Genomic DNA, 140597 nt, shown 5'->3' with positions numbered 1-140597 from the left:
GTCCAGTGCTGCCTCTTCCCCCTGAGCTCCACCCAGCCACCAACCGGGGGTGATGGGACTGGGAACAAGGGCTCTCTCTGTCTCTCAGTCACACAGATGCTAAAGACCATTCCACAGACCACTGCGAAGACTCCCCTATGGGGAGGTTACCTCTGCCTTCAAGTCTATTCAGACTGTTAGAATACTGGACCAGACCGTTAGCCAGAGGCGCGCCAGCGCTGGTCCAACACACAAGGAGGAATGTTTATGTTTGGTTTTCTTTCGCCGTGAGGTCTGGTCAGGGGTAATGACACACACCACCCAAAGACACACGCAGTGTTGAAGACCCTGATGACCAAAATGGCGGCAGGGATTTCAAATTAGAGTTGAGCCGATCCCAGACCTGGGTGTTTTGCTTCAGAGTCTCTGACCACCACTTATGCCTGTCTACTCATCCATAGACTTTGTCGTCCATTTTGGAAAAGTTTGACACCATTTTGTTTTCTTTCGGGTCTCATCCCAGTGAAGCTCTGTGTTGGAGGTTTGAATCCTAAATGTTGTTCTAGGGTACCTAGACTGTTCTAGAATCACCTGTCTCAAAGGGAGGGGGAATAAAGGGGGTAGTCTAGGTTTAGGAACCTGCTCCAGCCCAGCAGATGGCTGGTGGTTCAAGCACGCATCATGATCCCCCCAACCCACACATAACACTAAGAGGAGAGGCCAACAGTGCTGAACAAACTGACCAAATCCCCCTCAAAGACATTCAAAGTGAACACTTGATAGCAATTCTGGATCAGAGGGCTATTTGATACCACTGCCATGGGAGGGAGTAAGAAGCAGAACTGAACAGAGTTCTTGCTCTGCCTTGATTGACCACTAGGGTGCCCCTCAGCCAGCCTGCCTTTACTCATCCTTACCACAGGGGGCAGCACTGCTCAGGGTACCATCTTCAACCGTCACCCGGAGCAAACAGGAGTTTTCTCCCCTACCTGTTTATATCCTTGATTCCAGTAGCTTTTGACTTTTTTCTTTTATTCCAGTTGTATTTGAAAGGCAACTTTAGCTGTTTGTCCTCACATAGTGTTGAAAGGTATTATACCAAAAATGAAGCTGTGACATGTTCTCTCCCTCCAGTCTTCTCTCCTCCTCCGTAACATGGAAAATATGGGAGGAAAGGAAAAAGGGATTAGAAAAGGAGGAATAATCTTTTGATCCCTGTCTGTGTGTCTTTAAAGCTGTAGTGTCAGGTAAAACCCAAGTGTCACTGCAGCACATTGTCTTTCACACCTCTAGCTGGAATTGAAAACGGTGCTCAATATGTCTACTAAAAGACACTATGACACACTTACACACACACACACACTTACATACACACACATACACTTAAGCATACACACACTTAAACATACATGCACACCTTGATCCTTTTCTGTCCACTAAATTTGAAATGTCCTTCATCAGTGTTAATATGCAGGAACCTGATCTACAAAGATAATGTTACATTCACATCTGATGCACAAGTGTCCTATGAACGGTTTAGGATCTCTTGGAAAAGCTTGAGGGGTTTTGGGTTATTTTTCCTTATCCAAAGGTTATGTGGCAGTCTAATAGGCGTTGTGTTAGTGAATATATTCAGAGTATTATTCATTTCAATGATGGTCGTTTCAGTATGAGTAGAGTTGAATCTTAACATTAAGTTAAATACATCATTTGCAATACAGTATTAGACCAAATATTGGACTTGCTTTTAGTTTCAGAGTGCAGTTTTATTTATTTGCGAGGGAGTGTGATGTTTCAATCAGTTGTTAACAAAGAGGATGCAGTTCCAGCTTTTAGTTGAATGCTATTGGAGTTGGATGTTGAACTGCTGAGGAACTCTTCATAACCCACTGCACCTTTAAGATCTCCATGAATCCACCACAGTGTATCAGAACAGGCGTGTTGAAAGAAGAAGTTAACTAGTAAAGCGTTGTTCCTGTGTTTTATTTTCTTCTCTTTAAGAGTGAAAAACAAGACTTTTTGACAAGTTCTTTATTAAGCACTGTTGTTCTATTTGTGGCTTTGAGATTTCCAGTAACATTTCTGTCATATAATAGGGGCTCTTATCCAGAGCGAATAGGGTTCAATTCTTTGCTCAAGGGCACATAGGCAAATTTGTCACCTCTGGGATTAGAACCAACAATCTTTCGGTTACTGGTCCAACGCTCTTACCCGCTAGGCTACTTGCCAACGGTGACCAACAGCGGGAGTTGGATAGATGGTGTGAAACATGGCTCCTTTTGCTTTTCTCCACAGAAGACATGTTTTGAGTCTTCAACGGCTACTGAAATAGCTGTACGGTAGGATCTCACGGGACCCAAGTGAGAATTGGGCAGACCTTACCAACAAAATGTAGAAGGGAAAGTAACCCAGGCTGACCTTACCAACAAAATGTAGAAGGGAAAGTAACCCAGGCTGACCTTACCAACAAAATGTAGAAGGGAAAGTAACCCAGGCTGACCTTACCAACAAAATGTAGAAGGGAAAGTAACCCAGGCTGACCTTACCAACAAAATGTAGAAGGGAAAGTAACCCAGGCTGACCTTACCAACAAAATGTAGAAGGGAAAATAACCCAGGCATCTTAAAAATAGTCCTAGTGCCCCTATTTAGGGCTGGGATATTAGAACATTCATCTGGGGTTGACGTGGGGACATACAGATGTTTTCACTTCATGACCCCTTGCTATGCCCCAAGGAGGAGTTATTTGAGTCCTACTAATGTTAGACATGCCCTACAAAGCCTTCCCTCATGGTTTGTGCCTTAAAAATGTACATCCACTATTAGGAACAGAGTACACTCTTTAAGTGTACAGTGTAGTGTAGTTTTAAGGTAGTTGTATACAGTTACAGACAGGTTCTGCAAAGGATAATAGCTGAACTGATTGATTTAGTGTCTGGTTATGCTAACACACCTAGTCTCACCCCCCACCCAGGCCAGAGAGGCAGGTCTCTCCCTGGTCTGTCTCCTACAACTGAGCCTCCCTCTGGGGCAAAAGACCCCAGCCCTCCTGGAGAGACACTGGGTCTGCTGGTGGTCAGTCAACGACAGTCCTTAAATTAGTAGATGAAGGGGATTTCATATATTGTATGGTCTGTTTCTGGTTGGCAAACTGATTGAGTCAGTCCTAAACCAGCAGAGGAGCCACTGTAAACCCCTAGAGACCCAGGGTTCGACACCTCTGACCTCGCGGATACCAAAGCTTACTATGAGGATACTGGTTTCCTTGTGTGGATGATGGTCAATACTTGTGGGATGTGGTTATTAGTATTTTTGCATGGTGGCCTAATGTTGGCATTGTAATGACACTTTTCTCTTGACTTTTAATATTGGATTGCACTTTTCTTATTTTCTGTCGTTTTACCTCTGCCTTTTTGTGCTTGGCATGGACTACTTCTTTCAAAAGTTTATACAAAAAACAATGATATTTTGTAGCATGGGGTCTCCTTTTGTTTTTTAACGGTCCATGTGGTGTACTTGGTGAGTGGGTGTCTCATGCTCACGGACAAAGACAAAATGGACTCAGTGGTATTATTCATAGCATTAGTGGCTGACATTGAAGCCTGTGTCTATATTGTGGGAAGCCTCTTTAGTCATAATATTCAAATTTTATATAATATTATTCTCAGAATAACATTGACGGTACACAGGAATTTTACAGAGATGTCTTGCTTCTTGTACACTGTTATAGCATTATCTTAGCACTGTTCTGTGGTGTATTGGAAGCAGCAGGTTAGATATGAGACATGGTATTCTTGGGTTGCCAGCTGTTGGGCATGTGTTTGCCCCAGGAATTGACAGTGCTAGTACAGTACATAGTTGTAGTTTGCCACTCCAGTTCTAACACTATATGAATCCATACACCTTGAGAATGTCCCATTTATACAACGGGCTGCCTTGGGAGCTAAATGGACTGTTTTGATTGGACTTGTAAAACGATTCCTTGGCTTTGACCAGCCACCGACAGTTGAGCCACATTTACCCCTAGTAGCTCATTTCTGTAACTTTGCATTTAGTGTGAGATGATGGACTATCATTTGAACTGCGGTTACTGCACTACTGTCATTTAGTCCAGACTCTTGTATGATGTCACTTTAACATCACCCTAGTTCAGATTAGCTATAGAGTGTAGGAGTATAAACTCAAGAAAACATGAGTGTTCCTATGAGAATTTGCTGTAGCATTGATTAAGCTAATATTTTCTAACATGACATTTATTCATGGAAAGCAACCATTGTTGTTTGCCCCTGGCCTGGCGTCTCCTGTGCCTTTTGAGATATTCTCACGCTGTTGCCTGTTTCCCCGAGCCCTCCTATAGGCTTGCCATATGCATGAGGGGGCCTCCACTGCCTTCTGGGTTCAGGTTGGCACCCAAGCTGAAAACACGCGTGCACACATTGAACCAGGCAGCTTTCCTTCTTGTCTCTTCGTGCCTGTGGATCAACCCATCTTTCGTAAATCCTATGCTGTGTACCAGAGAGGCTCTGTTACTGAGGCCTACGGTAGTCTACAGTAGTAAGGCACCCGACTTGGGAGCTTACAAATATGTCACCCAAACCTTGTTACATCATCCAAACAAGCTAAGCTATAGATAATAAACTGTGGAAAAGACATTGAGATCCAACAGATTTCAGATTTCGTAACAAACTGATCTTTTGCACTCGGCAGTCTGTCAAGGCCTGCACTTTCCGTCTATTATGTAGCCTTTAAACCACGTGTGTACTAATAAATTATTAAACCAAGATTTACCAGCTTGCCTGAGCAGTCAGAAACAACTTCAATCCAAATCTGGCTCCTGCTCTCTCTCTTTCTCTCTCTCTCTCTCTCTCTCTCTCTCTCTCTCTCTCTCTCTCTCTCTCTCTCTCTCTCTCTCTCTCTCTCCTTGGTAAAGGCTCTTTAGACAGAGACTGCGGTCGTTTAGAACTGGGCTCTTGATTTGAAATGTAGGGCGAGAGTCCCATCTGTAAAGACTGAGACACTTCCACAGCAGTACTGTGTCTACCATTTTGACTCAAAGGCAAAACTGCTCCTTTGCTGTAATGGTATTCCACAGTTAACTTTGTAAACCCAACCTCCACTTGTTTGACCCAAAGCTAGCTGTTAGCCTAGAGAATCCTGTCTCTAAAGTGGCCCAGGACATAGAGCTGGGAGGGGGAGAGACGGGGGCTGTAGTAGGGTGAAGATGAATCTCTGCTCTGTGACCTTTCAGTGTGATTTATGCATATTATTATTATTATTATTATGCACTTTTGTTTCCCCCTTCTAATTTCATTTTCCAGTTCAAAGTGATATTAACTGCTTGTGTTAATACATTTATGAAACACAACACACCACATACACAATACTAAGGGCTTTTAAAAAAAGACAACAATCAGAATGTTTTGCTGCTTTTGAAAAATAAAAAAATAATTATTTAATATTTTTGAACCACTGTGATTTGTAAAAAAAATAATAATAATAATGAAACATGTTGTTTTGCTGTTTAAGTATTTTTATATTTGACCTCAGGTTTTGTTAAAAATGTCTGCATATCTGTAAGGTTCCTACACAATGAGTGCTGGGAGCCAACCTGTGGACCTATTGGAAGGATCCCTGCCTTGGCCTATACAGAGGAAAGCATGAAGATGTGAAGCTGCCGCATGTACGCACCCACACACACACACACACACTGGCTCTTTGTCTCTGTTTCTACAGAGGCACATCTCTGGTGTCAGCTAAGCAACACACACACACACACACCCAGCAAGTCACCTCAAGGTTTGTTATTAATACTGCTGTTATAGTGACCAGTCTCCTGTGCTGCTGATGCGAGAAATTAACAAGAAACTGAAGATTTCATACAACGCTGTACTACTCCCTTCACAGAACAGTGCAAACTGGCCCTAACCAGAATAGAAAGAGGAGTGGGAGGCCCCAGTGCACAACTGAGCAAGAGGAAATTAGTGTCAAGTTTGTGAAACAAACGCCTCACAAGTCCTCAACTGGCAGCTTCATTAAATAGTACCTGCAAAACACCAGTCTCAGCATCAACAGTGAAGAGGCAACTCCAGGATGATGGCCTTCTAGGCAGAGTTCCTCTGTCCAGTGTCTGTTATTTTGTCCATCTTAGTATTTTCTTTTTATTGGCCAGTCTGAGATATGTCTTTTTCTTTGCAACGAATGCCAGCATCCCAGAGTCGCCTCTTCACTGTTGATATCAATTTTATGTTATTTTAATGGACAAAAAAATGTGCTTTTCTTTCAAAAACAAGGGTATTTCTAAGTGACCCCAACATTTTGAATGGTAGTGTATATCCCAACAGTGAGTGTGCACTGTAATCTCAATGCACACACAAACTGAGCCGTTGTCCCATTTTGAACCGTCGTTCCCCAGCTTGCTCCGCTTGTACCCACCAACACACAATGGCTTTCTGACAAGACATCTAGCAGTCTGCCTGTATCCATGACAATATTCTACTTTCCATGGTTTCCTGGAAGGTTCTGGAAGTCAGACAGACTGAATACTGAGTCAGCACAAACCCATGCCATTTGGCTCACTGCTCTACTCATAGGACACATTAATCATTAATATATTTTACTTTCAGCTTTCAGAGTTTTTTGTTTTATTAGAGAAAGTCTGGTAAGGGTTTAGTGAACAGCACTTGAACTGGGCTGGGGATCGCTGGGTTGCCATGGTGACTTGTAGTGATATGGCTGATGGGTCACATCAGAAATGCAGTGGGGGGTTAAGGGTCATGGAGTTCTTGTACCCAGCAATCTCAACCGGCGTGCTTGTGTGCATCTGCTTGTGTGCCTTGTGTTAATTGGTTGATGGCAATAACAACCCTCCCATGTGCCCCAATGTTGACAACACCCATTCATCACCAGTAACACAAGTCCAGCTGCCACCCAGAGTCCTTAACTCACCAAATATCTCCTCATATTGCAGTAAATGTGAGCATTTCCAGATGTGTGGTGGTTACTGCTGGTTTATTGTGTCATCTGTCCACTGGCATTGGTGAAGCCCTGATTACAGGCCTGAACGCTGTGTCCTGTGATGTGTACCTAGTTCCCACTGAGCACCAACGCCAGGCCCCCACCGCCTCGCTTAACGCAGTCTGTGATACAGAGTGACATCATCATCCCCACATGAGCCTGTCGTTTCAGTTTTCTCCAGGGAGAAGAGAAGAAATGTGAAGAACGGAGGGAGAATATTGCCTTCCAGCTGACTATAATATATCTGAGATGAAAGTATAGATAATAGACTCGAAGTACCTGGGGGTCGGGGTTCTTTACAACAGAGGTTTCTGAGGCTAGTGAGCGTAAACTGTAATGCACTATTCTGTAGCGGACATGAGTCGGCCATGGTCACGTGACGATGTAGCTCCGCCTACAAATTTCAAAACCAGTTACTGCCCTCAGCCCAAGGAATTTCCTCTTGGTCTAACAGTCTAATGTTGGTTGCTCCTGTGGGAGATCTGGGTTTATACCCGTGTGTAACACGCTCTTGGATGGAAAAGCAGTAAAAAGCTGTTTGTTGTTGACATGCATTGCACGCACGCCCACACACACAGCCTGGGCATTCCTGACAGGAGTGACATACCAAAAAGCCCAAGGAGTTGAGTAGTGACAGCACATTCTTCCTCTCTTTCTATCACTCCTCCAGGGCATACTGTTGATCTACGTCTTCACTGTCCTCTCCACCCACACACACCTCTCAACCAGACCAAGTTTACACAATGTCCATCATGACATTGTGGGCTACATTTTCCATCAGCATGATGACATTTCTGGGCTAATTTAACGACCTGTTTCTGTAGGGGAAAACATAACTGTTTTCTAACTAAGATGTTGGACAATAAACTGATCTTTCCCCTGTTTATGTTTTGCCATATCTCTCAGAGGCATGGCAACCTTGTGATGAAAAAGAGAGAGGAGACAGGAAGAGAGGGGGAGAGATGAAGAGAGAGAGGGGACAGGAAGAGAGAGGGGAGGAGAGTGAGAGGGAGAAGAGAGAAAGAGAGGTGGCAGGGAGAGAGAGAGAGAGAGAGAGAGAGAGAGAGAGGGGAGAAGAGAAGTGATACAATGTGTTCATAAACTAGGTATTTTGTCAGTGCATATCTCTGTGTGCATGTGAATTGTGTGTATAAAGTGTGTGCATGTGAATTGTGTATAAAGTGTGTGTGTGTTAGACACATTTGGGCTCCAAGTGAAGATAAGTTAACCAGAGTTAGCTGAGAGGTGACCTCAGCTGAGAAACCAGGGAGCTTCAACGCTGTCAAAGAGCAGATACACACTCAACATATACTACTACATGCCTGCATTCTCTCTCTCAATTAAAATCAATTTCAATTCAATTTAAGGGCTTTAATTGGCATGGGAAACATATTTTTTGCATTGCCAAATCAAGTGAAATAGATCAAAAACTAAAGTGAAAATAACAATAAAAAATTAACAGTTAAGGTACATCACACATAAAACAAAATATAAAAACAGTACATTTACATTTACATTTAAGTCATTTAGCAGACGCTCTTATCCAGAGCGACTTACAAATTACAGTACATCATATAACATTATTACACCTCTACATATCTACAATACAAAATGTATAATACCACCATACAACAATATTACAATGTGTGTGTGTGTGTGCTAGTGTGTGTGTGCGTATGCGTGTCTGTTCCTGTGTGTGTGTGCATGTGTGTGCGTGTGCGTATCTGTCTCTTCACAGTCGCCGCCTTTCCAAAAGGCGTATTTTATCTGTTTTTTTAAATCTGATTCTACTGCTTGCAATCAGTTACATGACGTGGAATAGAGTTTCACTGTGAAGAGACCTCTGGTAGCATGTCTTGTGGGGTATGAATGGGTGTCCGAGCTGTGTGCTAGTAGTTTAAACAGATAGCTCAGTGCATTCAGCTTGTCAACACCTCTTACATAAACAAGTAGTTATGAAGTCAATCTCTCCTCCAAATTAAGCCATGAGAGATTTACATGCATATTATTAATGTTAGCTTTCTGTGTACATTTAAGGGCCAATCGTGCTTCCCTATTCTGAGCCAGTTGCAATTTTCAGAGGTCTGTCTTTCTGGCACCTGACCACACAACTGAACAGAAGTCCAGGTGCGACAAAACTAGGGCCTGTTGGACCTGTCTTGTTGATAGTGTTGTTAAAAAGGCAGAGCAGCGCTTTATTATAGACAAACTTCTCCCAATCTTAGCTACTGTTGTATCAACATGTTTTGACCATGACAGTTGAAAATCCAAGGATTTCTCCAAGCAGTTTAGTCACATTAATTTTCACATTATTTATTACAAGATTTAGTTGAGGTTTAGGGTTCAGTGATTGATTTGTCCCAAATTAAATATTTAAGACTAACTTATTCATTGCCACCCGTTCTGAAACTAACTGCAGCTCTTGCAGTGATTTCATTCACTGTAGTAGCTGACTTGTATAGTGTTGAGTCATCCGCAAATATAGACACACTGGCTTTACTCAAAGGCAGTGGCATGTCATTTGTAAAGATTGAAAAAAGTAAGGGGCCTAGACAGCTGCCCAGGGGAATTCCCGATTCTGTTGGACAGGAAACTATTTATCCACAATATAGCAGGGTAAAGCCATAACACATATGTTTTTCCAGAGGTGTCTACCTTGATAATGTCAAAAACCGCACTGAAGTCTAACAAAACACCTCCCACAATCTTTTTATCAATTTCTCTCAGTCAACCATCAGTCATTTGTGCAAGTGCCGTGCTTGTTGATTGTCCTTCCCTATAAGAGTGCTGAAAGTCTATTGTCAATTTGTTTACAGTAAAATAGCATAGTCAAACACCATTTTTTCCAAAAGTTTACAAACGGTTGGTAACAGGCTGATTGGTTGGCTATTTGAGCCGGTAAAAGGGGGTTTCCTCCAGGCCTGAGGGCACACACTGTAGATGTCCTGGAAGGCAGACAGTGTGCCCCCGGTGATGCGTTGGGATGACTGCAGCACCCTCTGAAGAGCCCTGCGGTTGCGGACGGTTCACTTACCGTACCAGGCAGTGATACAGCCCGACAAGATGCTCTCAATGGCGGTGTTGTCACTGTCTCAACAGGGTCTGCTGGTGGTGGTGGTAGTCTGGTTCCCTTCCTGCCTCACATGGTGTCACTGTCTCAACATGGCCTGGTGCTTGTTATGGTCTGGGTCCCTTCCTGCCTCGTAAACCTATTGCATGGCTTATCATGACTGAGGGAGTGCTCCACTATGGCCAAACAGCAGTCCAGCTCTCCCACGACTAACTCAATACTACCCAGACAGACAATAACACACAACCTTACAGGCTCAGTTCTGAAAGGTTATGAGGGAAACAGAAACAGGCAGGAAGGGAGACTTATCAGGCTGCGTTTGCTCAGTGCTAGTCCATAGTGTCATACAGGGCCACATTCTGACTTCAGATATGAACACGTAGATCGGAATTTCACTCAAATCGCACATTGATTTCTTTGAGAGTTATGCGTTAAGGGAGATATGTTTGAGATAAACCTACACTTAGAAAAAAAGGGCTCCAAAAGGGTTTAGGCTTTCCCCATAGGATAATCATTTTTGGTTCCAGGTGAAAACCCTTTTTGGTTCCAGGTAGAACCATTTCGGGTTTCATGTAGAATCCTCCGTGGAAAGGGTTCTACATGGAACACAAAATGGTTATAATAGGAACCAAAATGGTTCTACCTGGAACCAAAAATGTTCTTCAAAGGGTTCTCCTATGTAGACAGCCAAAGAACCCTTTCAGGTACTAGAAAGCACCTTTAAAAAAAATATATATATATATATACAGTGCCTTGCGAAAGTATTCGGCCCCCTTGAACTTTGCGACCTTTTGCCACATTTCAGGCTTCAAACATAAAGATATAAAACTGTAAATATCCAATAAATGTCGTTCCACTTCATGATTGTGTCCCACTTGTTGTTGATTCTTCACAAAAAAATACAGTTTTATATCTTTATGTTTGAAGCCTGAAATGTGGCAAAAGGTCGCAAAGTTCAAGGGGGCCGAATACTTTCGCAAGGCACTGTATATATATTTTTTTATAAACATATCTCCACGTAGTTATAAGGGTAGCCCTTTGCTGCAGTCAAATGACCCAGTAGCCTCATCCGTGGAATGTCATAATTCCATAATTAATCAGCGTTATTTTATTAATAAACATTCCTTTTTTTAAATGCAGGACATCCTGTGTTTTTATGTCAAATGTTTTTTGTTCTATTTCAGTCTTCTGTTATGTATATAAAGTATAATATTGGGATGCAAACTCAAAATGTAATACATTGTACAGGTGTCTTTTTGTTTTAAGCCCATAACCATGTGTGAGGTGAATACCTGTGTTTCAAAGTAGATTTGTTTAAGACTACGCTGATTTAGCCCACTGCAGTAAAAGGTTAATGGACTTGAATAGATAGAGTAAGCCTACAATTAAAAGGGCCAGTTTGGGTGCAATCAATTAGCTTAATTTCTCAGAGATAAAATCATAAAATTATATTTCAAATCAAATCAAATCTAATGTTATTTGTCACATACACATGGTTAGCAGATGTTAATGTGAGTGTAGCGAAATGCTTGTGCTTCTAGTTACGACAATGCAGTAATAACCAATGAGTAGTCAAACCTAACAATTCCACAACTACTACCTTATACACACACAAGTGTAAAGGGATAAAAAATATATACATAAAGATACATGAATGAGTGATGGTACAGAACAGCATAGGCAAGATGCAGTAGATGGTATTGAGTACAGTATATACATATGAGATGAGTAATGTAGGGTATGTAAACAAAGTGGCATAGTTTAAAGTGGGTAGTGATACATGTATTACATAAAGATGCAGTAGATGATATAGAGTACAGTATATACATACACATATGAGATGAGTAATGTAGGGTATGTAAACATTATATTAAGTAGCATTGTTTAAAGTGGCTAGTGATATATTTTACATCAATTTCTATTAATTCCCATTATTAAAGTGGCTGGAGTTGAGTCAGTGTGTTGGCAGCAGCCACTCAATGTTAGTGGTGGCTGTTTAACAGTCTGATGGCCTTGAGATAGAAGCAGTTCCAATCTCTCGGTCCCTGCTTTGATGCACCTGTACTGACCTCGCCTTCTGGATGATATTTTATATTTTATATATAATGTCATCTGAAAATGACATGCACGCATGCACACGCACACGAGTCACTTTAAATAATGCCACTTTAATAATGTTAACATATCTTACATTAGTCATATCATATGTGTATACTGTGTCTTATACCATCTACTGCATCTTGCCTATGCCGCTCACCCATCGCCCATCCATATATTTATATATACATATTCTCATTCACCACTTTAGATTTGTGTTTTTTAGGTAGTGTTGGGTAATTGTTAGATATTACTTGTTAGATATTGCTGCACTGTCGGAACTAGAAGCACAAGCATTTTGCTACACTCGCATTAACATCTGCTAACCATGTGTATGTGACCAATAAAATTTGATTTGATTTGACAGTCCTGTAAGCCCTCATTTGCGTGTGTGTGTTTGCGTGGGGTGTGTGTTTGTGTGGGGTGTGTGTATGTGTTTGTGGGTGTGGGTGTGGGTGTGTGTTCAGTGTGAGCTATGTCTGGAATGCTTAATGGTCTGCTTATGGAACAGCCTTTCCCAGGACATTATCATGTTGAACTGTCTTGTAAAGGTACTACTCACCGGAATGTGCCTACCTTTGAACGTTGCAGGGTTAGCCGCATTATCTGTCCTCCAAGGTAAATATTGCTATAGGCAAATCAGATTAATGAATCATTCTCAGGCATTCAACACCTGCGATGATGATGAGTACTATATTGAAATTGCCGATGATGAAAACATGGACTCAAGTTACCCATCAAGATAATTTTTGGGGCCAAACAGAGAGGACACATGCTCTGTACCAAAAACAAGCATAATCTGCCCCATTAAGGCACCAATCACTGCAACTGGTCGCCAACATCATTTGGGATGTAGAGACGTCACTGCAATAGAAGGTGCACTGACGAAAGAAAAACAAGTGAAAGAATGAAATATGGAATGAGTAGTCCTGAATGCTGTTTTTGTTTTTCATATAATTTTTCGTTGAGATGTATTTGGGCCAATACATTGTTCTAACATTCAACTCTTCACTCTACATTTATAAATCATTATTATTTTAAGGTTGAGTCTTGAATTAACCTTGAGAGAGGGGGGGGGGTATTTTAGGGGTCAGTACCTGGTAATATCAGGTTGTATGACGGTACATAAACCTAACAACTTCAATAAATAACCATCACCAAATTCACTGAGAATACATGACATAGCATGAAGAAACAATACTCCTACTCACAGCTTTATTCTACAGTATTCTAACTGATACTGTAGACTGGCTGTTGAGGTGGACTTGGTGTTGGGTTTGAGGGTCCATTTGTTTCAATTCCTTACATCTTAATCAATGTTAAGAAGAGGTTTGGTACAAATCGGATGTCGGGGACTATATTTATTTAATATTATATGAATCCTATGAATTTAAATGGAAAATTTGGGTGGAATCGATTAGCTTAATTTTAAATGGACTTTAAACAAAATAATGTTTAATGAATAATTATCTTATCTGTGTCTAACTACATAAACGGTTTCAGAACAATCTGAGATGGTGCATGTCGAAGTCCTCTTTCTGGTGCTTTTTGAGGTGGAACGGCCAAAATGCATGCTGTCTAAAAGCACGGAAATGAGAGTAATGAAAAACAAACTATCGTAACGAGTAACAATCACAGAAGGGCATGAGTCAAACTGTAACCTCTAAACCCAAACACATCTCTGCTGCCCATTGCCATCTAATCCCACACATTAGGTCCGAACACATACACCTGGCTGTCACACAAGCCTGCATCTGACCCAGACACCAAAAACTCTACATTAAACTACATTAAAAATCATTATTATAAAATATTATTTTGAGGAAGATAGAAATAAAATGTCTCCCTCTAGAATCACCTAGCCAAGTGAAGTATGGCAGCTGGGCACATTAGACTTCACTCATAATATACAATATATTCATTATACAACGTCTTTGTATAGCTGAAGATACATAATGGCGCAGGAGGAGATGGCTGGCGCGGGAGGAGACGGACTCCTAACCAATTGTGGTATTGTGTGTGTTTTTTTGCGAGGGGTGGGTGGACAGCTGGGGAACTGTCAAGGAGGTGGACAGCTGGGGAACTGTCAAGGAGGTGGACAGCTGGGGAACTGTCAAGGAGGTGGACAGCTGGGGAACTGTCAAGGAGGTGGACAGCTGGGGAATTGTCAAGGAGGTGGACAGCTGGGGAACTGTCAAGGAGGTGGACAGCTGGGGAACTGTCAAGGAGGTGGACAGCTGGGGAACTGTCAAGGATGTGGACAGCTAGGGAACTGTCAAGGAGGTGGACAGCTGGGGAACTGTCAAGGAGGTGGACAGCTGGGGAACTGTCAAGGAGGTGGACAGCTGGGGAACTGTCAAGGAGGTGGACAGCTGGGGAACTGTCAAGGAGGTGGACAGCTGGGGAACTGTCAAGGATGTGGACAGCTAGGGAACTGTCAAGGAGGTGGACAGCTGGGGAACTGTCAAGGAGGTGGACAGCTGCGGAACTGTCAAGGAGGTGGACAGCTGGGGAACTGTCAAGGAGGTGGACAGCTGGGGAACTGTCAAGGATGTGGACAGCTGGGGAACTGTCAAGGAGGTGGACAGCTGGGCAAGTGAAATAACCTTCCTTTTGTTTATCAATCACATTCTATTATATCTGAAATTATTATGACTTCAATGAATGTCATATCAGAGAGCACACAATGTTTCAATTTGTCACTTTGTGCTAAAGGTAGGTACCCTGTCTAGCCTGGCAGAGGTTTGAGAGGGCGAAGACTGTAGCGACGGAGTTGAAGCCCATCAAAGTTGTTACACCGCGGCACATGATCAGTCAGTGTCCCAATTCAAATCACCTCCTCTATATTCCACACACCAGAATTCAGTCTTTTAATCTATGATTGCCATGTGAGTGCGCAAAACAATCTTTATGTATTTCTGTATTCAAATCTTAAATATTGGCAGATTAGTTTTCACAGCTGTTTTACAAGGTGTTCATTATTGTAAGGTTTCCTTTGATGGTATTTATTTGTTCCACATTATTCATTGTTGTATCCTAGGACCTACAATAGATACATGTGAGCTATGTGAGATAGAGCAGAATCATAGTAGAGGACTAGTGAAATGATATTATTTCAGTGTAGACAAGGGAAGGGCAGGTTACAATATAAGCATGACAGCCAGACAAGCCAGTGTATGAATCAAACGGATTTGCATATGAATGGACTGGAAATTAGCTGACTTCCTGGTCTGTAAGAAAAGTAACTCTAATATGTCCAGAAGATTACACGTTTTCTTAGCCATTTCCGAAACTTAGTAATGTTTAAGAGATGGATTTCATGTTGTAATGTTAACAAGGTACCCAAAAGTAGTTTGAATTAATGTTTTCATTTTATTAGCTAAACTAAACTTGTTTAAACAGCGAAATTGTCACGAAAACCAGCCTCGTTTGCATAGCGATGATGAAAATAACGTCATTTAGGATGTAATGATCTCCAAAATTCTAGTCATTAGGCAATCACACCGTTGATATGGCAACGGACACTAATAGTTTATCTAATCCCATTGTGACGTAGAGAGGGACACTATTTGGCTGGGGGACATTATTTGGCAGGACAGTCCCCTCAGGGGTGCGTACTCAGTCCCCTCCTTGCACTCCATGTTCATCCATGACTGCACGGCCAAGCACGACTCCAACACCATCATTAAGTTCGCCGACGACACAACAGTGGTAGTAGGCCTGATCACCGACAACGATGAGGCAGCCTATAGGGAGGTCAGAGACACTGCCAGGACAACAACCTCTCCCTCAATGTGAGTAAGACAAAGCAGATGATCGTGGACTACAGGAAAAGGAGGGACGAGCATGCCCCCATTCTCATCAACAGGGCTGCAGTGGAGCAGGTTGAGAGCTTCAAGTTCCTTGGTGTCCACATCCCCAATGACATCATGGTCCAAACACACCAAGACAGTCGTGAAGAGGGCACGACAAAGCCTATTCCCCCTCAGGAGTGAAAAGATTTGGCATGGGTCCTCAGATCCTCAAAAAGTTCTACAGCTGCACCAATCCTGACCGGTTGCATCACCACCTGGTATGGCAACTGCTTGGCCTCTGGCCGCAAGGCACTTGAGGGGGTAGTGCGTACGGCCCAGTACATCACTGGGGCCAAGCTTCCTGCCATCCAGGACTAGGCATTGTCAGAGGAAGGCCCTAAAAATTGCCAAAGACTCCAGCCATCCTAGTCATAGACTGTTCTCTCTGCTAGCCTCCACATTGACTCTGTACCGGTACCCCTGTATATAGCCTCCACATTGACTCTGTACCGGTACCCCTGTATATAGCCTCCACATTAACTCGGTACCGGTACCCCCTGTATTTAGCCTCCACATTGACTCTGTACCGGTACCCCCCTGTATATAGCCTCCACATTAACTCTGTACCGGTACCCCTGTATATAGCCTCCACATTAACTCTGTACCGGTACCCCTGTATATAGCCTCCACATTGACTCTGTACCGGTACCCCTGTATATAGCCTCCACATTGACTCTGTACCGGTACCCCTGTATATAGCCTCCACATTGACTCTGTACCGGTACCCCTGTATATAGCCTCTACATTGACTCTGTACCGGTACCCCTGTATATAGCCTCCACATTAACTCTGTACCGGTACCCCCTGTATATAGCCTCCACATTGACTCAGTACCGGTACCCCCTGTATATAGCCTCCACATTGACTCAGTACCGGTACCCCCTGTATATCGCCTCATCATGTGTTATTTTTCTATTTTCTTATTTTTTTCATTGTTTACTTCAGTTTATTTAGTAAATACCTTCTTAACATTTTTTTTTCTTAAAACTGCATTGTTGGTTCAGGGCTTGTAAGTAAGCATTGATATTTATTTATTTTAATTTGACCTTTATTTAACTAGGAAAGTCAGTTAAGAACAAATTCTTATTTACAATGACGGTCTAGGAACAGTGGTTTAACTGCCTTGTTCAGGGACGACAGATTTTTACCTTGTCAGCTCAGGGAATTGATCTAGCAACCTTCCGGTTACTGGCCCAACGCTTTAACCACTAGGCTACCTGCCGCCCCACATTTCACTGTAACGTCCACACCTGCTGTATTTGGCGCATATGATAAATACAATTTGATTTGATTTGATTTTGGTTTGAAGACCTTTTTGCTTATGTACTGCGAGGAAACATCACCATGCACCAATGTACTGTGCAATCAACCATGCTTATAACCATGCTTGTAATCCTGATAGAGGCCTACTATGTCTAGCAATAGCTATACATAGTGACCAATAATAACCATTTAGACACACAATCAAGAGATCTGTGAGAGGATGTTGCCTTTCGGATACTCACCTCAACATTGTCACCCACACTGAGTTTGTCCAGGCTATTTCAGGCCAAACAACCAACAGTCAACAGCAACTCCTACTGAGAACATTTAGAGAGAGAAAGAGTTTCAGTAAGATGAATGCCCTCCCCCAACCAGCCCCCCTCTATATCTCACCTCCCCCTTTGCCCACTAAAAGCCCCATCCAACAGCAGCTGCCTGCCACTGCACCCGAACGGAGGAAGTGCCGGAGTCCTCTGAAATGAAGCATAACAGCACAACAAATCATGTCCGGCCAGGAACCCCGGCCAGGGCAGAGAGAAGCCCCTAATGACAGGAAGTTGTACGAATAATAGAGGCTTGGGGATATGGGGATGTGGGGGAAGTAGCACTACATGCAGTTCAGTGGAGGCTGATCGGAGGAGCTGTAGGAGTACAGGTTCATTGTAATGGCTGGAATGGAATAAATAGAGCAGTATCAAACATAACAAACATTTAGAAACCACATTTGACTCTGTTCCATTCATTCCATTCCAGCCATTACAATGAGCCCATCCTGTTATAGCTCCTCCCACCAGCCTCCACTGGTGCAGTAAGAGAGTTGTGCCAGATTAAGGCAATTGGACTTAAACGAGGAAGCTGGAGAAAGCATAGTTCCTCCTTATTATTTTTAAGGTAGTGGTTATGGTTATGATTTCATATGCCAGACAGACACGGAGTCTTTGTGAGTCTGATGAGCAGATATTAAATGGGGCTTTGGTCTCTGTCCGAATCTCTGAAGACTTAAGGGGAAACTCTGTACTGACACACCAGAAACAAAGATTCTATCAAATGATACATCTGGACTGAACGATAACAGAATGACCATCCCACAAAATGCTGAGAAACCTACATAAGCGTTATGCATATACCCCCCTACCCTGATCAGCACTCAAATACCAGAGAACTGCATTGTTTAAACATGCAGGCTACCTCTGACGCAGTTCCCATGAAATTGGTCCCTCTGATTCTTCAAGAGTCTCGATGGAGATGGCCCTCACTGTACATTGATTCTCTGGGAGCTGCCAAGGGCTGCTAGGGGCCAATTCAAAGGGCTGGTGGGACAAAGCGAGAGTGACAGTTCTATAGCTGCCCCCCCCCCCCTATTTGCCCCCTCTAAACCGCCCCTCCCTTCCAGTGCCAATATAAAGTGTTTTGTTTTCCTGTGGCTTTTCTTGAACCTGACGCAGACCAGCCAGATACACCCTCAGCTGTGTTGTGTCGTTGTTGTTTCTGGATGATATTAGCTTATTGTTAGTGAGAGATGTTGATGTACACAAATGGCTCTCAAAATAACTATTTGGTTATATGCACATCAAGCTAGTTAATGGTGAAAATATATCATTTCCACCTTATTATTAAAGTGTGGAATGAAGGAGAAAATAATGTTGTGAGGACCAGGACAGCTAGAATGTAACTGAGATTTCCCCCCATTCATCTGGTGGGGCTTTTGGTGAACACGTATTTACATCTCACTGAAGAACGTCTGTAACAGCCCCAACTAGGCAGTCTGTATGTGTGTGTGTGTGTATATATGTGTGTGTGTGTGTGTGTGTGTGTCACAGGAGGCTGCTGATGGGAGAACAGCTGATAATAATGGCCGGAATGGTGCAGATGGAATGGCATCAAACACCTGGAAACCATGTATTTGATTGATACCATTTCATTTACTCCAGTCATTACAACGAGCCTGTCCTCCCTAATTAGGGTTCCACCAACCTCCTGTGGTGTGTGTGTGTTTCCCCAAAAGTTTTTGTACGTTCTTGAAGAGACTTTGAGGTACAGTTTGCTCCGTTTTGTGGGTGTGCCAGGGTGTGGCTTGAAGGCTGACTTATTTAAAAGCTAGAGGTGCATTTTGAAGCCACAACCCCATTTTTCATCTGGTCGTTCACCAGGCTACAGCACCGTTTCCGTTCAATTGAACGTTCTATTACGTTTTTTATGTACTGAACGCTGCCCTACATAGCCTGCTGGCGGACCTTCACCTTCTCCACTTGGTACTTCCACTATTTTGCATGAGATAAGCCTACAGATCGTCCTCCTGGCCGTGAATGCGCGTCAGTGTTTCAGTGTGACCGTTTATGCGGATAAGTTTCTAGTGCAATTGGCTAAGTGAAGAAATCTTCGGGGCTGGATTGTGAAAAAGTTCTGCATCACTATGCGAGCGATTAACCTCGATACCTACAGCCTGTCACTGCTTACGGCCAAAGAGGACATTTTCAACCCCCGCTCATCAACCAACTGGTAAAGCTCTTTATTTCCTGCCAAGTGCCTGAATGTCTTTGCATGTTCTATTTAGTGAGCATTGCTCTTTTCAGAATTTCATGTCACTTTTAACTGTCATAAGAACGTTTCTAAATAATATTTGGATGGTTTAAAAATAGCCTACTCCTTCATTCTGCCCTGCGTGTTTTCGCGTTTAAAAGAAGAGGGTGTTGTGTAATTCAAGTTTGATTTCATTTTGGTTCCAGCACTGCAAAGGTTATGGAGGTGGTCAAAGGACAATATAAAACGGTGCTGTAGGTGTGTCTATAGGCTATGTATAGTGGCAGACCGACAGTTATAATCAGGGCGATTCAGATGGCTCAGTTAGTGTAGGTAGCCTACCTCACGACCAACACAGGAGAACAGGCAGGTGTGTGGGGCATTAGTTCCTGTGCCAAACGGTTCAGAAGTGTGTGATTGCGGCCTGCAATACAAGGCGTTCCTGCATGTGGGCATTCCTGCATTTGCAGGAACGCCCACCCTTTGAGCGTCCCATTGGTTCCTGCATGAACGCGCCCCCCCTCCCCACCGGCATGCCATCTTCATGCCTGCGTGACAGATTTCTCCTGATTGTTGATGCCATTAAAATGTGGGCCAAAAGGGAAATAAACTATTATCTGAGTTTTATGGGGGTGAAGTACACTGTCTACCTGTGTTCCAGCTAGCTATCCACCGCCTGCTGTCTACCAGTGTCCCAGGTAGAACACAGTGCCCTTCACTCCCGCCTGTGGAATTGTGGGCCATAATTACACCTTTCTCACACTGTTGGCTATCTACCTGTGTGGCACATGGTTGGACTCAAACACCTGTCTTGCGCTCTGCTGCTGGCCTGGTGTGCAGTGTCTCGGCTTTTCTCCAGGGCTCTTTGACTTTATGCTTTGTGCTCAGCTCAGGTTTCTGCCTATAGTGATATTTGTGTAATTTACCACTATGTAGAGGTTATCAAAGTTGGACAAAGTAATGGAAACCCTTCAGTAAATGAGGGATACAACGTATATTGAAAGCAGGTGCTGCAATACACGTGTGGTTCCTGAGTTAATTCAGCAATTAACATGCCATCATGCTTAGGGTCATGTATACAAATGCTCAGTTGCACATTAGTTTGTCTACCATGGCTAGAAGAAGATATCTCGGTGTCTTTGAAAGAGGTCTCAAAAGGGTATAGGGAGTTTAAAGTGTGTGTGTGTGTGTGTCTCTCCCCAGATCTCAATCCAATTGAGCACTTATGGGAGATTCTGGAGAGGTGCCTGAGACAGTGTTTTCCACCACCATCCACATAACATCAAATTATCTTCTCTGCCGAACTTCTTAAATGTGTGTGTTCTCTCGGTTCTGTTGACGTGATCCCACACAATTAGAGATCATAAAGATATGTCGCCATGGTGATGTCATGACTTGTGTGGTCCGCTTTGTGGTTAACCACCCATCTATCAAACATCCAAGGTTATGTAACCTAGTTGCTGTACATTCCAACAAACTGTTATAGGTCCTATGTAGTAAAAGTGTCATATGAAGATGTTGATAATCAATGAATGCATAATAGCTGCTCTATTGATTAAGAAACCTCTTAAAACTAACTCAAATGTTATCCATATTACTCTCTGGACAGTCTCAGCTGACATAAGAGTGGTTTCTCAGATATTTTTATTAAAAAGTATCCCTCCAACAAAGAGTAGCCAGACAGAGAAACGTGCAGGATCATGGAAGTGAACCTGACACTCAGCTTGGTGCTTTCCCCTCTCATCGTGTCATGACTTGGCAGCTCCGTCGTCATGGTGACTTATCCATCCTGCATAAACATTGTTTTCTCTCTCTCTTTCTTTCTCTCTTTCTTTCTCTGTTTCTCTGTTTCTCTTTCTTTCTCTCTCTCTCACACATACATACATACATACATACATACATACATACATACACACAGAGAGGAAACCCACTCTAAAAGGCTGAATAACACTCTCTGCAAACTGTCTGGCTGGACTGAATTGTGAAGTGGGTGTTGCAATGACATCAAAGTTCCTGTGTGAGAGAGAGACATAGTAGGGGGTAGACTAGAGGGCTGTTCTATAGCCTATCCTCCCACACTTACACCATGTTGGTCGTGAGATCCCACTGTGTTATCTAATGTCCTTGTGAATGGGAAACAGCCCCTGTGAGGTAAGGCCTCTAGGAATAGGGAGGCTGACTATACAACAACACCGCTCCAGAGGTCTCTCCTAGTTCCCTTTAATTTTAGACTTTAGACTGTTTCACACACAGCCTCCAATCTGCAGTGTGTGTGTGTGGAGCAGTAGTCTGAATTACATCAACATACGTCCTACTGCATTCAGTTTTCAAACCAGATATTTACTGTATGTCCAAAGACACACATGGTGATGTACAAGGTTGCTTATGGAAATTGTTGAAGTAAGCTGTCAAACGTACACTGTTATCTCATACACTGTGTTCTGTTTTGTAACCTTACAGGTAACTTTCATAAAAGTACAGCTACGGATTATTTTAGCTACAGTAGACGGAGGGCTGAAAAATCTCACTTTTCATGACTCCAGAAAATACCCTCAGTCAGTAGCCGTGCTCCTAATGGTGGTCAAAGGCAGACACACTGTCATTTACTGTCCATCAAACAGGACTGGGGACTGGGCACTGGGGACTGGGCACTGGGCACTGGGGACCTGAGGAACATTTCAAGATTGGAATGTCATTTCTCTGCCGTAGTTTAACAGTTTATTTTTTGTGTGTGTGCACTTTGTCAGGCAGGCAACATGCATGGGCAGAAGTGTTTAAGGTCTGCCACATAGACTGAGTATTGTACCAATCCAGTAAACCATATGAAAACAGAGAGGAATATAAGCAGTGAGGCTCTACAAATGTTTTATCAGACTGAAAGTTTACAGCTCTTGCTCTGCACATTAGCTCATATGATTCATATTGAGCTCAATAGGAGTGTGACTCCTATTCATCATCAGTGTTGGGTGTGGGCTGTATCTCACCATCTCTGGGCCCTGGTGACTTGGAACACTGTCAGACACACCTTGTTCTCCCCACTGCTCTTGGCAGACTGTGTGTTGACTGTGGGTGGGGGAGCATTTTTACAATTAGTTCTGACTCATTGCAAAGATTTGACCACAGCTGATTTGGATGGTGATAAGGTACACATTCGATTCCTTTCCAAACGTTCCAAAATAACCTTGTTGATTTTTTTTTTTTTTTTTTTTTTTGTGATAGTGTTTTCAAAAAAATAAGTGAGATGTTCCCTTCCAAAGTAAAGATGAGATGTTTGTGAGAAGTTGCAGTGATTTGGTGTAATTTTTATTATATTGTGTTAAAAAGATCACAGCCAGTCCAAGGAAGATTGTGCAATCTGTGAGCTGTGGTGTAGCCTATCATTTGTTGTGTTTGGTGTTCTCACACACACACTTTGGTCTGAGTCCAGCGTGACACACTCACTCACACACTCCCTGTTCCAAGGGAGATGTTGTTGAAAGGACGTCTTGTTAGCAACAGGCAAGGACAACTCCTTGCTGATCTGTCAAAGTTTTCATTTCACACACTTTGACTCTCACAATTGAAGAACAAGAAATGCCACTGACCTTTGTCACCAAAAGTCTAGGTAGTAGGGAGAGAACTCATAATTCAGTTGTTGGCTATATAGGAGTATTATTAAGGACCTAATAGTGTTATTAAATGCTTGAATGAACAAGCCCTGTACCTCTGGGAACCCTCCAGTTCTCTCTCGTCTTCCACTCTTCTTTTAGCATATTATTTCCCTATGATGTTGTTTAACCTGTTTGAATGAATACTGTATTAAACTGTGTATCCCCATCCGGTGGATTAGAGGGTATGGGAAAATTTATTATGCTACAATGCAGCTGTTCTAAGCCATTAAACAATCCACTGAGTCACCCCCCCCCCCCTTTCCTGTCCTTACTGTCTGTCACAGTAAGGTCTTTGATGTTGTGTGAGAGGACTCAAATCTGTATTGGAGGCCTGCTATTGGTTCCACAGGCTCAGCTCCTTAAGGGTGCCAGTGTTTAAGGTTACCTGGTAGAGAACTCAAACCTGTGTGTGTGTATGTGTGTGTGTGGCCAACCAAGGTGTGTGCCAACCAAGGTGTGTTGGCCAACCAAGGTGTGTGCACTTTTCAGTCAGACATGAGTGAATCTAAACGACCGCTAACTATCTGGCTGCTATTTCCAGTTGGGCATTTCCATGGTAACGGAATTACGCTTAGACTCAGTTTTTTTAAATTTTCACTTTAAAATGTATGCCAAACAAAAACAATTGATTTCAAAGTTTAATAAACAACCAGGACTACTTTGAACAATTTCCACAAACATTTACAAAAACTAATTTAGTGGAAGACCTGTGCAGATGCCAACTTTGATGGAATTAGAGTAAAATCTCCCTCAGGGTTTTTATGCGACCACGTTTTCCAAAAACTCTAAAATATCAGCTCTGAATTAAGTTTCAGAGATGAATGCAGAAGGAAATGATTGTCAGCTATGACATGACACATTGAGTTTGGTTATTAAACTACAGTAAGTTAAGTAGATTTCCACCCAGTAACGGAATGACATCATGGGTCCCTGATCTGTACTACACAGAAATACATAATATAAATGTTTTTCTTTGACATCACAGAGCAGCAGAGTACAGTATATTCCAGTATAATAATGCACAGAACATTACAACAGAGGACAATATACTGTACTAAACTCTTTACTTTACTGTATTGTAGTGTACTATACTATGTTGTATTGAACAATACTGTGCTCTACTCACTGTACAGTACTGTACTCAGTACTTTACTATATTGTACTGTGCTCTGCTCACTGTACTGTACTCAGTACTTTACTATATTGTACTGTACTCTACTGTGCTACGTTCTCTACTGTGCTATCCAAACTTGTGAAACATATGTCTATGATAGGTTCAGATTTGTTCCAGTCAGTCTGTGGAAGTTAACATCAAGGCCAGGGTGGCCTGACCAAATTTCAACTACTTTTCAACGTTCGTAGACGTTCGGTGTCGATCAGTGGGTGAGGATGCTGGTTACAGAAATGGAAAGAGCGGGGGCTCATGGGTAGGTGTCGGAGAGAGCTGGGAGAGAGTGAGGGGTTGTTCAGCCTGTGTTAACACTCATGGTTTGACCACCAGATGAAAGGAGATATAAAACAGTTATGAGCTGAACATAACAGTATGCTGGTGGAAGGAAGGAACAGCGGGTGACCCAACTGTGGTTCATGACTATTATGATTTCCCATTGAAGCCAATTCAGTTGCAGTAATTCCGTTAATGATTTTTGTTGGTAATTCCGTTACCAATTTGGTAACAGAATTACGAGTTTGAATCACCTAATTCATAAACAAAGTTGATATGAGTAAAATCACTAACTAATATGATAGGTCTACCATTACTTGTTAATTCTGTGAACTTTCATTATCCTTCCTCCTCAGTGGGGAGAGAAATTAGAAAATATCTTCAACATATGAGTTTTTGGTATTAGAAATACAAGGCAGTGTTTACAGAAGGTAAACAATTTCTCAAACTAAATGGAAGTGTTTATTTGTTGTCATGGGTCTTTACCTCACATTATTGTGTTTTCATGTATTTCTTGATTAAAAAAAAAAAATTTAATCCAGAAATCAGACTTTACTTATGCCAACTATTTAAGATGAAAAATGTTTGGGAAATGTATCTGACTTCATTTCCCAAAAATATAGGCACTTAGCTTTCATTTGAGATATTTGATTATATTTCATTTGACATATTTGATATACTCTTATGAACTTTGCATGTTGGTGCTCATGGGTTCTTTTACACGGAAATGCTCAGTTATCCCAATGTCTGAGTCACTGAGAGCTTAAAGTGTCATTGCTACTTATCACACACACACACACACACACACACACACACACACACGTATCCAGGGAGTCTCTAGCTGTGCTTACTCACGGTTACACACCAGATTCCCACGGTGGGATGTATCCTGGAGATAAGATTGAACCCATCTATAAATGAAGCTAACACTCGAAGGCCAGTCCTCATTGCTTGTTTAGTTAGTTCATCCCCCACTCCTGATGAGCGGAATAGTATGTCTTTCTTCACTGTACTGAATGTGTATATGGATGGGTGTAGGGTGGAAGAGAGGCTAGAGAGAATGGAGGCTTGCTCAATAGACATTCAGAAAGAGATGGGGATGTCATACAGACATATGCATGAGTTGCTCTGCCCCCTACTTTCCCGGGGGATGCCCTAGCTCACTGGCATCCAGATATGTGGGTGGCAGGTTGATGAGGGTGCTGTTTAAAATCAGCTTTGAAACTGAAGAGATGTTCGTCTTTAAACAACTGCCTACTGCTCTCAAACACGGTCTATGTGTGTCGGGTAATTTCAGGTCTGGCACGATGAGACATGACTCTTATACAACCAGTGTGTGTGTGTGTGTGTGTGTGTGTGTGTGTGTGTGTGTGTGACTCATGCGAACATATTTATCCTTCAAACCAATTGTCCGTAATCCAGATTTCCTCTAGAAAGTGTTTCCAATGAAACTACAATCCCTTTGTAACCCAGTGATGTTGAGCACAACAAAACATTGTTTTCTAGTGATCCTAGATAAAGCGATTTGGACTCTCAAATGGAAACGTAGCCTCTTGTCTTTGTTGCGCGACACAATAGTACTATACAAATACAATGCAAATAGAACTGAATGGAAATGAGTTGAATTTCCCCGATCCTACCTACTGTCCCGCAGTGCAATGTGTTATACAGTACAAGGGGTGTTTCAGGCAGCTGTTGAAAGCAGCTGTGTGTCTCGCTAAACATTTGCTGATCTAGAGTCAGTGCGAGACGTGTGTCAGGGCTCGGCCCTCCTGTCTAAGCTAGACAGAGCATGACATCACAATCCATATGATTTAGTCAACACGTACAGTGCCTTCAGAAAGTAATCATACCCATTGACTTATTTCACATTTTGTTGTGTTCATCTGAATGCAAAATAGGTGAAATTGGGGTGGGGGGGTCAATACTTTGTAGAAGCACCTTTAGCAGTGATTAGTCTTTTGGGGTAAGCCTCTAAGAGCTTTCCACACTTGGATTGTTGAACATTGCCCATTATTCTTTTTAATATTCTTCAAGCTCTGTCAAATTGGCTGTTGATCATTGCTAGACAACCACTTTCAGGCCTTGCCATAGATTTTCAAGTAGAACACTTTTAACTCTAAACTCAACTACTCAGGAACATTCACTGTCTTCTTGGTAGGCAACTCGAGTGTAGATTTGGTCTTGTGTTTTAGGTTATTGTCTTGCTGAAAGGTGAATTCATCTTCCAGTGTTTGTTGGAAAGCTGACTGAACCAGATTTTCCTCCTAGGATTTTGCCTGTGCTTAGCTCCATTCAGTTTATTTTTTTTAGTCCTAAAAAAACTCTCCAGTCCTTTACAAGTACAAGAATACCCATAACATGATGTAGCTACCACTATGATGTAGCTACCACTATGCTACCAACATGATGTAGTTCCTACTATGCCACTATGGAAATATGGAGAGTGGTACTCAGTAATGGATTTGCCCCAAACATAACACTTCTTATTTAGGACAGAAAATTAATTGCTTTGCCACATTTTTTTGCATTATTACTTTAGTGCCTTGTTGCTAACATAATGCATGTTTTGGAATATTTGTATTCTGTACAGGCTTCCTTTTCACTCTTTCAATTAAGTTAATATTGTGGAGTAACTAAAATTTTGTTGATCCATCCGCAGTTTTCTCCTATCACAGCCATTAAACTCTGTAACTGTTTTAGTCACCGTTGGCCTCCTGGTGAAATCACTGAGCGGTTTCTTTCCTCTCTGCATCCTGAGTTGGGAAGGACGCCTGTATCTTTGTAGTGACTGGGTGTATTGATGCACCATCCAAAGTGTAATTAATAACTTCACCATCCTCAAAGGGATATTCAATGTCAGATATTTTTCTAACCCATCTACCAATAGGTGCCCTTCGTGAGGCATTGGAAAACCTCCCTGGTCTTTGTGGTTGAATGTATGTTTGAAATTCACTGCTCAACGGAGGGATCTTACAATTATCTGTATGTTTGGGGTACAGAGATGAGGTAGTCATTCAAAAATCATGTTAAACACTATTATTGCACACAGTGACTTGTTAAGCACATATTGACTCCTTATTAAGGCTTTCCATAACCATAACAAAGGGGTTGAAAACTTATTGACTCAAGTCATTTCAGCTTTTAATTTTTATGAATTTGTAAAACTATCGAAAAACACAATTCCACGTTGACATTATGCGGTATTATGTGTAAGCCAGTTACAAAAAAAAATAAAATCTCATTTGTATTCATTTTATATTTAGGCTGTAACACAATGCAAAATGTGGAAAAAGTCAAGGGCTCTGAATACTTTCTGAAGGCCCAGTACACACACACACACACACACACACACACACACACACACGACCTCCATCCATTTCTCTTTGTGGGAATGGAAACACTGTATAATGCCATAAAGCAGACTGTGCATTTCCACTGTGCTGCTGGGCAATACCACGGTAACAGAATTACGCTTAGACTCACATGTTTCACTTTAAAATGTTTGCCAAACAAAAGCCATTGATTTCAAAGTTGAAAAACCATACAACTCTTTACACAATGACTACTTTTAACAATTTACACAAACCCATTTAGTGGAAGAATTATGCAGATGCCTAGTTGGTTACAGAATTCTTGTAAAATCAGGGTTTTATGCGACCATGTTTTCCCAAAACTCTGTTAACTCTCTGCTCTTATCTAAGATTGAAAGATGTCTGCAGAAAAAATGGGGTGTCAGCTATGACATGACACCTTGAGTTGGAAGAAATGTCTTGGTTATTGGACTACAGTAGGTGAAGTGGATTTACATCCAGTAACAAAATTGTGGTAGCAGGTCCCTGATCTGTACTATACAGGAATGCATAATTATGAATAACATTATTTTCATGGTGAGATATTCTGAATACTGGAGGTACACAAAGGTAGAAATATGCAATATCCTTCTTTTGCATATTTGGGTATTATTCTACACTCTGGCTATTATTCTAATGAACTGCGCCCCAAACAAGACCACATCTGAACCAATCAAAGACATCTATGTTTCACAAGTTTGGACATTACTCTACTGTTCTCGTACTGTAAAGTAGATCTGTTCAGTAAAGTACAGGGCTCCTGAGTGGCGCAGCGGTCTAAGGCACTGAATCTCAGTACTAGAGGTGTCACTACAGACCCTGGTTCAATTCTAGGCTGTATCACAACCAGCCGTGATTGGGGGTCCCATAGGGCGGCACACAATTGCCCAGCGTCATCCGGGTTAGGATTTGGCCAGGGGTAGGCCGCCATTGTAAATAATAATTTGTTCTTAACCGACTTGCCGAGTTTAAATAAAGGTCAAATTAAAATAAATTCCATGGTGTCTGCAGGTTTTTGTTTTTTCCTTTCAATTAGGACCTAGACAACTAGGTGGGGGGAGTTCCTTACTAATTAGTGACGTTAATTCATCAACCAAGTACAAGGGAGGAGCGAAAACCCGCAGACACTCAGCCCTCCCTTGAATGAGTTTGACACATGGGTTGGAACAACAGGGAAGCAGTATTTCTGACTCAAGTTTTAGTGAAGCTCCACTATCACATGCATTCAACACCACTGAGTCTGACAAGAATTGTCTGATAATGATTGTAGTTCCGAAAAGAACATAAATAAACTTAGGCTGTAGTACTGACATGCAAGTACAAACTGTTTACTTGACTGTAGAATAAGGCCTGTAGCATAACATGGACTAAACGGGTTCAATACGCTAGGGGACTTGTACATAAGCAATGTAGAAATGTCTACAGACGATAACCAGCATAGCATGAACGATTATACACAGATGACAGAAAATAGCTTAGCACCATGAAAGAGAAATGCTAACAAATGGCTACTGCTAATAAGCATGCTAAATACCAATGCATTCTGAATGACAGACGCTAATGATAGCGGGAGCATGAGCTAGCTAACAAGCTCAACATACAGTGCCTTGCGAAAGTATTCGGCCCCCTTGAACTTTGCGACCTTTTGCCACATTTAAGGCTTCAAACATAAAGATATAAAACTGTATTTTTTTGTGAATAATCAACAACAAGTGGGACACAATCATGAAGTGGAACGACATTTATTGGATATTTCAAACTTTTTTAACAAATCAAAAACTGAAAAATTGGGCGTGCAAAATTATTCAGCCCCTTTACTTTCAGTGCAGCAAACTCTCTCCAGAAGTTCAGTGAGGATCTCTGAATGATGCAATGTTGACCTAAATGACTAATGATGATAAATACAATCCACCTGTGTGTAATCAAGTCTCCGTATAAATGCACCTGCACTGTGATAGTCTCAGAGGTCCGTTAAAAGCGCAGAGAGCATCATGAAGAACAAGGAACACACCAGGCAGGTCCGAGATACTATTGTGAAGAAGTTTAAAGCCGGATTTGGATACAAAAAGATTTCCCAAGATTTAAACATCCCAAGGAGCACTGTGCAAGCGATAATATTGAAATGGAAGGAGTATCAGACCACTGCAAATCTACCAAGACCTGGCCATCCCTCTAAACTTTCAGCTCATACAAGGAGAAGACTGATCAGAGATGCAGCCAAGAGTCCCATGATCACTCTGGATGAACTGCAGAGATCTACAGCTGAGGTGGGAGACTCTGTCCATAGGACAACAATCAGTCGTATATTGCACAAATCTTGCCTTTATGGAAGAGTGGCAAGAAGAAAGCCATTTCTTAAAGATATCCATAAAAAGTGTCGTTTAAAGTTTGCCACAAGCCACCTGGGAGACACACCAAACATGTGGAAGAAGGTGCTCTGGTCAGATGAAACCAAAATTTAACTTTTTGGCAACAATGCAAAACGTTATGTTTGGCGTAAAAGCAACACAGCCCATCACCCTGAACACACCATCCCCACTGTCAAACATGGTTGTGGCAACATCATGGTTTGGGCCTGCTTTTCTTCAGCAGGGACAGGGAAAATGGTTAAAATTGATGGGAAGATGGATGGAGCCAAATACAGGACCATTCTGGAAGAACCTGATGGAGTCTGCAAAAGACCTGAGACTGGGACGGAGATTTGTCTTCCAACAAGACAATGATCCAAAACATAAAGCAAAATCTACAATGGAATGGTTCAAAAATAAACATATCCAGGTGTTAGAATGGCCAAGTCAAAGTCCAGACCTGAATCCAATCGAGAATCTGTGGAAAGAATTGAAAACTGCTGTTCACAAATGCTCTCCATCCAACCTCACTGAGCACGAGCTGTTTTGCAAGGAGGAATGGGAAAAAATGTTAGGCTCTCAATGTGCAAAACTGATAGACATACCCCAAGCGACTTACAGCTGTAATCGCAGCAAAAGGTGGCGCTACAAAGTATTAACTTAAGGGGGCTGAATAATTTTGCACGCCCAATTTTTCAGTTTTTGAATTGTTAAAAAAGTTTGAAATATCCAATAAATGTCGTTCCACTTCATGATTGTGTCCCACTTGTTGATTATTCACAAAAAAATACAGTTATATCTTTATGTTTGAAGCCTTAAATGTGGCAAAAGGTCGCAAAGTTCAAGGGGGCCGAATACTTTCGCAAGGCACTGTAAATGGTAATTACAAACAACAATGGGGCTCCGAAAACAACAAGACATCTTATGGAACTTACTTTTAGACTTACTATAAAACATCAGAACAGCGAATGTATTGGGACCACAGGAGCAAAAGTGTTTATTAGGAGGGAAAACATGAAATGCTGTCAGGATGGTGAAAGCACGTTTTCTGACTGAAAGTATCTTTCTGACATCTGCCCTGCTCGTGCTGGGGTCCTACACTGAACTTCCCAGGAATACCGATTGCTGATAGGCTAAACATAATACTGACTGGCATGACCTTGACCAATAAGAACTAAAGGAAAGTTGGGGTCTTATAAATAGGAGGCTGAGGTGAAGTCTATAGTCTTCTATTGGCTTTCATTTGACACCCAATTTGCTCCTATGAACTTTGCATATTGGTACTCTTGGCTCCTTTTAAATGGAGATGCCCTGCTGCTGCATGGGCTGAGGCTCAGTGTGGAAATGATGCTCGTACAGTCAAACCTCTGGAAAAGGATTTTCTGCTGCTCTGACTCAAAGCAACAGGATTCCAGTCCAGATATGACCTGAAAAGTTGATCACTGCTGCTGACTCAAATCCTTCTTTTTGTTAGCCAGTTGCTGTATGAGGCAGCATACACCTCCCTTTAGTGTTTTGTGTCAGTGAGCTAGCCCACATTGGCTCATCATGTGTCAAACAATGTTATGCAGAGTGAAGACTTTGACAGGAGTGATGTGAGGGGTTCTAGCTGAGACGAGGTGTGCTGAAACCTGGAAGGTCTCCTCCTCGTATTCCGGAGTGTTTACTTGACTGGAGTGTTCTTTGTGCTTGTGCCAAACCAGAGCTCGGCACATTTGACAGCATTTAATCTCTCCACAATGTTTGATGGATAATACCTATGATGCTCAATAATTATAGTGTTATGAAATCATCAGGCACACCCCTCTACTTCAACCTCTCCCTCCCTCTCTATCTCCCTCTTCGCTTTTTTCAGCTCAGAGCAGTCTGACAGTGTTTAGTAGCGTCAGAGCTGAGTATGATAACGTGCTAAGTGATTTAGCACTGTAGTGGTAACAAAACAGACAGTGATACCATAACAAATTGAGGGCTGGCTAGCTAGCTAGCTGTGTGTTTCTGTGGGAGCCTTGGCTTTACACTTTTCTGTCTTATTTGTTCTTAGGGGGGCTTGAGCGCCATTGTCATGGCAGCCCTACTGGAAGGGCCAAAGTTTGTTTATTTGAGTGACTGAGTAGAAGGGAATAGATGAGAGAGTGAGTGATTTAAAATGAAAGGAGGCCTGTGTGAGTGTGTGCGTGCAGGACATCCTGGACAAAATGTCAGAGCGGTCCCAGAGAAGTGCTACTTTAGAGGGGCCTGTCTCGCCATCAGTCACTCCCCTGCCCCCCTACGCTGTCCCATCATCAGCTGTTGAGAGGGTGACCAGTACCCCCCCTCTGAACACACCGTACCCTCTCCCTGCAACCCACATAGGGAAGAGGCTATCTGTAAACAGCAGCATGCAACCCCTGTATGCACTTTGACCCCTCTCAACCTATGTCTGTAGTGCTTGTTTGAATTCCCAGAGCTCCTTAGCAGTAAGCATCCCCCAGAGTGTCTAGCCCCCCACCCTCCCCTGAACACACACATATGCCCCAAATAGTACACTCCTATCATCATCAGCGCCTGGAGTATAGAGCTGTTCCTCTGAGAAGTTTGGCTGCAGTGCTGTACAAACAGGCAACGTGCTCTATTGATGTACATTGTGAACAAAACTCAACAATCTTACTCTAGGCCCAGTCTGGGCTGTAGACTGTCAATTCACAATGTCAATAGGCTTTTCACTCAAGTTTTGGGTTGATCTGTGATTAGTGTTCCTGTAGTGTTGATTCCATATAAACATGGCAGCATCCCAAATGGTACCCTGTAGTGCACTACTTTACACACTAATCCTATGGGCCCTGGTCAAAGGTAGTGCACTACATAGGAAATAGGATGTAATTTGGGATGCTACCCATGCCATGTGGGAGCTGGTCTGGTCCTCCTGTCATCACCTCCTGTTAACTGATACATACACCAGGGGAGGTGTAGACTGCTTCCCCTTAACATGGACAACCCTGGATGGTGGCTAGGAAACACATGTCTATTGGTCTGCATTTTTCTCTTCCCATGCAGACTGGAATATTATTCTGCTGCATGCCCTCAAAATAATGATTTCTTAATAATATTATACACACACACACACACTGTATGCGTGGCCGTTAGGATTAGACTACAGCAGCGTGAGGACTGTGGTAACCAAGTAATGAGTGCTCAGTGCGATTAGAAGAGAAAGTTATTTTGGGATTAGTAACCACTACCTGTAGCAGGAGATTTACACTCCATTCAGAGCACCCAGTCCATGACACTACAATGTTTAATGAGAGCTCAACTCTTCCTGATAGTCTTGGTTTCAATTGAGATTAGAGATTCTATTTTGTGCCAGGTTTAGATAACCTGACAGGTAAAGAAAACAGGGTGTTTTTGATGAGGGACCCCTCTCCTTCTCTCCTCTCCTTCTCTCCTCTCCTTCTCTCCTCTCCTTCTCTCCACTCCTTCTCTCCTTTCCTCCTTTTCTCCTTTCCCCACCTTTCCTCCTTTCCTCTCCTTTCTCCTTTCCTCTCCTTTCCTCTCCTTCTCTCCTTTCCTCTCCTTCTCTTCTCCTCTCCTCCTCTCCTCTCCTCCTTTCCTCTCCTCTCCTCCTCTCCTCTCCTCCTTTCCTCCTCTCCTCTTCTCTTCTCTCCTCCTCTTCTCTCCTCCTCTTCTCTCCTCTTCTCTTTCTTCTCCTCTCCTTTCCTCCTTCTTCTCTTCTCTTCTCTCCTTTCCTCCTTCTCTTCTCTCCTTTCCTCCTTCTCTTCTCTCCTTTCCTCCTTCTCTTCTCTCCTTTCCTCCTTCTCTTCTCTCCTTTCCTCCTTCTCTTCTCTCCTTTCCTCCTTCTCTTCTCCTCTCCTTTCCTCCTTCTCTTCTCCTCTCCTTTCCTCCTTCTCTTCTCCTCTCCTTTCCTCCTTCTCTCCTCCTCTCCTCTCCTCCTCTCCTTCTCTTCTCTCCTTTCCTCTCCCTCCTCTCCTCTCCTCCTCTTCTTTCCGTCCTCTCCTCTCCTCCTCTTCTTTCCGTCCTCTCCTCTCCTCCTCTTCTCTCCTTTCCTTCCGCTTCTCTCTTTTCCTCCCTTCCTTTCCTTCTGTTTTCCTCCTTTCCCTTTCTTCCTTTCCACTCCTCTTCTCCTTTCCTCCTTCTCTCATTTCCTCCTCTCCTTCCTCCTAAATTGTCCTTCTTCTCCTTTCCTCCTCTCCTTCTCCTTTCCTTCTCTTCTCTCATTTCCTCCTCTCCTTCCTCCTCTATTTTCTTCCTCCTCTCCTTTCATCCTCATTTTCTCCTTTCCTCCCTCTCCTCTCCCTCTCTTCTCTCCTTTCCTCTCCTCTCCTTTCCTTTCCTTCTCTCTCCTTTCCTCTCCTCTCTTCTCTCCTCTCCTCTCCTCTCCTTCTCTTCTCTCCTTTCCTCCCTCTCTTTTCCTCCCTTTCCTTTCCCTTCCCTTTCCTTTCCTCCTTCTCTCCTTTCCCTCTCCTGTCCCTTCTCTCCTTTCCTCCTTCTCTCCTTTCCCTCGCCCTTCTTCCTTTCCACTCCTCTCCTTCCTCCTCTTTTTCTCCTCTCCTTTCATCCTCATTTTCTCCTCTCCTTTCCTCCTATCCTCTCATTTCATCCTTCTCCTCTCCTTTCCTCCTTGGCAGAGATATATGTTTATTTGGATCATCATGTTTTCAGGCTCTCTGGCTCTAGGTTCTGCTGAGAGCAGACATTTCCATTCCTCCCTCGACATTCCATCTGCTCTCCCTAAGCCATCCTTTCTTTGAAACTTTTCTCTATCCCTTCCCGTATCTCTTTCTTCTTGGCCATGGGCATTTTCATCAAAAAGAACCAATGAGCACCAACATGTGAAGTTCGTAAGAGCATATCAAATGAAAGCTAAGAGTATACATTTATTTATTTATTTCATATATATATATATCACACACACTGCATTATCAAAAGTATGCGGACACCTGCTGGTCAAGTATCTCATTCTAAAATCATGGGCATTAATGTGGAGTTGGTCCCCCTTTGCTGCTATAACAGCCTCCACTCTTCTGGGAAGGCTTTCCACTTGATGTTGGAACATTGCTGCAGGGACGTTTTTGAGAGCGAGTAAGCCCTCTCGCTTCGCCTCTTCCGCTCTGCTAAAACATGTCACCAGAGAAAGCATCCTAGCGAGCGAAACAGTGCCCCACTATATGTAGCCCATGTATCTGATGCTGTCTGGCTAGACATGGTATGACATGCCATACAGCATCAGATACATGGTCTTCACATAGTGAGACAGAGGGACGCTGTTTGGCTCTGGGCGTCTCAGTCAAATAAATGATCAATATTTCAATATTTTATTTGGACAGGCAAGGAGGTACGGTAGGGCGGGCCAGGCCCACGATAGGTCCTCCATTAACGCCGGACCTGAGTCCTTGTGCATAGTTGTATCGTTTATTTAAACTTTGAAATCATTGGGTTTTGTTTGAAATACATTTGAAAGTGAGAACTGAGTCAAAGCTTGTCACGTTACCGTGGAATTGCCCGCTTGTCTTTTTGAAGCACTCTGCCTCTTGCCCTTTTTGTCTGTTGATTGTCTTTTCTCCTCCATTGCCTCTCTGTCCTGCTTCTCCATCCCCTTTTTACAATTCATTTCCCTTCTCCACAAATACTGTAGCTCTGTTGGCCTGTGATGGCTACTCGGGGGAGTCCTCCCTGAGGGGGAGAGCACAGGCTCACCCCTCTTCTTTCTGTATGAACTCACAACCAGTGGGAAAGATGCAGGAAATGCTCCATTTCAACTTTAGAGGAGGTCTATTTCCATACAAAGTCAAATGGGAACTTGTCTTGTCACATTATCCCACTAATACCAGTGATTAAATACGACACTAGGTATTCCGCAGAGTGGACACAGGCTTCAAAGTGTGTGTTGAGTGGATGTGGCTTGTGTGCAGTAGTCTCGTCTGTCTCCCAGAGTGTTTGGCCATAAACTGTGATGATTAAGACTTGGCACAGTGTTGTTACAGGGTCAAGGGTACTGTGCCAGCCAGTAACATGTCTACAGGGCAGGTCTGTGCCAGGCAGTAACATGTCTACAGTGCAGGGCAGCTCTGTGCCAGGCAGTAACATGTCTACAGTGCAGGGCAGGTCTGTGCCAGGCAGTAACATGTCTACAGTGCAGGGCAGGTCTGTGCCAGGCAGTAACATGTCTGCAGGGCAGGTCTGTGCCAGGCAGGGCAGGGCAGGTCTGTGCCAGGCAGTAACATGTCTACAGTGCAGGGCAGGTCTGTGCCAGGCAGTAACATGTCTACAGGGCAGGGCAGGTCTGTGCCAGGCAGTAACATGTCTACAGGGCAGGGCAGGTCTGTGCCAGGCAGTAACATGTCTACAGGGCAGGGCAGGTCTGTGCCAGGCAGTAACATGTCTACAGTGCAGGGCAGGTCTGTGCCAGGCAGTAACATGTCTACAGTGCAGGGCAGGTCTGTGCCAGGCAGTAACATGTCTACAGTGCAGGGCAGGTCTGTGCCAGGCAGTAACATGTCCACAGGGCAGGTCTGTGCCAGGCAGTAACATGTCTACAGGGCAGGGCAGGTCTGTGCCAGGCAGTAACATGTCTACAGGGCAGGGCAGGTCTGTGCCAGGCAGTAACATGTCTACAGGGCAGGGCAGGTCTGTGCCAGGCAGTAACATGTCTACAGGGCAGGGCAGGTCTGTGCCAGGCAGTAACATGTCTACAGTGCAGGGCAGGTCTGTGCCAACTGTCTGAGTGGCTCCATAGTGAAACCTATATGACCAAGCAGCACAATATCCCCCAGGACAAGGGAAGCACAAGAAAAATAAAACACTATTCAATGCATATTATACACACAGGTTGGGTGAACTTAGGTCTGGTGAATCAACATTCCTCTGTTTGGATTCACGCAGTCAATTAAAACACAGTAAATTATTGTATGAAGCAATGTACAGGTAAGTGCCAAAATAAAGGAAACACTTCAGTAAACGAAGGATACAAAGTATACTGAAAGCAGGTGCTTCCACACAGGTGGGGTTGATTAATTAATTAACATCATGCTTAGAGTCATGTATAAAAATGATTTTGTCTTCCATGGCTAGAAGAGAGAGGTCTCAAAGGGGCATAGGGAGTGTAAAGTGTCTGTGTTTCTCAGCCACCAGATCTCAACACAATTGAACACTTATGGGAGATTCTGGAGAGGTGCCTGTGATAGCATTTTCAACCTCCATCAACAAAACACCAAATTATGGAATTTCTCGTGGAAGAATGGTGTCTCATCCCTCCAATAGAGTTCTAGACACTTGTAGAATATATGCCAGGCTAACCATGTGTATGTGACAAATAAAAGTGTATTTGATTGAAGCTGTTCCGGCTCGTGGTGGCCCAACGCCCTATTAAGACACTTTCTGTTGGTGTTTCCTTTATTCCGCCAGTTACATTACTAACAGGGAGATATTCTCAGACATCACTGGACATGGCACATCACCTGCCTTTTGATTAATTATGTTCCCAATAACTACAGTGACCTCCCTGGTCTTCCATCTCCACTCTGTAGTGGTTAGATTACTGTCCTCTCAGCTACTGTTTAGCATGTAAAGGGGATATTGCATTGTGTTGGCCTGAGGCAGTTTGGCTTGCTCCGCTCCTGATTACATTGTATGAGCTCCTCTAGCCCCTGTCCGTCCCTGTGTCTGTCCCCCTGTATGTACCTCTTCATTCATCTCCCCCACTGACTATCTGTCATTATGTAGACGGCTGCTGGCTCTGTGAGGGGATGTCTGACTGTCTGTAGTGTACCTGACTAACTGTACTCACTATGGGCTCTCTACCTCTTCCATCTGTCTCTCTAAAATCAGGTCAAGTCCCCCATTGGGTTTTAAATGAGCGCAGAGAGCTTTTCATATGAACACCAGTCTAAATTCCCTGTCCTGACGTTCACCTATCAGCGCTTTCCGAAGCGAAAGGCCTTTTTGTTGTGATGGTCTTTGGTCAGTGTGGGAACCCTATTGGACAAGGGCTTGGCTGTTATGTTGTTATGACAGGAAACACCTTGGGAAAAATCGCATATCCGCACGGACACATACCTTTCTACACCTCCCAGAATGGATTGCTTAAGTCTTCAAAACGTATTTTGTCTGCGCCACACACAGGAATGGGTTTGTCTAGAACTTTCCACCACATCAGGTACAGTTAGTCAGGATGTTTATTCTGATGCCCCATCACCTCAGACTGAGGAGACACAGAAGCAGCCCGTAGCTACCACCAGCACTGTATAATGGAATGCGTTGAGCGACAGGGTCACTGCTGGAGCAGCACATACAGTACGGGACGGGGTCACTGTGCTGGAGCAGCACATACAGTACGTGACAGGGTCACTGCTGGAGCAGCACATTCAGTACGGGACGGGGTCACTGTGCTGGAGCAGCACATTCAGTACGTGACGGGGTCACTGTGCTGGAGCAGCACAGTCAGTACGTGACGGGGTCACTGTGCTGGAGCAGCACATACAGTACGTGACGGGGTCACTGTGCTGGAGCAGCACATACAGTACGTGACGGGGTCACTGTGCTGGAGCAGCACAGTACGTGACGGGGTCACTGTGCTGGAGCGGCACATACAGACGTGACGGGGTCACTGTGCTGGAGCAGCACATACAGTACGTGACGGGGTCACTGTGCTGGAGCAGCACATACAGTACGTACGTGACGGGGTCACTGTGCTGGAGCAGCACATTCAGTACGTGACGGGGTCACTGTGCTGGAGCAGCACATTCAGTACGTGACGGGGTCACTGTGCTGGAGGGCACATACAGTGCGTGGACGGGTCACTGTGCTGGAGACATACAGTACGTGACGGGGTCACTGTGCTGGAGCACGTGACGGGGTCACTGTGCTGGAGCAGCACATACAGTACGTGACGGGGTCACTGTGCTGGAGCAGCATTCATACACGGGGTCACTGTGCTGGAGCGTCAGACGTGACGGGGTCACTGTGCTGGAGCAGCACATACAGTACGTGAAGGGGTCACTGTGCTGGAGCGGCACATACAGTACGTGACGGGGTCACTGTGCTGGGAGCACATACAGCACACTGTGCGGGGAGCTGGAGCACATACAGTACGTGACGGGGTCACTGTGCTGGAGCAGCACGTGACGGGGTCATTCAGTACAGTACGTGACGGGGTCACTGTGCTGGAGCAGCACATACACGTGAAGGGGTCACTGTGCTGGAGCAGCACATACAGTACGTGCGGGGTCACTGTGCTGGAGCAGCACATACAGTACGTGACGGGGTCACTGTGCTGGAGCAGCACATCACGTGACGGGGTCACTGTGCTGGAGCAGCACATACAGTACGTGACGGGGTCACTGTGCTGGAGCAGCACATTCAGTACGTGACGGGGTCACTGTGCTGGAGCAGCACATACAGTACGTGACGGGGTCACTGTGCTGGAGCAGCACATACAGTACGTGACGGGGTCACTGTGCTGGAGCAGCACATACAGTACGGACGGGGTCACTGTGCTGGAGCAGCACATACAGTACGTGACGGGGTCACTGTGCTGTGCTGGAGCAGAGCAGTCACTGTGCTGGAGCAGCACATACAGTACGTGACGGGGTCACTGTGCTGGAGCAGCACATACAGTACGTGACGGGGTCACTGTGCTGGAGCAGCACATACAGTGTGACGGGGCTGGAGCAGCACATACAGTACGTGACGGGGTCACTGTGCTGGAGGGTGACGGGGTCACTGTGCTGGAGCAGCACATACAGTACGTGACGGGGTCACTGTGCTGGAGCAGCACATACAGTACGTGACGGGGTCACTACAGTACGTGACGGGGTCACTGTGCTGGAGCAGCACATACAGTACGTGACGGGGTCACTGTGCTGGAGCAGCACATACAGTACGTGACGGGGTCACTGTGCTGGAGCAGCACATACAGTACGTGACGGGGTCACTGTGCTGGAGCAGCACATACAGTACGTGACGGGGTCACTGTGCTGGAGCAGCACAGTCAGTACGTGACGGGGTCACTGTGCTGGAGCAGCACATACAGTACGTGACGGGGTCACTGTGCTGGAGCAGCACACAGTACGTGACGGGGTCACTGTGCTGGAGCAGCACAGACAGTACGTGACAGGGGGAAGTGTATTTCACAGGCAGCAGCACAGTCTGGTCTGGCTGTTTTGTCCATGTTTGGATAGAGGAAATGAACGCGGCGCTGAGCGACGTCTGTGTTCCTCATTCAACTCCAGTCGGTCTCCATTCCAACACCGCGTCAGACACACAGACTGACTGACTTGCTAATGGCTATAAATAGCAGTCTGAGCCCAGGTCACAACTCCAAAAGAGACAAGAGATGAGAGGGAGGGAGATTAGGAGTGCGGAAGGAAAGAGAAAAATAACATGGGGGGGGGGTGGTGGTGGTAAACTGGGAAAAAGAAGAAGAGACTGGAGTTAGAAGGGGAGAAGAGGGAAACATATTAGGAGGGCCCAACACAACCTCTGATTCTCTCTCCATAGTTATCACCATAGAGATAGAGTTTGAAACAGGAGGGAGAGCTGTTGAGTGAGTTTTTTTTCTTTTTTTTCTGTCATACCCAGAGCACAGATATGCCATCAAAACAAGATTGGTTCCCCTAGACATCCCATGGATGGTTCTAATGTAAGCTGTATATCTTAGCATGAAACCTCCGGATACATCCCATCTGGCCCCCACTATCTGTGTATCTACAGGAAGTTGTATCGTGTTAGGAGAGTGGGCTCTCCACAAATCTCTCAACCCTCCACTGAACTCAATGCAGGGGTTGTTGACACTCCACCTATAAATCTCACTATTGTTTGTAGGAGAGGTATAGAGCTGGAAAGAGGAAGAGATTAAACATATTGCCGTTGTGTGTAGGGGTGGTAGAGAGGTGTGAAAAGGGGTAATGAAAAGAAGAAAAGAACGTTGTACAATATCAATATTTTTCAGGACATTGAGTTGCTGTTCTCATCATTCAAGTTAAAGGTATAAACGTGAACTTTGGAAACCTTACAAAACCGTACAGAAACCTTATGGAATGGCCTGACCAGTTGAAGACCATGACGCAGGGCATATTGTGATCCAAGTCTGGCTCTTAGAGCTCTGAACAGTGTGGTGTGTTTGAGTATTTCCACAGACACACATTAAAATGGGTGAGATGGACTAGGGAATGGTAAATGCCTGAATAATTAAGATCAGAGCTCTTTCCTCTGTACTGCACCATCTGCATATGCCATGTTCATCTTTGAAATGGTCGAGCGTGTTGGAGGTACGACAGTCTCTACTGCCATTGTTACTGGCTCTCTCTCTCCCGCTGTGTGTCCGTTCACGTGTGTGCTAGACTATGTGCTCAGTTATCTCCCTGTTTGTTTATGACTGTGCTGAGGTTAGCTTTGTTGGCTCCAGTAATGATGTACAGATTTCATTCTCATTGTTAATTGCTTCCACAAAAATACTTGAACATTTTCCCAGCTATGACATCATGTTGTTTTCTCTCCTCTCTTCCTTTCCTTCCCTTTATCCTTCTCTTTTGTTCTCCCCATCCTCACTTTCTCTCCCCCTCCCACTCCTTCCTCCTCCTCCCCCCACATCCCCATTTTCTTTGACCCCTCTATTCTCTCTATCCTTCCCTCTCTCTGTCTGAGCTCATACATGGCTGGGGTAGAGGTTGGCTGCTTTAGCACTGGGCTTGGTCTGTTATTCCCATCAGCCTGTGCAGGCAGGAAACCCACATGTGTGAAGAGTGGGAGGGAGGGGGAGGGAGCTGGCTTGCTCTGGATCCTATTAGCTATCCCAGCAGCAGTGGCGGTCAGTGCCGTTTATGATGAGGGAGGCCGTTTGTTTTCCTGAGCATGGCCTTATCTCTATTACAGCATATTGGATGACTGTCATTCATATTCCATTCACCCAGTTCAATGTAACATCGATAGGTTTAGGCTACTACATGATACTCGAGAGAGAAATTTGAGATGATAGACAGTGACACATTCAATACCGCATTGCACACTCTTGCCTGTATCTAGCTGATCTAGGGTGTAATCATTAGTCCAACAGTTGCAAACAGTTTCTATTGGACAAATTCTGGTATTTTTTATCCCTGTTTCATTTGCTTCCGTTTAAGAAACGTTTTTCAACAGAATCGGTGGAATGAATACACGCCTGATCATGCAAAAACACTTTCCACGTTGTATTCGTTGTAGCCTCTGCACTCTCCTCCTCTCACCTTTTCCCTTCGTTTGTGGGCTTCAATGAACAACATTTCAGCTGTATGTGACCAGCCGAAAAAACCTTTCCAAGCCAAACTGCTACACACAGCCTACATCGATGTCCCCATATTAGCCAAAGTAACGTCCTAGTCAACATAACTAATGCGTTAGTAAACCCGCTATAATCATGCAGTTATGTTACAGTGAATAGTCAGTAAGCAATTACACCGGCAGTCCCCGGTGGCAATAAATTAATAAAACCAAAAGCTTACCTTGACTTGGAAGAGTTCCAGTGTTGTGTTGGATAGTCATAGCCAGCTAGTTAACATAACATAGCATCCCTCTGTTTGAGCTGGGTGTTTGAGTGACTATTGAAGTCTGAAAGTGGAAAAATGACTCTCTTAAGTACTAGCTGTGGGGACCTTTATTGCAAAACAGTGTGCTTTAATAAATTATTTGGTGATGTGAATATATTTAGTATAGTATCTAAAGATGACATTTTTATGAAATTCACTGAGGGGGATGGTCCTCTCCGTTCTCATCTGAGGAGCCTCCACTGCCCAGCAGACACTATTACACTCTGAGCTACTTCTCCCCTGTCCCAGTAAAATATTGATGTTTAGCTGTGTAGCATAGGTTAGCATGTAATTCAAATCAAATTTTATTGGTCACATACACATATTTAGCAGATGTTATTGTGGCTGTAGCAAAATGCTTGTGTTCCTGGCTCCAACAGTGCAGTAATATCTAACAGTGCAGTAGTATCTAAAAACAATTCACAACAATACACACATCTAAAAGTAAAGGAATGGAATTAAGAAATATATAAATATTAGATTGAGCAATGTTGGAGAGGCTATTAATAAAATATGGTAGAATAGAATACATTATATACATATCAGCAGTAAAGCAGTATGTAAACATTATTTAAAGATTGTTAAAGTGACTAGTGTTCCATTCTTAAAGTGTCCAGTGATCCCAAGTCTATGTATATAGGGCAGCAGCCTCTAAGGTGTAGGGTTGCGGCTAGTGATGGCTGTTTAACAGTCTGATGGCCTTTAGATAGAAGCTGTTTTTCAGTCTCTCTCTCTCTTTTCAGTCTCTCGGTCCCAGCTGTGATGCACCTGTACTGACTTCGCCTTCTGGATGATAGCGGGGTGAACAGTCCGTGTCTCGGGTGGTCGATGATCTTTTTGGCCTTCCTGTGACATCGGGTGCTGTAGGTGTCCTGGAGGGCAGGTAGTTTGCCCCCAGTGATACGTTGGGCAGACCGCACCACCCTCTGGAGAGTCCTACGGTTGCGGGCGGTGCAGTTGCCGTACTGTCTATCTATGTAATGCAGGTTTAGTCATGTAGTGTATTGGCCCAGCGTCGTCCGGGTTTGGCCGGTGTAGGTCGTCATTGTAAATACATTTGGGTAGCATCATAGCCATCATATCAATGAAAAGTATGATGATTCCACTCTTTCTTCTTTTTACCCCTTTTTCTCTCTAATTTCATGGTGTCCAATTAGTAGTTAGTCTTGTTCCATTGCTGCAACTCCCGTACGAGAGCCGTGCATCCTCCAAAACACAGCCCAGCCGAGTCGCTCTGCTTCTTGACACAATGCCCACTTAACCCGGAAGCCAGCTGAACCAATGTGTCGGAGGAAACACCGTACAACTGGCGACTGTGTCAGCGTGCACTGCGCCTGGGCCGCCACAGGAGACGCTAGTGCGCGATGGGACAAGAACATTCTTACCGGCCAAACCCTCCCCTAACCTGGACGATGCTTGGCCAATTGTGCGCCACCCCATCAGTCTCCCGGTCCTGGCCGGTTGCGACAGAACCTGGACTCGAACCAGGACCTCTAGTGGCACAGCTACCACTGCGATGCAGTGCCTTAGACCACTGCACCACTCAGGGGGCCCATTCCACATTGTTTATATTTTTAAATCTGTTTATTCAGTCGTGGCCTTTTGATCTGGGCAGAATGTCTGTGGACAGAATTTGCGTCTGTATGTCAGAGCCTGACTCCATCCCACAGATCTTAACAAAGCTGTGGACCCTCACAGCCAGTCAACTCTCAGTGGGTTGAGAATGTAATCATAACTCCTTCAGTGCATTTATGACCTTTTGAACTGGCCCCTGTTAGACGGTGACCTCTAACCTTTTGGAATGCCTGTAGTAATAATCAGAGGAGAAACCAGGGGCAAGTTTTCCACCAATGTTATTCACATGAAACTCAAGAGGGAAACAGACAAGATGGACGGCGGGACAGACGGACCAAACTTTATTGGTCACGTTCACAGACACAAGGTTGAGTCAGACAGACACAGTGGATGGGCGCTTGCTTTCATGGTGGTGGTTCTTGTTAGAGATGAGCTGAATCTAAGCCCCGCCCACCGCAACCCACTACCCTGAGAAAGCTGTGCAAGTCTGCCTCGTGACACGCCGAGCCAGCGCACTGCTAACACTAGGGGGGAACAACAGGGACATTATTGCGTCCTCATCACACACACACGCACACTGTCTTAACTCTTGCTATTGATTTGTCCCTCAGAGGACAATAGTCACAATAACATACTAAATCAGACCTAGTCAGTCAGTCTGCTGAGGTCTGTATAGAGATGAGGTGTAGGAATCAATCAATGTACTCAGTGTCTGTGGGCTACTGTATAGCGCTGTTAGAATAAACTGCGACCACAGGGACCTCTTCAGGGACCTCTTCAGGGACCTCTTCATTGTTCTTCTATTCAGTCTTTCTAGAGCAGTGGTATTCAAAGTCAGAGTCGCGGGGGAATTGCAGTGGGGTCACCAAATTATTATTTTTTAAATATATTTTAAGGGCGATCCAGAAATTAAGATCACAGATTATTCTATGGGACAATACATTTTTGAGAAATAGAATTAGAGCAATAGAATTTTAATGTCTAAATGTATTTATTGGTCCTCCTTTAAGAGATAAAAATGTAATGCATTTAAGGTTATTTATTGATGTAAAAATCTTAATTGACCTATTTTTTTTTAAGGTTGTGTCATTGGATTTCGACAGATTTTCTGGTGAAAAAATGGGGTCCCCAGAACTTCTGCCGACAAAATGGGGTCCCTGCTGAAAAAGTTTGAATGTCACTGTTCTAGAGGTCTTACTTCTCTGTCCTTTACTGTATCTGCCAGGAGATTGATACTTGTAAAACAAACTTTTTGTTGTCCTTCAAATGTGTGATTTGTATCGTTTAACATCTCCTTTGTGAACGTGCTGATACTGAAGGTTTGACAAGGTTCAATCAGTCTCAATGGGACAACCTTGAAACAATGAAGTGATATTATATGTTAACTGTACTGACATGCTCTACACTACACACCCACTGTGACTCCATACAGGAGCCCACTCCAAACTCTGAGTCAGTGCCTGCAAATCTCTCTCTATCTCAACAGTAAACCTGTTTCTGCTCTGTTTCACCTGTTTGAAAGTGAGGTGAATTGTTCCAGGCATTTTACTTATAGGGCAAAGGGTTCCACACACACACACACAAATGTACACAACCACACATATACACACACAGAGGTAGGTCTCTCACCTTTGTCCTGGTGCTCTTTCCCCCTGGACTCTCCTCTGCTGGTCCAGATGTCAGGGACACACCCACCAGCTGGCCTAGGAGCTCCAGCATAGGCAGATTTCCTCCCTCCCTCCTGTCCTGACCCCCACCCCCACATTGTCAGTGGTTCTATACAGTAGAATGTCACCTGTGACCTGAGCTGAGATTGAGTCATAACCTGCCCTACTGCTGTCTTTCTCGTGTCAATCAGAAACCCTGGGTTTCAGGTGAGAGTGAGGGATTCGGCCTGGAAAAACAATGTCACTGTGTGTTATTGCTCAGATATTGTGTAACAAATGCCTCACTTTCTTACGCTGGGCCGCTCACTAACAAGCATGATGGACAGGAAGAAAGAGAGAGGGAAGGAAGGAATGCGAGGAAAGGAGAGAGTCATGGTAAAAAAATAACTAATCTGCTGGCACATTTTAGAAATGCATTACTCTGTGGGGATGCAAGTTAGAGTTTAGCCAAACTACGCGCAACAAATGCCAAACACGTCCAAGTGTGTGTGCCTGTGTAGTGGTGACTTAACACGTGGTCTGTCCAGCTGTCTGTATGTTATTTAGTTATGGGCTAGAGGACATGTCATTCATCTATTTAGACAGATTAAACACCAACTTTTATATAATTTTAGGAACTTCCTACACTCTTTGGAATGAGAAGATCAAAGATCCTACTAGGAGAAACAGTCAACATTAAACCAGGCTTTTATAGCGGGACACTAATCTGGATGTTTATAAGAAATCCCGCTATACGAACCATCAAACAGGCAAAGCGTCAATACAGGACTAAGATTGAGTCCTACTACACCGGCTCTGATGCTCGTCGGATGTGGCAGGGCTTGCAAACTATTACGGACTACGAAGGAAAACCCAGCCATACGCTGCCCATTGACTCAAGCCTACTGGATGGGCTAAATGCTTATTTTGCTCGCTTCGAGGCAAGCGACACGGAAGCATGGATGAGAGCACCACATCCGACAAGTGTCAAAGCCGGTGTAGTAGGGTTGAATCTTAGCCCTGTATTGACACGTTGCCTGTATGATGGTATGTCTGAATGCATAGCGGGATTTCTTATCAGCATATGGATTAGTGTCCCGCTTCTTGAAAGCGGCAGCTCTAGCATTTAGCTCGGTGCTAGCTGTCCATGGCTTCTGGTTGGGATATGTATGTACGGTCACTGTGGGGATGATGTTGTCGATGCACTTATTGATGAAGCCGGTGACTGAGGTGGTGTACTGCTCAATGCCATTGGATACATCCTGTAACATATTCCAGTCTGTGCTAGCAAAACAGTCCTGTAGCGTAGCGTCTGCGTCATCTGACCACCTCCGTATTGAGAGAGTCACTGGTACTTCCTGCTTTAGTTTTTGCTTGTAAGCAGGAGTCAGGAGGATAGAATCATAGTCAGCTTTTTTCCCCTCTGGTTGCACATGTGACATGCTGGTAGAAATGCGGTAAAACGGAATTAAGTTTCCCTGCATTAAAGTCCCCGGCCACTAGGAGTGCCGCTTCTTGATGAAAATGTTCTTGTTTGCTTATGGCCTTATACAGCTCGTTGAGTGCGGTCTTAGTGTCAGCGTAGGCTTATGGTGTTAAATAAGACGGCTACGAAAAATGTAGATAGTGTGGTCTACAGCGTATCATGAGGTACTCTACCTCAGGGGAAAAATACCTTGACTAGCTTAATATTAGACAGCGCACCAGATGTTATTGAAAAATAGACACACATCTCCACCCCTCTTCTTACTGGACGTAACTGTTCTGTCCTGCCTATGCATGGAAAACCAAGCCAACTGTATATTATGTGTCGTCGTTCAGCCACGACTCGGTGAAACATAAGATATTACAGTTTTTAATGTCCCGTTGGTAGGATGGTCTTGAATGGATCTCATCCAGTTTATTCCCCAGTGATTGCACGTTGGCTAATAGAACGGATGGTAGAGGCAGGTTACCCACTCTCCAACAAATTCTCAGAAGGCACCCTGATCTCCGCCCCCTGTATTTCTTTATTTTCTTAATGTGAATGACAGGGATTTGGGCCTTGTCTTGGAGCAACATTATATCCTTTGCGTCCGACTCATTAAAGAAAACATCTTCGTCCAGTTTGATGTCAGTAATCACTGTTCTGATGTCCAGAAGCTCTTTTCGGTCATAAGAGACAGTAGGATCAACATTATGTACAAAATAAGTTACAAACAATGCGGAAAATACACACAAAATAGCACAACCGGTTAAACGGCAGCCATCCCATCCGGCGCCATTCATCCCATCGGCCCTTTTCGGCTATGCATCCTTTAAAAGCAATGTTACCTTGGTCACCGAGATCACAATCAAAGTAAACGCTGCAGATGTCTGCTCCATTGGAAATAACTTTTATATGTCAACTGAACCCTGGCCTGAATCTCTGGGTCCATGGTTGTGATGATGCAGTGTGTTTGTGCTTCTGTCACTAGGCTGTCTCTCTTTTTCCCCACAGGGCTCTGTTCACCTACGATGGGGCCACTAACAACCTCAAACTGGCTGACTCTGGAGGTAAAGCTTACTGGACGATTTGAACTTGTCACCTTTTTTGAATTTGAATTTTCCAAAATGATAAGTTGGTGGTGTTTATTAATCTCTCGGTCCGTCTCTCTCTTTCTTTCGCTCTCTCTATCTCAATCCCACCCCCTCTCTCGTCTCCTACAGCAGGTGGAGTGGTGGAGCTGTCAGAGAAGTTCCTCATAGCCAGACCTCAGTATGGGCTCTGCAGGGTGGGCTCAGCCGAGGTAGGAGGCCCTCGCGTCGCCATGATCTGCTGGGTGAGTGTCGTCCACTACAACATGGCCCTCTGAATGGACGTGGTACCATATATTAACTCTATTTACCTGTTGCTGTGTCTCAGGTGCTTGAAGTAGAAGTGGCCCATAACCACAGCTCTAGGATCAGATTCCATACCCTCAATCCTATCCTTAACCATTAGAGTAAAATATTTTTTCCATCCTTCTATCAGAGGTTAGGGACAAGCTTTGGTTCCCATTGGCTCATGCCACTGTTCGATGTGTTTCGATTGGCCCTTGGTCTGGGGGTCAACGTGTGTGATGTGTCAGCTAAATTGCTGACACCGGATGCCAGGCCTAGCTTTTTACTGATACCAATTATTTTGACTGATGCGCGCGCGCACACACACAAGCAGGGCAACCGATGCTTAGAATGTTCCCAATGTGCTTCACTGGTCCCGTATCTAGGGCGACCTTGTGGAATGTTGTGGTGGGGTCAGAGGTTGCATCTGTAGCCAGTCAGGCAGCTACACAAACACACACACAAATCAGAAACTTGTGAAACATTATTATATTAAACGTCATTATATTGTATATGATATGTAACATGATAATAATGGTAGGCTCTCTCTATAACGTTGGGAAATGATTCCACAAGGATGTACATGCAGTACCTGATGACAGAAGACTGAAGCCAGACTTTCTGATAATGAGCCTCTCTCTGGCTCCCTCAGACTAATTATGTAGTGTGTGTGGGTCTCCAGGTCGGGCCAAACGTGGATGAGAACCGCAGGACAGAATGTGCCAGCCATGTGCCCGCTATCAAGACCTTTTTCAAGGTACGGTACCATACCACTCACACCCTTGCCCTGCCCTAAGCTGCCATTTTGTCTGTTGGTCGTACAGTCATCCAGTCAGTGACCTCATTGCAGCTGCAGCATTTGATAGTATTCAGGAGTGGCATGATTAATATGAGAGTTAAGTGTTTTCTCTATCTCCTACATCCTGTGTTGGTACCATTGTGGAATGTTACTCTGTTTCTTCTCTTCACTGTTTCTCTAACAATGAATAATGGATAAACACCCTCCTATAGTAACTGTTGTCAAGACAATACAGAGAGTTGGTGTTTCTTGTGTAGAAAAGGGTGGAACTGGCCTGACCAGGAACGGGGGAATGAATAGTGATGTTGTTACACTTGGTAAGACACACACATACACATCGCACCAGCATGTGCATTATACACACATACACACACACACACACATACACACATACATACATACATACATACATACATACATACATACATACATACATACATACATACATACATACATACATACATACATACATTATGCACATACATACATATCAAACCAGCACATACATACATACATACATATCAAACCAGCACATGCATTATGCACATACATACATACATACATACATACATACATACATACATACATACATACATACATACATAATATCAAACCAGCACATGCATTATGCACATACATACATACATACATACATACATATCAAACCAGCACATGCATTATGCACATACATACATACATACATACATACATACATACATACATACATACATACATACATACATACATACATACATACATACATACATACATATCAAACCAGCACATGCATTATGCACATACAAACAAACACAATACTTAATAATCTGTCTCTCTCACATATAAACAAATACACACACATACTCTATATTTACACACAGTAGTTTACCTTTCATTGTTAAACGTGTTCCTGTCTTCAGTGCACTTCCTACCGCATGGGTTTGTATGGTCCAATGTCCAGGCTGGTGGCAGGAAGGCACGGGGGTAGGGGTCACCACAACATTGCCAACGAGATGGGCCTCCAGCGGGCACAACATAAACACTCACCAAGTGGTGACAGGGCCTCACAGGAAACAGAAAAAATAATGGTCCCTTCAGGGAGGAAGAGGAGGAGGTGTGTGTGTGTGTGTGTGTGTGTGTGTGTGTGTGTAAACTGTCCAGATGCTGGTTTGCTGTAAAATAGTATTTATTTAACATTTCCATCTTACTGCAGAGAAGTTTATGGGTCATCCATTCAGCCTATAGCCAGACCCCGTTGTTACTAGTTTACATATAAAGGTGTCGTCCATTCAGCCTATAGCCAGACCCCGTTGTTACTAGTTTACATATAAAGGTGTCGTCCATTCAGCCTATAGCCAGACCCCGTTGTTACTAGTTGACATATGAAGGTGTCATCCATTCAGCCTATAGCCAGACCCCGTTGTTACTAGTTGACATATAAAGGTGTCAACCGGTCGAATCCAGATGAATCCCTGGAATGGAGCAATTTTGTTTTGTCCCTTTTTTTATTGAATGTTTTACCCGGTTAAGTATTTGGCCTAGGAACCTCTGTGACCCCAGTCTCAGATATACCATAGATTGTGTGTGGCTTTATTACATAATAGGTAAAGTATGTGTTAGCGTTGAATAGAATGGTTTACTGAGATTTACCACCCAAACCCACTCCCTTTTCTCGGGATAAATAACTGCGAGAAAACGGCAAATTATATTATTTCTATGAACAGAATGATGTTAAATGATATGTGATGTGTAAGTCTGGTTTCTCTACAGACCACGGCCTACTCTGCTATCTGCATGATCAATCATCAGCGCTCAGGGTGGGACAGACAGTGCATCTCCATATGGAGCGCAGTTCACAATGCATGTATTATCTCATGAGAACTTAATTTTCTCGTGACAGGTAGGCCTATATTTGCTGCAGCAAAGCCTATGGTACAGTAATATTAGGACTGAATGCATGTCTAATTTACCCATCTCCATTTGGCTATCGGGGGTCATCATATTTTTTTAATTGTAATGTTGAATTTTTTTAATTGCAGCTGCAGAGTTTTAAAACAGCCAATTACTGGAATATTGTGGCTTCAAATCAATGCACACATGAGCGCACTCTCAGTCTCTCTCCATCAATTCCAGTCAAATTGCATCCAAAATAGATAGGCCTAATCCTATTCAAGATTGATTTTTATATATATATACACACACACACACACACACACACACACACACACACGTGTGTGTGCACCAGTCAAAAGTTGACACACCTACTCATTCAAGGGTTTTTCCTTTATTTTTACTATGTTCTACGTTGTATAATAATAGTGAAGACATCAAAACTATGAAATAATATGGGATCATGCAGTAACCAAAAACGTGTTTAACAAATCCAAATATATTTGAGATTCTTCAAAGTAGCCACCCTTTGCCTTGATGACAGCTTTGCACACTCTTGGCATTCTCTCAACCAGCTTCACCTGGAATGCTTTTCCAACAATCACGAAAGAGTTCCCACACATGCTGAGCATTTGTTGGCTGGTTTTCCTTCCCTCTGCGGTCCAACTCATCCCAAACCATCTCAATTGGGTCGAGGTCAGGTGATTGTGGAGGCCAGGTCATCTGATGCAGGAGCTTCATCACTCTCCTTCGTGGTCAAATAGCCCTTACACAGCCTGCGGGTGTGTTTGGGTCTGTCCTGTTGAAAAACAAATGCTAGTACCACTAAGCTCAAGCCAGATGGATGGCATATTGCTGCAGAATGCTGTGGTAGCCATGCTGGTTAAGTGTGCTTTGAATTCTAAATAAATCACAGACAGTGTCACCAGCAAAGCACCCCCACACCATCACACCACCTCCATCCTTCACGGTGGGAACCACAAATGCGGAGATCATGTGTTCATCTACCCCCGAATCTAACAAAGACACTGTGGTTGTAACCAAAAATCTAAAATTTGGACTAAAGGACAGATTTCCACAGGTCTAATGTCCATTTCTCCTGTTTCTTGGCCCTTTAGTAGTGGTTTCTTTGCAACAATTTGACCATGAAGGCCTGATTCACAGTCTCCTCTGAACAGTTGATGTTGAGATGTGTCTGTTACTTGAACTCTGAAGCATTTATTTGGGCTGCAATCTGAAGTGCAGTTAACTCTAATGAACTTATCCTCTGCAGCAGAGGTAATCCTGGGTCTTTTTTCCTGTGGCTTTCCTCATGAGAGCCAGTTTCATCATAGCACTTCATGGTTTTTGCAACTGGACTTGAAGAAACTTTCAAAGTTTTTGAAATGTTCTGCATTGACTGACCTTCATGTTTTAAAGTAATGATGGACTGTAATTTCAGTTTGCTTATTTGAGCTGTTCTTGGCATAATATGGATTAAGCCTAATTTGCTAAAAGACCATCTTCTATATATCACCCTTACCTTGTCACAGCACTGATTGGCTCAAATGAATTAAGAAGGAAAGAAATTCCACAAATTAACAAGGCACAGCTGTTAATTGCAATGCATTCCAGGTGACTACCTCATGAAGCTGGTTGAGAGAATGCAAAGATTGTGCAAAGCAAAGGGTGGCTACTTTGAAGAATTTCAAACATAAAATATATTTTGATTTGTTTAACACTTTTTTTGGTTACTACAATGATACCATATTTGTTATTTAATATTTTTGATGTCTTCACTATTATTCTACAATGTAGAAAAACCCTTGAATGAGTAGGTGTGTCCAATGTCAGATTAAAGCATCTGGGTATTATATTCACATTGCAGTCCTGCTGTTCTTTATGTTTGATGAGCCCTTTTTCTGAGACCTAGGCTTTCCCCATCTCTCTGTCATGTATTAGTCAACATTTTGTCTCCATCGTCCATGTGGGGTCTATAAAACCACGTGACGCTTGTGTCATACAGCGTTACTGGAAGGTGGCTTGGATTAATAAATACTTACTCAATCAGGACATACAGACAGAGCCAGTTTGCTTTTATAGGTTTGGCCAGTCACCTCAAAAGACTCATTCTTACTGTAACCTTGTAAAAGATGTGGCTTCCAGGAAGCTGTGTGAGGTGGTTAACTTCTCGGTAAAAGGACAAAACTCACTTAATCTCCTGATTCGTAATGTAATTTTGGTGAGTTGCTTTTTAGGAGAGACTTATTTCTGGTGTAGCGCCCTCGTGTGGTGGAAAGGGCACCAGTGCTCCGTCAACATGCATAGACATTGCGGCACTTCCAGCTGGCCTAATCCTGCTCTGTCTTGAGGCATATTAATACTCCTACAGTGTAGATTAATTTAATTCATTAAATATAGTGTATATCATACTATATTCATTAAATATAGTGTACGTTGTTGTTCCCAGTCAATATGTTAGAGAGCTATATTTGTTTAATACGAAAATACATTTGTGTTCCAGTCTGACAGTTCTATGAGAAGCTACAGCACCAACTGAAACAACAAACATGACAGAAGGAGAGACTAGGATGTCTAGAAGTAGTGGGAACTGGGTTATTATTGTTGTTTTTTGTCCAAAACCCTTGGAATTATTAGTCAGGATTAGCACATTGGGATGTGTTCTGACCGAGTTAGAAAGCCCCATGGCAATTCTATTCTCTCTTTCTCCCTCTGCAAGTCTCAGCTAGCAACTGTGTGAGAGGGTGAATCACCTGCAGCGTTTGAGTGAGTCTCATATTGTATCAACAAGTCTTTTGCACAATTGCTCATTGTTGCTCAATCTAAGTGGAAAAGACCAGTAGACCGTTAGGTAGACAGGTGACAGTGGAAGCAGTTGGGGTGAAAACTAAGGGGGGAAGATTTAGGGGAATGAAGGGAACGAGACAGGACACATATAGAGGAGGAAAGTAAAGGAGGGTAGGGGAAGGAGTAAGAATGGGAGGATAGAAGGTCTGAAAGAGGACAGGGTGTGTGAGGAGAGGACAGGGTGTGTGAGGAGAGGTCTATGAAAGAGGACAGGGTGTGTGTGAGGGGAAAGGGAAAAGAGGGGAAGAGAGAGGAGGGGGAGAGTGTATGTTAATGAGCAAGCTGATACCTTAGACAATATTAGGCAGAGGCCTTAGCGGAGACAGTATTAAGGAGAAGCCTATCATCTGAAACATAATGACAGGAGAGGCAGGAGATAATTTACACCCTCTTCACCACAACGCCCTCCTTCCTCCCTCAGGGGAACCTCACACTGCTTGCGAGAAGTTAGGGATGGGCGGAGGGAGAATTGAGGGAAGGAGGGGGGGGTAGTGCAACTATGTGTGGGCCTATTAAGTGTGAGCGGACCAAGTAATTAGGCGTCACTCTAAAGAGGAAAGGTGGAATAAACGAGTCAGGAGTAGGTTTTCTTGATTGAACACAGTTCTCTATTGAGGGCATTTGGTCAACACAAACACTCCAACATAATCCATGAAAATCTTCCAAGGAAAAACATACATCTTCTCCAGATGAAACAGGAACACGATACGATTATCTTTAAACTACAACAAAAGTCACAGGATTGTCACCGTCTTAGTGGTTCTTCATTCATAGCTCTTCTGTCTCGGTGGCCATGTTCCAGAGATAGTTCCCCCCTCTCTGCTGGTTCCATACTCTCTCTTATAGGGGAAGGATAATATGTTATTAGTACTGTCAGCTGTGCTTAATTGCCTCTGGTTACCTTGTCTCCCATGCCTTGTTGGCTACTATCCGTGAGCCCAGCCTGCCCTCTGGTGGTCCTTCTACATAAGATATTTGCGTCTGACTAACAGATTTCAGGTCATTACAATAGCTCCCACCTTGGGCCTATCATTTTAATTTTGAAAATGCTGCATCATTCACTCAGGTTTTGTCAAAATCGGGCCAGTGCTGTCTGAGATATTGCATGTGACTAACGAACGGACAGAGACAGGTCCACACTCTGGGGGACAATAAAAATCTAAATAGTGACACAATGAATAAATACACAGTGAATAAAGATAATGAGTAAAAATAACTTGGTTATATACAGGAAGTAGAAAATAACATGGTAATATACAGGAAGTAGAAAATAACATGGCTGTATACAGGAAGTAGAAAATAACATGGCTGTATACAGAGTCGATGTGCAGGGCTACGGGGTAGTTGAGGTAGATATGTACAGTGGCAAGAAAGTATGTGAACCCTTGGATTTAATAACTGGTTGACCCTCCTTTGGCAGTAATAACCTCAACCAAACGTTTTCTGTAGTTGCAGATCAGACCTTCACAACGGTCAGGAAGAATTTTAGACCATTCCTCTTTACAGAACTGTTTCAGTTCAGCAATATTATTGGGATGTCTGGTGTGAACGGCTCTCTTGAGGTCATGCCACAGCATCTCATTCGGGTTGAGGTCAGGACTCTGCCTGGGCCACTCAGGTTGAGGTCAGGACTCTGCCTGGGCCACTCAGGTTGAGGTCAGGACTCTGCCTGGGCCACTCAGGTTGAGGTCAGGACTCTGCCTGGGCCACTCAGGTTGAGGTCAGGACTCTGCCTGGGCCACTCAGGTTGAGGTCAGGACTCTGCCTGGGCCACTCAGGTTGAGGTCAGGACTCTCAGGTTGAGGTCAGGACTCTGCCTGGGCCACTCAGGTTGAGGTCAGGACTCTGCCTGGGCCACTCAGGTTGAGGTCAGGACTCTGCCTGGGCCACTCAGGTTGAGGTCAGGACTCTGCCTGGGCCACTCAGGTTGAAGTCAGGACTCTGCCTGGGCCACTCCAGAAGGCCTATTTTTTTCTGTTGAAGCCATTCTGTTGTTGACTTACTTCTGTGTTTTGGGCCGTTGTCCTGTTGCATCACCCAACTTCTGTTGAGATTCAGTTGGCGGACAGATAGCTTTATATTCTCCTGCAAAATGTCTTGATAAACTTGGGAATTTGTATTTCCGCCAATGATAGCAAGTTGTCCAGGTCCTGAGGCAGCAAAGCAGCCCCAAACCACACATTACAGTTGGGATGAGGTTTTGATGTTGGTGTGCTGTGGCATTCTTTCTCCACACAGTGTTGTGTGTTCCATGCAAACAACCCAACTGGAGTTTCATCTGTCCACAGAATATTTTGCCAGTAGCGCTATGGAAAATCCAGGTACACTGTTGCGAACTTCAGATGTGCAGCAATGTTTATTTTGGACAGCAGTGGCTTCTTCCGTGGTGTTCTCCCATGAACACCATTCTTGTTTAGTGTTTTTTTTATGTATATGTTTTGTTCGGTAAAGTTCATATTTATATCCAAAAATCTTATTTTACATTTGCATGTTACATTCAGTAGTTCCAAAACATGCAGTGATATTGCAGAGAGCCACATGAATTCACAGAAATACTAATTATAAATGTTGATGAAAATTCAAGTGTTATGCATGGAACTTTAGATACACTTCTCCTTAATGCAACCGCTGTGTCAGATTTCAAAAGAACTTTACGGAAAAAGCATTATCTGAGAACGGCGCTCAGAGCCAAAACCAGCCAGAGAAATATCCGCCATGTTGGGTAGTCAACATTAGTCATACATAGCATTATAAATATTCCCTTACCTTTGATCTTCATCAGAATGCACTCCCAGGAATCGCAGTTCCACAATAAATGCTTGTTTTGTTCGATACTGTCCATCATTTATGTCCAAATAACTTATTTTGTTAAGGCGTTTGTTAAACAAATCCAAAAGCACGATCTGGTCCAGTCGGACGAAAAGTTCAAAAAGTTATATTACATGTCGAAGAAACTTGTCAAACAAAGTATAGAATCAATCTTTAGGATGTTTTTATCATAAATGTTCAATAAGGTTCCAACCGGAGAATTCCATTGTCTGTAGAAAAGCAATGGAACGAAAGATACCTCTCATGTGAAAGCTCGTGACTGAGAACGAGGCTCCAGGCAGACCCCTTAGTCAAACAAACCCCATCCGACCCCCCTTCACACGAGAAGCCTGAAACAACGTTCTAAAGACGGTTGACATCTAGTGGAAGCCTTAGGAAGTGCAAAATAACCCATATCCCACTGTGTATTCGATAGGGGTGAGTTCAAAAACTACAAACCTCAGATTTCCCACTTCCTGTTTGGTTTTTGCCTGCCATATGAGTTCTGTTATACTCACAGACATCATTCAAACAGTTTTAGAAACTTCAGAGTTTGTTCTATCCAATACCAATACTAATATGCATATATTAGCATCTGGGACTGAGTAGGCGGCAGTTCACTCTGGGAACGCTATTCATCCAAAAGTGAAAATGCTACCCCCTATCCCAAGGACTCCAATTAGCTTTTGGAAAAGTCATGAGCCTAGGGGTTCACAGTTTTCCCAACCTACACTGTGAATGTTTAAATTCTGTATTCAATATAGACAAGAAAAAGACAATAATATGTGTGTTATTAGTTTAAACACACTGTGTTTTGTCTATTGTTGTAACTTTGATCAGATCAAATTTGATGACCAATTTATGCAGAAATCCAGGTAATTCCAAAGGGTTCATATACTTTGCCACTGTACATATAGGTAGGGGTAAAGTGGGTAAGCAACCAATAGATTATTGACATTAGCAGCAGTGTGTGTGGCGTCAGTGTGTGGGTGGGTAGAGTCCAGTATGTGTGCATAGATTCACTGCAATAAGAGTTTGTGCAGAAAAGAGTCAAAATGTCAAATGCTTGGTAAACAACAGGTGTAGACTGTGACAGTGAAACACTTACTTACAGGCCCTTTCCAACAATGCAGAGAGAAAGAAAATAGAGAAATAATAGAAAAGTAAAACAGGTCAAAATAGATGCACAATGAGTATTGATAACTTGGCTAGAAACAAGGGGTGAAGGGGTACAACTACCTCGTACCTGTGAAGGGGTATGAGGTAGATGTGTACATATAACTAGGAATAAAGTGACAGATCATAAACAGGAGCAGAGAGAACAGTTTAGAACTTAGGTGTCTGGAGTCTTTGACTATTTTTAGGGCCTTCGTCTGACACCGCGTGATATAGAGATCCTGGATGGCAGGGAGCTCTCCCCCAGTGATGTACTGGGCCCTCCGCAATACCCTCTAGCGCCTTGCGGTCGGATGCCAAGCAGTTGCAATACCAAGTGGTATAAAGATGCTCTCAATGGTGCAATTGTATTACTGGGACCCCAGTGTTGAGGGTCACCGTGGCAGATGTGTGTACCCTCACCACCTGGGGACATCCTGTCAGGAAGTCCCGGATCCAGTTGCAGAGGGAGGTGTTCTGTTGCAGGGTCCTTAGCTTAATGCACTATGAGGGCACTCTGGTGTTAAACGCTGAGCTGTAACACCATTCTCATGTAGGTGGTGTTCCTTTTGTCCAAGTGGGAAAGGGCAGTGTGGAGTGCAATAGAGATTGCGTCATCTGTGGATCTGTTGGGGCAGTATACGAATTGGAGTAGGTCCAGGGTTTCTGGGATGATGGTTTTGAAGTGAGCCATGACCAGCCTTTCAAAGCATTTCATGGCTACAGATGTGAGTGCTACGGGGCGATAATCATTTAGGTTACCTTGGCGTTCTTTGGCACGGGGACTATGGTGGTCTGCTTGAAAGAAGTTGGTATTACAGACAGTCAGCAAGAGGTTGAAAATGTCAGTGAAGACACTTGCCAGCTGGTCAGCGCATGCTCTGAGTACACATCCTGGTAATCACTTGTTATGAATCCAGACTGATTTTAGATTTCAAAAAAGTGTCAGATTTCAAAAAGGCTTTTTGGCGAAAGCAAACGATGCTATTATCTGAGGATAGCACCATAGTAAACAAAGAGAAGCATATTTCAATCCTGCAGGCGAGACAAAACGCAGAAATAAAAATATAATTCATGCCTTACCTTTGACGAGCTTCTTTTGTTGGCACTCCAATGTGTCCCATAAACATCACAAATGGTCCTTTTGTTCGATTAATTCCGTCGATATATATCCAAAATGTCAATTTATTTTGCGCGTTTGATCCAGAAAAACACCGGTTCCAACTTGCGCAACGTGACTACAAAATATCTCAAAAGTTACCTGTAAACTTTGCCAAAACATTTCAAACTACTTGTGTAATACAACTTTAGGTATTTTTAACGTAAATAATCGATACAATTGAAGACTGGATGATCTGTGTTCAATACAGGAAGAAAACAAACTGAAGCATGCTTGCTGGTCATGCGCCTCTATCTAACAGTACACTTCAAGTTACCCTCATTCTGGATGGCCGTACTTCTTCATTACACAAAGGAAAAACCTCAACCAATTTCTAAAGACTGACATCCAGTGGAAGCGGTAGGAACTGCAAGAATGTCTTTTTTCAATGAAAACCCATTGAAAAGAGTGACCTCAAAAAAACAAATCTGAATGGTTTGTCCACGGTGTTTCGCCTGCTAAATAAGTTTTGTTATACTCAGACATGATTCAAACAGTTTTAGAAACTTCAGAGTGTTTTCTATCCAGATCTACTAATAATATGCATATCTTCTGGGGATGAGTAGCAGACAGTTGAATTTGGGCATGATTTTCATCCAAAATTCTGAGTGCTGCCCCCTATCCTAGAGAAGTTAACCTGTTTAAAGGTCTTACTCATATCGGCTACGGAGAGTGTGATCACACAGTCGTCTAGAACAGCTGGTGCTGCGAGCATAGTTCAGTGTTGCTTGCCTCGAAGAGAGCATAGAAGGCATTTAGCATGTCTAGTAGGCTTGCGTCACTGGGCAACTCGCGGCTGCATTTCCTTTTGTATTCCACAATAGTTTGCAAGCCCTGCCACAAGCAACAGAGCCGGTGTAGTAGGATTCGATCTTAGTCCTGTATTGAAGCTTTGCCTGTTTGATGGTTCGTCGGAGGGTGTAGCGTGATTTCTTATAAGCCTCCGGGTTAGTGTCTCGCTCCTTGAAAGCGGTAGCTCTAGCCTTTAGCTCAGTGTGGGAGTTGCCTATAATCCATTTCTTAGAAAAGAAAAGAGGGTAGAGGCGGATGATTTACTCGCCTCCGTTGTTTAATCGGGGCACCCACACGTCGACCTCTATATTGCTGTCTTTCTGGTCCAGGTTGGTCATTCGTCATTGTTGAATATCTGCATCCTGTCTGCTCTTTCCACTTTCCCCTCACCTAATATGCAACAACTGTTTTACATTCCTTGTGCTTTCTGTGAATTCTCTCTTCCTCCACCTACTCACACTCTCTCCCATTTCTACACCTCTCTCTTCCCTCTCTCTCTTCTTCTCTCTTCTCTTCTAGTGTAAGCCAGAGACTCGTTTTGTCTGTCCTCATTGCTAAAGCTGTTACACAACTAAGTCCACAGCCAAGAGGAAACCACTGGGGGGGGAAAAGCTTTCAAAGAACTACTTCAGTGTTTTTGTGTGTGTGTGTACATATGATGTCAGGGGGTAAATGAAAAAGGTGGGAAAATATCCCTTTCTCTCATTTGGAATGCCGGAGCAGAATTCTATCTGAGCGATGTAGTTTCACACATTTTGATACTGTAGCGGCCAATAAAAATGCCATTATTTTGTCTGGAAAGTTCAGGATAGGTTCATGACATCATGCAAAGAGTCTGTGGCACAGCTGTAGTGTGCAGACCAATTTACAGCTGAAGGTTATCCTCGCTTGGAATGTCAAACAATGTTCAGGACCACAACTTGTTTCCCTTCAATAATCTTTCATGCTGACATGTTTCAGAACAAGCTTGTTCATCAGAGCACTGTCTGGGGCAGATATGAACATGCAGCAACCAACCTGTCACTAGTGCATTATAGACTTGACATCAGATGCCTGTGTAGCAGCTCCCCACTGTACTCACACACACACTCGCTCTCGCTCTCTCAGGAGGCCTATGTGTTTATCAGTGCTGAGAGTAAGGAGGATGTGACAGAGGAGAAGATAGGTGCTGAGCTCAATAAAGTCCGCTCCCCGACAGAACATGTCAGAAGAAGCAGTCGGTCCAAGGACAAGGAGACAGTGGTGAGTGGTCCCCTTGCAATACCATCTCTATCCACAAGAGGGGGTGCTAACACCTGGACACATCCTGGAACTGTGCCACACATTCAGATTCTCTGTTTTAATCTCTTGTCATAAATTGTACTTACTGTATGTTTAAAAATCAATCACGAGTTAAAAACACCCAAAGCTCATTGTCAATAGTCTAAGTTACAAACTGTGTGTTCAAACAGTGTTGTTCTCCATTAACACTCTTTCCTCTGCGTCTGTATCTCTCTGTTGACAGGGCACGAACTACAGGAAGACTAACGCTGCCATGGAGATGAGCCGCGCCAACAGAGGCTCCTTCTGGGCACGTGCAGAGGTAGTTTACACAGGCACACAGTCACAGTTACCCTCCGGTAGCCTAGTGGTTAGAGCTTTGGGCCAGTAACTGAAAGGTTGCTAGATCGAATACCTGAGCTTACAAGGTAAAAATCTGTCATTCTGCACAAGGCAGTTAACCCACTGTTCCTAGGCCTTCATTGTAAATAAGAATTTGTTCTTGCCTAGTTAAACAAAGATAAAAACATTTTTTTTTAAGTTACCCTCATAGCTTAGACAGTTTTTCTAGTAATCCATCAATGTAACAGACTTAGTATTTACCTTCAATGTTCACATCACATCTTTAACGTTCACATTATCAACTGTTAAGTCTTCATCTATTGTGTTCCATCTCTCTCTCTCAGCGTGAGGAGGAGCGGAGGAAGGAAGAGGAGAGGAGGCGTGCAGTGGAGGACAGACGACGTTGGGAGAAAGAAAGAGTTTTGAAGGAACAGAAAGAGGCTGACGAGAGGGAGAGGAAGATGAACAAGAAACTACAGATGATCGAAGAGCAGAGGTCAGGACTAGGACACACACCCACTGACTCAACACTCAAAATGATCTCTGACTCAAGGGTATCCTCTTGTGGCCATGTCAGGTATTGAATGTGTCATCATAATTGGAAAGGCTACCTAAGACCTATAAGGTCTCTGACATCTCTGTATCTCTCAGGAGAATGCAGGTCCAGCTGGAGGCAGAAGTGAGGAAACAAGAGAAATCTAGATGGGTGAGAGAAATAACCAATTAGTGAGGAAGTTATTGGGCTACTGAAGGGTGTTTGAATTCTTGTCTGAATTCTGACCTCTGTTGGGGTGTGGCAGGAGCTGCAGGAGAGAGAGCATGAGGAGGACATGAGATTTCGCTTCAGACGCAGCGAGTCCATTGAGAAAGCAGCAGTGAGTCTCTCTCTTACTGACCTCTCTTCTCCATATAAACTCCCATCATACTCTTCTCTAAACATACTACTTCGTTACCTGTTGTACCTCTCGCATACGATGTATCCCAATGCTCTGAAATGGCTTCCTAGTCTGCTGTCCTTCGTCTGCACAGATCTAAAAACACAGGATAGGGCAAAGGAATATGGCCTTTTATAGGAACCTGTCTGCCTCTGTCAAGCCAGTGCAGATGAAGGAAAGGAATGGAGAGGAAGGAGTAGAGGAGGCAGCTCTAGACTATTGAGACCTGTAGTTTCCTTTACATCATTCAGTAAAGCATGGTGTGATTCCTCCTCCTACCTGTAGGAGGCAGCGATGCTGGTATCACAGCGCTCAATGAACCCCAGAGAGTTCTTCAGACAGCTGTCATCAGCATCATCCCATAGCCCATCCAGCCCCGGCTCCCCCCGTACAGGTAAGTCCTGTGTGTGTGTGTGTGTGTGTGTGTGTGTGTGTGTGTGTGTGTGTGTGTGTGTGTGTGTGTGTGTGTGTGTGTGTGTGTGTTTATAAGCGTTGACAAACCAAGAAGTGGCTCTACGCAATGTGTGATTATGAAGCCAGTAACAGTCAATCATGCCTGAACCTTAACAACCATTATCTGCCTGGTTGCAGTGTATTTCTTCATGTTGGTCTTTCTTCCCTCCCTCTCTCTCCACACAGTCAAACCTCCATTAAGGCGGTACCAGCGCAGCTTGACTGACACAGCATTCAACTTTGGGAAATCGGACAGCCCCACCCCCACTTCCCCCCGCAGTCCCACATTGGTCTCCCGCTTCCCAACCTCCCCCTTCCACCGCACCATGTCCCCGCCCAGCCCCATCTTCCGCCCAATCACCTCTCCCCAGAGCCCTCGCGCGCCCCTGGTGTCCCCTCCGAAATCGTCCCTCCACTCATCCCCACCTGTCTCAGCCCAGGCTACTCTCCCATCACCCAGCCTCCAGTCTCAGCTCCAAACCCAGCCCTCTGCCCTCCCAGCCTCTCCAGGCCTCCTCGCCAACATGTCCCTCACCTCCCCTCTAGAGAACCAGCTCCAGGCCCAGTTCCGGCCCCAGTCCCAGCCTGAGTGCTTCCCCGATCCCCTAGTTTCCCTGAAGCCTGTCTCAGCACCACAGCCTCCTACTGCCCCTGTGCCAGAGAGTCCACTGCAGCCAACAGGTAGTTCCCCATCATACACACAGCCTACTGTAGAATGACCATTGATGTATTTCATACCATTATAGTGGGTTCTCAGTTTACCAGGGCTGCACTTAAAACAACATTGGTAATTATCTCTCTTCCAGAGCAGTACACAGCTGTACAAGTTGTACTGGTGGAGGAAGATGAAGAGGAAGACCAGGCAGAGCCAGAGCCCAGCATTGAGAGTACAGAGCCAAACCCAAATATGGAGGAGGAAGGGGAGGGCTCAGCACAGGATTCAGACCTTACGTCAGTACAGGAGCCTATGGCAGAGGAAGGAGAGGAGGCAAAGGAAGCTGGACAAGAGAAGGGCCAATCCGATTACAGCCAGGTCTCTGCTGAGCCATTCCTGGTCGAGCTTTCAGAAGAGGAGCAGGAGCCAGCAGTAACAGGTATACTTTGTACACTACCGGTCAAAGGTTTGGACACACCTACTCATTCAAGGGATTTTCTTTATTTGTACTATTTTCTACATTGTAGAATAATAGTAAAGACATCAAAACTATGAAATAATACACATGAAATCATGTAGTAACCAAAAATATATAGATTTTATATTTGAGATTCTTCAAATAGCTACACTTTGCCTTGATAGCTTTGCATACTCTTGGCATTCTATCAACCAGCTTCACCTGGAATCCTTTTTACCCCTTTTTCCTGGTGTCCATTTGGTAGTTAGTCTTGTCTCATCGCTGCAACTCCAGTACGGACTCAGGAGAGGCGAAGATCGAGAGCCATGCGTCCTCTGAAACACGACCCAACCAAGCCGCACTGCTTCTTGACACAATGTCCACTTAACCCAGAAGCCAGCCGCATCAATGTGTCGGAGGGAACACCGTACACTTGGCGACCATGTCAGCAGCACTGCTCCCGGACCGCCACAGGAGTCGCTAGTGTGCTATGGCCAAGGACAAACCCTCCCTTAACCCGGAAGACGCTGGGCCAATTGTGCGGCACCCCATGAGTCTCCCGGTCACGGCCAGCTGCGACAGAGCCTGGACTCAAACCCAGACTCTAGTGGCACTGCGTCACTCGGGAGGTTCTTGGAATGCTTTTCCAACAGTCTTGAAGGAGTTCCCACATGCTGAGCACTTGTTGGCTACTTTTCCTTTACTCTGCATTCCGATTCATCCTAAACCATTTCAATTGGGTTGAGGTCGGGTGATTATGGAGGCCAGGTCATCTGATGCAGCACTCCATCACTCTCCTTCTTGGTAAAATAGCCCTTACACAGCCTGGAGGTGTGTTGGGTCATTGTCCTGTTGAAAAACAAAATGATAGTCCCACTAAGCCCAAACCAGATGGGATGTCGTATCGCTGCAGAATGCTGTGGTAGCCATGCTGGTTTAGTGTGCCTTGAATTCTAACAAAATCACAGACAGTGTCACCAGCAAAGCACCCCTACACCATCACACCTCCTCCTCCATGCTTTACGGTGGGAAATACACATGCAGAGAAAATCCGTTCACCCACCACGTCTCACAAAGACACGGTGGTTGGAACCAAAAATCTCCAATTTGGACTCATCAGACTAAAGGACACATTTCAACCGGTCTAATGTCCATTGCTCGTGTTTCTTGGCCCAAGCCAAGTCTCTTCTTATTATTGGTGTCCTTTAGTAGTCGTTTCTTTGGAGCTATTCAATCATGAAGGCCTGATTCACGCAGTCTCCTCTGAACAGTTGATGTGTCTGTTACTTGAACTCTGAAACATTTATTTGGGCTGCAATTTCTGAAGCTGGTAACTCTAATAAACGTATCCTCTGCAGTAGAGTTATCTCTGGGTCTTCCATTCCTGTGGCGGTCCTCATGAGAGCCAGTTTCATCATAGCGCTTGATGGTTATTGCGACTGCAAAAAGTTATTGAAATGTTCCGTATTGACTGACCTTCATGTCTTAAAGTAATGATGGACTGTTGTTTCTCTTTGCTTGTTTGTGCTGTTCTTGCCATAATATCGACTTGGTCTTTTACCAAATTGGTCTTTTACTATCTTCTGTATAGCCCCTACCTTGTCACAACACAACTGATTGGCTCAAACGCATTAAGAAGGAAAGAAATTCCAAATTAACTTTTTATAAGGCATTTGAAATGCATTCCAGATGACTACCTCGTGAAGCTGGTTGAGGATGCCAAGAGTGTGCAAAGCTGTCAACAAGGCAAAGGGTGGCTATTTAAGGAATCTCAAATATAAAATATATATTTGGTTTGTTTAACACTTTTTTGGTTACTACATGATTCCATGTGTTATTTTATAGTTGTTTTTTATGTCTTCACTATTATTCTACAATGTAGAAAATAGTAAAAAAATAAAGAAAAACCCTGAATGAGTAGGTGTTCTAAAACTTTTGACCGGTAATGTATGGTTTTTTTGCATACATGTATAGGTCTGTCCTATTATAATTTGTATTTTTTTTAAACAGGCTAAATACAGCAATTGAAAGAGAATAAGAGTTTTATGTAATGAGAAGGTTATGGAAAAAGTGTGTGACACATCACTGACACAATCTAACCACTGACATGTTATGTTTCAAATGCAGAGGATATTCTTCAGCTAATCACACAAAAGGTTGTGGTCCCGTCCACCAAGGGGGTGACCGATGAGGAAGAGTTGGTGGAACACAATGGTACAGGTATGTTACCCCACTCATCCAGTGAGAGGGATCTACACTAGCCTACATTACCCAAGTTGCTCTCAAACTGAATGAACACTTCATGTTGATGAGATAACATAGAATAGACATACCAGAAGCCTACATTGCAATTCCCTTTTCCAGGAATCCTCTTCCTCATGGGCTTTGAAATCCATGAAGGCGATTGAAAAGTACACACTTGCTTAGCGTAGGGTAGGGAACCAGAATACAACCACTGTCATGGTTCCTCTTTTCCAGAGCGATCCATGAGTCCACCTGAAAGGGACCAAGGTACTCCAGAGTTGGCTGTTTGTTTTGAGGAAGAGGAGGAGGACTTTGTTGAAGAGAATGAGGTTGAGGAGATTTCAGAGAATGGACAAGAGGTATGGAATGTTACACAAAGTCAAGAGGTATGGAAACACACAAAGTCATATGTACCCTGCCACCCTATTCACTACTGGGCTTCAAACCCGGTCCTGGAGACCCACACGGTGTGCCGACCTTTGTTCCAACCCAGTATTAATAAAAAGACATGAAGATTAGTTGATAAGTTATAAAAGGTGTGCTAGTGCCAGTCTTTGGGTCTCCAGGACTAAGATAGAAAAACACTGACTAATTTAATATGAATGTCATGTCGACTACAACCAGGCAAGGGCTCTGCAATGGGAAAATAGTGAATTGTGACATTTTCATGATTGTTTTTCTCTGTTTCAGACGTGTGTAAGAGCTCTCTATGACTACCAAGCAGGTCAGTTCTCAGTGTAACCATGGACACAAATGCACACCTACACAGACACACACTATGATTCTCTCTGAGTGTTAAAGTTGCCTTTCTCTTTCCTCACAGAGGATGAATCAGAGATCTCCTTTGAGCCAGGTGACATCATAAGTGCGGTGGAGACCGTGGACAAGGCCTGGTGGCAGGGCTGCACTAAAGATGGACGCCAGGGACTATTTCCAGCCAATTACGTGGAGACCATCTAGACACACACACACACACATACACACTCAGGGACTGAACACTCGGTCCCCTACATTGAAAACACCATAGTGTACTTGCTATATACATAGACTCCCTTAGCTTCAATAGACACACAACGAACAAACTTCCCTTGGAATCCATGCCATCATCTGCCCCCATTCCAACTCGCCTGTGTTGTGGTGGAAGACCGTGTCTCCTGTTCTATCCAGTTAGACTCCTAACTGTCAGAAACACACAGTTGAGGTCCACCAAGATGTCTCCTTCGTTCCCTTCACAAGAGGAAGGACTGGGAAAGAGAGGGACCACCAGACGGGATGTCTGCAGGCTCAAAATGCGTCCCTCTACAACTACTATTTTGATGATTGTTACACTAAGCGATACTGTCTGTGTGAATGTGTCATTTCCTTGGTACATTTAACAGTGTTTTCTATGTTAATTAACTGAAACGTAAGGGACTGTCTTGTTTCTGTACTGGTGGTACTGTATGTGTATATAATCTGTTTTATCTAAAACTTTTTTTTATCCAAGCGGAGTGGTATTCCAATAGTACATTTGATGCTAATAGATAGCATTATGTTAATGTCACGTACATTTAAAATGCTATACTTGTAACTGTCTTTTTGAAGTGAGAACTTTAAAGTTAAAGGTTTGTTTCTACAAGTGTGCATGGTTTGTACTCCCTGCATTTACTCCACATTTACAAATAGTACCATTTACAAACATATGATACTCGTAAACATTGGCATATACATACTGTATATATATTACATTTTTGTAAATATTTGAGTACATCTTTTCATATGACAACACTGAAGAAATGACACTTTGCTACAATGTAAAGTAGTGAGTGTACAGCTTGTATAACAATGTAAATTTGCTGTCCCCTCAAAATAACTCAACACACAACCATTAATGTCTAAACCGCTGGCAACAAAAGTGAGTACACCCCTAAGTGAAAATGTCCACTCACTACTTTACATTGTAGCAAAGTGTCATTTCTTCAATGTTGTCACATGAAAAGATATACTCAAATATTTACAAAAATGTGAGAGGTGTACTCACTTTTGTGATATACTGTATATATATATTACAGGTCTTGATTGTTTTTGTTATTACATTAAAAGACAAATAATATTTTGAAGTTATTTCTTTATGAAAATAGCAGAAACATGAAGCAGAAAGTAACTTTATCATGCATATTATACTATTAAATAAAACTACTTTTTTTTACTACAAATGTAAAAGTTACTTTTTAATCACTTTCAGAACTCTAGAATTTATTTTAGAACATGAATTCTAATTTCATTGAATCCAACCGAATAATAGTATAGTATGTATTTTTCCTCACACAAAAAAAGCTTTGTACCATTTTAAAGCATAAAACACTTGTACATTGTACTTCAGCTTGAGATGGATATTTACTCTCAGCTTCATGAGAATAAATATTTTTAAATTCTGAAAAAAATGATGGCTATGTACATTTTTGCAGAGTTGTTTTCTACCAAGTTAGTTACATTAGCGTCATGTTTCCGTTTTGCATCCCTCGTCTAACACACGTAGTGGACGTTTACTTGATTATTGATCAAGTGGCAACTTTAACCTTTCCTCACATGTTCACTGTCTTCTCCTCTCTATTCACTTCCTCTCTATTCACTTCCTCTCTCTTCACTTCCTTTCTATTCACTTCCTCTCTTCACTACCTCTCTTCACTTCCTCTCTCTTCACTTCCTCTCTCTTCACTTCCTCTCTCTTCACTTCCTCTCTTACTCCCTCTCTTTACTCCCCTCTCTTTACTCCCTTCTTTACTCCCTCTCTCTTCACTTTCACATTTACTCTCCCTCGATTTAAATGATGGGTGGATTAGAAAAAACAATTGCTCTTATTCACGTAACATGAAGTCAGGGACAACAACCTCATACTAACAAATGTATTCTCATTTTTATATATATATTTAACCTCCTTTAAGTAAAAGACAGGTTGGAGTCATTAACTCGTTTTTCAACCACTCCACAAATTTCTTGTTAACAAACTAGTTTTGGCAAGTCGGTTAGGACATCTACTTTGTGCATGACGCAAGTCATTTTTCCAACAATTGTTTACAAATGATTTCACTGTATCACAATTCCAGTTGGTCAGAAGTTTACATACACTAAGTTGACTGTGCCTTTAAACAGATTGGAAAAATCCAGAAATTATGTCATAGCTTTAGAAACTTCTGATAGTCTAATTGACATCATTTGAGTCAATTGGAGGTGTACCTGTGGATGTATTTCAAGGCCTACCTTCAAACTCAGTGCCTCTCTGCTTGACATCATGGGTGTCACGAACCGGCTCAAAGCCCGTAACAAAGGGAGACAACGTGGAGATAAGGAGTAACAAAATATATATTTATTAACTAAAGCAACTAAGGAAAATATACAATGGTGTGTGTAATCAGTACTCAGTAGTGTAAGTGAGTGTTTTGCATGAATGTGATAATGCAGGGTGTTGAAAGGTGCCAAAGCAAATAAACAAAAGGCCACCAAGAACCACAACACAATCTACAATGGTGTCTGCATGGAGAGAGTCTCCTCCATGAATGTGGAAGAGGTCTATTTATCCTGGGACACACCTGGCTCAGGTGTTTCCCATGTAGCTGACCACCCTCCCCAACTCCGCCCACCGGCATCCTAATAAGGAAACAAGAACAAAGACAGAATACGGAAGACAGAGTGGGAGGGTCGTCACATGGGAAAATCAAAAGAAATCAGCCAAGACCTCAGAAAACAAATTGTAGATCTCCACAAGTCTGGTGCATCCTTGGGAGCAATTTCCAAATGCATGAAGGTACCACGTTCATCTGTACAAACAATAGTACGCAAGTATAAACACCATGGGACTACTCAGCCATCATACCACTCAGGAAGGAGACGCATTCTGTCTCCTAGAGATGAATATACTTTGGTGCGAAAAGTGCAAATCAGTCCCAGAACAACAGGAAAGGACCATGTGAAGATGCTGGAGGAAACAGGTACAAAAGTATCTATATCCACAGTAAAATGAGTCCTTTAACGACATAACCTGAAAGGCCGCTCAGCAAGGAAGAAGCCACTGCTCCAAAACCGCCATAAAAAAGCCAGACTATGGTTTGCAACTGCACATGGGGACAAAGATCGTACTTTTTGGAGAAATGTCCTCTGGTCTGATGAAACAAAAATAGAACTGTTTAGCCATAATGACCATCGTTATGTTTGGAGGAAAAAGGGGGAGGCTTGCAAGCCGAAGAACACCATCCCAACCATGAAACACAGGGTGGCAGCATCATGTTGTGGGGGTGCTTTGCTGCAGGAGGGACTGGTGCAGTTCTCAAAATAGATGGCATCATGAGGGAGGAAAATGATGTGGATATATTGAAGCAACATCTCAAGACATCAGTCAAGAAGTTAAAGCTTGATTGCAAATGGGTCTTCCAAATGGACAATGACCTCAAGCATACTTCCAAAGTTGTGGCAAAATGGCTTAAAGTCAAGGTATTGGAGTAGCCATCACAAAGCCCTGACCTCAATCCCATATAAATGTTGTGGGCAGAACTGAAAAGGCGTGTGTGAGCAATGAGGCCAACAAACCTGCCTCAGTTACACCAGCTCTGTCAGTAGGAATGTTCCAAAATTCACCCAGCTTATTGTGGGAAGCTTGTGGAAGGCAACCCGAAACATTTGACCCAAGTTAAACAATTTAAAGGCAATGCTACCAAATACTTATTGAATGTATGTAAATGTCTGACCCACTGGGAATGTGATGAATGAAATAAAAGCTGAAATAAATCACACTCTACTATTATTCTGACATTTCACATTCTTAAAATAAAATGGTGATCCTAACTGTCCTAAGACAGGGAATTCTTACTAGTACTGAGTTTAAATGTATTTGTCTAAGATGTATGTAAATTTCTGACTTCAAATTCATATGGGGTGGCAGGGTAGCCTAGTGGTTAGAGCATGGGACTAGTAACCGGAAGGTTGCAAGTTTAAACCCCTGAGCTGACAAGGTACAAATCTGTCATTCTGCCCCTGAACAGGCAGTTAACCCACTGTTCCTAAGCCATCATTGAAAATAAGGATTTTTTCTTAACTGCCTTGCCTAGTTAAATGAAGGTAAAATAAAAAAATATCTAATTGGGCTGAATCCTAAACCTTTGAAATTTTACAACAACATGACACAGTGGCACAGTGAAGAATGAAGAACACTGGATCTCAGTGCAAAAGGCATCACCGCAGTCCCTGGTCCAGGCTGTATCACATCCGACTGTGATTGGGAGTCCCATAGAGTGGTGCACAATTGGCCCAGCGTCGTCATTGTAGAAAAAAAAATGGGTTCTTCATTGACTTGCCTAGTTAAATAATTTTTTAAAAATGAAAAAAGCTTTGAAGTGCTGGAATGATTTCAGGTTCAGAATAGATGACTCCTGAATCTCCACCAGGTTGTCTGATTATGCAGTATGTCGGTAACATGTTTCCCCATACATATGTAACAAATCAATTATTATCTAGATTAGAATATTTCCCTCCAGTACGATTGCCCAAACTTCAGTGCCAATACAAGGCCTTTGTAAAAACCAATGATTGTTATCCCTAGTCTGTGAAAACAATTTTAACATGTGACTGTGTATAAAACCAACAAGGATTTGTTGTCACAATTTATGCAGTAAGATGTTTGCCTATAATGATTTGCGAACCCTCTACATGTGACATTGAATCCTCGCACATAAACAGATTTTTAATTGCGCAATAATGTAAGATTGGAACGTGGGCGTTTTTAAACACTTTCATTCCACAGGAAGTGTGAGATTATTCCCCAATAAACACACTGTTTAGTAAACTTAAAATGTCTTTTGAAAATTCATCTTTGGCCAGGCTACCTCTGCAGCACACAAATGCACGAATGAAGAAAATCCTGAACAATATAGTGGGATGACGGACACACTGATGACAGATCAACAGCTGGAAAACCTTTGAAGGTTGAATACTGCCTTATTTCACGTCACATCAACTGTCACCATATGCTTTGGATCAAATGCAACTGTTAGCAGATTACAGCAGTAGTCAGATTTATTGAAAAGATTGTATTGCAATTTGGATTTGGTGAACAGGTAGAATGAAACAAAATATGAATTGTGCCTTAGGTGATGTAAAATTAAATCCTGTTTCATTACAAAAAAAGGTATAAACAACAACAACAACAACAACAATGATGCAATGTAAAACATATTAGATATTCAGACAAACTCCTTAATAAGTAGGGCTGAACATTATGAGAAGATACTATATATTTCATCACTCTACACTGACCCTGTGTACCGAGACAAAATGGTCATATCCAGAGGTAACGATGAAGCGCAAGTGTGTTGCAGTCGTTCCATTTAGCTGTAAAGAGGAAAAAACAAGACTAGTTCAAACCACTCAAAGTCACATGTATATACAGTATATGCCATTTGCAGACACCATGTAGAACACTATGTAGATTCGAATAGGAAGTCAACTCACTGGAATATCATTTGTTTGAAGATGCCCTTCTGTGTGTTCAAATTCTGAAACAATATGCAATGAAGATTACAATACTGCTTTGAAAGGCAGACTTCATTTGCTTTGAGACACTGTGGATCCGTAGAGTGGCTTTGCTTACCTTTTTCTGAAATAGCTTCAAAGTCAGTAGCATCATCTGAGATGCTCTTCTCAATTTTAAGAGTCTTAACTGAAAGACAAGAGAACAAAATAACAGATACATTTCAAGCAACATGATCAAACTGTAGTAACTAAACATACACCAATACTTAGGTCTAGAGAGTGAGCCATTTGTTACGTTACTTTTGACCTTGTTTCATACCATTATAACAGTGCATTGTCACAAGGGCAATTTTCATAGATTCAGCGAAGCGGATTATGAACTCCTGTGGAAACATTCCAGTGGACATCCAAAATGTTGCAGTGTTCCTGAGAAGACAGAAAGGGACTCATCAAGATATGCACAGTGGTGGTGAGTTAATGAATGGTGTGGCATGGGGTTGCTGGCTGTGCGTTACTGACTGGTGTAACATGACATTGTATAGCAATAGGATGTTGACTTTGTGTGGAAATATTGTTGGGTGTCTGTACAAGACTGATAACGTTAGCTCGCTAGCTCTTCTCACGCCACCATAGCTAGATTTTTTATCTTGATTTTAACAACAAAGCACGTAGCTAGATACTCTGACATACAGGACGTTTAGGTTAATATAGCTAGCTATCTAACGTTAGCTAACAGCATACCAGATAGGCACAGAGGTTCTAAATTATATTTTAGAAAGAGTAAATAAATAAACCCGTCTCACCCGTCAATAATGTTTTCTGGAGGATGATTCTCATCACTGGACGCAGCCAAGACAATCTGAGCACCCAAAGAAACTAAAGCAGGATCTATCATCGTTTTAGCCAACAAATCACGACTTGCAAGCAACTCCAGCTAGCTAGGTAAACAAAAGTGTTAGTTCGTTCCCAAGCCAACGTGCTAACAATTTTTGTCGCAGTTTTTACTACGTCATCATTATTTAGGAACGTCGGCCAGCTACGCACGTTGCTTCAGTAGCTGGGGGCTATCAAAGCTGTGAGAGCAGCCATATTTCTGCCTATTCATGGCACATGGGTGTAAAGATGTGCTTTTTGCTCGTGGAGCTGCACAAGTAAGTTATCAATTATGTAGCTACTCAGTCTGTTCATCGCTAGCTAAGTGCGTAGATTGGTTTGCTAGTTGTTTGCTGATTGGCTAGATACCAACTAGCTAACATTAGCTAGTTAATAGCTTGCTATTGGGTCTAAACCTGGCACCAGAGCAGTGTTGGATAACGTTACATCGAGTTAAACTTGTAATTTAACTACGTTTTGCAGTAGCTTGGTGGTAGTTTAATTAAATTCAAATCTTGGAACAGTAGTGTTTTCAGTAAACTAAGTAAACACGTTTTTTTTAATGGGAGCTTTAGTGTAGCTTAAGTTCCCATTTTTAAGTCATTGGCGTCTTGATACATCGTTCACCATGGAACGGAGTTTAGTCCACAACACTACATCAGTTTCAGTGAAGGGTTAGTTATCATTGTTAGTGGTAACAAGGCAGTTTACCAGCAGATATTCCAGCATCAGTCACTCAAGTCTGATGGCCCAATTCCCAAAACGGTTTCAATTAGATATCTGGTTAGCAGGGATCTAGGAAAGTCACTGACATTAGATTAATAATGATCAGCTGGCCATGTTGTATGACTAGATGCTAGTTAGATAACCAGCTGGCCAGGCTAACTATGACCCATTTATTATGTATGCATATAGAGCCGTGTGCCAGTGCATCACGACTGGCTAGATGGAATCTTGGGTAGCTGGCTGTAGCTGTCTTGCTCGTAGATAAATAGAAAGAATGTGCTATGTAAAAGAGTCTCAGATGATTGATTGCTCTTAAACTCATTTTCTTATTTTCCCAGAGTGACGATTCAGACATTTGGGATGACACTGCACTGATAAAGGCCTACGACAAAGCAGTTGCATCATTTAAGGTGCCTTTACAGTGTTATAACGTTGTTTGACACCTCATTGACAGTATTCTCCAAATAAAGTATTTTTTTCCTCTTTGTTAGAATGGTTTTGATACTTAGGTTGAGAACCATGCATGTACAGCTACAGTGTGTCGTTCTAGACATGTCTCCTAAAGCAGCAACTCAGAAAAGTGTCCTTGAAAATGTTATATTATCCCTCTGTCATGCTCACATTTTGATTATTTTTTAAACTATTGATCCTGACTGTCAGACTGCCCTGAAAGGTGAGGAGGACACACAAAGCTCAGAGAGAGACAACCCTGGAAAGAAACGAAAAAACAACAGAAACAATCGCAGCAGAAAGAGAAGCAATGCTCTTCTGGATAAAGAGGTAGGTGGTACGTTATAAGAACACAACAACCCATTAAAAAGGATCTGTTAACTGTTCCTTTATTCGGTCTAGTCTAACAGTTATACAACGTGGTGTGTTGCAGTGGCGAGTTGGAGACTCCTGCTGTGCCTACTGGTCTAAAGATGGCAATTTGTACACTGCCACGATCTCATCCATAGATGAGCAGAGGGGCACCTGTATAGTTGTGTTCACACACTATGGGAACGAGGAGGAGCAGAACCTCCGAGACCTTCTGATAGAGAGCTCAGAGGTAGATGAGGTAGCCCCTAGTAAGGTATGTTTAGGCTGTTTGTGGGGATGATTGCTGCATTCACCATACTGTTTTACTGCACATGAACGAGATCAGGCTGGTTCCACCAGGCTAGTGGACCACCATTTATGTATTCAGCCTCTTGAACACATCTGACTGGGAACATTTTTGTCAGTGTTCGTGTCTCTTTCTGTAATGCAGGTTAAAGAAGCAGAGTCTTCTACAGAGGAGAGCGACAGGTCGTCCGCCCCACACCCTCACAGTCATGTGCCACGCTCTAAACCCAAATTCAAATCCCCCAAAGGACCTCCTATGTCGGGTCCAGGCTTCCCTGGCTTTCCCCCAGGTCCCCCTCCAATGCCTGGCTTCAGAATGGTAAGAAGATTCTAATTGTAGGTTGTCAGTCACTATTTGTCCATGCATTTATTTTTTTATATGTGGTTGTCTTACCATGTAAATGTAAGAATGCATTACTCCAAGGAACCCCTGTAAGTGATAATGGAATGAATCCTTTGACAATGGAGTGTGCTGCACATTGAAGTTGTTGTTCTGTCTACAGGGAGACTCAAGGCGACCTGGGGCCTCCAGGCCCGCCCCTCCAGGGTGGCCTCCTATGATGCCCTGTGGGCCACCGGTATGATGGAGTGCAGAAATATTTTCTCTGGTGCAGAGCTGTGTTGCCGTGGTAATAGTCCACGGCATGAGTCACATTTACAACAAGAATTCAATCCCTGCTTCCACTTTTCCCACAGTTTCTCCACTTGCACTGAATAAGGAGTCAAACCCCCTCTCGACTGTTTAGTGTTGCTGATAGAGAACACACATGGAGCTTACTGAGCAGTGTTTTGTTAGGACATTTATCTCTGCAACGTTACGATAGATTCCCACTGAACGCGTTTTGTCTCTGTCAGATGATCCCTCCTCCTCCCCCCATGAGTCCAAACGGAGAGGATGATGAGGCTCTGGGCAGTATGCTGCTCGCCTGGTACATGAGTGGTTACCACACTGGATACTACCTGGTACAGTTACACCCCCTTCGCATCCTGTCTTGCATACTGTAGATAGGTTTATTACATCAAAGCAATTCCTATTTAATACACATTGTGGCTTCTGTGTGTACATTAGGTTGCATTCACGTTCCGACAATCTGGGACGTGATTGGATCACGTGCGATAATTGCTCGGACATTAATTTTGAATTCAATACCAGGAGTAAACAGGTTCTTCAATGCAAAAGGAACTGTTTTACTGGTTTATTTGTCTCTTACAGGGTTTGAAACAAGGCCGCAAAGAAGCTGCGTCTGGAAGGAAGACTCACCACAAGTGAGAAAGTGGCCTTCTGTTCTTACCAGGTAAATAAACAGTCATTTGCTGTGCTTAGTCATGTACTAAACTGATTTACTACCTGCTAGGAATGAACTCCATTGAATTCTTCCTTGACTGACTTATATGAGCCTCAGATGTTTAGATACTACAGAATAAATTCTTCCTCTATAATTGTTGCCATTTTTAACAAACCGTCAACTTACATCTTTAAAACATTTGTTCTCTGCTGTGTGTCCTAGGTGTGTGTCTCCGTCCCAGATGAAGAAGACGGGAGTGTTGTCAATTAAATGTAAAGTGTGAATGCGTTCCTGTTTCAAAACTCCGAAACACTTTGGAGGCATGTTTTTATATTCTTTGTAAATAAAACAAATAAAGGCTGTTTTAGCTCACATTTTAATGTTCCCTTTAATCTGTTCGATACATGTGAATATTCAACTAGTTGACGTCACAAATATATATATAAGGAAAACTAAGATGGTTGTATTTACAAGGGTGTTGATAAGGTGCTTGCAAGATGCACCTTAGATATCGTAACAGTTCTTCCCCAGTAGATGGCAGGCTATTCCTGTACACACATTCAAGTACAGTGAAATTAGTTGATGGATGTTATAGTATTGTTTAAAAGTTTCTACTTTACACCATATTCAATCATGTCAATTGATCAACTAAAGGTCAAATTATGAGCGTTTTGAAAGACATTTTCAATGGTGGCCAACAACATTTCATAAAATACCAAATGTATAATCTGTAATAATACCCTCCTGTTATCTATCTCTGTGCAGCACAACTATTCTCTTGGCTCCCTTATGAGACCCTAACGAAGCTAGGATGTATTCACTCGGAAGCAGACAGGATGAAAAGGAGAGGGACCTACCTGAATTTGCCCAATAAAAGCAGTTTTCATTGCAAAACTGTTTGAATAATGAATACACCCCTGGTTTATCAATGCCAAAATAGTATTACTAAGACCTTGGCTGGAGGGAAGCCAATTTAGCCCCTCTGCCGGTAGCCATATACCACAAACCCTGAGGTGCCTTATCGCTATTATAAACTGGTTACCAACATAATTAGAGCAGTAAAAATAAGTTTTATCATACCCGTGGTATACAGTCTAATATACCACAGCTGTCACCCAATCAGCATTCAGGGCTCGAACCACCCAGTTTATAATTTTAATCTTAACTGTACAGTGTGTCCTCTGCTGAGACTGAACACATACATATTTATATTTTTCTGTATCCTCTTTGACCCTTGATACCCACAAGTCCTTTCACATCAATAAAGGGTCATTACTTATCTACAGTAGTTATATAAACTGGGTGGTTTGAGCCTGAATGCTGATTGGCTGACAGCTGTGGTATATCTGACCGTATACCCCAGGTTTGACAAAACATGTATTTCTACTGTTTCTAATTACGTTGGTAACCAGTTTATAATACCAATAAAGCACCTCAGGGTTTGTGGTATATGGACAGTATACCACGGCTAAGTGCTGTGTCCAGCCACTCTGTATTGCGTTGTGCTTAAGAACAGCCCTGAGCCGTGGTATATGGACCATATACCACACCCCCTTGGGCCTTCCTGCTTAAATATCCCCAAAGGACCTAATCCACAATCCAAATTATGAAGAAGGGCATGTACAACATACACGTGCAGTGTAATAGTATAAAAAAGCCATATGTAATTATAGTGAGCAGAGTGTGATACTGGCTGTAATATTCCCCCTCTGTTTGGGGGCTGTATGGGAGCACTGCCATACCAGTGGTTTCTGCTCACTCCCCTGTGGGTGTCTGTCTCTGTCTCTCCTCCTTCCTCTCCGATGTGGGTGCATGCGTGAGAGAGACAGAGAAATGATTCTGTGTTTGCAATGACAGAGGACTATTTTACACTATGCCATCATGTCCCAGCTGTTCTCCAGGCATTGCTCTCGCAGCTATGAGATGGTCTCATTTTGCACCCGTTGTCCCTCTGTTTGCCACTGTGTTTGACTCTCAGCAGTATTTGCTGTTTATGTTGTTTGTAGTGTTTATGCGGGTGCAATACATGTACAGTATGTGATAGAGAGAGAGGAGGAGGCAGTTGCTAAGAGAATTTCCTCTTTGGCCCATCAGAGAACAGAAGAATCACAAAGTCAGACTATCTGGGGTGGAGCAATGATGACATAGCGGGGAATCTCAGAGCTAGGGTTGGACCATGCCTTGCCTCCAAGTTCTAGGCCCAGTCAGGCATAGGCAGAGCCGTCCCCAAGGGGTCTGCCCTAGCAAGGAGTTCAAAGAGGGTCAGCCCTAGCAAGGAGTTCAAAGAGGGTCAGCCCCAGCAAGGAGTTCAAAGAGGGTCAGCCCCAGAAGGGAGTTCAAAGAGGGTCAGCCCCAGAAGGGAGTTCAAAGAGGGTCAGCCCCAGAAAGGAGTTCAAAGAGGGTCAGCCCCAGCAAGGAGTTCAAAGAGGGTCAGCCCCAGCAAGGAGTTCAAAGAGGGTCAGCCCCAGAAAGGAGTTCAAAGAGGGTCAGCTCCTGCTTGGGAGTTTAAAAAAAGAGGGTCAGCTCCAGCTTGGGAGTTTAAAGAGGGTCAGCCCCAGCTTGGGAACGCATCGGCCCCTCTATGATTTTCTCTCCCTTCCGACCACAGAGGCATGTGACATGTAAACATAATTTGTTTCACATAGACACTCTGAAATGGATATATCCAAGTGAAGCCAAAGTTAAGCCATGGTGCACATGTGTTCCAATGCCTATGGCTATTAGCTAAACCTCTATTCCAAACAAGCTGCTCTGAAATGAGAGACTGGATAGTAAGAGTTACACCAACTCCATGACACACCATATTCATCCTCATTAGAAGACAGACACTCATGCAAAATCTAGACAAACAATTTATGACACAGACAGTGAGAGACAATCTTGTGTCGTGCAAAAACTAGACACAAAGTTATGGAACATTTTGTTGTGCGGCTAACATGCCTCTCCTTAATTTTGTTTACCCAGCATAAAATATTTGGACAGGAAAACAGACCTATATGATATGTGACAAAAGACAAATGTTCCTTCTAAAGTGACAAATACAGCATGTGTTTAGCATAGGCCTAATTTATCTTCAATAAGTGGCAGGCAGACAGACAAACAAGTCTTCGGTTAACAAGGCTCTTAAGACAATCCGTTTGCTGACTTAACAGAGAGAAGACGCTTAACCATGTGCTCATAAAGGCATCAGATGTATAACACATTTACAGTATGAAATATTGTGCTTGTGTATTGTATTTTGTATTTATTATGGATCCCTATTAGTTCCTGCCAAGGCAGCAGCTACTCTTCCTGGAGTTTATTATGGATCCCCATTAGGTCCTGCCAAGGCAGCAGCTACTCTTCCTGGAGTTTATTATGGATCCCCATTAGATCCTGCCAAGGCAACAGCAACTCTTCCTGGAGTTTATTATGGATCCCCATTAGATCCTGCCAAGGCAGCAGCTACTCTTCCTGGAGTTTATTATGGATCCCCATGAGTTCCTGCCAAGGCAGCAGCTACTCTTCCTGGAGTTTATTATGGATCCCCATTAGTTCCTGCCAAGGCAGCAGCTACTCTTTCTGGAGTTTATTATGGATCCCCATAAGTTCCTGCCAAGGCAGCAGCTACTCTTCCTGGAGTTTATTATGGATCCCCATTAGTTCCTGCCAAGGCAGCAGCTACTCTTCCTGGAGTTTATTATGGATCCCAATTAGATCCTGCCAAGGCAGCAGCTACTCTTTCTGGAGTTTATTATGGATCCCCATAAGTTCCTGCCAAGGCAACAACTACTCTTCCTGGAGTTTATTATGGATCCCCATTAGTTCCTGCCAAGGCAGCAGCTACTCTTCCTGGGGTTTATTAAAGATCCCCATTAGTTCCTGCCAAGGCAGCAGCTACTCTTCTTGGGGTTTATTATGGATACCCATTAGTTCCTGCCAAGGCAGCAGCTACTCTTCCTGGAGTTTATTATGGATCCCTGCCAAGGCAGCAGCTACTCTTCCTGGAGTTTATTATGGATCCCCATTAGTTCCTGCCAAGGCAGCAGCTACTCTTCCTGGAGTTTATTATGGATCCCTATTAGTTCCTGCCAAGGCAGCAGCTACTCTTCCTGGAGTTTATTATGGATCCCCATTAGTTCCTGCCAAGGCAGCAGCTACTCTTCATGGAGTCCGGCAAAGTTAAGGCAGTTATACCATTTTTAAACATTACAATATATTCATTACAGAATTCACAACACACTAAGTGTGTGCCCTCAGAACCCTACTCCACTACCACATATCTCCAATGAAAAATCAATGAGTACGTGTGTGTATAGTGCATGTTATCATCAACCGCAGTGGCGGATCTAGCTTGTAAGACTCATAAATATAAAAAAGAAGTAACAAAGACAAATAGAAAACAAATGATGTTGATTTTCCGCTCGACCATCAATGCATTACCCAGCCCCCAACACTGTCAACCAAGAGTCAAGACTACATTACCCATCCCCCAACACTGTCAACCAAGAGTCAAGGCTACATTACCCATCCCCCAATACTGTCAACCAAGAGTCAAGGCTACATTACCCATCCCCCAACACTGTCAACCAAGAGTCAAGGCTACATTACCCAGCCCCCAACACTGTCAACCAAGAGTCAAGGCTACATTACCCAGCCCCCAACACTGTCCCAACACATGTCAACTGTCAAGAGTCAAGGCTACATTACCCAGCCCCCAACACTGTCAACCAAGAGTCAAGGCTACATTAGCCCCCAACACTGTCCCAAGAGTCAAGGCTACAACACTGTCAACCAAGAGTCAAGGCTACATTACCCAGCCCCCAACACTGTCAACCAAGAGTCAAGATTAAACCAGTTCACCTTGATGGTTTGTATTATTCTTAATTTCACACAAACCAGAAAAGAATGCAGCAATATGTCTGTGAAACTATATATTAACAGTATTATGAATGAATTGTGGTTCATTTGGTTGATTTCGTAGTGTGACTGATTTTACTAATTGCATTAGTACTGTACAAAGTTAGAGGTGCACTATTTGATAGATTCCTCCGCTCCCCCTGACTCGGGCTTCCAGTGGGACGACCTGAGGTCAACCTAACCCCGCCCCCCTCCCCATCTCGCACTTCTGAGTGGGAGACCTTCCCGGGCAGTAACCTGCCTAGCTCACAAACTAGAACCAGGGTGCCCACTCCAACAAGGTAAATTGACCCACGGTCCCATACGGTGACATGATATCATTGACGTGACATGCAAATTAGCAATAGAAAACCGATCGCGCAAATGTCACCATTCCAAACATGTTGGTGCGGACCGTGCCGCCCCTGGTAAGATGCCAGGGGATTGTGACGAGACCTCTGGTGGCATGTCTTGTGGGGTATGCATGGGTGTCTGAGCTGTGTGCCAGTATTTTAAACATACAGCTTGATACATTCAGATTGTCAACACCTCTTACATAAACAAGTAGTAATGAAGTCAATATCTCTTCCACATTGAGCAATGAGAGATTGACACGCATGTCATTAATGTTAGCTCTCTGTGTACTTTTAAGGGCCAGCCTTTCTGAACCAACTGCAATTTTCCCAAGTCCCTCTTTGTGGCACCTGACCACACTACTGAACAGTAGTCTAGATGCGACAAAACCAGGGCCTGTAGGACCTGCCTTGTTGATAGTGTTGTGAGGATGGCCCTTTAGGCATATGGCATGCCTAGTTCTGAGGGCTGGTCAGGAGACGGAAGGCAGTTTGTGTCCGAGAGGGCAGCCAGGTCTGACATTTACAGCTTTGGCAAGACTAAACTGCCCCTCCCCCTTTCAAATGAAGATTGAGGCACACAGCCACCTTCACATTCTATTAGACAGTAGAAACTTTAAACCCTCATGGCTGAAAACTACATTTAGTCAAATGAACTGATTCTCTGGATTGAGACCATTAGAAGAATGAGGACCGAGTAGCTAATAGCAGCGATAAGTCTTCAGCGAGACCTATCCGAGACAGACAACCTTTGACCTTTCAGATTCCGATCTCAGCATGCCTAGTAGTCCATATGACTCAGTGCAGGGAGGGTTTCTGATACACATTCCTTGATCTTTATGAGCCACTACAGGTGGTCATAAATTAAACATAGCGCCTTGCCCACCAGACATTACAGGTGGTCATAAATTAAACATAGCGCCTTGCCCACCAGACATTACAGGTGGTCATAAATTAAACATAGCGCCTTGCCCACCAGACATTACAGGTGGTCATAAATTAAACATAGCGCCTTGCCCACCAGCCATTACAGGTGGTCATAAATTAAACATAGCGCCTTGCCCACCAGACATTACAGGTGGTCATAAATTAAACATAGCGCCTTGCCCACCAGCCATTACAGGTGGTCATAAATTAAACATAGCGCCTTGCCCACCAGACATTACAGGTGGTCATAAATTAAACATAGCGCCTTGCCCACCAGACATTACAGGTGGTCATAAATTAAACATAGCGCCTGCCCACCAGCCCACCAGCCACTACAGGTGGTCATAAATTAAACATAGCGCCTTGCCCACCAGCCACTACAGGTGGTCATAAATTAAACATAGCGCCTTGCCCACCAGCCACTACAGGTGGTCATAAATTAAACATAGCGCCTTGCCCACCAGCCACTACAGGTGGTCAAAAATTAAACATAGCGCCTTGCCCACCAGCCACTACAGGTGGTCATAAATTAAACATAGCGCCTTGCCCACCAGCCATTACAGGTGGCCTCTTAACCATGGAACCCAGGCTGGTGCCCCTACTGACATGATCTCTGTCACCCATACCTACCTTACCCACACAGGCAACAACCATCAGCATCACTCCAATAGAACTGATTGCGGTGAGGGGGAAGGGAGTGATGGGAGAGGTAGGCCTTGCAGGATGATTTTTTTTGAATGCTCCATTAGTTTAGGTATAAAACTTTATATGTCATATTCACTCTCTTCAAGAGCCGTCCATTATCTTTTTCAATTATAGTTGATACCCTCCCTCCAACCGTACCGTGCCCGGCTCTACACAATCATAGCCTACCAACCAACCAACCAACCAGCAGCAGTACAAAGCCAAATCACTGCCTACACACAGCGCTAAGCGAGACACCGCCCGTAGAGGTCTGAACTGGTATAGTGGAAAAGTTACGTCGCGCACCACAGCGGTGTCACACAATAGTGGGCACACCAGGGAATTTATAACAGTCTTGGAAAGATGCTGGAACGGAAGGAGTCTGTAAACGTTAATCTATGAATAGTTTGTTCTTTGCGGTTGAGAAATAATTGTAAGACTGAGTTGACATAATTGTGTCCTTTCGATAAATGTTGCAGTAGCTGCGCACCTGGATGAGCTACATTGAAAAGGATCTTCACACTGGCGCTCTACCAATACGACGTTTCAAACAGCAAGGTCATTTTGATTAGCACCATAAGTTTGCAATGTTTTGCCGAAATCAAACAACAAGAGCCACGATTGCCCGAGGTTCAGCCCTTGAAATGGAGATACGGCGAGGAAAATTCAGACGAAGTGTTTTGTTGGACACTTTACAGGTAATTGAGGTTCTTCTTTATTGCCACCACGATGTCCTTCTCAGTATGTGGTTTTCTAGGACAAGCGTGTGGGGTTTTGTTCACTTTCACTGGTCGTTCCGCCATGCACCAAAGCGCATTGATTTCGCCCAGTGGCGTAGCGCAGTTTCGCGGTGCCCCGCAATCATTTGTTCTTCTATGGGGCACTGAAAAAAAATGTGGAGTATTATAGCTAATCTCAGGCTTTTCCACATTTTGTCATAAGCCTAAAATAAAATGGTGCTGTTTTAGAGCTCAGGGATTCTTTAAAAATGGGACAATCTCAAATTTGTTCCCACAAATATAAATGTTGTCCTAATATTAACAACATTTTAAACATATGTATGTATGTGTATGTGTATATAATGTGTATGTATGTATGTATGTATGTATGTATGTATGTATGTATGTATGTATGTATGTATGTATGTATGTATGTATGTATGTATGTATGTATGTATGTATGTATGTATGTATGTATGTATGTATGTATGTATGTATGTATGTATGTATGTATGTATGTATGTATGTATGTCCGCATGCTGGACTATAGGCTACTAATGATTTGAGAAAGACATGTCATCCGGAGGCCGCACGCTTTCCTGCCGGTCCGTTTTTCAGTGATGCCGGGTAGTTGGTTTTATAGTGGAGCTGTGCTTAATATGAGCAGCTGAGAAATAAATATAAGATAACTTACTTCACTCCGTGCATCAACCACTGTTTGAGGAGCATGATCTCACTAAGGGACAGGTAATATTCTGCCCAAACTCTTTATACCATGGGCTCTCCAACCCTTTTCCTGCAGCTACCATGTGCATCACTTGGGGAAACAAAGTGAAAAATGTTCGGGAACTTCGGTAGTAACATGTTTTTTCAACAAAATATATTTCACTAAACTGCAGACAGCCCCTCTAAAAATGAATAAAGGAGAGAGGAGGAGATGGAAACGCACGGTGGTGAGATACTCTGTGTTGCTAAAAGTAATGTGTCACCCAATTCATTATGAGCATATAAAAACATGCCCTATTACTAGGTTATTCAAACTCACATACAAATGAAATATAATTGTAGGCTAACTCTGTAAGCAGCCTTGCACAACCAATAAACCAACAGCATTGCCTAGGGCTATACTTTCTCTCCCAGACAAATTGTGGAGCATAGCATCAGGTAACCAGTTCAGTATGAATAATAATGCACACCACACTCAAAGGTGGTTTCTTGAATTTGTTTCATTTCCGAGTATAGGCTCGACCAATCATGTACCAAAGACATCTTCAATCAGTTTTGTTTGATGTTTTTCTGCCATGTGTAATATGCGGTAGGTTATGTATTGTATAAAGGCACAAACATAATTTTAATTTCGTTTTTTTTTGGGAGGGGGGGCTTTTTGGGGGGGCCTATGCATAAGCTCTAATATGCATACAGGGTTTTGAATGAATCATCACCTTGTTGTGTTAGACTTTGAAACAACATCCACAACAACCTTATTTTACACTCAGTTTCAACCTGCTGTTGAACTTCTTTCTTCAAATTGATCATCACAGTGAGGTGAGTTTTAAAAGCATGATGTTGTTTTGATAAGTGTTTGATGTAATTTCCTATTGCATTTGCGTTGAAGTCAATATTTAGAGGGACAATAGATCCCAGAGTACCAGGCCATTAGCGATCTGATGATCTTTAGTAAGTTTGGTAGAACCAACGCATGTCCAGAGTGCATAAAAGTAGATTACTGTGACTCAACGGTCATGTTGAATTTTACTGTGGTCATGACACATGACTGGCGGCAATATGGTCACTGCAACAGCCCCCCCTCCCCCTTGCAGGGGATGCAGGGGTGTGTGATTTCGCTGAAATCATGAGGACATAAACATGTTGTGCTGGGCAGGCTGCAAAGTTGGCCCTAGTTGGCCCTAGTTGGTCCTAGTTGGCCCTAGTTGGCCCAAGCACAGTGATAAATTGCAGCTGCTTTAACTGGTTTCTGTCTCTTTGAGATGTGCATCAATGTGTTGCTGTTTTTAGTCATTCCTGTAAAGCTTTGAGAGGATATCATGTTAAATACTGTTGAAGTAATATGGCTACAGGTTCACCTGTGAGAAGTTGCTATAGACTACCAAGTGCTAACAGTCAGTATCTGGATAATATTTGTGAAATGCTTGATAATGCATGTGATATCAACTGAGAGATGTGTTTTCTGGGTGACCTAAATATTGACTGGCTTTCATCATGCTGTCTCAAGAAAAAGCTTCAAACTGTAACCAGTGCCTGCAACCTGATTCAGGTTATAAGTCAACCTACCCTGTTAGTTACAACCAGCACAGGAATGAAATCATCCGCATGTATTGATCACATCTTTAGTAATGCTGCTGAATTCTGCTCTAAAGCAGCATCCACATCCATTGGATGTTGTGATCACAATATAGTAGCCATATCTAGGAAAACCAAAGTTCCAAATAGTGGGCCTAATACAATGTATAAGAGGTCATACAATACTCTTTGTAGTGTACATATGTTAAAGATGTAAAGAATATTTGCTGGTCTGTGGTGTGTTGAGGTGTGTAACTAGGCGCTGCACTTGACGCAATTATGAAATTGCTTATTCCAGTACTAATAAGCGTGCACCCATTAAGAAAAGGATTGTAAAAACGCTTAAATCCCTGTGGATTATTGAGAATTTGGAACATTTTATGCTTGAGAGGGATGAGGCAATAGGAATGGCAAATTACTCTGGCTGCACAGCTGATTGGCAAATGTACTGTAAATTGAGAAATCGTGATTTAAACTGAATAAAAAGAAGAAACTACAATATGAAACAAAGATAAATGACATAGAATTATAGTAAAAAGTTTGTATGCATTGATATGTAGTCTACTTGTGCCTTTAAAAAAAAGAATGTAGTTTTATTCTGTCTATTGATGTTCTGTATTGTGTTTTGTGTGGATCCCAGGAAGAGTAGCTGCTGAGTTTTCTAATGGGGACCCTAATAAAATACCAAATGACTACATGGAACGCTATTCAACATCAGGTAACTAATGCAAGCAGTAGAATCTGATTTAAAAAAGAAACAGATAAAAATACACCTTATGGAACAGCCAGTACTGTTGAAGAGACGCTCAGACACACACACATGGTAACACATGGTAACACATGGTAACACATGGTAACACATGCACTCTATTAGAGGTCGACCGATTAATCAGAATGGCCGATTTAATTAGGGCCGATTTCAAGTTTTCAGAACAATCGGTAATCGTCATTTTTGGACACCGATCATGGCCGATTACATTGCACTCCACGTGGCAGGCTGCGTGGCAGGCTGACTACCTGTTATGCGAGTGCAGCAAGGAGCCACGGTAAGGTGCTAGCTAGCATTAAGCATATCTTATAAAAAAAACAATCCATCTTAACATAATCACTAGTTAACTACACATGGTTAATGATATTACAAGTTTTTCGAGCTTGTCCTGCGTTGCGGTGCCTGTTAATTTATCATTGAATCATACCCTACTTCGCCAAATGGGTGATTTAACAAGCGCATTCGCAATGTGTACCTAACCATAAACATGAACGCCTTTCTTAAAATCAATACACAAGTATATATTTTTAAACCTGCATACAGTGCCTTGCGAAAGTATTCGGCCCCCTTGAACTTTGTGACCTTTTGCCACATTTCAGGCTTCAAACATAAAGATATAAAACTGTATTTTTTTGTGAAGAATCAACAACAAGTGGGACACAATCATGAAGTGGAACGACATTTATTGGATATTTCAAACTTTTTTAACAAATCAAAAACTGAAAAATTGGGCGTGCAAAATTATTCAGGCCCCTTAAGTTAATACTTTGTAGCGCCACCTTTTGCTGCGATTACAGCTGTAAGTCGCTTGGGGTATGTCTCTATCAGTTTTGCACATCGAGAGACTGAAATTTTTTCCCATTCCTCCTTGCAAAACAACTCGAGCTCAGTGAGGTTGGATGGAGAGCATTTGTGAACAGCAGTTTTCAGTTCTTTCCACAGATTCTCGATTGGATTCAGGTCTGGACTTTGACTTGGCCATTCTAACACCTGGATATGTTTATTTTTGAACCATTCCATTGTAGATTTTGCTTTATGTTTTGGATCATTGTCTTGTTGGAAGACAAATCTCCGTCCCAGTCTCAGGTCTTTTGCAGACTCCATCAGGTTTTCTTCCAGAATGGTCCTGTATTTGGCTCCATCCATCTTCCCATCAATTTTAACCATCTTCCCTGTCCCTGCTGAAGAAAAGCAGGCCCAAACCATGATGCTGCCACCACCATGTTTGACAGTGGGTATGGTGTGTTCAGGGTGATGAGCTGTGTTGCTTTTACGCCAAACATAACATTTTGCATTGTTGCCAAAAAGTTCAATTTTGGTTTCATCTGACCAGAGCACCTTCTTCCACATGTTTGGTGTGTCTCCCAAGTGGCTTGTGGCAAACTTTAAACAACACTTTTTATGGATATCTTTAAGAAATGGCTTTCTTCTTGCCACTCTTCCATAAAGGCCAGATTTGTGCAATATACGACTGATTGTTGTCCTATGGACAGAGTCTCCCACCTCAGCTGTAGATCTCTGCAGTTCATCCAGAGTGATCATGGGCCTCTTGGCTGCATCTCTGATCAGTCTTCTCCTTGTATGAGCTGAAAGTTTAGAGGGACGGCCAGGTCTTGGTAGATTTGCAGTGGTCTGATACTCCTTCCATTTCAATATTATCGCTTGCACAGTGCTCCTTGGGATGTTTAAAGCTTGGGAAATCTTTTTGTATCCAAATCCGGCTTTAAACTTCTTCACAACAGTATCTCGGACCTGCCTGGTGTGTTCCTTGTTCTTCATGATGCTCTCTGCGCTTTTAACGGACCTCTGAGACTATCACAGTGCAGGTGCATTTATACGGAGACTTGATTACACAAGGTGGATTGTATTTATCATCATTAGTCATTTAGGTCAACATTGGATCATTCAGAGATCCTCACTGAACTTCTGGAGAGAGTTTGCTGCACTGAAAGTAAAGGGGCTGAATAATTTTGCACGCCCAATTTTTCAGTTTTTGATTTGTTAAAAAAGTTTGAAATATCCAATAAATGTCGTTCCACTTCATGATTGTGTCCCACTTGTTGTTGATTCTACACAAAAAAATACAGTTTTATATCTTTATGTTTGAAGCCTGAAATGTGGCAAAAGGTCGCAAAGTTCAAGGGGGTCGAATACTTTCGCAAGGCACTGTATTTAGTTAATATTGCCTTCTAAAATGAATTTATTTTAACAAGGGATATCGTGTCACTTCTCTTGCATTCTGTGCAACAGAGTCAGGGTATATGCAGCAGTTTGGGCCGCCTGGCTCGTTGTGAACTGTGAAGACTATTTCTTCCTAACAAAGACTGCCAACTTTGCCAAACGGGATGATTTAACAAAAGCGCATTTGCGATAAATGCGTAATCGTTGCACGAAAGTACCTAACCATAAACATCAATGCCTTTCTTAAAATCAATACACGGAAGTATATATTTTTAAACCTGCATATTTGGTTAAAATAAATCCAGGTTAGCAGGCAATAATAAATTAGGGAAATTGTGTCACTTCTCTTGCGTTCATTGCATGCAGAGTCAGGGTATATGCAACAGTTTGGGCCGCCTGGCTCGTTGCGAACTAATTTGCCAGAATTTTACGTAATTATGACATAACATTGAAGGTTGTGCAATTTAACAGGGATATTTAGACTTATGGATGCCACCCGTTAGATAAAATACGGAATGGTTAGGAATTTCACTGAAAGAATAAACGTTTTATTTTCGAAATGATAGTTTCTGGATCTGACCATATTAATGACCTAAGGCTCGTATTTTTGTGTGTTTATTATATTATAATTAAGTCTATGATTTGATATTTGTTAGAGCAGTCTGACTGAGCGATGGTAGGCAGCAGCAGGCTCGTAAGCATTCATTCAAACAGAACTTTCGTGCGTTTGCCAGCAGCTGTTTATGACCTCAAGCCTACCAACTCCCGAGATTAGACTGGTGTATCCGATGTGAAATGGCTAGCTAGTTAGCAGGGTGCGCTCTAATAGTGTTTCAAACGTCACTCGCTCTGAGACTTGGAGTAGTTGTTCCCCTTGCTCTGCAAGTGCCGCGGCTTTTGTGGAGCGATGGGTAATGATACTTTTAGGGTGGCTGTTGTCGATGTGTTCCTGGTTCGAGCTCAGGTAGGGGCGAGGAGAGGGACGGAAGCTATACTGTTACACTGGCAATACTAAAGTGCCTATAAGAACATCCAATAGTCAAAGGTATATGAAATACAAATGGTATAGAGAGAAATAGTCCTATAATTCCTATAATAACCTCAACCTAAAACTTCTTACCTGGGAATATTGACGACTCATGTTAAAAGGGACCACCAGCTTTCATATGTTTTCATGTTCTGAGCGTTTGCTTCCCCACCTTGTCCTATCCTGTCGGAGTCTGGGCAGGTGCATCCTGCATTATCACGTTCTTTTGTTCCATCTTTGAAGAGGTTATGTCTGTTTTTCATTAAAGAACTCTGTTTTCTGTTAAAACCCTTTGGGTCTTCACTTACACAAAAGGCAGAACTTACACGTTAGCTTTTTTACATGGCACATATTGCACTTTTACTTTCTTCTCCAACACTTTGTTTTTACATTATTTAAACCAAATTGAACATGTTTCATTATTTATTTGAGGCTAAATTGATTTGATTGATGTATTATATTAAGTTAAAATAAGTGTTCATTCAGTATTGTTGTAATTGTCATTATTATAAAAAAAATTAAAAAATAGTCTGATTAATCGCTATCGGCTTTTTTTGGTCCCCCAATAATTGGTATCGGTATCGGCGTTGAAAAATCATAATCGGCCGACCTCTATACACATGGATTTTGTATTGTAGAGTAGTGGCCTGAGGGAACACACTTAATGTGTTGTGAAAAGTGTTGTGTCATGTCATGTCGTTTTTTTGGGTGCATTCGGAAAGTATTGAGACCCCTTCACTTTTTGCACATTTTGTTACGTTACAGCCTTATTTTTAAATATATTAAATCGTTTTTTTCCCCCTCATCAATCTACATACAATACTCCATAATGACAAAGTAAAAACAGGTTTTTAGACATTTTTGCAAATGTATTAAAGATACAAAACTGGAATATAACATTTACATAAGTATTCAGACCCTTTGCTCAGTACTTTGTTGAAGCACCTTTGGTTACAGCCTTGAGTTTCTTGGGTATGACGCTACAAGCTTGGCACACCTGTATTTGGGGAGTTTCTCCCATTCTTCTCTGCAGATCCTCTGAAGCTCTGTCAGGTTGGATGTGGAGCGTCGCTGCACAGCTATTTTAAAGTCTCTCCAGAGGTGTTCGATCAGGTTCAAAGACCGGGCTCTGGCTGGGCCACTCAAGGACATTCAGAGACTTCAGAGACCCGAAGCCACTCTAGACGTGACACTTGGAATTCAGGTCAAAGTGTTCAATCTTGGTTTTATCAGAGAAGAGAATCTTGTTTCTCATGGTCTGAGAGTCCTTTAGGTGCCTTTTTGGCAAACTCCAAGCAGACTGTCATGTGCCTTTTTACTGAGGAGTGGCTTCCATCTGACCACTACCATATAAGCCTGATTGGAGGAGTGGTGCAGAGATGGTTGTCCTTCTGGAAGGTTCTCTTATCTCCACAGAGAAACTCTGGAGCTCTGTCAGTGACCATCAGCTTCTTGGTCACCTCCCTGACCATGGCCCTTCTCCCCTGATTTCTCAGTATGGACAGGCGGCCAGCTCTAGGAAGAGTATTGGTGGTTCCAAACTTCTTCCATTTAAGAATGATGGAGGCCACTGTGTTCTTGGGGACCTTCAATGCTGCAGAAATGTGTTGGTACCCTTCCCCAGATCTGTGCCACAACACAATCCTGTCGTCTCGGAGCTCAACGGACGATTCCTTCGACCTCATGGCTTGGTTTTCGCTCTGACATGCACTGTCAACTGTGAGACCTTATACAGACAGGTGTGTGCCTTTCCAAATCATGTCCAATCAATTAAATTTACCACAGGTGGACTCCAATCAAGTTGTAGAAACATCTCAAAAATGATCAATGGCAACAGGATTCATGACTTCCCATTGATCATCCTGAGTTCAATTTCGAGTCTCATAGCAAAGGGTATGAATACTTCTGTAAAAAATAAAACATTTTTTTATGTATTTGCTAAAATTTCTAAAAACTATTTTCGCTTTGTCATTATGGGGTGTTGTGTGTAGATTCAGGGGTAAAAAAAAAACTTTTAGCCATTTTAGAAAAAGGCTGTAACGTAACAAAATGTGGAAAAGGTGAAGGGGTCTGAATACTTTCCGAATGCACTGTAACTGTCTTAATGCTGCTGTACCCCAGGAAGAGTAGCTACTGCCTTGGCAGCAGCTAATGTGGATCCTTAATAAATACAATACAAGAGAATGTGAATGTAGCAGCGCAGACTGTGAATTCTAAAAGGATACTTTAGGGAATCTTAATTGTGCCATAGTGTAGGGAATGAATCTCTGTCTATCTTGCTGTGCTGTGTTTTTTTAATAATTCACGTCACAGGAAACCTAATAAATGGCTAGAGAGGAGCACTCCATTATTGTATTGATTCGCTACTTGCCTTGGTTCCCTGAGTGAAGGCTGCTATCCCTCTTATTTGACCTCCGTAGATCAGATGACATTCTCTCTAGCAAGAAACAATTTCATGTTTCAAGTTTTAATGTCATACGCAGTACAGTGAAATGTCTTTCTTGCAAAACCCAACCATGCAATAATCAATAACAATGTAATACAAGAAAAAGAAAACACAAAAATAAGTAATATGAAGACCATAATAAGTAGGTTAGCATACAATATACAGGGTCCGTTCCAATAGCATATTTACAATGTGCAGGAATACTGATCCAGGTAGATATGAATAGTAAGGTGACTAGGCAACAGGATGTCAGATAAACAGAGGAGCAGCAGCTTGTATGTGAGTGGGTGTAGAGTCAGTATAAATGTATTTGCATGCTATCTGTGAGTGATCAGAAGATCGAGTGAGTGAGTGTGTGTCTAGGGCCCTGTGAGTGTGCACAGAGACAAAAATAAAAAGGTCAATGAGGATACAAGGTTAACTCAGTCTGTGTAGCTATTTTGTGAACTTTTTGTCAGTCTTATTCTTGGGGATGGAAGCTGTTCAAGAGGCTGTTGGTGCCAGACTTGATGCACCGGTACCGCCTGCCGTGCGGAAGCAGAGAGGTGGTTGGAGTCTTTAACGATTTTCCGGGCCTGATATAGATGTCCTGGATGGCAGGGAGCTCGGCGCCAGTGATGAACATGGGCTGTCTGCACCACCCTCTGTAGCGCCATGCAATCGAGGGCGGTGCTATTGCCATACCAGGCAGTGATCCAGCCAGTCAAAATTCTGTTGTGCCTTCTTTGCGACTGTGTGTGTGTGTTTGGACCATTTTATGTCTTTAGTGATTTGGACACCAGGGACTGAGGAAGCTGTCGACCTGCTCCACTGTGGCCCGTCGATGTGGATAGGGGCGTGCTTGGCCCACCGTTTCCTGTAGTTCACGATCAACTCCTTGGTCTTGCTGATGTTGAGGGAGAGGTTGTTGTTCTGGCACCACACTGCCAAGATACTAAACATCTCCCTGTAGGCTGATTCATTGTCACCGGTGATCAGGCCCACCATCGTTGTGTCATCAGCAAACTTGATGATGGTGTTGGAGGCGTGCGTGGCCACACAGTCGTGGGTGAACCGAGAGTACATGAGGGGACTAAGCACACACCCCTGTGGGGATCCTATGTTAAGGGGCAGCATGGCGGAGGTAATGTTGCCTACCCTCACCACCTGGGATCAGCCCGTCAGGAAGTCCAGGATCCAGTTGCAGAGGGAGGTGTTCAGAGTCCTAAGCTTGGTGACAAACTTGGAGTGGACAGTGGTGTTGAATGCTGTACTAGTTGATGAATGAATGTGTCTGTGCAGATGTGGTTGGACTGCTCATGGCCATCTGATTTTGGAGAGGCATCATGTCGGAAAGTTATTACTAGTGGGTTTAGTTTATTAGGATCCCCATTTGCTACTGCACATGCAGCATCTACTCTTCCTGGAGTCCACATAAAATGCACAAATACATAACAAAGTACAGAACAGTTATAGACAAAAACAAGATATTTCATTAAATTGGAGTAGATATTGCAAAGATGCCAAAAGCCGGCTATTACCGGCTAACAGAAACTTGGCTAACAGAAACCCTGTCACTTACTGTAGCTCTGCTGTACTGTATTTGTACTGTAGCTCTGCTGTACTGTGCTCTGCTGTAATGTAGCTCTGCTATATTGTAGCTGTACTGTAGCTCTGCTGTACTGTAGCTGTACTATATTGTGGCTGTACTGTAGCTCTGCTGTACTGTAGCTCTACTATATTGTAGCTGTACTGTAGCTCTGCTGTACTGTGGCTGTACTGTAGCTCTGCTGTACTGTAGCTCTGCTGTACTGTAGCTCTGCTGTGCTGTAGCTCTGCTGTACTGTATTTGTACTGTAGCTCTGCTGTAGCTGTACTGTACTGTAGCTGTACTGTAGCTCTGCTGTAGCTCTACTGTACTGTAGCTGTACTGTAGCTGTACTGTAGCTGTGGTGTAGCTGTACTGTAGCTGTGCTGTACTGTAGCTGTAGCTCTGCTGTACTGTAGCTGTGCTGTACTGTAGCTCTGCTGTACTGTATCTGTACTGTAGCTGTGCTGTAGCTCTGCTGTACTGTAGCTGTACTATACTGCAGCTGTACTGTAGCTCTGCTGTAGCTGTAGCTGTACTATACTGTAGCTGTACTGTAGCTCTACTGTAGCTGTGCTGTAGCTGTACTGTAGCTCTGCTGTACTGTATCTGTACTGTAGCTCTGCTGTACTGTAGCTGTATTATACTGTATCTGTACTGTAGCTGTGCTGTAGCTCTGCTGTACTGTTGCTGTGCTGTGCTGTAGCTCTGCTGTACTGTAGCTCTACTATATTGTAGCTGTACTGTAGCTCGGATGTAGCTGTACTGTACTGTAGCTGTAGCTGTGCTGTACTGTAGCTCTGCTGTAGCTCTGCTGTGCTGTAGCTGTATTGTACGGTATCTGTACTGTAGCTCTGATGTAGCTGTGCTGTACTGTAGCTGTAGTGTATCTGTACTGTAGCTGTAGCTGTACTGTATCTGTGCTGTACTGTAGCTGTACTATACTGTAGCTGTACTGTAGCTCTTCTGTAGCTGTGCTGTAATGTGCTGTACTGTAGCTCTGCTGTACTGTAGCTGTGCTGTAGCTCTGCTGTACTGTAGCTGTACTATACTGTAGCTGTACTGTAGCTCTGCTGTAGCTGTGCTGTAATGTGCTGTACTGTAGCTGTACTGTAACTCTGCCATACTGTAGCTGTGCTGTAGCTCTGCTGTACTGTAGCTGTACTATACTGTAGCTGTACTATACAGTAGCTGTACTGTAGCTCTGCTGTAGCTGTACTGTAATGTGCTGTACTGTAGCTGTACTGTAACTCTGCCATACTGTAGCTGTGCTGTAGCTCTGCTGTACTGTAGCTGTACTATACTGTAGCTGTACTGTAGCTGTACTATATTGTAGCTGTACTGTAGCTGTACTGTAGCTGTACTATACTGTAGCTGTACTGTAGCTGTACTATACTGTAGCTGTAGCTGTACTGTAGCTCTGCTGTTGCTGTAGCTGTACTGTAGCTCTGCTGTACTGTAGCTCTGCTGTACTGTAGCTGTAGCTGTACTGTAGCTGTAGCTGTAGCTGTGCTGTACTGTACCTGTAACTGTGCTGTATTGTAGTTGTACTGTAGCTCTGCTGAGCTGTACTGTAGCTGTAGCTGTGCTGTAGCTGTGCTGTACTGTAGCTCTGTTGTACTGTAGCTGTACTGTAGCTTTTGCTTGATAGGGATGTTCTACCCTGAATAAATCCTGCCATATAGGCCCTTTTCTCTTCCAGTGTTAACACATTACTTATGGGCAATTCTAGTGTTATGGATGAGACTGAATTGACAAACAAAGTTTTGATGTGTGTGTGTGTGTATATAGAACAGTATACCCCAAAATGGGACTCCTAAATGTTGAATGTTACATTCGGAAAATACTAACTTTAGTTTTGCATGCTTAGGTTGACTTTCCAGTGGCATTGCCCATTTTGTTAATGAGCATCTAAACTGTTTAGATTTTTAGATTTTGTTTTTCAGTTTGTCATTTAGTCTTTCCATCGACAACAAGCAAACAATCACTGCCTTCTCTCTCCATAATCCGCTTTCCATTCCTCATACAAGATTAATGTGGGTTTCAGCCATTGTGTTCCATGTTAATGATGTTAGATAATGTAGGTTTCAGCCATTGTGGTACATTTGAATGATGTTAGATAATGTGGGTTTCAGCCATTGTGTTCCATGTTAATGATGTTAGATAATGTGTGTTTTAGCCATTGTGTTTCATGTTATTGATACCCTGGAATACCTGAGAGTTTCTCACAGCCAATTCCTTCCCTGTTGGACTGCAGTGTCCCCATTAGATCTGAATGCTCCGACATAGCCAGTGGCATATCAATGAAGCAGGCCATGGTGTTGTGAAAGAACCCCTTTCACCCTGTGAAGCCCACTACAGGCTCTGTGTGGGGTTTCCATTAGCCGGTAATAGCCGGCTTTTGGTCGACTTAAATGTATAGAAAAGCTGATAAATAAAATTAGCACATGCTAGTTATTGCATATCAGATCTCCCCTCTTTCTAAATTCCGCTCTCATGTGCATGTGCTTTAGATGGTGTTTTTCGCTAAATGCATTATGGAACAAACATTTGCACGTAGCCTACTGCCTTGTGCGCATTGCTGCGCTTATGTGAACAAAAATAGTTTATCAACATTTTAAGATAAACGTTCTGATCTCTGACTCATTTGCTTTAAAAAATATATATTATGTAGCCTACAGCCTACTGGTTGTATGAATTTGGGATCTATCATCCCACAACTGTCCCAGAGTCTGTTTGGTATAGGCTATTTCTTTCTCGACAAGCTGACCAATAGAATAGGTCAACTTTTCTACTGTGGGGATAGTAGTTTGAAATAGGCTAGTGATTTTTTTTCTGTTCGTTACTCAACTTGTTGGCTAAGGAAAAGTAAACGTGGACAGTTATTTTAATATCTTCAAATTGCTCATCAGAAATAGGAAAGAAAGACTGCACATCGTTGCACCCTTGACTTGCATGTTCTGTTCATATGAATTACCTTAATCTATTTGTGATTTCTGTCATTCTGAGCACCGTGGTGAACGCCTGGGTTATGAACCCAATGCGTATGGGTCCGGTACACTTAAATGCTGCAGGTCAAATGTCCTGAGCTACATTTTCCAGGACAGAAACTCATGTGTGTGTCTTTGTTTGTTCCACCACCACCACTCTTGCCAGGCTGGGCAGAGGTTCAGAGTTTTATTTGTTATTTTTTTATAGGTAGGCCTGAAGAATTTTAGGTAAAATAACCCTATCAAAACGGAAAGCTCCTTGAGAGGTAATGTGTCAGGTCTATTGGGTAAAAATCAATGATAGCCTATTGTATAGATAATAGAACGAAAATTAACTAAACTTTTAAGAGGTCAGATTTTTTGTTTATATACTGAATTAAAGTATAACCACAATATGTGAAGTGTTGGTTCCATGTTTCATGAGCTGAAATAGAAGATCCCAGAAATGTTCCATACGCACAAAAACCTTATTTCTCTCAAAATGTTGTGCACACATTTGTTTACATCCCTGTTAGTGAACATTTCTCCCTTTGCCAAGAAAATCCATCCACCTGACAGGTGTGGCATATCAAGAAGCTGATGAAACTGCATTATCATAACATAGGTGCACCTCCCGAGTGGGTGGGCCCGGCTCCCGATTGGGTGGGCCTATGCTCTCCCAGACCCACCCATGGCTGAGCTTCTGCCCACTTGTGAAATCCATCGATTAGGGCCAAATGAATATATTTAAATTGAATGATTTCCTTATTTGAACTGTAACTCAGTAAAATCATTGATATATTTGCATGTTGCGTTTTTTTTAAAATTTTTGTTCAGTATAAATAGTTTGCCACAATGGCACACAGTTAGCTAGCTACCCACCTGCATCATGTTTTCTGGAAGAAAAAGCCATATCTCAGACTGGCCAATAAAAATAAAAGATTCAGATGGGCAAAAGAACACAGACACTGGACAGAGGAACTCTGTCTAGAAGGCCAGCATCCCGGAGTCGCTTCTTCACTGTTGATGTTGAGACTGGTGTTTTGCGGCTACTATTTAATGAAGCTCCCTGTTGAGGACTTGTGAGGTGTCTGTTTCTCAAACTAGACACTCTAATGTACTTGTCCTCTTGCTCAGTTGTGCATTGGGGCCTCCCACTCCTCTTTCTATTCTGGTTAGGGCCAGTTTGCGCTGTTCTATGAAGGTAGTAGTACACAGCGTTGTACGAGATCTTCAGTTTCTTGGCAATTTCTCACATGGAATAGCCTTCATTTCTCAGAACACTAATAGACTGACGAGTTTCAGAAGAAAGTTCTTTGTTTCTGGCCATTTTGAGTCTGTAATCGAACCCACAAATGCTGATGCTCCAGATACTTAACTAGTCTAAAGAAGGCCAGTTGTATTGCTTCTTTAATCAGAACAACAGTTTTCAGCTGTGCTAACATAATTGCAGAAGGGTTTTCTAATGATCAATTAACCTTTTAAAATGATAAACTTGGATTAGCTAACACAACGTGCCATTAGACCACAGGAGTGATGGTGGCTGATAATGGGCCTCTGTACGCCTAGAAGATATTCCATAAAATATCTGCCGTTTCCAGCTACAATAGTCATTTACAACATTAACAATGTCTACACTGTATTTCTGATCAATTTGATGTAATTTTAACAGACAAAAGAATGTGCTTTTTTTTCAAAAACAAAAAGACATTTCTAAGTGACCCCAAACTTTTGAACGATTGTGTGGTGTTTGTGTATATATATATATATATATATATATATATATATATGACCAGTCAAAAGTTTGGCCACACCTACTTATTCCCGGGTTTTTCTTTATTTTTATTATTTTCTACATTGTAGAATAATAGTGAAGACATCAAAATGATGAAATAACACACATATTGAATCATGTAGTAACCAAAAAAGTGTTAAACAAAAAAATGTATTTTATATTTGAGATTCTTCAAAGTAGCCACCCTTTGCCTTGATAGCAGTTTTGTACACTTGACAATTGGCCCAGCGTCGTCCGGGTTAGGGGAAGGTTTGGCCGGCTGGGATGTCCTTGTCCCATCGCGCTCTAGCGACTCCTTGTGGCAGGCCGGGCTCATGCATGCTGACTTCGGTCACTAGCTGCACAGTGTCTCCTCCAACACATTGGTGTGGCTGGCTTCCGGGTTAAACGAGCAGTGTGTCAAGAAGCAGTGCAGGTTGGCGGGATCGTGTTTCAGAGGACGCATGGCTCTCGATCTTCGCCTCTCCAGAGTCCATACAGGAATTGCAGCGATGGGACAAGACTGTAACTACCAATTTGGATATCACAAAATTGGGGAGAATTAAAAATATATACTGTATATAGAATTGCTGTGGAATTGGTTTTAACCCACTCACTCTGAGAACTCTTGCATATATGTCTTTCTTTCCACCTGTGAGTGTTCCTGGAGGGGTGTGTCCACATCTGCTACTGTAGTTCCAGTATAGTAGTATTCCTGTGGGTCTTCCTGGTTACTCTGTCTCAGGGGTTCATGATGATGGATCTCCATCTGACTACCAGACCCTGAGACTACTGCTGAATCAACACATATGGCAGCCTGTCTGTCTTTCTGTGTGTGTGTGTGTGTGTGTGTGTGTGTGTGTGTGTGTGTGTGTGTGTGTGTGTGTGTGTGTGTGTGTGTGTGTGCGTGTGCGTGTGCGTGCGTGTGTGTGTGTGTGCATAGTATATTCCCTTCTGTCCAGCTCCTCTGCTTCACTCTCTTTGGGAGTTGGCATCTGCCTTTTCAATTGCCCCGCACAAAACACTAAACTCACTGCAAACTATTCTGTCCATGCTGTTTTGCTGCCACAGAGAGACACCCATGTATGGATAGTGGGAGTGATAGAGAGAGAAATGGAACACTAAGAGTTCAAACTCGACCCTACAATGTAATTTCTGACACTACCCACCCAACCACCATGGCCACCAGCAGCTATACTTTGGTTTAGGAAGTGGTTGGATCATGTGATGTTGTGATGGAGACACCCACACCCAGCTCTCTGCACACTCTCTCCCAGTCCCTGGCAGCCGCCCACTCTCTCCCAGTCCCTGGCGGCCGCCCACTCTCTCCCAGTCCCAGCTCTTCTCCCACTCTCTTCCAGTCCCAGCTCTTCACCCACTCTCTCCCAGTCCCTGGCGGCCGCCCGCTCTTTCCCAGTCCCAGCTCTCCACCCACTCTCTCCCAGTCCCAGCTCTTCACCCACTCTCTCCTAGTCCCAGCTCTTCACCCACTCTCTCCCAGTCCCAGCTCTTCACCCACTCTCTCCTAGTCCCAGCTCTTCACCCAATCTCTCCCAGTCCCTGGCGGCCGCCCACTCTTTCCCAGTCCCAGCTCTTCACCCAATCTCTCCCAGTCCCTGGCGGCCGCCCACTCTTTCCCAGTCCCAGCTCTCCACCCACTCTCTCCTCGTCCCAGCTCTTCACCCAATCTCTCCCAGTCCCTGGCGGCCGCCCACTCTCTCCCAGTCCCAGCTCTTCACCCACTCTCTCCTAGTCCCAGCTCTTCACCCAATCTCTCCCAGTCCCTGGCGGCCGCCCACTCTTATCCAGTCCCAGCTCTTCACCCAATCTCTCCCAGTCCCTGGCGGCCGCCCACTCTTTCCCAGTCCCAGCTCTCCACCCACTCTCTCCCAGTCCAGTTAGCCTCCAGGAGCATGTGGCAGGGCCTGTGGAGCAGATCACCATGGGCCTCGTTCCAATACTTACAAAATGCACCCTGCCTTCCTGGAAGTTATAAATTATCTAGAAATGATTGGATGAGTGAGAGCAAGGTTACCAACCTATTGCTTTCACCAATCCTACATTGTCCAATCAGTGGGAATGTCAAGGCAGGGAGGACCCATCTCTCTTTGATCTGTACCAGTTCAGTCCGGCTGGGCCTATGATGCTGTGGAGCTGGTGCAAAACAACTTAAATGACCAGGGATGTAGTTTATTCCCAGCTTTGTGGTGTAGAAGTTATTTTGCTGGAGTCATTTACGAGTTGTGTGACTGCTTGTAATCTATCTGCAACATTCAACGCTCCAGAAGTCTTGTTGAGACCTGGCACTTACCTACACTGTTCTCAGACATGCACTATTTCGGGCATGAGAGCACTGTTAAAATGTTTAATGTGGTTTGGCAGAGATTGCATGACAATAAACCACCAATGTGTTTTTCCAGATGATTTATTTAAACCTGTCTGTGCATGAGCATACAGGCTTAGAGACAGGCCCTATATCCTATATGGATATAGGGCCATCTCAATTCAATATGCTTTAATGGCATGAATGACAAGGTCAATCAATGTTGGCAAAGCGTAGAGATATACAAAAATTATGAAGACAATAATAAAAATAGTAGCTATAAAATATATATACACAAAAACATATTCAGACACCTTCAATTTTTTCAAATTTTGTTACATTACAGCCTTATTCTAAAATTGATTAAATGTTTTTTGTCCTTCTTCAATCTACACACAATACCCCATAAGGTCAAAGATAAAACAGTTTTGTAGAACATTTTGCAAATGTGTTAAAAATAAATAATGCATACCTTATTTACATAAGTTCAGACACTTTGCTATGAGACTCAATTTAGCTCAGGTGCATCCTGTTTCCATTGATCATCTTTGAGATGTTTCTACAACTTGAAGTCCACCTGTGGTAAATTACATTGATTGTACATGATTTGGAAAGGCACACACCTGTCTATATAAGGTCCCACAGTTGAATTGTCTGTAGGGCTCAGAGACAGGATTGAGAATACGGCAGACAGAGTGGGAGGGTCGTCACACACAGATCTGGGGAAGGGTACCAATAATGTAGGTTTTGTAGCATTTGAAGGTCCCCAAGAACAGAGTGGCCTCCATCATTCTTAAATGGAAGAAGTTTGGAACCCCCAAGACTCTTCTTAGAGCTGGCCGCTCAGCCAAACTGAGCAATCTGGGGAGGAGGGCCTTGGTCACTCTGACAGAGCTCCAGAGTTCCTCTGTGGAAATGGGAGAACCTTCCAGAAGGACAACCATCTCCGCAGCACTCCACCAATCAGGCCTTTGTGGTAGAGTGGCCAGACGGAAGCCACTCCTCAGTAAAAGGTGCCAAAAAGGCATCTAAAGGACTCTCAGATCTTAAGAAACAAGATTCTCTGGTCTGATGAAACCAAGATTGAACTCTTTGGCCTGAATGCCAAGCGTCACGTCTGGAGGAAACCTGGCACCATCCCTACGGTGAAGCATGTTGGTGGCAGCATCATGCTGTGGGGATGTTTTTTCAGTGGCAGGGACTGGGAGACTAGTCATGATTGAGGGGAAATATGAACTGAGCAAAGTACAGAGAGATCCTTGATGGAAACCTGTTCCAGAGCGCTTAGGACCTCAGATGGGGGCAAAGGTTCACCTTCCAACAGGACAACAACCCTAAGCACACAGCCAAGACAACACAGGAGTGGCTTTGGGACAAGTCTCTGAAATGTCCTTGAGTGGCCCAGCCAGAGCCCGGACTTGAACCTGATCAAACATCTATGGAGAGACCTGAAAATAGCTGTGCAGCAACGCTCCCCATCCAACCTGACAGAGCTTGAGACGATCTGCTGAGCAGAATTCAGAGAAACTCCCCAAATACAGGTGTGCCAAGCTTAGAGCGTCATACCCAAGATGAATTGAGTCTATAGTTGCTGCCAAAGGTGTTTCAACAAAGTACTGAGTAAAGGGTCTGAATACTTATGTAAATGTGATATTTCATTTTTTTTGTTTTTTATAAATGAGCAAAAATGTCCTTTTGAATCTGTTTTTCCTTTGTCATTATTGGGTAAAGTGTGTGTAGATTGATTAGGGGACGATTTAATCCATTTTAGAATACGGCTGTAACGTAACAAAATATGGAAAAAGTCTAGAGGTATGAATACTTTCCGAATGCTCTGTGTCAATTTAATTTACCACAGGTGGACTCCAATCAAGTTGTAGGAACATCTCAAGGATGATCATTGGAACAGGATGCATCTGAGCGCCATTTTGAGTCTCATAGCAAAGTGTCTGAATACTTATGAACATAAGGTATTACCGTTCTTAATTTTTATATACATTTTTTACATTTTCTAAAAACCTCTTTTTGCTTTGTCATTATGCGGTATTGGGTGTAGTTTGCTGAGGATTTGTTAGATTTAAAAAAATCCATTTTAGAATAAGGTTGTAGAAAAATGTAGAAAAAGTCAAGGTGTCTGAATACTTTCCGAAGGGGGGGGTGACTGGTGGTCGCTCTGTCACTCACTCAAACTCAAACTCAGATTCACACCGATGCTGGTGCTGTTGCCACGGAGAGAAAGCACCTCGAATCATGAACACGGGGGGAGTCGTGTCGAGGAATGCAAAAACATCCCCTCAACTCAGCTATGCTCAAGACAGCCCAGGGCCTGGAGAACAATACACAATCTATCACTCAGTGCTCTGGCCCAGCTCAAGACTCATGCCTGGGGCACAAATGCCACGCTGAGGGACCGCCTTAAGGGGCTGGGGGAGCCAAAGTGTTCCTCTTAGGTTTCCCTGGCATAATGCATGTGTCAATAGTGACAGGGGTGCATTAGTGATGCCAGGAGGAGGTTTACCCCCTTACCCCCCCTTTGAAACAAAGCCTGGACCCTCTCCTTCTCTGAGAGGCTTCCTTGGTATGCAGAATGTACCTTTGGCAAATAAATGATGGCGTGTATAGCTTGCGTTTGTTTTGCTAGCTGCCGGCTTTGTCTGTGCGTGTGGACAATGCTTGTGACTGTTTGTACATCCAAGATAGAGAATACTTTGTCCAAATGTAATACATCAAGCTGCGCCCCCCATCTTTGCACAAGATTAAACATTTTATTTTTTGAAAACAACATCCTGCCATTGTTCACAATTCATAATGCAATAGTATTATAATGCTTGGTGAGAAGGGAAAACCAAATGGCATGCCTTACAATTGAACCAGCCTCTCTCTCTCTCTCTTCTTCTTCCCTCTCTCCTTTTTCCTTCTCTCCTCCTCCTTTCTTCCTGTTAAGTTGGTTGTGGGCATTTCCTCTGAAAATTATCCATGAGCACCAACATGTGAACTTCATAGGAGCATGTCAAATGAAAGCTAAAAGTTTATTTTTGTGAAATGAAGGCATTTTTCAAAAATGTTCCATCCCCGAATATTTGCATAATTTTTGAGTTTTGATTTTGTCACGAACCGGCTCAAAGCCCTAACAAAAGGGAGACAACGTGGAGGTAAGGAGTAACAAAATATATATTTATTAAATGAAGCAACTAAGGAAAATATACAATGTTGTGTGTAATCAGTAATCAGTAGTGTAAGTGAGTGTTTTGCATGAATGTGATAATGCAGGGTGTTGAAAGGTGCTAAAGCAAACAACCAAAAACCACCAAGAAACACAACAAAAATCTATCAACGTGTCTGTATGGAGAGAGTCTCCTCTATGAATGTGGAAGAAGTCTATTTATCCTGGGAGACACCGGGCCCAGGTGGTTCCCATGTAGCTGACGACCCTCCCAACTCCGCCCACCGGCATCCTAATAAGGAAACAATAACAAAGAGAGAATACGGCAGACAGAGTGGGAGGGTCGTCACAATTTCTGGATAAACAGATGAAAAAGGGGTCTTAGAAAACATCAGAAAAGTCTTAAAAGGTATCAGAAATACATAGGAACACAATGTTGACCTAAAGACCCCTGCCAACTAATATCAACACTTACATTTTGTTTTGGAGAAACTGTTTACCTTATGTAAGTTCAAGAAATATTGCCTTGTGCCTCAACTATCTTTTATTTGTCTTCCTCATGAGGGAGCATAATGAAAGTTCACAGTAACAAGTAATGCTAGACCTATAAATTATTAAGTGATTGAAATTCAGAACGTAATTTCCCCCCCAAAAATTACGGAATTACTGCAACTGATTTGGCTACATTGGAAAATCATAATAGTCACAAACCACAGTTGCGTCACCTGTTACTGTCCTCCCTTCCACTGGCATTCTGTTGCGTTCAGCTGATAACGGTTTTTATTTCTGTTGTCTGGTGGTCAAATCAAGAGTGTCTCTCGCTCTGCCTCACTCTCTGATTCTCCAGTTAATGTCGCCTCTCTCAGCTCTTACCGGCACCTACCCATGAGCCCCCTCCCTTTCCAATTACAGTAACCAGCATCCTCACCCACTGAGCACCGACTGACACCGGACATCCATGGACATTGAAAAGTGTACTGAACAAAAATCGAAATGCAACATGCAACAATTTCAAAGATTTTACTGAGTAAGTTCATATGAGGAAATCAGTCAATTTAAACATATTCATTAGGCCCTAATATAAGGATTTCACATGCTTGGATACAGATATGGATGTGTTGGTCACAGATACCTATTTTTTTTAAATGGACCTCACAATGGGCCTCAGGATCTTGTTACGGTATTTCTGTGCATTCAAATTGCCATTGATAAAATGCAAATTTGTTCATTGTCCGTAGCTTATGCTTGCCCATACCATAACCCCACCGCCACCATGGGGCACTCTGTTCACAACGTTGACCGCTCGCCCACACAATGCCATATACGTGGTCTGCAGTTAGACGTACTGCCAAATTCTCTAAAACGATGTTGGAGGCGACTTATGGTAGAGAAATTCATGTTAAATTCTCTGACAACAGCTCTGGTGGACATTGCTGAGGTCAGCATTCCAGTTGCATGCTCCCTCAATTTGAGACATTTGTGGCAGTGTGACAAAACGGTACATTTTAGAGTGGCTTTTTATTGTTCCCAGCACAAGGTGCACCTATGTAATGTGTAATCAATTCAATGTTGTTTAATCAGCTTCTTGATATGCCACACCTGTCAAGTCGATGAATTATATTGGCAAAGGAAAAATGCTCACTAACAGGGATGTAAAAAAATGTGTGCACAAAATTTGAGCAAAATAAGCTTTTTGTGCGTATGGAAATTACTGGGATCTTTTATATCAGCTCATGGAACATGGGACCAACACTTTACATATTGCTTTTATATTTTTGTTCAGTGTAGTTGAAATTTGGTCAGTCCACCCTGGCCTTGATATTAAGGTCCACAGACTGATCTGACTGGACCAAATCTGAAACTATCATAGATGTAAGTTACACAAGTTTGGATAGCACAGTACTGTAAAGAAAAGTACTGCACTGTACTCTACTGTGCTGTATAGTATCGCAATGTACTCTACTATGCTCTGCTGCGCTGTGATGTTCAAACTTGTGAAACATGAGGAGAATGACATTCATCATAGCCAGAATTATGCATTTCTGTGTAGTACAGATCAGGAACCCGTGATGTAATTACATTGAGAGAGAGAGAGAGACTCTACTGTTGATGGCAAATTCAAATCAGAGGAGGAAGAGAAGCCGGAGGTGGGGACATGTTTTAGGGAAAAATATGATAAGAACGTTGGAGCAGCCAAATGGACTGTGTGCAACTCACCATTCGCTAGAAAATATTTTGATAAAAAAATGAACAAATTAGTCTCCTTCTGTACACCTACAGTTGAAGTCGGAAGTTTACATACACTTATGTTGGAGTCATTAAAACTCATTTTTCAACCACCAAGACAATTTAAAGCCAATGCTACCAAATACTAATTGAGTGTATATAAACTTCTGACCCACTGGGAATGTGATGAAATAAATAAAATCTTAAATAAATAATTCTCTCTACTATTATTCTGACATTTCACATTCTTAAAATAAAGTGGTGATCCTAACTGACCTACTAGGATTAAATGTCAGGAATTGTGAAAAACTGAGTTGAAATGTACTTGGCTAAGGTGTATGTAAACTTCGGACTTCAACTGTATGTCTGTATAGCAGTGGTAGCCTTTTTTTATTTTCCTGTTCCTTTTGTGTGCGTCTCTTCACATTCCCTGCTGTTCCATAAGGTGTATTTTCACCAATTTAAAAAAAATCTGATTCACTGCTTGCATCAGTAACCTGATGTGGAATAGAGTTCCATGTAGTCATGGCTCTAGGAAGTACTGTGTGCCTCCCGTAGTCTGTTCTGGACTTTGGGATTGTAAAGAGACCACTGGTGGCATGTCTTGTGGGGTATGCATGGGTGTTCGAGCTATGTGCAAGTACAGACAGTTCGGTACATTTAGCTTGTCAACACTTCTTACGAGAACAAGTAGTGATGAAGTCAATCTCTCTTTCAATCTCTCTTTGAGCCATAAGAGATTGACATGCATATCATTAATGTTAGCTCTCCGTGTACTTTTAAGGGTCAGCTGTGCTGCCCTGTTCTGAGCCAACTGCAATTTTCCGAAGTCCCTCTTTGTGGCACCTGACCAGACTACTGAACAGTAGTCCAGTTGCGACAAAACTAGGCCTGTAGGACCTGCCATGTTGATAGTGGCAGAGCAGGGCAGAAGACAGAGCAGGGCTTTATTATGGACAGACTTCAGCCCCATCTTAGCTACTGCGTTATCAATATGTTTTGAAAATGACAACTTGCTAAATGTCCTCATTATTGATTACGAGATTTAGTTAAGGTTTAGAGTTTACTGAATGATTTGTCCCAAAATACAATGCTTTTAATTTTGGAAATATTTAGGACTAACTTATTCCTTCCCACCCATTATGAAAATAACTGTAGCTCTTTATTAAGTTTTGCTGTCATTTCAGTTGCTGTAGTATCTGACGTGTATAGTGTTGAGTGATCCGCATACATAGACACATGTTGTTAGTAAAGATTGAAAAAAGTAAGGGGCCTAAACAGTTACCCTGGGGAATTCCTGATTCTACCTGGATTATGTTGGAGAGGCTTCCATTAAAGAACACCCTCTAGGCCTCCCGGGTGGCGCAGTGGTCTAGGGCACTTCCACCCGAGACTCTGGGTTCGCATCCAGGCTCTGTCACAGCTGGCCGTGACCGGGAGGTCTGTGGGGCGACACACAATTGGCCTAGCGTCATCCGGGTTAGGGAGGGTTTGGCCGGTAGGGATATCCTTGTCTCATCATGCACTAGCGACTCCTGTGGCGGGCCGGGTGCAGTGCACGCTAACCAGGTCGCCAGGTGCACAGTGTTTCCTCCAACACATTGGTGTGGCTGGCTTCCGGGTGTGATGCGCGCTGTGTTAAGAAGCAGTGCGGCTTGGTTGGGTTGTTTTGGGGGACGCATGGCTTTCGACCTTTGTCTCTCCCGAGTACGGGAGTTGTAGCGATGAGACAAGATAGTAACTACTGACAATTGGATACCACGAAATTGGGGAGAAAAGGGGGTAAAATTCAACAAGTAAAAGAACACCCTCTCCATGACACAAGTTTTTCCAGCAGCGGACTATGATCGATAATGTCAAAAGTCTAACAATCTTTTTATCATCAATTTCTCTCAGCCAATCATCAGTCATTTGTGTAAGTGCCCTGCTTGTTGAATGTCTTTCCCTATAAGGATGCTGAAAGACTGTTGTTAATTTGGTTTACTATAGAATATAGTCAAACACATTTTTTTTCCAGAAGTTTACTAAGGGTTGGTTGGCTATTTGTTATTATAAAAAAAAAAATAAAAATGTTTCACCTTTATTTAACCAGGTATGCTAGTTGAGAACAAGTTCTCATTTGCAACTGCGACCTGCAAAGTTATAGCAAAGCAGTGTGACACAGACAACATCACAGAGTTACACATGGAGTAAACAATAAACAAGTCAGTACCACAATAAACAAATTAATGACACAGTAGAAAAAATAAAGTCTATATACAGTGTGTGCAAAAGGCATGATGAGGTAGGCAATAAATAGGCCATAGGAGCGAATAATTACAATTTAGAAGATTAACACTGGAGTGATAAATGAGCAGATGATGATGTGCAAGTAGAGATACTGGTGTGCAAAAGAGCAGAAAAGTAAATAAAATAGAAACAGTATGGGGATGAGGTAGGTAGATTGTGTGGGCTATTTACAGATGGACTATGTACAGCTGCAGCGATCGGTTAGCTGCTCAGATAGTTGATGTTTAAAGTTGGTGAGGGAAATAAAAGTCTCCAACTTCAGCGAACTAGAAGGAAAGGCGGCCAAATGAGGTGTTGTCTTTGGGGATGATCAGTGAGATATACCTGCTGTGTGCTACGAGTGGGTGTTGTTATCATGACCAGTGAACTGAGTTAAGGCGGAGCTTTACCTTGCATAGACTTATAGATGACCTGGATCCAGTGGGTCTGGCGACTAATATGTATCGAGGGCCAGCCAACAAGAGCATACAGGTCGCAATGGTGGGTGGTATAAGGTGATTTGGTAACAAAACGGATGGCACTGTGATAGACTGCATCCAGTTTGCTGAGTAGAGTGTTGGAAGCTATTTTGTAGATGACATCGCCGAAGTCGAGGATCGGTAGGATAGTCAGTTTTACTAGGGTAAGTTTGGCAGCGTGAGTGAAGGAGGCTTTGTTGCGAAATAGAAAGCCGATTCTAGATTTTATTTTGGATTGGAGATGTTTAATGTGAGTCAGGAAGGAGAGTTTTACAGTCACCTAGGTATTTATAGTTGTCCACATATTCTAGGTCGGAACCGTCCAGGGTGGTGATGCTAGTCGGGTGGGCGGGTGCGGGCAGCGAATGGTTGAAAAGCATGCATTTGTTTTGAGCCAGTAAAGGGGGCTTTACTATTCTTGGGTAGCGGAATGACTTGCTTCTATCCAAACCTGGGGGCACACACTTTCTAGTAGGCTTAGATAGGTGAAATAGTAGTGGCAATATCGTTCGCTATTATCCTCAGTAATTTTCCATCCAAGTTGTCAGACCTCGGTGGTTTGTCATTGTTGATAGACAACAATCATGTTTTCACCTCTTCCACACTCACTTTACAGAATTCAAAATTATAATGCTTATCTTTCATAATTTGGTCAGATATACTTGGATGTGTAGTGTCAGCGTTTGTTGCTGGCATGTCATGTGTAAGTTAGCTAATCTTGCCATTGAAGGTCATTGGCAATTGAAGTATTTCAATGAATGATGGAGCAGAGTTGTACTTTTTTCCCAAAATGTCATTTAAGGTGCTCCAAAGTTTTTTACTATCATTATTTATATGATTATCCCTCTCAACCATACCATTTTTCAATTCCTCATTAATCCAAGGTGATTGATCAGTTTTTACAGTCATTTTCTTAATAACTGCATGCTTATTATTAACTGGAATAGCTATATCATAAATATGTCAAGTGCAGCGTCTGGTTGCTCCTCATTACACACCACAGACCAGCAAATATTCTTTACATCATCAAAAATAGGAATCACACCTTTGGAACTTTGGCTACATATGTTAATATGGGCTATTTTTTAACACTTATCTGGGTTGCTTGATTTGTTTTCATTGCTTTACTGGAAAGCTTATCAGAAGTAGACTTGCTCAGGTTATTTGTATTGGAGCTGAGCACGCTGAGCTGCACACAGTGGACTTCCTACTAGGGCACACCGCCTCAGTGCCAACAGTGTAACTCTGGTTCATAGGCACAAGATTACTGCATACAATAGCTGGAGGATCAACAGAGGTATTCAGGGAAGTTAGGGGTACATAAATTAAATTACTTACATTGTATCTTCCAACGCCCCTGTGATTATGTACATTTGATGCAACGTTATGACAACTCATTGTCACAATGGTAGGGATTAACTGAGCTGGTCGTGGGTCATTGATAAGTCATTGTGGACAGAAGTTAAGATGATTTGGATGGACTTCGTCATTCCTGTTTCCAGAAGGTGTCAAAGTTATCTATTAAAGTGATTCAAACAGAACTACAGTAATCTTTTAGCCAGGTGTGTAATACCAGTAGTCTGCTGAATCTTTCACATCTAGGAACGGACTAGGAAAAGTGGGTTAACTGCCTTGTTCAGGGGAGGAACGACATATTTTTACCTTGTCAGCTCGGGGATTCGATCTTGCAACCTTTCGGTTACTGGCCCAATCCTCTAAACACTGCTGCCCCCATATCTCGCATTACTCATCTCATATGTATATATTGTATACTGTATCCTTCACTATCGCATCTTAGCCGCTCTGTCACTGCTCATCCATATATTTTATTCTTATATATTCTTACCCCATTCCTTTACTAGATTGTGTGTATTAGGTTTTGTTGTGGAATTGTTAGATATTACCTGTTAGATACTGCTGCACTGTCGGATCTAGAAGCATAAGCATTTCACTACACTCGCAATAACATCTGCTTACTATGTATGTGTCAAATAACATTTGATTTGATAAGAGTCTTGCTTGGGCCAAGAAACATGAGCAATGGACATTAGACCGGTGGAAATCTGTCCTTTGGTCTGATGAGTCTAAATCTGAGATTTTTGGTTCCAACCGCCGTGTCTTTGTTAGACGCAGAGTAGGTAAATGGATGATCTCCGCATGTGTTGTTCCCACCCTGAAGCATGGAGGAGGAGGTGTGATGGTGTGGGGGTGCTTTGCTGGTGACACTGTCCGTGATGTATTTAGAATTCAAGGTACACTTCACAAGCATGGATACTGAAGCCTTCTGCAACGATACGCCATCCCATCTGGTTTGTGATTAGTGGGTCTATCATTTGTTTTTCGTTGTCCAGTTTACTTTATTTACTTTAGACAAGATCTTCGTCAGCACCTATTGACACTGCATTGATACTGCATTGAGTAGAATGCTCAGCTGGGCATCAGTCCTAAAACGAATATTCAAAACAATATTGGGTCGTTATTGGGTCGTTTTTAAGGACACAAAGGGCTTAACTGTGGATCATTTGGCCAATATCTCTGATCTATTGATGGCGCTGGCAGTGCCCAGTCTGAGGATTCTCTCTCTCTTTCTACTCTCGGATATTAACGGGTCTGTCGGATCTGAACCATAAGGGGTCTGTTTTTCCACAGGCCTTTTCAAAACGGGTCTGAGTGTCCTCGGGTTCATTCGGTAAATGTCTCTGTTTAAAATGCATATCAGGTCGGGAGGGAAAGCCACTTTTGGACCCGTGAAGACCTCTACTTTAGTATACAGACTGGTCCTCTTTTCTGATTAAACCTTTCCTTTAGAGAATACACCCTGTTTGATTCCTTTTCCCATTGGCAGTCAACATACACATGCTTGCTTTCTTGTGTACACACACACACATCTCTTGTGTTGTGCAGCAATCAGTAGAGGGTGTCAGGTTATGGTTGAACAGCTGAAGGGCTGTTGAGAATGTCCTGAACATCCTTTCCCTCCCCTGTACAGACACATACTCACACACACTCATGTCCAATGCCAGTGGGCCAGGGTCAGCAGACTCTGTCCAGAGGCAGGACAGTTTTGACACATTTGTAGGTTAAAGTCAAATTCCTCCCATAAACCAACTTTTGGTATTTGTTTAATTCGTCCATTGTTGATATAGTCCCAAAATGTTTTGCATGTCAACAATCAAGTTTTCAATATATGTACTTTCAAAATACAGAAATACAGGCAGTATGATTTATTTAACATTTATTTAACTAGGCAAGTCACAAATTCCTATTTACAATGACAGCCTACCAAAAGTCCTCCTGCGGGGATGGGGGCTGGGATTAAAAATAAAATACAAATATAGGACACACATCGTGACAAGAGAGACAACACGACATAAAGAGAGACCTAAGACAACAACATAGCATGCATCAGCTGTACTTCTGTATTTTGGCAGGAAGTGACTAACATAAGTCTGTCTCTAGAATGTCTATGCCCTTATCAGTGATGTGTATGAACACGTGCACACACACACACACACACACACACACACACACACACACACACACACACACACACACACACACACACACACACACACACACACACACACACACACACACACACACACACACACACACACACACACACAAAAGCCTACACACACCAAGACGATGACTAACTAACACCAACGCCCTCTCATGGCAGCCCCATTCACACAGTCACAAGCAGGCTTTTGTGCGTGAGCACCGACTCCTGAGCTGCCATGGGTTAAGACTTGTCTACGCAACACAGTTCAATGGAGATGCATCATTCCTGAATACCTTCCAAAGTCTAGGAGTCTGAAGACTACTCCCATTGGTAGGGTTGCACAATTCCAGGAACTTTCAATAAATTCCCTGATTTTCCTGAAATCCAAGTTGGAAGATTGCCCGGAATCAAGAGGGAATAAGCAGGAAATCCATAATCCTCTAACCAGGAGCTGTCAGTCCTCCAAAATACAACCCAGCCAAGCCTCACTGCTTCTTGACACAGCGCCCGCACCAATGTGTCGGAGGAAACGCCGTACACCTGGAGACTGTCGCTAATGCACAATGGGACAATGACATCCCTGCCGGCTAAACCCTCCCCTTACACAGCTGATGCTGGGAGAATTGTGCTCTGCCCCATGGGTCTCCCGGTCGTGGCCGGCTGCAACAGAGCCTGGACTCGAACCCAGAATCTCTAGTGACACAGCTAGCACTGTGATGAAGTGCCTTAGACCACTGCGCCACTCGGGAGGCCATTCCACTAGTTTCTGTTTTGTCTATTGTACTGATAGTTTGGCAGAGGAGGTCTCTCACTAACCTAGTTGAGAGAAGGATAGGAACACACGCATCCATACCCCCTGGAGTTTATTTGGATGGGTAGAGATGGAATGTCTGCATTCATTCATGTTTAATGTCCTTGTTCCTGTACATAAGAGCCCTGATAATACCCTCTGGGACTAGACAGACGGACAGATTTCAGACCTATCAGTTAGTCGGTAGCATGTTTCAAGCTCACAGCTTTCTCAAACCAGGCAGTAACAGATGCTGGGGTTCTATTCCTCCTTGAGAGGAAACACACTAACGGTGACGCAAACATCAACCGTTCGCGGTCACCCAACAGGTGGTTTCTTTAACACATGTAGTCACAGTGGGGTCAGCAGAGTGTAGAAGTGCCAGCCACCCACAGTGCCTTTGGTGGGGTCAGTAACCAGAGTGTGGTCTGTCTGGGGTCAGTATCAGAGTGTCAGTCCACTCAGGGTGGTGGGGTCAGCCAGAGTGTCAGTCCAGTGCCAGGGTGGTGGGGTGCCAGATGCAGTGACTGACAGAGTGTCAGTCTAGTGCCCAGGGTCTGGGATAACCAGTGTCAAGTCCAGTGCCCAGGGTGGTGGGGTCAGTAACCAGAGTGTCAGTCCAGTGCCCAGGGTGGTGGGGTCAGTAACCAGAGTGTCAGTCCAGTCAGGGTGGTGGGGTCCAGAGTGTCAGTCCACAGGGTGGTGGGGTCAGAGTGTAGTCCACAGGGTGGTGGGGTCAGAGTGTCAGTCCAGTGTACAGGGTGGTGGGGGGTCAGAGTGTAGTCCAGTGCCCAGGGTGGTGGGGTCAGTCCAGTGCCCAGTGTCAGTCCAGTGCCCAGGGTGGTGGGGTCAGTAACCAGAGTGTCAGTCCAGTGCCCAGGGTGGTGGGGTCAGTAACCAGAGTGTCAGTCCAGTGCCCAGGGTGGTGGGGTCAGTAACCAGAGTGTCAGTCCAGTGCCCAGGGTGGTGGGGTCAGTAACCAGAACCAGTGCCCAGGGTGGTGGGGTGTCAGTCCAGTGCCCAGGGTGGTGGGGTCAGTAACCAGAGTGTCAGTCCAGTGCCAGGGTGGTGGGGTCCAGTGTCAGTCCAGTGCCCAGGGTGGGGGTCAGTAACCAGTGAGTGTCAGTCCAGTGCCCAGGGTGGTGGGGTCAGTAACCAGAGTGTCAGTCCAGTGCCCAGGGTGGTGGGGTCAGTAACCAGAGTGTCAGTCCAGTGCCCAGGGTGGTGGGGTCAGTAACCAGAGTGTCAGTCCAGTGCCCAGGGTGGTGGGGTCAGTAACCAGAGTGTCAGTCCAGTGCCCAGGGTGGTGGGGTCAGTAACCAGAGTGTCAGTCCAGTGCCCAGGGTGGTGGGGTCAGTAACCAGAGTGTCAGTCCAGTGCCCAGGGTGGTGGGGTCAGTAACCAGTGTCAGTCCCAGGGTGGTGGGGGTAACCAGAGTGTCAGTCCAGTGCCCAGGGTGGTGGGGTCAGTAACCAGTGTCAGTCCAGTGCCCAGGGTGGTGGGGTCAGTAACCAGAGTGTCAGTCCAGTGCCCAGGGTGGTGGGGTCAGTAACCAGAGTGTCAGTCCAGTGCCCAGGGTGGTGGGGTCAGTAACCAGTCCAGTGCCCAGGGTGGTGGGGTGTCAGTGTCAGTCCAGTGCCCAGGGTGGTGGGGGTAACCAGTAAGTGTCAGTCCAGTGCCCAGGGTGGTGGGGTCAGTAACCAGAGTGTCAGTCCAGTCCAGGGTGGTGGGGTCAGTAATCAGTGTCAGTCCAGTGCCCAGGGTGGTGGGGTCAGTAACCAGTGAGTCCAGTCAGGGTGGTGGGGTCAGTCCAGTGTCCCAGTGGGTGGTGGGGTCAGTAACCAGAGTGTCAGTCCAGTGCCCAGGGTGGTGGGGTCAGTAACCAGAGTGTCAGTCCAGTGCCCAGGGTGGTGGGGTCAGTAACCAGAGTCCAGTGCCCAGGGTGGTGGGGTAACCAGTGTCAGTCCACCAGGGTGGTGGGGTCAGTGTCAGTCCAGTGCCCAGGGTGGTGGGGTCAGTGTCAGTCCAGAGGGTGGTGTCAGTCCAGTGTGTCCAGTGCCCAGGGTGGTGGGTCAGTAACCAGTAAGTCCAGTGCCCAGGGTGGTGGGGTGTCAGTGTCAGTCCAGTGCCCAGGGTGGTGGGGTCAGTAACCAGAGTGTCAGTCCAAGGGTGGTGGGGTCAGAGTGTCAGTCCAGTGCCCAGGGTGGTGGGGTCAGTAACCAGAGTGTCAGTCCAGTCAGGGTGGTCCAGTAATCAGTGTCAGTCCAGTGCCCAGGGTGGTGGGGTCAGTAACCAGTGCATAGGGTGGTGGGGTGTCAGTCAGTCCAGTGCCCAGGGTGGTGGGGGTGGGGTCCAGTAACCAGTAACCAGTGTCAGTCCAGTGCCCAGGGTGGCCCAGGGGGTCAGTAACCAGAGTGTCAGTCCAGTGCCCAGGGTGGTGGGGTCAGTAACCAGCCCAGGGTGGTGGGGTCAGTAACCAGTGTCAGTGTCAGTCCAGTGCCCAGGGTGGTGGGGTCAGTCCAGTGTCAGTCCAGTGCCCAGGGTGGTGGGGTCAGTAACCAGTGTGTCAGTCCAGTGCCCAGGGTGGTGGGGTCAGTAAGTCCAGAGGGTGGTGTCAGAGTCAGTCCAGTGCCCAGGGTGGTGGGGTCAGTAACCAGAGTGTCAGTCCAGTGCCCAGGGTGGTGGGGTCAGTAACCAGAGTGTCAGTCCAGTGCCCAGGGTGGTGGGGTCAGTAACCAGAGTGTCAGAGTCCAGTGCCCAGGGTGGTGGGGTCAGTAACCAGAGTGTCAGTCCAGTGTACAGGGTGGTGGGGTCAGTAACCAGAGTGTCGGTCCAGTGCCCAGGGTGGTGGGGTCAGTGTAGTCCACCAGGGTGGTGTCAGTCCAGTGCCCAGGGTGGTGGGGGTCAGTAACCAGTGTGTCAGTCCAGTGCCCAGGGTGGTGGGGTCAGTAAAGTGTGTGTCAGAGGGTGGTGGGGTCTAGTGCCCAGGGTGGTGGGGTCAGTAAGTCCAGTGCCCAGGGTGGTGGGGTCAGTAACCAGAATGTCAGAGTCTAGTGCCCAGGGTGGTGGGGTCAGTAACCAGAGTGTCAGTCCAGTGCCCAGGGTGGTGGGGTCAGTAACCAGAATGTCAGAGTCTAGTGCCCAGGGTGGTGGGGTCAGTAACCAGAGTGTCGGTCCAGTGCCCAGGGTGGTGGGGTCAGTAACCAGAGTGTCGGTCCAGTGCCCAGGGTGGTGGGGTCAGTAACCAGAGTGTCAGTCCAGTGCCCAGGGTGGTGGTGTCTTTGTGTTACTATTCAGAGCCCGTTGGTTTAAGTGTAGCCTATCACTTCAGCATGTCCAGCCCATAAACACCTTCAAGTTCACACGGTCACTAAGATTGCAATTCCAATTGAAACACTATTCCCTATTTAGTCAATAGGGCTCTGGTCAAAAGTAGTGCACTCCATAGGTGTTACGGTTTTCTTTCTCCTCATCCTCTGAAGAGGAGGTGTAGCAGGGATTGGACCAAAATGCAGCGTGGTTATTATGATACATGTTTAATAAAAGATAAACACGAACAAAACAATAACCGCGAAAACCTAAACAGCCTATTCTGGTGCAAACTAACACAGAGACAGGAACAATCACCCACGAAACACTCAAAGAATATGGCTGCCTAAATATGGTTCCCAATCAGAGACAACGATAAACACCTGCCTCTGATTGAGAACCACTCCAGGCAGCCATAGACTATTCTAAACAACCCCACTAACCACAATCTCATGACCTACAAAAACTCCAAGACAAAACACACCACATAAATAACCCATGTCACACCCTGGCCTGACCAAAATAATAAAGAAAACACAAAATACTAAGACCAGGGCGTGACAATAGGGAATAGAATACCAGGTATGCATCCTAAGCCTCAGGAACAGGGGAACCAGAGCCAGGTCACATGCCTGTCTGCTTACAGCACCTGTACTCTTCCCTCCATCCCCCTCTCCTTTCCTTTCCTTTGGACAAAGAATCTGTTCACTCTCTCTCCCACACACATCACATCAACACCTGGCCATTGTGAGTAGAGGCAGTCAGGGCCTCCCTCTCAGAGGGGTGTGCTTTCTCATTCTCTCCCTCTGTGTGTTTGTGCATGTATGCTCGGGATGGATTTATAGTTATGTTGTGGAATTTCACAGTACATATTGTAACCAAAATACTAGGTAAAAGTCTGTAGATTGTGTGGTATGCATGTGCATGTGTGTGTGTGTGTGTGTGTGTGTGTGTGTGTGTGTGTGTGTGTGTGTGTGTGTGTGTGTGTGTGTGTGTGTGTGTGTGTGTGTGTGTGTGTGTGTGTGTGTGTGTGTGTGTGTGGGTGTGTGTATGCTTGTGGCTGATTGAAGTCCGTGCTGTGTGGTAAAAATTTAAACACGAAGCAGAACAGACTCTTTGGTCTTTTAAAAACCTCTGTATGTAGAATATTGTGTGGTATAGCTTGGAGAATGAATAAGTGTGACTGGAAGACAACGTAATGTTTGTTTACAGCATTAGGGTTGTTTTCCTAAAGAAGTTAAATACGCTTTGTTACATTTCCTGGCCACGATACTAACGTGTATCATGTTACTGTATCGTCCCGGCCCTAGACTTAACATGGTCCATACACACCCACACAGTCGTGAAGAGGGGACGACACCTCATCTTCCCCCTCAGGAGACTGAAAATATTTGGCATGGGCACTCGGATCCTTAAGTTCTACAACTGCACCAACGAGAGTATCTTGACTGGCTGTATCACCACTTGGTATGGCAAATGCACTGCCCTCGACCCCAAAGCAGATTGGTGCAGACGGTCCAGTACATCACTGGGGCCGAGCTCCCTGCCACCCAGGATCTCTATATCAGGCGACGTCAGAGGAAGGGCCAAAAAATTGCCACAGACTGTTCACTCTGCTACAGTCTGGCAAATGGTACCAGCGCATCGGCTCTCGGACCAACAGGCTCCAAGACAGCTTCTACCCCCAAGCCATAAGACTGCTAAATAGTTAAATGACTATCTGCACTGATGCTATCTTGCACGGACTATATTCACACTCACTCACACACAGTAGTAGGCTAGATTACCAACAATGACGAGACAGCCTACAGGGAGGAGGTGAGGGCTCTCGGAGTGTGGTGTCAGGAAAATAACCTCTCACTCAATGTCAACAAAACAAAGAAGATGATTGTGGACTTCAGGAAACAGCAGAAGGAGCACCCCACTACCCATATCAACAGAACAGCAGGGGAGAAGGTGGAACGTCTTTTAAGTTCCTCGGCGTACACATCACGGACAAACTGAAATGGTCCACCCACACAGACAGTGCGGTGAAGAAGGAGCCACAGCGCCTCTTCAAACTCAGGAGGCTGAAGAAATTTGGCTTGTTACCTAAACCCTAACAAACTTTAACAGATGCACAATTGAGAGCATCCTGTCAGGCTGTATCACCGCCTGGTATGGCAACTCTCTCCGCCCTCTGGAGAACCCTGCGGTTGTGGGTGGTGCAGTCTGCACAATGCATCACCGGGGGCAAACTACCTGCCCTCCAGGACATCTATAGCACCCAATGTCACAGGAAGGCCAAAAAGATCATCAAGGACAACAGCCACCCGAGCCACTGCCTGTTCACCCCGCTACCATCCAGAAGGCGAGGTCAGTACAGGTGCATCAAAGCTGGGACCGAGAGACTGAAAAACAGCTTCTATCTCAAGGCCATCAGACTGTTAAACAGCCATCACTAACACAGAGAGGCTGCTGCCTACATACAGACTTGAAATCATTGGCCACTTTCATTAAAGGATCACTCGTCACTTTAATAATGCCACTTTAATAATGTTTACATATCTTGCATTACTCATCTCATATGTATATACTGTATTTTATACCATCTATTGCATCTTGCCTATGCCGCTCTGTCATTGCTCATCCATATATTTATATTTATATATTCTTATTACTTAGATTTGTGTGTATTAGATAGTTGTAGAATTGTTAAATATTACGTGTTGATATTGCTGCACTGTCAGAACTAGAAGCACAAGTATTTCGCTACACACAATAACATCTGCTAACCATGTGTATGTGACCAATAAAATTTGATTTGATACTGGTACACCCTGTTTATAGCTCCATTCTTGTGTATTTTATTCCTCTTGCGTTACTATTTGTATTTTTTAACTCTGCATCGTTGGGAAGGGCTGTAAGCAAGTGTTTCACGATGAGGTCTATACCCATTGTAATTTCTAACTCTGCATCGTTGGGAAGGGCTGTAAGCAAGTGTTTCACGATGAGGTCTACACCCGTTGTATTTTCTAACTCTGCATCGTTGGGAAGGGCTGTAAGTGTTTCACGATGAGGTCTACACCCGTTGTATTTTCTAACTGCATCGTTGGGAAGGGCTGTAAGTGTTTCACGATGAGGTCTACACCCGTTGTATTTGGCGCATGTGACATACAATTTGATTATGATTTGACTGAGAAAACAATGCCACTCTATTGTGAAATCCACTTCAACTTTTGGATGCTCGACAGTTGTTGAGTTTGCAAGGGCTGAGGTCACTGGTTACGGTTGGTCTGGAGGAATGAGCGGCTGTGTTTGTACACCAATACGTGTACCTAACTGTCCATTTGCAGTTGTTGTTGAGTACCCTTTTAGCCTTGATTTTTGTTTTAATTTCTGGTTCCCTTTTATAGTTTATAGTTCCCTTCATGCTCATTACAATCCCACTTAAGGTAATAGCGACAGAATGGATTTTTAATAGCGACAGAATGGATTTTTCTCCAGTGACCCCATTCCCATTCTTACTGCCCCCATTTGAACACTGAATGTGGCCTCAGAGGGCAGTTGGTGATAGAAAATAGGTCTGCGGTTTCTCTCTGCTGTGGTTCTCTTTCACTTCCTGAAGAAGGAAAACAAGACAACTGAACACTGTCTTCCAGTAGTGCTGTACTCAACCTCTCCTCAAACTTGTTTACTCTTAATTGCTTTGTTTGGACTAACACAGAGTTCTTGGTTTGTTGTGGATTCACTTAGTACTCACATCCTGTGTGTGTGTGTGTGTGTGTGTGTGTGTGTGTGTGTGTGTGTGTGTGTGTGTGTGTGTGTGTGTGTGTGTGTGTGTGTGTGTGTGTGTGTGTGTGTGTGTGTGTGTGTGTGTGTGTGTGTGTGTGTGTGTGTGTGTGTGTGCGCTACGAGTCTCACCAAGTATAAAAATGGAATGCGCCATTTGCAGTTGTTCCTGATGGAATGCGCCATTTGCAGTTGTTCCTGTAGAGGGAGCCATTGTTCCATTGTGTAATGTCCTTATCTAGTACAGAGCAAAAACTTCTCATTCTGTCTAACTATTATCTACATAACTACTGTAAGTAGAATGTATATACATGTAAATCTAGGATTCATCTCTCTGAATATCCATCAAAATGAGTCTCAAAAGACAAATTGATGAGCCATAGAAATCCAACTTCATCCAAAAGAGACAAAAAAATGAATTGTCACAATATAGACGTTACCTTCATGAGGATGGAAATCAATGGAGTTGAATTGGCTAATGTGCTCATGACGAGTTAATTGAGGTACAGGGTGATGGGATGAAGCTTAGCGAATGTACAGTGACTGAGGGCTTACAGGCGGCCAGGGAGGGTGGCTTGGAGGCTCACAGAAAGTTCCGGCAGGCTCCAGCTGACGTGGTGTTGAAGTGTCTCCAGAGGGACAAGTGTGGAGGAAATGCTTGTGTCAGTGAACATGTGTAGCCTGTTAGCTGTGTGTGTGTGTGTGTGTGTGTGTGTGTGTGTGTGTGTGTGTGTGTGTGTGTGTGTGTGTGTGTGTGTGTGTGTGTGTGTGTGTGTGTGTGTGTGTGTGTGTGTGTGTGTTACTCTCTGTTTCTCTCTCATAGTTGTCAGCCTGCTGCTGAGATATTTCAAATGTGTCAAAGGTCCCTATGCTAGCTCTCCTTCTGCTACTGATGCTGGAAAAACGTGACATAGACTACTACTCTCCCATACCGCTCCAAGTGTGTGATTCAGTGTTCTCATGCTACATGCCCACTAATGATAGAAAACAATGATATCACTCTATATTGCAAAATCTGTTAAAAACTATTGTGAACGCTCGTTTACAGTATTCCAGTGAGCTATGATGTCACATTGAGAACAGACAACAAAGTGAATTCCCTCTGTCATCTGTCTGGGTCTGTGTCCTCCGGAGGTTTCTGTATGACTGCCGTCTGGTTTCACAGCTCATCAGACGATATCATTAGGTGAAACAGGTGTGTTGCATGATACGCCTGCCGACTGACTCCCGCTGACTGCTACTGACTCCCACTAGAAGAAAAACACACTGAATCACACAGACAGTGTACCGCATCATCAAATGGTTTCTCAGACTAACACCCAATTCCAAAGATAATTTATTGGCTCACAAGTTCACACAGTCCTTGACCGTCTCAAAGTGTCCTTGAGATTTTGTGTGTGTGGGGGGATGTTTTGTGTATGTTTTCCCACAGTCTTTCTATTTATATGTGTCTATATCAGCGCATGGTGATGTTTGTGCGTGGGAGCTGTGGCGTGGGTGGGGCTCAGTTTACCGATTGGGGGTAGATGACAGCCAGGGTTCTTTTGTTGTGGTTTGGGGCCCTGCCCTGCTGCCTGACTGTTGGCAGATTGGAGACAGTACAGTAAGGAAGCACTTAAACTGATCTGACTCTGGTACTCTCTCCTACTGAAAGGACTTACACACACATAGTATTAATGGAATTCCATGGTAACGGAATTACACTCTGGCTCAGTTTTTTTCTCTTGAAAATGTATGTTAAATATAAGAATATTTGGAAGATAAATACACAACGCAGAGACAGAGGACGAGAGGTCAATGCAGTACTAACGATCAGAGGAAATGGTGGATTTTCTGTAATAGGGGATTAATGCAGAGGCATGGGAGGAATATGTCTATATATTCAACCTGAAATAGGATACTTGTTATTTGGCCATTTGACCCAGTTTTACCGCAAGGAATTCTAATTGGTCAACCACAGGCTAGGGCTGGGTTATAAACTACATTCTGTCCCGTTGTTCACTGGAGAGCATCACTGAGGACAGGGGAGAATGACCATCTACTTCTATATGATTTGTCCTCTTCGAATAAACTTATTTTCCTCCCCCTGATTTGCTTTGGGGTCTGTGTTATTAAAGAATAACATCAACTGCTAACACAAACAAAAAACATTTGATTTTCACAGTTTAACAAACAGTACAACTCTATACACAAGGACTACTTTTAACAATTTAACAACTTTTAAACAATTCCCGACAAGGACATGGGGGAAACAGAGGGAACATATACAACATGTTAATTAGGGAATTGAAACCAGATGAAACCAATTGAAACCAGGTGAGACAAAACAAATGGAACATGAAAAATAGATTGATGATGGCTAGAAAACCGGTGACGTTGACCGCCGAACACCGCCTGAACAAGGAGAGGAACCGACTTCGGCAGAAGTCGTGACAATGTATCTGTACTCCCTTTCCTACTCTGACTGTGTTTACACAGGAAACCCTATTTCAGAACAACAACAAAACATCAATAATTGTTCATTTGACCAATCAACATTGCCTCTTTTGCCAATAATTGTGCCAGAGATAAGAATTGGAATGGGTTTTAGACAGGCCCATCTAACCTAATGATTCAGTAGGTTGACTGATGACCTGAACAGTAAATGATCAAACCAAGAGGGGGTTTCTCTCCTCATGTGAAAGAATCCAATTCAATCATGCTGGTTGGTTAATGTTTAATGAGCTAAAGTTACACAGTGGACAGTGTAGACTCACTCTCCCTTTATCTTCTTAGCTGCCATCCCTTCATCCCCTACCAATGTATCCATAGCAGTGACTGGCCAACCCTGCTCTTGAAGGGCTCCAGTGTATGCAGAATTTTGATTCGACCCCACACTAAAACACCTGATTCATAATATCGAAGACTATATCAATCATAGTCTTCGACCTCTAGATCATGTGGAATTTAATCAGGTGAGGAACAAAGACCAGGATTGGCCAGCTCTGGCTAGTCTGTAGCTAATAGCCACTACCTATTGACTGGCCGACTGGCCGTGTGTTCCACCCTGCTGATTACAGACAGGAAATGTCCCATATTACTCTACACATCCGCTCAGGAACACAGAGCACGCCGGGCATTGTGAACGCAGCCCAATATCCCAGGCTGTTACGTAAGGTCCAGGGCAAGCTAGACTGGCATACTGAGGAATGTGTGTGTTATGTGATAAGATTCTCTCTCACCTTGGGACATGGTCATTATATTTTCCACATGTTCTCCTATTTGATCAAATTTGGTGAACATAGACGCAGGTACATTACAATAGAATGGTTCTGTAATGTAAAAGAAGCAACTGATTAGTTCTGATGCTACAATTCTAGAATAGTTCTTGGCTCTGTGTAGGTGACCTTTTCCATCAAAAGAGTCTATAGGTTTCACTGCCTCGAAGTCCTAGAATCACATGAATCCATGATATGCCCTAATTTTTTATTTTACCTTTATTTAACTAGGCAAGTCAGTTATGAACAAATTCTTATTTTCAATGACAGCCTAGGAACAGTGGGTTAACTACCTGTTCAGGGGCAGAACGAGAGATTTGTACCTTGTCAGCTCGGGGATTTGAACTTGCACTCTAACCACTAGGCTACCCTGCCGCCCTGAAATGCCTGCATGGGCAATGGAGTGACTTCACACACCTCCCGCTAGCATTGGAACTCTTCTCAGCAGAAAGAAGCATTGAGAGACGAGAATAGGTGTTCTCTCCTGCCTCTGAGAGCACTACGCAGAGGATTCTTTCCCTTGTTTAAGAGTGTTTGTGTTTTAACATTCTAATGTTGTTTTAGGACTGTGGTTTTGAAGTGTTGACAAGTGACTTACATACAGGATTTTGTCCAACCTGCTGCTGCAGAGTTCCACATGTCAGATAGAGTTCCTGGGGGGACTGCTAGGTGGTACCGGGAGGTTTAACCTCTGAACCAGTCACATGCTGTTTTCATAAACACTCAACACCCTCCCTCTAGTGCATTCTATTCCACTATTTATCTTTCCACCTCCCTCCACTAGAACAAGACATATATTTTCTTACTGTACGTAGCCTAACCCAGTGTCTGAGGAAGATTAGCTTGGGTAATTTAAATTTCAGGCTGAAGGGGGGGGGGTTTAGCACAGTTTATATGTTTTCAAATTTGACCTTCTCCCTGTATTGTAAACCCTAGAGTATAACACTCACTTGAGCAAATATATGTTTGTTTGAAAGAGTAATGTGAGGATGACATGGAGGTGTGTGTGTTTTTTTCGGGGGGAGAGGGTGCAGGGAATTGTGCGTGCACATGTGTTTTTACTTTGTAGTGTTTGTGAACAACAGAGGAATGGGTGTGTGTAAGAAGGTCGTGAGAGTTGTGCGCGAGATGACCCCAGTTTCCTGTGAGGGGCTTCGCTTGTAGTTATTGCGGTCTCTCCCACGCCACATGGAAGGACACACACACCAGATGCACTGGCACATCATCTGTAATTCACTGGAACGTCTGAACCCGCTACAGGACGCGCGCAAATGAGACAGGAGACAGAAAATGATGGTGGGATCGGCCCGGATTTGGGAGCAGTTTTCTTGATTTCAGCCATCTCCATTTCGTTACTGTTTTGAAGAACACAGAACACATAACGCCAGAAGTTTCTCAGAGGAAATGAGAGGAACATTTGGCAGAAAGTGGACTCTAGAACGTTTAGCTTTGGGATTTTCTCAATTTCAGGACTCCGAAGTTCCACTGGTGAAGAGGAACACCTAGAAATAACTATAACTGTGCAAGTTAGAGAGCCAGAGCTTCAAGAGTTGAAGACTGGGCACCAACATTTGGCTGCGTGAACTGAGGAAACACTGGAAAGTTATACTCTTAATAAATTCACTGATGCTTGGAAAACACCATTTTTGTCATAAACATATACGCCTGACATCTTTAATAGGCTACCACTTGGAAATGCACTTCGATTGCAAGCCCAAATTGTAGACTATTTATTAGGCTACAACTTGGAAATACACTTCCCATTGATTGCAAGCCCTAAATTGTAGACCATTTTTAGAGTATCAAATTCAGTAATAGACCTATAGTTTTCAAAATTTCATTGATGATAGTAGCTAATTTTTTTGTTATATTTAAATTGGAGAATTCCATCCATTAGCCTGTTTTCCGTTTGAGGACGCCTCTTTTTAAATTGACACGGTTTTCCTGAATAGTCTACAATACATTATTAAATAAGCAATGGAAAGGTTTATGGAAAGGTTCATGTCATACGGGACTTGTATTGTCAAATAATGCATTTTAATTGACCATCCCAAAAGCCCCGGTGTACGATATTATGCATAATAGTTTCCTCTCGTCCGTGAATATACAGAAACGAACGATGTCCACTCTTATAATATGAATAATTCAGATATTTTTCTCATCTCATTCATTGTCACCTTTGCCTTAAAGTAGCGAGGTTTTCAGGGGTTAGTCTTTCATTTGCTGTTAGGTTGGGCATATTTGTTTCTTGTTTTATCGAACTGCGATAATGCGCCATCTGACACGGTTTTAATATAATTTGTTATCAAGTGTCTGAAAAGAACAAAGCTATCCCCCTCGCCACTTCCTTTTTTTCAGATGCCTCTTTAATTGTTTGGTATTTCGTATTTGTTTATTTTAAAGGGAGTGGAGTCTCTTTCTTTCTTTTTTCTCCCACTTTGTGTTTAATGCTCCGTTTCGAGAGGCGCGTTGTACGGGTTAATTTAGCGCGAGTTCCCCCGGCTCCTGTAGCGATTATTGCGCACAGTGGGGTTGCGTGCTGTTCGTTCCCTCGGAGGCGATGCCCTTTTGCGGAGAGGTCTTGTCACAGTGGACAGACGGTACCCTCACAATCAGGACGCAAGGACACAAAGAGAATAATTGCATTAAAAAGAACCATTCTTTCCGCAACTGCCCAGGAGGGGTGTTAACTGTGGGTGTTTGAGAGGCCCTTTGTTGCTTGAAAAGAAGTAGCCAAGAATATGCACTGTGGACGAGCTGTATGTTTTATGAACAGTGTTACTGTATACTGTTAGGGCGCTCGCACACGTCTCTCTACCTCTTTGGTTCGCGGAAAAGTCAGTGCTGTGCAGTTTTAACAGAGAAACTGGTTTGAATAGTTTGAAAGACAAAAAGTTTATGGCGTATGTTCTTTGCGCATTGGATTTGGAGACCGCTGCGCGCCTCCAGTAATTTATCTAACAGTACATTCTCAAAATTAGTCTTTTCTCTAAATCTTCATGTTACTGTCTGCTAAGTTTTTCATTTGCCACCAAAAGCGTTCGTAGCATTTTTTTCCCTTGGGAATTTGAGTTCTCAGCTCCCTTAAACGCCTCACATTTGTAACAAATTCATTATAAAAGGGGGGCGTGGAAGTGAAAACCTTCAATCATAGGCTACCTCAATTTGTGGATATTTCTTCGAGGGATGCCAATGGACAGATACGCTGACATGGAGGACAAACTGCGCATTTTGGAGGACCTGAACATGATGTACATTCGCCAGATTGCTCTGAGTTTACAGGTAATTAACGTAGACCGTCACATCTGATTCCCAGCGCCTCTCACAGGAGCTGATGTCCAAGCTCTTCTTTCACCTGCTAGTCGATGTGCGGTGTTGTCATGTCATATCTTTGCCTTCTCACCCAAGTCAAGCAGGGCGTTTCAGTGAAGTTATATTTTGAAGTGTAGGTGTACAAATCATAGGGTGGCAATAGACAGGGAGAGCGAGTAAGCTGTGGTCTATCTCAGACAGTATCTGATGTGGCAGGGACCAGCGTGTACCGTCGATCACTTCCGACTTTCCACTGAAAGGTGTACATACAGTAGACTACATGAGCCAGTTTACAGAGTGAGTTCCCAGCTCCGCTGCTTTGACATATTAAGAGTTAGGAGGGGCTAGCTGAAGAATGTCCCTGACCAAGGTGTCATGCTTACTCTGGTGTGGTCTCCAGAAGTTCTCAGTGAGAGAGAACAGAAAACACCACAAGTCATGTACAGTTAGTTACTCTCTAACCCAGCGTACTAACACTCTATCTGCAGCTGCATGCTGTATGTGTGGGACTCACAAGTCCCCAATGGGGTAAAAGTGGATGCGTGTGATGGAAAGAGAGATGGAAAGGAAGAGAGGCCTAATGATGCAATACGTATCAATTTCCAAGTGAAATAGGACTGTACTGGTTCTTATGTAGTCAGTGTTATATCGTTCATGTGAACATTATACATAACAATGTAGTCATTTTGGGACTAAGCTGAGCATTACAGTCCACCTCACAGAGAACACAATGTGTGTGTTCTTTGATGAGCAGAGTGTCTAAACTAAAAGGGCATTGAATATTTCTGCACTAGAAGGTTAAAATAACACTGAAATTGTGAAAATTATGATAATGCCCTTTTTGTGTATGAGCTGTTTGAAAAGATGGCAGAAATGTCTGCCTGTTCAGGTGGGGTGGAGTGTTTAGCCCAGATTGTGATGTCATGATCTGATCTGATTTATAATAGACCAATGACCATTCATCTGGGGAAGAGAGTGGGCTCTAGACCATCCTATCAGCCAATCAGGGCTGTGTATGTAAATATATTCTGATTTATTTCTCCCACACAATCAGACAGCATTTCAATGGCCAAAATATGCTTGGGGAACTCAATTATTACAATTATATTTTGGAGTTATTTTCATTAAATAAACACACACAGTGATTTATTAGACATACAGTGATTATTTAATAATAACATTAAAACACTGCATGGAGGCTTTAATCTGAGGAGAGGCAGGAGACATGGCCATTGGAAATCATACAAAAGGAAATTCTAATGTAACATTTTTGGACGCTTGGCTGCTCTATTGTGAAACTATGTTAGCTCTGCAGCTGTTGTGTGTTAGGAGCGTGTCATCTACTGGTTTTACCTTGGGACCCAAATTGAACCAGGTTTTCTGTCATCCAATATTCGCATGGTGATTTTTAGTTTTTAGTTGTTGAAATCTGGAAAACTATGTTTCATTCTATATTCATAGTAAATGTACCAATTATATGACAACAGCCCATTCTTTTTTATTGTCAATAATTAAATTTAGCCCATAATGTTAAGCTCACTGGTTTGAGACCACAAAATCAACCATATCCGTGAATTAGCACTGCTAATAACTCTATATTTTAAATACTAGTATAGAGGTTAAATTATGAAAAAATATAGGTTCATTATCATTTTTACACACTTTCTACCTGGTTTTAGTTGTTTAAGTTCAGACTGGAGTATTTTATTACAATAAAAAAAAACATTCAAACCCATTGAAGGTCGTGACCCACCATCTAAGTGACAATGGGAGTGTCAGCCTCTGCAACTGTGGGACCTGAAGGGTGCTGTGTTGGGGCAGTAGTATCACTATGGCACAGGTTGGCATCTCACCTCCACTACTCATGGAGCTGTGTCTTAGTTAATCTGTCCCAAACAGAAAGCCAGTTGGTCCATTTGGGTATACGATGGACAACATGACTTTTTAATAGAACAGTGGGTGTCTAATGGGCACACGCATACACACAAACACACACTTGTTCTTCTATCCTCTTGGGGACCTAAAGTTTATTTCCATTCAAAATCCTATTTTCCCTAAACCTAACCCTTAACCCTAATTCTAACCCTAAACCTAACCCTTAACCCTAATTCTAACCCTAAACCTAACCCTTAACCCTAATTCTAACCCTAAACCTAACCCTTAACCCTAATTCTAACTCTAAACCTAACCCTTAACCCTAATTCTAACCCTAAACCTAACCCTTAACCCTAACTCTAAACCTAACCCTTAACCCTAATTCTAACCCTAAACCTAACCCTTAACCCTAATTCTAACCCTAAACCTAACCCCTAAAATGAAAATAGCCTTTGTCTTCATGGAGACGTGGGAAATGTTCCCAGGAGGAAGAATTCCCCTCATTTTACTATCCTTGTGGGGACATTTGGGGATTTCAGGTCCCCATGAGGATAGAAGAACAATACCCCACCCAGATGGGTCTCCTTTGTGTCCAGAAGAGAATTTATAACACCGGCTTTGCCCCTGACGTTCCCTGCCTCCCCGTTGAATCCTCAATCCCTCAATCCCTCAGCCATTACAGAATCATCACGGATGCTCTCACGAGTTGTACCCTTTCATCCCAGTCACCAGATGTCAATCAGTCTCAAACCACTCATTTATACTCAATGAAAGAGCTTCCTTTGAGCCACTGACTTGTTTACTTCACAAACAAACTGGAAAAAGCCAGTCAGTCTACATGCTGAATCTGTGTTCTATGCTGGCAGAAAGCAGTGGCAGATACACTCTCAACAAAGAGATCCCAACTGGGTTGTCAGTGTAGGATCTCAGTAAACAGGCTTGTGTTTCTCTTCAGTGTCCTCAATGGTTTCCCTGTCTGGGTGGGTTGCTGGAATCGATTATATATATGTGGTAGAGCTGTGCGACCCACTACAACTCCATGCTGAGTTCTCCATGTGCTGCAGCGTGGCCTCCACAAGCTGTAGCAGACCATCATTTGCCCTAAAGGTTGGTAGTTTAGAAGAGTCCTGTGGATGATCCAGCTGCTATGGTCTAAAAACAGTAAACTTCCCCCTTGTTGCTGTCTGGGAGGCTTGTGTCTGTCCAAGGTGCAAACATGAGTTCTCAGCTTAGTTCCTGGAGCTCTACTGGTAAGACATTGGTCATCGGTGGGCAGCTGTCCTGAGCTGCTGTGCTTACATAGAACAAGATAACACACCCAGAGTGTCAGAGCCAGCATTCCAGACCTTTACATAATCAGAGTATGTCAATGCTCCGGCTCACAGCAAGTTATATTCCCTTACAACATCTGTTTGTTCAGGTTTTATTTGGTAGATAGCATGAGTTTTTACTCACCAAAGTAACAATGTAGTGTGGTCAATGACTTAGTAACTTAGTTGTAGTCAACATATTTTCGGATATCTTCGGAACTACCCACAATGCACTATTGTAAATGTCATGTGGAGAACTTGTGCTACCTAGCTAGCTCCAGCTGGCTAATGTTAGCTACTAGCCAAGCTAGTATGTAATTACATTCAAGCCCAAGTGTTGGCATTGGTGAACTACTATGTACATCCATGAAGAAGAAACAATATACATTAATACACCAAAGTGCATCTCCTCTTCTCCTGTGCATTTGGTAGTCAAGTGAGGTGAGTTGTTTTAGTTTTCTGTCTTCTGTAGCTAGTTCTAGTTTACATTTCAGACCCAACAGCTTTTTAAAAAGCTAAATATGCCAAGGAGGTTTGTTGTTGGTGGTTGCAGTAATAATACCCACAAGGATGAGGTTACAACTCATTTGTGGCCCAGAAACGAGAAGCTAGCTTTAAAGTGGGACCGGTTTGTCCAGTTGAAGCAAGCGAATTGGAGTAAGGTAACCGCGGGACGTCTACTGTATGCAGTGTTAATTTAACCTCGGAGGACTTTGATGGCTATAACCAGTGGAAGACAGTATTCGGAATGAGACTCTGACTGAAACCAGGTGCTGTGCCAAGCATGAATGTGAAGCCTGCAACCTCTATTTCCTACCGACCTACGGGTACATTGTGAGTGTCAGTAGGGATGGAGATGAACCGAATAAATTCACTGTGGATTTACCTCATAATATCGCTATTGGATTAGCTGACTTTAGCTGACTGTTCTCTTTTTTTTTAAACAGGGAGACAATTTATTTTCACTGATCTCAACTTGTTTTCTCATGGCTCTCTCTTGTGCCTCTGCAGCAGACATATGGTGAGCAATATGTTTGGAACACAATAAAATCCTTGTATCGAATTGCAATAGAAATAGAATCATGGGAATCACAATAAATATCATATTGGCACCAAAGTATCATGATAATATTGTATTGTGAGGTCCCTGGCAAAATAACTAGCTATAGCTGGCTGGCTAGATATAACTGCATATACCGATAACATTATTTGATAACTGGTTAGGTGGTAGGTTTGGGCTGTATCCAGATTTTCCTATCCTCGTACCCTCATACCGTCCTTCTCTCACAGCGGGATTTACGGTATTACCGGCTTAGTACACAAGGCAGCACCAACAACGCCCATTGGGCGTCCAATACCAAAATATACGAATTGCAAAGACAGGCAATCCAGCTCATAGTTATACATACAGTGCCTTGCGAAAGTATTCAGCCCCCTTGAACTTTGCGACCTTTTGCCACATTTCAGGCTTCAAACATAAAGATATAAAACTGTATTTTTTTGTGAAGAATCAACAACAAGTGGGACACAATCATGAAGTGGAATTTCGACATTTATTGGATATTTAAATGTTGTTTTTAACAAATCAAAAACTGAAAAATTGGGCGTGCAAAATTATTCAGCCCCTTTACTTTCAGTGCAGCAAACTCTCTCCAGAAGTTCAGTGAGGATCTCTGAATGATCCAATGTTGACCTAAATGACTAATGATGATAAATACAATCCACCTGTGTGTAATCAAGTCTCCGTATAAATACACCTGCACTGTGATAGTCTCAGAGGTCCGTTAAAAGCGCAGAGAGCATCATGAAGAACAAGGAACACACCAGGCAGGTCCGAGATACTGTTGTGAAGAAGTTTAAAGCTGGCGGATTTGGATACAAAAAGATTTCCCAAGCTTTAAACATCCCAAGGAGCACTGTGCAAGCGATAATATTGAAATGGAAGGTGTATCAGACCACTGCAAATCTACCAAGACCTGGCCATCCCTCTAAACTTTCAGCTCATACAAGGAGAAGACTGATCAGAGATGCAGCCAAGAGGCCCATGATCACTCTGGATGAACTGCAGAGATCTACAGCTGAGGTGGGAGACTCTGTCCATAGGACAACAATCAGTTGTATATTGCACAAATCTGGCCTTTATGGAAGAGTGGCATGAAGAAAGCCATTTCTTAAAGATATCCATAATGGTTAAAATTGATGGGAAGATGGATGGAGCCAAATACAGGACCATTCTGGAAGAAAACCTGATGGAGTCTGCAAAAGACCTGAGACTGGGACGGAGATTTGTCTTCCAACAAGACAATGATCCAAAACATAAAGCAAAATCTACAATGGAATGGTTCAAAAATAAACATATCCAGGTGTTAGAATGGCCAAGTCAAAGTCCAGACCTGAATCCAATCGAGAATCTGTGGAAAGAACTGAAAACTGCTGTTCACAAATGCTCTCCATCCAACCTCACTGAGCTCGAGCTGTTTTGCAAGGAGGAATGGGAAAAAATGTCAGTCTCTCGATGTGCAAAACTGATAGAGACATACCCCAAGCGACTTACAGCTGTAATCGCAGCAAAAGGTGGCGCTACAAATTATTAACTTAAGGGGCTGGATAATTTTGCACGCCCAATTTTTCAGTTTTTGAATTGTTAAAAAAGTTTGAAATATCCAATAAATGTCGTTCCACTTCATGATTGTGTCCCACTTGTTGTTGATTCTTCACAAATAAATACAGTTTTATATCTTTATGCTTGAAGCCTGAAATGTGGCAAAAGTTCGCAAAGTTCAACAGGGCTGAATACTTTGGACAGGAGGCACTGTATATACACTGAACAAAAAAATAAACGCATAAATATGCGACAATTTCAAATATTTTACTGAGTTACAGTTAATATAAGGAAATCAGTCAATTGAAATAATTTCATTAGGCCCAAATCAATACATTTCACATTAATGGGATTAAGTGGAACAGCCACTTTACAGATATGCGTCTGTTGGTCACGGATACCTTAAAGGTAGGGACATGGATCAGAAAACCAGTCAGTATCTGGTGTGCCCATTGCCTCATACATTGTGACACTCTTTGCATAGAGTTGACCAGGCTGTTAATTAAGGCCCGTGGAATGTCGTCCCACTCCTCTTCAATGGCTAATCAACGTTGCTGGATATTGGTGAGAACTGGAACACGCTGTCGTACACATAGATCCAGAGCATCCCAAACATGCTCAATCTGTGACATGTCTGGTGAGTATGCAGGCCATGGAAGAACTGGGAAATTTTTAGCTTCCAGGAATTGTGTACAGATTGTTGCGACATTATTATGCTGAAACATGAGGTGATGGTGGCGGATGAATGCCATGACAATGGTCCTCAGGATTTCGTCACAGTATCTCTGTGCATTCAAATTGACATTGATATATTTTTTAAATTGAACCTTTATTTAACTAGGCAAGTCAGTTAAAAACAAATGAATATTTACAGCGACGGCCTACAAAATGCAATTGTGTTGGTTGTCCGTAGCTTATGCCTGCCCATACCAGAACCCCATCGCCACCATGGGGCACCCTGTTCACAACGTTGGCATCAGCAAACCGCTCGCCCACACGATTCCATACACGTTCTCTGCCATCTGCCCGGTACAGTTGAAACTGGTATTCATTCGTGAAGAGCACACTTCTCCAGCATACCAGTGGCCATCGAAGGTGAGCATTTTTCAACTAAAGACCTTTACGACACCGAACTGCAGTTATGTCAAGAACCTGGTGAGGACGACGAGCACACAGATGAGCTTCCTTGAGACCGTTTCTGACAGTTTGTGCAAAAATTATTCAGTTGTGCAAATCCACAGTTTCATCAGCTGTCCTGGTGTCTGGTCTCAGATGATCCCGCAGGTGAAGAAGCCGGATGTGGAGGTCCTGGGCTGGCATGGTTATACGTGGTCTGCGGTTGTGAGGATGATTTTGGACATACTGCAAAATTCTCAAAATTGATTTTGGAGTCAGCTTACGGTAGAGAAATTAACATTCAATTCTCTGGCAACAGCTTTGTTGGACTTTCATAATTTCTGGGACCTTTTATTTCAGCTTATGAAACATGGGACTAACACTTTATATATGTTGTGTTTTATATTTTTGCTCAATATACATTTGAAGTTATTTCTGTTGAAGTTTACATGATAGGGAATAGGCTAGCTTGCCGAATCCTCCATATAACGTCACACCCCGCAAAACATTTTCTGGCATGACTTTGGCATTCTTTGGAATTCTGATCAGTTTCATGTAATAACTTGAAAAATAGATGTAATTTTGCATTAGGACTTTTGATGCGTATACTAATGCAAATCCATATGTTGCATGAGGTTACATTTATGTTACCTACCCTTTAACAAGTCCCTTTTTAAAATAGGAATCACCACATTCTTGGCTCCTCTGAGCTGTGATTCTTGTTTTTCATGGCTCTCTCGCTCACCTCAGTTATGACGCTCCTAAGGGCCACAGTAAAACACCTAGTCAGTGACAGCGCTGTGAAGCCCTTTTGTCTACGGAATGCAGGAATTCCCAGCCTACTGCTGGCTGATGGGAACAGGAAACAGCCCAGTGAAACAAATGGTTCCCAATAGAGGGGTCAGCATGATGCCTGTACACAAACACACACACACACACACACACACACACACACACACACACACACACACACACACACACACACACACACACACACACACACACACACACACACACACACTGTAGATCATTGGCAGATATAGTGGAGATGCCTGAGTGACTGCATTAATGAGTGTGCTTTCCAGGGCTCTGTCTTCCAAGTCACTGGCCAGTCCCATGCCCCCCTGTCCTTTTACTGGGGGTCACAGGCAGAGGGGAGGGCCCTAAATGGCTATAATTAGCCTGTTGCCCAGAGTGCTGTCTCAGGTCAAATACACTATATGATAGGTCACCCTTGCACTTTACTTAAATAATTCTCAATTTCTTCTAAAGTTGAAATAAAAAACAAAAAACATTTGATCTCCACACCTTATTGGATTTTCAACATTGAAGAATAAATAGTATTTTTGCAAACTAAAGTTTAGAAATTTAATTCAGAAAATAAATACAATTAACATGGACAACATTATTGGCACCCTGAAACTAGTACTTGTTTGCACAGCTGTTCAAATCAAATCAAATTTATTTATATAGCCCTTCGTACATCAGCTGATATCTCAAAGTGCTGTACAGAAACCCAGCCTAAAACCCCAAACAGCAAGCAATGCAGGTGTAGAAGCACGGTGGTTAGGAAAAACTCCCTAGAAAGGCCAAAACCTAGGAAGAAACCTAGAGAGGAACCAGGCTATGTGGGGTGGCCAGTCCTCTTCTGGCTGTGCCGGGTAGAGATTATAACAGAACATGGCCAAGATGTTCAAATGTTCATAAATGTCCCAGCATGCTCGAATAATAATATGGTAGAACAGTTGAAACTGGAGCAGCAGCACGGCCAGGTGGACTGGGGACAGCAAGGAGTCATCATGTCAGGTAGTCCTGGGGCATGGTCCTAGGGTTCAGGTCCTCCGAGAGAGAGAAGGAGAGAATTAGAGAACGCACACTTAGATTCACACAGGACACCGAATTGGACAGGAGAAGTACTCCAGATATAACAAACTGACCCCAGCCCCCCGACACACAAACTACTGCAGCATAAATACTGGAGGCTGAGACAGGAGGGGTCAGGAGACACTGTGGCCCCACCCGAGGACACTCCCGGACAGGGCCAAACAGGAAGGATATAACCCCACCCACTTTGCCAAAGCACAGCCCCCACACCACTAGAGGGATATCTTCAACCACCAACTTACCATCCTGAGACAAAGCTGAGTATAGCCCGCAAAGATCTCCGCCATGGCACAACCCCGGGGGGTGCCAACCCAGACAGGATGACCACATCAGTGAATCAACCCACTCAGGTGACGCACCCCTTCCAGGGACGGCATGAGAGAGCCCCAGTAAGCCAGTGACTCAGCCCCTGTAATAGGGTTAGAGGCAGAGAATCCCAGTGGAAAGAGGGGAATCGGCCAGGCAGAGACAGCAAGGGTGGTTCGTTGCTCCAGAGCCTTTCCGTTCACCTTCCCACTCCTGGGCCAGACTACACTCAATCATATGACCCACTGAAGAGATGAGTCTTCAGTAAAGACTTAAAGGTTGGCCAAGATGACTCCTGACAAATGCTTCTTGTAGCTTCCTGCACCTTTCTACTAGCATTTGGGCTCAATTTTCAGCAAACTGCTCTAATTCTTTCACGTTTGAGGGGTGCCCTCCACTAACTGCTGTGTCCAGCTCTCGCCATAGATAATGGATGTGTTTTCAGATCTCGACTCTTTGCCAGCCATTCCAGAATAGTCCAGCGTTTCTTCTTGAACCGTTCCTGGGTGCTTTTGGGGTTGTTGTTCTGCTGGAAGACCCACAACCTTCAATGGAGACCCCATTTTTGGACACTGGGTTGAACATTGGACTCCAAATCACCTTTTATAATCTGCTGATTTCATGATGCGTTACTCACATTCAAGGCCCCCAGTACCAGAGGCAGTAACGCAACCCCACAGCATTATCAAGCCTCCCCATGTTTGACTGTAGGGAGGGTGTTCTTTTCATTGAAGAACCTTACTACTCTATTCTGATCTTCTTTGGAAACATACTGTACCACATTGTGTGTGTGTGTGTGTGCGCCCTGCCCCACTTAGCAGGCGTCCAGACTGGAGTGCAGCAAGATCCCCTTCTGGTTCTCTTCCATCCCCTCCCCTCGGTTCCTCTCCCATCCCCCCCTCGGTTCCTCTCCCATCCCCTCCCCCCCTCGGTTCCTCTCCCATCCCCTCCCCTCGGTTCCTCTCCCATCCCCTCCCCTCGGTTCCTCTCCCATCCCCTCCCCTCGGTTCCTCTCCCATCCCCTCCCCTCGGTTCCTCTTCCATCCCCTCCCCTCGGTTCCTCTCCCATCCCCTCCCCTCGGTTCCTCTCTCTTCCATCCCCATCCCCTCCCCTCGGTTCCTCTTCCATCCCCTCCCCTCGGTTCCTCTTCCATCCCCTCCCCTCGGTTCCTCTTCCATCCCCTCCCCATCCTCCTCGGTTCCTCTTCCATCCCCTCCCCTCGGTTCCTCTTCCATCCCCTCCCCTCGGTTCCTCTTCCATCCCCTCGGTTCCTCCCCATCCCCTCCCCTCGGTTCCTCTCCCATCCCCTCCCCTCGGTTCCTCTCCCATCCCCTCCCCCCTCGGTTCCTCTTCCATCCCCTCCCCTCGGTTCCTCTTCCATCCCCTCCCCTCGGTTCCTCTCCCATCCCCTCCCCCGGTTCCTCTCCCATCCCCTCCCCCCCTCCCCTCGGTTCCTCTCCCATCCCCTCCCCCTCCCCGGTTCCTCTCCCATCCCCCCCTCGGTTCCTCTTCCATCCCCTCCCCTCGGTTCCTCCCCATCCCCTCCCCTCGGTTCCTCTCCCCCATCCCCCTCCCTCGGTTCCTCTCCCATCCCCTCCCCTCGGTTCCCATTCCATCCCCTCCCCTCGGTTCCTCTCCCATCCCCTCCCCTCGGTTCCTCTTCCATCCCCTCCCCTCCCCTCGGTTCCTCTGCCATCCCCTCCCCTCGGTTCCTCTCCCATCCCCTCCCCTTGGTTCCTCTCCCATCCCCTCCCCTCGGTTCCTCTCCCATCCTCCCATCCCCCCTCGGTTCCTCTCCCATCCCCTCCCCCGGTTCCTCTCCCATCCCCTCCCCTCGGTTCCTCTTCCATCCCCTCCCCTCGGTTCCTCTCCCATCCCCTCCCCTCGGTTCCTCTTCCATCCCCTCCCCTCGGTTCCTCTCCCATCCCCTCCCTCGGTTCCTCTCCCATCCCCTTCGGTTCCTCTCCCATCCCCCTCCCCTCCGGTTCCTCTTCCATCCCCTCCCCTCGGTTCCTCTCCCATCCCCTCCCCTCGGTTCCTCTCCCATCCCCTCCCCTCGGTTCCTCTCCATCCCCTCCTCTGTTCCTCTCCATTTCGGTTTCAGCCAACCTTTAACTAGGCAAGTCCCATCCCCTAAGGTTCCTCTCCCATCCCCTCCCCTCGGTTCCTCTCCCATCCCCTCCCCTCGGTTCCTCTCAAACCTTCCCCCGGTTCCTCTCCCATCCCTCCCCTCGGTTCCTCGCCATCCCCTATGGGACTCCCAATCACAGCCAGTTGTAATACAGCCTGGAATCGAGCCAGGGTCTGTAATGACTCCTCTAGCACTGAGATGCAGTGCCTTCGACCACAGCGCCACTTGGGAGCCCCGAGCATCTCCCCCTCTACCCTCGGTTCCTCTCCCATCTCCTCCACTTCCTTCTGTTTCTCTTCCATCTTCTCCTCCTCCGTTCCTCTCCCATCTCCTCCTCCTCCGTTCCTCTTCCATCTTCTCCTCCTCCTCCGTTCCTCTCCCATCTCCTCCTCCTCCTCCTCTGTTTCTCTTCCATCTTCTCCTCCTCCGTTTCTCTTCCATCTTCTCCTCCTCCGTTCCTCTCCCATCTCCTCCTCCCCCGTTCCTCTCCCATCTCCTCCTCCTCTGTTTCTCTTCCATCTTCTCCTCCTCCTCCGTTCCTCTCCCATCTCCTCCTCCTCTGTTTCTCTTCCATCTTCTCCTCCTCCGTTTCTCTTCCATCTTCTCCTCCTCCTCCGTTCCTCTCCCATCTCCTCCTCCTCTGTTTCTCTTCCATCTCCTCCTCCTCTGTTTCTCTTCCATCTTCTCCTCCTCCAGTTTCTCTTTCATCTTCTCCTCCTCCTCCATTCCTCTCCCATCTCCTCCTCCTCCATTCCTCTCCCATCTCCTCCTCCTCCGTTCCTCTGCCTTCTCCTCCTCCTCCGTTCCTCTCCCATCTCCTCCCCTCCCGTTCGGTCTCCTCCCATCTCCTCCTCCTCCGTTCCTCTGCCATCTCCTCCCCC

At 43.8% G+C, this 140597-nt stretch overlaps 5 protein-coding genes across 6 annotated transcripts in view; 4 read left to right on the top strand and 1 right to left on the bottom strand.

The window, feature by feature from the left end:
• The window catches only part of rhobtb4 (Rho related BTB domain containing 4), a 40924-nt gene extending 36027 nt beyond the window's left edge, over window positions 1–4897 (top strand). Inside the window, 1 exon segment of the mRNA XM_064944429.1 lies at window positions 1–4897. This exon segment is cut by the window's left edge and continues 641 nt beyond it. The gene's annotated coding sequence lies outside the window, so the exon portion shown is untranslated.
• A 14490-nt stretch (window positions 4898–19387) lies between these two features.
• On the top strand, window positions 19388–69423 carry si:dkey-40c11.2 (drebrin-like protein B). Its single transcript, XM_064944307.1, has 16 exons — window positions 19388–19775; window positions 48846–48901; window positions 49055–49167; window positions 49890–49964; window positions 61762–61896; window positions 62159–62236; window positions 62601–62752; window positions 62908–62962; window positions 63057–63131; window positions 63477–63585; window positions 63831–64325; window positions 64451–64738; window positions 66884–66976; window positions 67235–67359; window positions 67691–67724; window positions 67824–69423. Exons 1-16 carry the CDS (start codon window positions 19690–19692, stop codon window positions 67958–67960), a joined length of 2106 nt encoding a protein of 701 aa, XP_064800379.1. The 5' UTR covers window positions 19388–19689; the 3' UTR covers window positions 67961–69423.
• A 3604-nt stretch (window positions 69424–73027) lies between these two features.
• hspb11 (heat shock protein, alpha-crystallin-related, b11) lies at window positions 73028–74511 on the bottom strand. Its single transcript, XM_064944195.1, has 5 exons — window positions 74305–74511; window positions 73821–73927; window positions 73620–73688; window positions 73481–73524; window positions 73028–73360 (listed from the first exon to the last, which is right to left on the bottom strand). Exons 1-5 carry the CDS (start codon window positions 74394–74396, stop codon window positions 73271–73273), a joined length of 402 nt encoding a protein of 133 aa, XP_064800267.1. The 5' UTR covers window positions 74397–74511; the 3' UTR covers window positions 73028–73270.
• A 13-nt stretch (window positions 74512–74524) lies between these two features.
• Window positions 74525–77867, top strand: smn1 (survival of motor neuron 1, telomeric). 2 transcript variants are annotated; one of them, XM_064944016.1, is made up of 9 exons: window positions 74525–74652; window positions 75439–75510; window positions 75761–75880; window positions 75984–76175; window positions 76353–76526; window positions 76711–76785; window positions 77063–77170; window positions 77421–77502; window positions 77716–77867. In XM_064944016.1, exons 1-8 carry the CDS (start codon window positions 74605–74607, stop codon window positions 77475–77477), a joined length of 846 nt encoding a protein of 281 aa, XP_064800088.1. In that variant the 5' UTR covers window positions 74525–74604; the 3' UTR covers window positions 77478–77502; window positions 77716–77867. The 2 variants fall into 2 exon arrangements, with proteins under 2 accessions (XP_064800088.1, XP_064800163.1); XM_064944091.1 differs by lacking the exons at window positions 77421–77502; window positions 77716–77867 and having other exon boundaries at window positions 76711–76836; window positions 77063–77151.
• Window positions 77868–127047: 49180 nt separating this feature from the next.
• Window positions 127048–140597, top strand: part of rtkna (rhotekin a) — a 73414-nt gene continuing 59864 nt past the window's right edge. The window contains 1 exon segment of the mRNA XM_064943891.1: window positions 127048–128461. Within this exon segment, the coding sequence (XP_064799963.1) occupies window positions 128366–128461 (96 nt within the window). The 5' untranslated portion in view covers window positions 127048–128365.

Source organism: Oncorhynchus masou, chromosome 1 (genome assembly GCF_036934945.1).
Source record: "Oncorhynchus masou masou isolate Uvic2021 chromosome 1, UVic_Omas_1.1, whole genome shotgun sequence".
In the NCBI taxonomy this organism is placed as follows: domain Eukaryota; kingdom Metazoa; phylum Chordata; class Actinopteri; order Salmoniformes; family Salmonidae; genus Oncorhynchus; species Oncorhynchus masou.
The sequence above is the reverse complement of the archived record's forward strand: the minus strand, read 5'-3'. Positions and strand labels throughout refer to the sequence as shown.

Coding starts and splice junctions, on each gene's coding strand:
- si:dkey-40c11.2 (XM_064944307.1), top strand. CDS start 19,690: ATGCGAGCGATTAACCTCGATACCTACAGCCTGTCACTGCTTACGGCC. Junction 62,237..62,600: donor CCTTCTGGGCACGTGCAGAG/GTAGTTTACACA, acceptor TCTCTCTCTCAG/CGTGAGGAGGAGCGGAGGAA. Junction 63,586..63,830: donor CCCCGGCTCCCCCCGTACAG/GTAAGTCCTGTG, acceptor CTCTCCACACAG/TCAAACCTCCATTAAGGCGG.
- hspb11 (XM_064944195.1), bottom strand. CDS start 74,396: ATGATAGATCCTGCTTTAGTTTCTTTGGGTGCTCAGATTGTCTTGGCT. Junction 73,928..74,304: donor CCAGAAAACATTATTGACGG/GTGAGACGGGTT, acceptor CTGTCTTCTCAG/GAACACTGCAACATTTTGGA. Junction 73,361..73,480: donor TTCAAACAAATGATATTCCA/GTGAGTTGACTT, acceptor TCCTCTTTACAG/CTAAATGGAACGACTGCAAC.
- smn1 (XM_064944016.1), top strand. CDS start 74,605: ATGGCACATGGGTGTAAAGATGTGCTTTTTGCTCGTGGAGCTGCACAA. Junction 75,511..75,760: donor AAGCAGTTGCATCATTTAAG/GTGCCTTTACAG, acceptor CCTGACTGTCAG/ACTGCCCTGAAAGGTGAGGA. Junction 76,527..76,710: donor CAATGCCTGGCTTCAGAATG/GTAAGAAGATTC, acceptor TTCTGTCTACAG/GGAGACTCAAGGCGACCTGG.